Genomic DNA, 142,153 nt, shown 5'->3' on the forward strand with positions numbered 1-142,153 from the left:
GAGACGAAAAACACAGAGTCCAGTTCAGATATGACTTTCTTTTTGATCTTTTCTTTGGGGTTAGTTTCTTTGCTGTTTCTCAGAAGTGTGATAGTTTTAATAAGCAGTGAATATCAAAGGTGGCAGGATTCCAGCTCCGTGTATCCAAGGATTATTAATGGTTTGCCAATACCGATACCACCGAATGCGGTTTTGCGGTGTAGTTTGACTGGCACTCTTTCCCAAACGTACTTTTAGGAGGTGTATTTATCTCCCGTCATGGCAGAAGGTGGATTTTTATTTCCAAGACAAAGTACGAAAAATTGTAACATTAACCCGAAGACTGTTGAATATTGGGTATGTACGTATGAACGATCACAACAGGTTAATGTTACTTTGGAACAGCTCGACTACGTGGCTAGGGTACTCTGCTCTATGATATAATTATGCACCATTTTGTGGCCTCATTTGGGGTTCTAGGATAACACCCCTCATGTGAACATTTCTGGAGAAAGTTCATTGTTTTTTCTTCTGGGTGCTCTCTGGATAGGCGTCATTAAGTCATATATTGCTAGTACAGAAATCCCCCCTTCCTCTGCTCTGAACTACTCAAATGTGGTTTGCTTTCATTTTGCATGCACGACTTTCCTGAAGCAGTGTATTCGTGAGTTTTTAAGTGTTCTTTATCCAATCAAAGAACAAACATATACTAGTTAAGCTATTAACCCTGCGTATTTTAGAGTTTGTTAGAGTTTAACATATATGCCTCAGAGATGTCAATAGTACTGCTTTTATCCAGGCATAGATGCTATAGTTAGACTCACAGTGTCGCTGTTCACCACCACTACACAATAATATATTCGTCATTTAGTTGCAATGATCTAGGTTCTTACTAAAGGCGATGTGAACAAGGTTTGTGATATATTTGTTATTTCTTTCATTGGCTTGCAATTTAAATCATCATAAGATCCGTTATTCGATTCCAGAGGAAAGAGAACGTGGATTTGTTGTTGCAAACGAGCTATCCAAATTGCATTGGACCTCGGAAATCGTGCTGATTATTGAAAAAATAGACTGGGAAGAACTGTGTGGAGCTAATGATTGTTGTTTCCTTAACCTGGAGGTCATAATTGATAACCCACTTAAAATCTACAGCGTTGAAATAAAAAAACACAGAGACGTGAATTGCAATGCGCCCAGTTTTCCAAATAACGATATAGAGCTGAAGATATCAGAATCCTCTTTACCAGGAGAGCGGTTTTCTCCGGTTAAAGCTGTAGCCCCAGATGTCGGGATTAACGCAGCAAGCACATACCAACTGAGTGGAAATGAACAGAAAACAAGTCGTTAAAAGGCGGTTTGTTGGATAGAGAGTGGCAGACAATTTAGTTTTGATTGAGTGCTATAGACGGCGGAGTCCCTGAACAATCTGGAAATGTTACATGTCACGGATGCCAATAACAATGCTCCTCAGTTTGATCAGTCAATCTACACAGTGAGCATAACTGAATATGCCTTAATAGGAACACTTTTCATTAAACTAAACGCTACAGATTTAGACGAGGGATCTAAAGCGGAAACTGTGTATTCTTTCAGCCGATTCGTGTCTGGAGAGGGATATCTTCACCTTAGATTCAAGGACTGGAGAAATCAGCATTAAAGGGAATGTAATGTTTGTGAATTATATGTGGAAGGAAACGACAAATTACCAAAAGCAATAACTGGGTACTTAAAAGTAGTGATACAAATAACAGGCACTAATGATAACTTGCATGCAGTTGTTAATATTAAATATCCAAAGTAGATAGCATTTTTCATTGTATATTTAGCTTCTGACAATGTAACACAAGTAACTACTGGTATGTGATTTTAGGGCAATACACCTGTTGCTTGCATGCTGTTACTGGGAGACACAGACTTGCTTCTGTTGTTCTGATTTGATTGTAGACATTACTCAGGGTTAGGGTTTCAGGGTTAAAGCGTCTTGTCAGAAAATCTTTATATCACACTCATGATTCATAATTAAAACATTTTCCTCTTCAACAACGAGACCCGTACGACGTTGAGATTAGAGTCCGATTACATTGTTTCCGGACTTTAAGGTCATGAAACTAATCATTCCTAAGGTTAATAAAGACGTACACTTACAACGAACGTGGCCGTATTCTTATGCTTTGTGTATAGTTGGTATTGCTACCTATGATGTCACTGTTAACGATTAATATGTATATATGCGAGTCTTATCCAACAAGAACAGTGCACCATTCTATCTACAGGACAAGGACAGGTCTATTGACTAATGATCAATGCGTGTGCATTGTGTTAATTCACTCTTGGATTATCGTTGTTGTTCTTTGGTGCACCTTACTATAGCTGCTAGATTCTAGTATAACTGCACCTGCCCTCCATAAATTTGTGCTGGAATTTAATATCCTATTCAAATATTTTCTATATGCGCTTTTCAGGAAGGAAATTAAAATATTGCTTTGAAATCTGTTATCAGATTGGCAGCTACATTGATGTCACTATGTGACTCTGGAGTAATTAAGTGAAATAGATTCATTCTTATTGCAAAGAGGCTGCAGAATACCAATGGTTTATATGTTTAATTGTACTTCTGTAATGGTTAAGACATAAATATAATAATTTGCAATAGTATTGAGTATGGAAGAATAAAGGTGGGGATATTGTTTATGTATATTTATTGTAAATATTATAAATAAATGTTTTTGGCAAATGTTTGAGAACAAACCTAAAATAATTATATTAAATTAATTATACAAAGACTTCACGTTGTGGTTAACGAGTTAACCCCAATATATATATATATATATATATATATATATATATATATATATATATATATATATATATATATATATATATATATAATATATATATAGATATATATCAATACATATTATATTAGTTATACAAATTATAACTGGCTCTATAAAACATGTGTTTATGAAGGTATGATGTTCATTTTTTAAGTTATCAAAAAGACAATAAAAAAATAGTTGCAAGAAATGTGGTTTTGGTTTCAGACTCAAAGTGTCGCTGTTCACCAATACAAGTCAATATGGAATTTTTCTCACAATAAGCAGCCACTGAAATCTACCAATGCAGAGAAAATGCAAAGTCTATGTATGTGCAGTGGCAGGATCTTCTGGAAAACTGGGCGTTTTTCGTAAGATATTTTAAAATATTTCGACATTTTCTACGGCAATTGGATCCCTTGCTTCAGTCTACGACATGGAAAGGTTTGTCACCCGTTTGTTTTTACTATTTTTGGCCTGTAATGTATCTTACTGTAAAATTCGTTACTCAATTCCAGAGGAAATGGAAGATGGGTATGTTGTTGCAAATTTAGCAAATGATATGGGACTTAATGCTCACAGTATACTTAAACACAAGATTCGTATTGCATCGGGCACTGGTAAACAGTATTTAGAGGCAAATAAAGACAATGGGAATATGTACATTAATGAAAAAATAGACAGAGAAGAATTGTGTGGATCTAAGGATACCTGTATTCTCAAGCTGGACGTTCTAACTGAAAACCCACTTAAAATCTTCAGTGTTGAATTAGAAATTACAGACGTGAATGACAATGCTCCTCATTTCTCACCGCAATCTATAGAGCTGGATATTTCAGAATTAGCAACACCAGGCGAGCGGTTTTCCCTGGACAAGGCTATAGACCCAGATGCCGGCACAAACTCTGTACGCACATATCATCTGAGTGAAAACCAACATTTTGACATTGAAGTTCAGACATTAAAGGATGGCTCCAGGTTTGCTAATCTGTTGCTGAGGCGTGCTTTGGACAGAGAGCAGCAAGCAGTTTACAGTTTGCTTCTGACTGCTGTTGACGGTGGTGCCCCTACACTGTCTGGCACTGCAAATATCACTGTCCGTGTTCTGGATGCCAACGACAATGCACCGCAGTTTGATCAGCTGATTTACATTGTGAATTTAACTGAAAATATCGCAATAGGTTCTATTGTCCTTAAGTTGAATGCTACAGATTTAGATGAAGGGTCCAATGCAGAAACAAAATATTCCTTCAGTAGACATATGTCAGGAATTGCACTACAGAAATTCTCTTTGCATCCAAATAATGGAGAAATCAGGGTCAAAGGGAACATAGATTTTGAAGAATGTAATGCTTATGAACTGTTTGTGCAAGTAAAAGACGGTGCAATGATTGGACACTGTAAAGTGGTAATACAAGTAAGTGATGCTAATGACAATTCTCCAGAAATTATTATCACATCTCTGAAGAGCCCAGTTCTAGAAAATGTGCCAATAGGTACTGTTGTAGCTCTTTTCAGCGTAGAAGATTTGGACTCGAGAGAAAATGGAATGGTGGACTGCCATATATCTGAAAATCATGCGTTTAAACTCCAGCAGTCTTTAAAAAACTATTACGCGCTGGTGACAGCAGAACCGCTGGACAGAGAAATTGTCCCTGTTTATAACATCACTACCACCGCAACGGATAGAGGATTTCCTCCTCTGTCAAACAATAAAACCATCACTTTAGAACTTCTGGACGTGAATGACAATCCACCAACATTTAAAGAGTCTTCTTACACAATATCTGTCCTGGAAAACAATGTCCCAGGTGCTTTAATAAGTTATATAACTGCAAACGACCCAGATTTAAATGAAAACCGATTGCTCAAGTATTCTATCCTGGAAAGCACAAACACGAACATGTCAATGTCTAAATTATTTTATATCAACCCAGAAAATGGCAACATTTACGCACTGCTGTCTTTAGATTATGAAAAAGAAAAGGATTTTCATTTTAACGTCGAAGCCGTGGATTTTGGTTCTCCACCACTGAGCAGCAATGTTACTGTCAATGTAATAATTCTAGATCAGAATGATAACAGCCCAGTTATTGTTTCACCTTGGCGCTCACATGGATCCGTAGCTGAAGATATGATACCAAGATCGGCTGAAAAAGGATACCTGGTTACCAAAGTGATTGCCATTGATGCAGATTCTGTCCAGAACTCGCGGATAACCTACTACCTCCTGCAAGTAACCGACCCGACCTTATTTAGCATAGATCGCTACAATGGAGAAACCCGAACACTGAGGCGATTCGGTCTAAGAGATTCTTATAAACAAAGACTAGTTATTCTCGCACGGGATAACGGAGAACCCCCACTATCATCTACAGTTACCATCAAATTATCAACGATGGACCCGGATTCAAAAGCTTTATCTGGGATGACCGACATACCTTCAGAGTATGATTACTTTACAGATTTAAATCTATATTTGATCATCGGGTTGGCTTCAATTACATTTCTATTTCTGATAACTATTATAGTGTTTATCGTGTTGAGGTGCCAGAGGGCTGACCACAACAGTGCACACCCTCCCTGTAGGAACAGTTACCACAGCGAAAGAAATTCTATGAACTCTCAACTGCGCCCGGATTCCACCTTGATTTCCAGCGATGCCTACTGGCACAGTCTGTTCGTAGCAGAATCAAGGAAAGGGAAGGTGCTTCTTAGACAATCTGTACCCAACGGGTCTGGTTACAATGTTTCCAGTTTACCAAATAATGGACAACCTAAAGATTCCAACGACACAGTCCAGTCAACACCACAGGTAAGAAACCAGCGGCACGATTTAATCACGTACGTCCCCTTTATGTTGTTAAATAATTATTTACGTTAAATACTATGTGCATACAAGTGTGTTCTATTAAAATGTGACAATTGTTGTATATGGTCATCGCTACATTTGTTTAAAATGTTAACTATACGTTGCAGCTGAACTTATTACAAATACAAATTATTTATCTTTGCCTCGTAACATCGAGCTATTCACAGCGGACAAACTGTTTAGATGCACCGGTGTGTTACTGCAAACCGTATTCGTTTGAGAACTATGTCACTCGTGGCTAGCATGTGCAGCGCTGGTGCTGTCCTTCAATAAGTGCTGAACCTCGCGCTAACATAAATCTCACATGACATGTTTATTAATACAAAAACTTATATAGGAAAAGATTGTTCTTATGGGCCACCTAAAGTCGCAAAAAGACGTAATCGTTTTTTTTTTCTTTCTCAATAATATTTCACCAGTATTTTGGATTTACATTGCCTACTGTAATTTGTAAAATTAATGTAATGTGCATGTTTCTAATTTAAGAAATGTTCAAACTTTGAAAATCGATTTATTAGATCGTATCACGTGATATTGGCTTTTGAAATGGAAAGTAATTCAATATATATGATGAACTCATACAATTCCCCATATCTTTATGAGCTTGTACGTGCAGCTATACGCATTTGGAGCACTATAAAGACATTCTAGTGTAAATATTGTAGTTAACAGAATAACTATAGCCTACTAATCTATGTAGAAATATAGCATACCAGTTTTCTTCCAGGCGATAATGGGAAGGTAGAAGGAAGCAGGTTTTGGCTGAAAGATAAAAATGACTTCCTCAGCATGAATTTCGGGAGAAGTAATTTAGTCACGTGAGCTGATTTCAAAGGGAATAGCATTAACACAAATTCATATTTGGCACTGTAACTGAAAACAAATAAATAAAACCTGGTGTTTCAGTGCAAGCTTACAACTACATACTCAAGGAAAGTGTTGAAAAAAGAAATCGCAATGATCTCTTAATAATTATCTTTAGCAATTTTATTAAATCGGTTTTTAAAACAAACAAACAAACAAACAAACAAACAAACAAACAAACAAACAAAACACAACCAGTGTGCACAACTTTCTGTTATGCTGGGATATTTCTACTGGAAACGAGTAGCTTTTTAATGAAATATTCGTTTCAGACTCACAGTGTCGCTGTTCACCACTAAAACGAAATGCTCACTGCCAGATTCAAAGAAACCAATTTTATTATTATAGAACAGACTATTTTTGTGACTGTGCAGACGCAAATACCTCAAGCACGTTAGGATTTTCTCAATTAAGATACAACAATAATTTCAATAATCTTAAACGTGAGACTCGGTGAATCATTCAGGATTACAAATAAGCACGAATGGATTGGTCATTAACATAATTTCTCTGGTTTGGATTAACCGCATTAGAACTGCAATGTCATATCATTTTGTGAAGCACAACAGGAAAAGGTACGTGTCATGGTTCTTTGTACTGTCATTCACTTGTAATGTAGCTGAATCTACGACCCGTTATTCGATTCCTGAGGAAATGGAAGTAGTATCTATTGTTGCAAATGTAGTTAATGATTTGGGATTTGATGCTACCAGTCTTGCTGAAGGCGATCTCCGGATCGACATAATCTCCAGCAAGCAGCTCCTGGAGGTTAATAAAGACACCGAGGAGTTGTATATCACAGAGAGAATAGACAGGGAACAGTTGTGTGGATCACGAGATAAGTGTTTTCTGAATCTGGACGTTATGATTAAAAACCCACTTAAAATCTACAGTGTTCAATTAGAAATTACAAACGTGAATGACAATGCGCCTCATTTCTCTTCAAAATCTATAGAGATGGATATTTTAGAATCTGCTGCAACAGAAGAGCGGTTTTCTCTTGACAAGGCTGTAGATCCAGATGTCGGAACAAACACTGTAAGCACCTACCAGCTGAGTGAAAATGAACATTTTGATATTGCGAGATGACGGATCCAGGTTCTATGATTTGGTGCTGAGGAAGATTTTGGATAGAGAGCAACAAACAGTTCACAATTTTCTTTTGACCGCTATCGATGGTGGAGCCCCAGGAAAATCTTGCTCTGTTAATATATTTGTGTTTGTTCTGGATACCAACGATAACGCTCCACAGTTTGGTCAGCCAATTTACACAGTAAATATAACTGAAAATGCCTCCATAGGAACTCTTGTCTTTAAGTTAAGTGCTTCAGATTTAGATGATGGATCCAACAGCGATATAATATATACGTTTAGAAGATACACGTCTGAAAAGACAAGAGACTTGTTCTCCTTGGATCCAAATAAAGGCGAGATCAGGATCAAAGGGGCGCTACATTTTGAAGATCTAAATGCTTTTGAAATGTATGTGCAAGCTAAGAACATGGGCTCGATTTCAAAGGTTGGGCATTGTAAAGTGGTAATACACGTGACTGATAGAAATGACAAGTATCCTGAAATCACGGTTAAATCTCTCTTAAGCCCAGTGCTAGAAAACATAACTGTAGGTACAGTAATAGCGCTTATCAGTGTAACAGATATGTATTCAGATGAAAATGGCGAGGTTGACTGCCAAATCTCTGAAACATTGACCTTTACATTGCAAAAGTATTCAGAAAACCTTTAGACGCTTGAAGTTGCAGTACCTTTGGATCGTGAAGTTGTTCGCGCGTATAACATCGCCATCACCGTCACAGACAGGGGTGTGCCGCCACTGTCAAACAACAAAACCATCACTCTGGAACTTTTAGACGTGAACTACAACCCACCAGCATTCAAAAAGTCTGCCTACACTATTTCAGTCATAGAAAACAATGCTCCGAGTTCCCTATTAAGAGCTGTTATTGCCATCGACCCAGATTTAGGTAAAAACAAACAGATCAAGTATTCCATACTCGAGAGCAAAACCTTTACTATATCAGTGTCTAAATACCTTTCCGTTAACCCAGGCAACGGCAACATTTACGCACTTCAATCTTTTGATTATGAAAAAGAAAAGGATTTTCATTTTCATGTCGAAGCCAAGGATTCCGGTTCTCCACCACTGAGCAGCAATGTTACTGTCAATGTAATAATTCTAGATCAGAATGATAATAGCCCAGTTATTGTTTCACCTTGGCGCTCACACGGATCCGTAGCTGAAGATATGATACCAAGATCGGCTGAAAAAGGATACCTGGTTACCAAAGTGATTGCCATTGATGCAGATTCTGTCCAGAACTCGCGGATAACCTACTACCTCCTGCAAGTAACCGACCTGACGTTGTTTAACATAGATCGCTACACTAGAGAAACTCGAACACTGAGGCGATTCGGTCTAAGAGATTTTTTATAAACAAAGACTAGTTATTCTCGCACGGGATAACGGAGAACCCCCACTATCATCTACAGTTACCATCAAATTATCAACGATGGACCCGGATTCAAAAGCTTTATCTGGGATGACCGACATACCTTCAGAGTATGATTACTTTACAGATTTAAATCTATATTTGATCATCGGGTTGGCTTCAATTACATTTCTATTTCTGATAACTATTATAGTGTTTATCGTGTTGAGGTGCCAGAGGGCTGATCACAACAGTGCACACCCTCCCTGTAGGAACAGTTACCACAGCGAAAGAAATTCTATGAACTCTCATCTGCGCCTGGATTCCACCTTGATTTCCAGCGATGCCTACTGGCACAGTCTGTTCGTACCAGAATCAAGGAAAGGGAAGGTGCTTCTTAGACAATTTGTACCCAACGGGTCTGGTTACATTGTTTCCAATTTACCAAAGAATGGACAACCTAAAGATTCCAAAGACACAGCTCAGGTAAGACAAGAACGGTATTTAAAAAATAAAAAAATCATTTTGAGTGTTACATTATATTTTATGTTTTTGTATACTACCACCACTACCACCACTACCACTACTACCACTACTACTACTACTACTACTACTACTACTACTACTACTACTAATAATAATAATAATAATAATAATAATAATAATAATAATAATAATAATAATAATAATAATCGAGTTATTACCTCGTTTCTGTGCAAAATTATTTGGCAGACCATTATTAAACTTTTTCGTATATGTCACTTCAAGGCTGTACTAGAGCTAATGAGTGCTGAAACAAACTCTCCAGCTTTTAACTGAAATAACATTAAAATAAAATCTTCCTGTAAACCCATTGATAGATGAATCCACAGTTTTTGAAACCAATTAAATCATATACGTTATTGTTAAATGTTTAATAAAGAAGGTGTTATGTATTTGGGTCTGGAAATAATTGAGCCCAGACAAAGAGAACTGTCCAAAATAAAACGTTGTTTATTAAACAGAACACACGGAACAAGAACATGCAGCACACGCGCCTTCGCTTTTATACTCTTATAACACGCGGCCTTACACGTGTTGATATTCACTATAACAATTTGGGTGCGTGCTGTGCACGTTAACACGCTCTGCACCTGCAGAGTAGAATACAACACCTCCTTCCCGCTTAACAGAACCCCCCTGTACATTATTTTCCTTTTTTCCTAATTACAATTTTAATCTATTTGGAGGCATACTGTTAGGTTTGGGACAAGTGACAACAGAAGTTGTTGTACATGAATGGGTATTTACATTTTCCCCATTTGAAACAGTTACAGTCACTGGCATTTCAGTTACCTACACTTTCAGCATTTCCAACATTTTCCCCATTTGAAACAGTTACAGTCACTGGCATTTCAGTTACCTACACTTTCAGCATTTCCAACATTTTCCCCATTTGAAACAGTTACAGTCACTGGCATTTCAGTTACCTACACTTTCAGCATTTCCAACATTTTCAGTGTTGCATCCAGTTGACTCAGTGGATACAGAAACATCATCATCAAACCACACAATTTTTCTTTCATTTGTTTCAGTCTTGGATACATCATTCTCTGTCACAGCACACATTTGATTAATGTGTCTCTTTACCATTTTACCTGCTCCAAAACCATGTATGTTACTGGACCTAGTACCTTCTTAATTATCCAGTTTTGCCACTTGTTTCCCCCTTCCATTATCTTTTACCAGTACACGTTGTTCAGGACGGAGAGAGTGTAGATCTAGAATTTGCATTCTGCCACTGAATTTGTTTTTGTTGTTGAAGCTGCATGTGCTGTGATGTGTTCTGTCTCAGCAATGAGAAACACGTGCGAAGCTGTCTCTTTAAAAAACGGCTCTGCTGGAGTTTTCATTGTTGTCAACTGCGGAGTCGATCTGTAAGCTAACAGAAAATTTGTAACTCTGTGCTGTACCGACAAGCCTGGTGAGTTACTTTTCTCAAAAGCTCGTTTAAATGTCTGCACCAATTGTTCCGCAGCATCGTTGGAAGCTGGATGGTACGGAGCCGATCAAGTATGTCTAATACCATTTAGCCTGAGGAATTGTTGACCCCTCTGAAGTAAAATGAGGCTTATTGTCAGAGGCGATCTCCTGCGGCAACCCATAGGCAGCATATAACTCCCTCAAAACCTCAATTGTTTTTTCTGAAGTTGCATTTGGTACAAGCACTACTTCAGGCCATCTAGAATACGCATCGATAACCACTTGAAAATTATGTTTGTCTTTTTCTGCGTAATCTATATGTATCCTTTGCCACTTTCTACTTGCCCATTTCTATGGGTGGCAAGGCACAACAGCAGGTAAGTTCCTCCTACCCATGCATATTTCACAGTCCTTACATTCGGTTTCTATAGCAGCATCTAAACTTGGCCACCAAAACAAACTGTGAACTAACATTTTCATGTTTGCAATGCCTTGGTGCTGTTCGTGTAATTCTATTAACATTCTTGATTGTAAGCTTTCCGGAATTACCACTCGAAAACCTCACAACTCACAGCTGTTCTCTACAGTTAGTCGTTTTCCGATTGACATAAGGTGTAAGACCATCCTCATCTACAGTATTTGGCCAGTCTGTGAGCGTATAGTACCTCACTTTACTCAACACGTGATCTTTATCAGTCTCTGCTGCTATCTCTTTAGTTGTAATTGGCAGCTCATCTGCGTACAAGACTCGATATATTACATTTGGCTGTGGAGGGTTTTCTTCATCAAATGGCAATTTCTCAATTTGTGAGTAATTTCTCCCTGCTGTAGTCAGTGTACATGAGGAAAAAGCTATGGGTTGCTCTGAGCCAGCCCCACACGTGTGAAATAACTGCTCCAATTCCAACAGGAGATGCATCGCACGCCAGCACTACTGGCAGCGTTGGGTCATAATCCACTAACACTTTAGAGGAAGTTGGTTTGGTTTTAGCTTCACAGAATGCCCGGTCACAACCCTCAGACCATTTCCATTTTACATTTTTCTGCAGTAGCTCAGTCATGGGGCTAATCAGTGTGGTCAAATTCTGAATAAACTTACTGTAGTAATTTAGAAGGCTCAAGAACAATCTAAGTTCGGGCACATTCTTGGGAACTGGTGCTCCAACAACAGCTTGTTTTCTCAGTGATGGGACTAATTCCCTGCACATTTATTTCATGCCCAAAATATTTTACTGAATCCTGGAAGAAACTACATTTGGCTTCTTTAAGCCATATGCTGTGACTTTCTAGTCTAGACAGCACCATTTCCTGGTTTACCAGGTGTTCCTTGTCATTTTTTCCCGTTATTAGTATGTCATCCAAATAACAGATGACCCCTTCCAGACCCTGCAAGATCTGGTCCACAATTCACTGAAAAACAGTGGGGAACTAGCTACTCCATATGGGAGTCAGTTATGCTTAAACAATCCTAGTGGAGTGTTTATTGTTAAGTATTTTTTTAAGTGTTTGTTCAGCTAGACCTGCTGGTAAGCTTGGGAGAGGTCTAAATTTGAGAATTTAGTTCCCCTTGCCAATTTTGCAAACAGATCTCTGGCTCTTGGAATTAGGTATTGGTCCACCTCTAACCACGGATTTATGGTAACCCTGTAATCCCCGCAAATACGCACACTACCATCCTGTTTTGGCACACATACTAAAGGAGCAGCCCATTCACTAAAGTCAACCTTTGAAATTATACACTGTTTTTCCAGATCTTTTAACCGACTTTCTACAGCTGGTTTCAAAGCATAAGGTCCTGATCTTCCTTTACAGAATTTTGGTGTGGTGTCTTTAGCCACCCTCAGACTATCCTTAACTCCGGTCACACAAACAATTTCGGGGCTGAAAACAGACTGTTACTTATTACACAGAGCTCCTACTGCATCAGTAACTCGAGGTATCTTTCTCCAGTTTAGTTTCAGCTTGCTGAGCCAATCTCTGCCCAACTTTGGAGGAACATTTCCCTTACTAACTGCAAGAGCCAAATCAAAGATTTATTCTTATTACGTTACACTTACATTTAGTTTATCCAACACTTCAAGCATTTCATTTGTCTTTTGGTTGGAGCTTAACCTTAGGAAACTTTTGTTTGTACACTTTTTCTGAAGTCAAAGTTACAGAAGCTCCTGTGTCTATTTCCATTCTCACGACTACATCATTAACATTTACATTTACTCCTCTTCAGCATCGGTGCCGTCTTTCCCTTGATAGCATTTGTAGACACAGTTGGCCTTTGAAAAAACAACTTTGCGCTTGTGTGGTCTTGAATAATAAGACTTTCAACAGAATATAATTGGACAAGTGATATCTAGAACTAACATGATTATAACGCCATGGTTACTTTAATAATAACGTGCTAGCAAATGAATAAACAAGGATACAGTGTTTTTTATGTTAGTCATAATATTCAGTACAAATAATATGCATATGTAAATACTTTTTTTTTTTTAGGGAAGTTGTAAGTTGTTACAGAAATATTGTAATTTATTCACATTTGAGGGCCTTACAATTGTGCAAACCATTTGCTATGTAGTGAAACCAAACAGATGATGCTCCCATCGCTATGCAGTAAAGCATCTCATGCTAACATTTCCTCTGTATGTTTGGTAATTGTACTGCTTATGTATACCAATATATTGTCTGTGTAATGTATTCCAATTATGTAGACTTGTTTCTCTGTTATATGGTGACACTGAATCAAACTTTCCCATCCAGTCTTATTGAATGTAAATACAAATTATGTATGTTTACCCAGTGGCATGCTCTCCATGTGCCCACATACTCTGGAAGTTTGAATGAATCAGGCCATAGTGCATGAAAACCACTACCTGTATGTTTCATGCAGTCAGAGACAGGTAAACCTGAGTATTTTAGATAAAACAGACCATGACCAATAACCCAATGAACAACAACATCACCTTGAAAACATACACGATTGCATGACGCTGGCCTCATTGGATGTATGATGGGATTTCTTTTTGAAACCCAGCTAATACCAATTTTTCTTCTTGGCAGGATCCCACCAGAGGTTTCCCATGAGGCCAGTGTCCTGCTGGAATATCATCAGGAGGGGTTGGCTGGCCATGGAGGACTATCATCCAAGCTGACAGCTCCCCTGAAGACATGCAGAACTGTTTAGTGTTCTGCACTAATGCACCTCCACACCATTGCTCACCCACCTTCCCAGTTATTTCCTTGGAGATCACACTATCAAGCATGATGCTGCATGACTGACATGGAACTAACATCCATCTGAAACAAAAGTCACACATTGCCATTGCTGTTGATCCCAGCAATTGATTACAAAAAACATTTAAAAATGATGATTGCACCTGTTTCTCATATCACAGACCTTTACCTATTAAATGTATTTAAGGCAATGAAAAGATGATAAGGAATTGTAAAGCCCACTCATCATATCCTTATTGTAACATATATTATGGTCACAAAACATGAATGTGTGATATCATTATGAGCAGACTGTTTTTTAAAGTCTGCTTTGATGACATTTTCCTGTCATTCAACCTGTGTAGACTGTGGTTAAAGAAGCCAACAACAGCCTTAAGTTTCCTGAATATCAAACTAAATTTAGATAATCAAAACAGACTTGAAATAGTCTTTAAATAACTCAGAATATATCCCACAGTTTCATTTTGTGAGTCAGATGTAAAGTAAAGTACATCTAACTGAGTGACAATCTTAAAAGATTCAAAATCCTATCATGTTGTAAATTTACGCAGATCTACTTAATAACTTTTTTTTGTAATTAAATTGGTCTGATACATAAATTGTATTGGTTGACTTATAATCCTTTGAGGTGACTGTTTGACCTATAAAGTGACGTTAAACTTGGATGAAAGTGTAGATAAAAGTGGTTTATTACAAATCATTCCTGTTTTATGTATGTGTGACAAGTCCACCACCTTAATGTTTAGGGAGGTAGGGGTCAATATTTAGGTGGGCAAAGATTTAAGTTGTAGTAGGAATGCATATATATTACCAAAGTAAAGCACAATTTCAAGATGCCATGTATATTGTTTGAAAAATACATAGTTACAGACTTGTCCAATGTGTGAGTCAAGTCCAGGTCTGTATAAAAAAAAAAGTAACTAAAGGTTAACAAGTTTAAAAGCAGTCTCCATCCAAAACTAGATGAGTGCCATACAAGTCACTCGAGTGAATTCCTCACATCTTACATGCAGAGAACTTAACCCAATAAAACAGAGGATCCTGTAATTAGTCATTACTCAAAGTTAAAATGTAATTTGTGATCATGCTAAGTCATTGGTTGAAGTATAACTTATGATTCCCCACATAAAATGTAATGATATAAATGTGTTCCAAAGGAAGTTACAAACACTGATGGCTAATGCTACCAAGTTCTACCAATAGTTTTATAAGAACATGTAACAAATATATTTTAAAGAAAGTTCATAACTACTTCATAACATAAGATCTAAAGATGTAATGACACACTGTTTAAATGTTATCTTTAAAAACAGTGATTCTTCATCCTAAAATTCTTTAATAACAAACTCCTAGACGTTACATAAAAGGACCCTGAAGCTAAAGAACGGTTCAGATATCTCAGCTTTGCACACAATAAAAATGATTGGTTATTTTGTAGTTAACAGTGTGTCAAACATTTTGGTATTAATGTCTTTTGCAAAGACTGGGAACATGTTATGGTTTCGGTGCTAATTTATGTTGCCCAATATCAGTTACATTAGTTACCATTTCAGATATAAGTAGTAATAGTTGAGAGAAGTGACTGAAAGAGTACACAGCTGAAGGCTTTTGCAAGTCCTGATTGTTAAGGGGCATTTTGAGAATATTATACTGTGAATGTGTACAAACATGCACTTCATCAATTTAAATACAGTACACATAAATGTAGGCATTATTATCAATGTTGAGTTTTTTTTTTTTTTTTTCATTGACACTGTAGAAATTGGTCTAGCTGCTGTGGTATTACAGCCTAATTTTGAAATCCACATATTACTGGAGTCGAGATAATTCTTCGAAATGTAAATGCGGGTTATTTAGTAACAAGAACCAAAACTTATGATGCGGACCTAGGATACAATGCGTGGTTATCATTTTCACTGCAGGAAGCTACTGACCCTAGACTTTTCACTGTTGGGATTTACACGGGGGGTAAGAACCCGTTATTCATTTACAGAAAGCGATCCCACCTTACATGACTTGGTCACACTTGTTAAAGACAGTGGAAATAATTCACTTTCTACAACAGTGACTATACTTATAACAGTAGCCGAGGATATATCCGAACCATTATTTTACGACCTTAAGGGTACAGCCAAAAAACAAGATGAAAAACAGAGTTTTTACGTTTTATTTAATTATCATTCTAGGTTCAGTTTCTTCATTATTTATAGTCAGTATTATTGTCTTGATTGTCGTTCAATGTCACAAACCCCGGAATAGTTTAGATAGTCGATATTCTTGTCATCCTAATTACGCGGAAGTCAGAGGGAATGGAGTTTATCAAAGCTACCAGTACAGAATGTCATTAAACCCAAATGCTGTTCCCAAAGACTTCGTGTTTGTGGAACCAAACAGCAATGTGGGCGCTGCTGTGGATGTTGGAAACACACTCCTAATCTAGGACATTGGCTGGAAAGCTTCAGGACAGGTAGGTGTTTAAGAGCATCTTCATACCCTTCAAAAATCGATATCAACAATGCAATATGCTGGTTTAAATCTTGTCAGCTCAGTTATATAAAAATAACATACATACAATGTATAATAATGATTACAACAGTATGCGTATTGACGTACATACAGCAATACATTTATACGAATCCTTGATAACTACTTACACTTACATGTATAGAGCCCTAGTGGCCCCTACTAATAATATTCCTTGATTATGTTTCATTCAATTGATTGATTACAATCAGATGGGCTGGATATGCTGTTGAGCGTTGTATGATTCACATGTCTGTTTGTGTCTAGTGTATATATGCAGTTTTAACCTCGTAACTTTAATTACAATCTTGTCATTGCGCTTTTGACAATTTGCAGTTCATTAAACAAATAACCTGGTGATTTGATATTGGTTACTAACCATTAAGTATGAGGTGTAAGCTATTAATTAGAAATATGGACAACTGACAATTATCTGTTTAAAAAAAGTGAATGAGCAACTTGCAGGCCATTTGTGCAGGGCTATTTTTGTTTGCAACAGTCTGAGCAAATTCCAAGGGTGTGTGTATGTACTTCCGATTATTTTAAAACACATTTAGAAAACACCGTTCAATCGCAGTAATTTCCAATCACTGACAAACAAACACAAATGAAGTTTTGCAAAGTTGTATGTCTGGAAATTTAGTTTTTAATAAAATAATCAGAAAAGTCCATGCATAAAAACTTCTGATCACGAGATTCAGTTGAATTCGGGCTCACAGTGTCGCTGTTGTAACAATAATAGAGAATGTACAAATATGTAATGCCCTCCCCCACTAGAAAGCATTCTACAGGAGATAAAGGAAGCAGCATTACCAATGACTACACAATCAAAAACACACACAGAGCTCGACCTTTAGTGAAAGAGAATTAACATTTTTTATTCCAACACATCTTCTGGTCATCGTGCTTTTAAGTGGGAATACAAAGCAAAAATATTTATATCAAGCTGGATAGACAGTATATGGTTCAAAATTGTTATTTTGACCGATTATTTGTTTATCATGGAAAAACTAGACCGTGGGGGTAGCCTGGGATTTGCATGGATCCTTTTGCATTTTGTTTTCCTTTGTTATTGGAATAAGGCCTTTGCACAGATACGTTATTCAATTCCCGAAGAGCTGGATTGTGGTGCTTTTGTGGAAAAATGTTGCTGAAGACCTTGGACTTGACATTAAACGGCTGTCTGATCGCAGGTTTTGCATTGTTTCTGGATTAAAGCAACAGCTTTTACAGGTAAATCAAAATAATGGAATTTTATCTGTTCATGAACATATCGATAGGGAGGAGCTATGCGATCGAAATAAGAAAATCGTTATACATCTTAAATTGCTTATAGAAAATGCATTGGAAATGCATTACGTTGAAGTAGAAATTACTGATATAAATGAAAATGCACCTAGTTTTCCCGTAAACCACACGACTCTGGATATTGCAGAGTCCTCTCAGCAAGGAGCACGTTTCCCGTTGGAAAGTGCGCATGATTCAGATGCCGGTATACATTCTCTACGCTCTTATCAACTCAGTCAAAATGAACATTTCGAGGTAGATATACAGGATCGTAGCGAATACAGTAAAATTTCTGTTCTAATATTAAGAAAAAATCTTGATAGAGAACGCGATCCTGTACACCACCTGCTTCTCACAGCAGTTGATGGCGGAACCCCTAAGAGATCTGGTACCCGTTGGATTACAATTAACGTAATAGACACCAATGACAACGCGCCTGTGTTTGATCAAGATATGTTTTCAGTTAGTTTACAAGAGAATGCTCTAAAAGACATAGTTGTTATAAGGCTAAATGCCACTGACTTGGATGAAGGTCTCAATGGAGAAATAATGTACACGTTTGGCAAAAGTAACAGTGATAAAGTACCGGAATTATTTAGCCTGGACAGTACAACGGGGGACATTACAATAAAGGGGTTAATAGATTTTGAAGAAAACGAATTATATGAGATCGAAATACAAGCCACAGTCAGGGCACAATATTCCTTTTCTGGACACTGTAGTGTGATAGTAAAGATAACTGACGTCAATGATAATACACCGGAAATAGAGGTAACCTCAGTCTCAAACATAATTTCGGAAACTATAAAACCAGGGAGTGTGATAGCTCTAATCAGCGTTACTGATATTGATTCTGGTATTAATAGTAAAGTTACATGTACAGTGTCAGAAAATATAACATTTGAGTTGAAGCCATCTTTTCAGAAGAATACATATTCATTGGTTACAGCCAGCCACTTGGACCGTGAGATTGCTTCTCAATACACCATTACAGTAACAGCAAAAGACTGTGGCGAACCTCCTCTTTCGTCTCATAAAAGCATCGCAGTTACGGTGTCTGACATAAATAATAACAGACCAAGCTTTTCCCAAAACTATTACACACTTTACCTGGCCGAAAATAGTGCACCAGGCGCTTCAATATTCTCAGTGACTGCTTTTGATCTGGACCAAGATGAAAACGCGAGAGTCAAATATTTAATTTGGGAGAGTCAAGTTCAAGGCACGCCGATCTCATCATTCATATCCATTAATTCAGACAGCGGAGATATATATGCAATCAGAAGCTTTGACTTTGAGCAACTTAAATATTTGACATTTCAAGCTGAAGCAAAGGATTGTGGAGAACCAGCTCTGAGCAGTAGTGTTGATGTTAATGTGTTTATCCTTGACCAGAATGACAATGCTCCCGTGATCTTGTCTCCAATACTAAAGAACGGTACTGTTGCAGCAGTGGAGGCAATTCCTCGAAATGTGGAAACTGGCTATGTGATAACAAAAATCAGAGCATATGATGCCGACATAGGGTACAATGCCTGGTTATCGTTTTCACTACAAGAAGCTTCTGATCCTAATATATTTAGTGTGGGGCTTTATACAGGTCAAATAAAAACCCTCCGCCCGTTTACAGAAATCGATTCCAATGAACATAAACTGGTCATAATTGTAAAAGATCATGGAAATTTTACCCTTTCAACAACAGTGACAATCCAAATAACAACCTCGGAGAACTCAGAAGAACTGACTTGAAAAGTTCCACTAAAACCCCGGAAGAAAAGTATAACCTAACGTTTTATTTAATAATAATCATTGGTTCAATATCAGCATTATTTTTAATCAGCATTATCACACTTGTGGTCATTCAGTGTCAAAGACAGAGAAGTCAAACGGCCAGCCGGTATTGTTGTAATCCTAGCTATGCCGAAGTCAGTGGTAACGGTTCTCTTTATCACACCTACCAATACAGAATGTATTTAAATGGAAACGCTGTCCACAAAAACTTTGTGTTGGTTCAAGCGGAAACGAATGCAGGCATGGCTGTGGGCCCAGAGAGCAAAGGGAACACTTTAGTTATATCAGATGTTGGAATTAAAACTTCCGGAGAGGTATGAGTATGTTTTTCTTTTTGCAAAAGCACAACTGAAACACATTCACAGTCTATAATATCTATACCATCTTTACATGTTTTAATGATTTCAACTGACTAACAAACTAGACCCCCAAGACAACTGCCAAATGTTAATTAGGGTTATATAGACAGAGATTTTAAGCTACCTCGCACAGGGTGTCTGTTATTTCCCATGTGTATATTTCTTTTGATAAAATGTTAATGTATACATATTTTGAATGTCTACTTGCTTGAATGTATGTATGTATATATATATATATATATATATATATATATATATATATATATATATATATATATATATATATATATATATATATATTATAGGCTTATACACGAGGTAATCGACAATATTGGTGTTTCATAGAAGATATCATTATGTTTTTTTGTTTATTTATGTGTGTATTTCATTGGAATACAAACATTAGCTATATAAAGAATAAACAAAGGTTTCATGAAATAAAGCGTTAGTTTACATTCATACTGTGTATACTGGTTCACTACTTGTATAATGTTTTCGAATTACCCCAAAAAACAGGACACACAAAATAAAATGCATTGTGTTATTTATTATATGAAAAGTCTGACAAGCTGTTTAAAGTTAAATGCATTTTTCACTGATACTCACGGTGTCGCCGCTGTCCAACAATACAGTTCTGAAATCTACAGAGATGCCCAGTCCACAGTAGAGCTCTTGCTACCACGGCAGCAGTATTGGATGTATTGTCGTCTGAGCTTCACAAAGAGATGATAGCAAATGTCTAGGTGGGATTTCAATCTAATTTAACCGATTTGGGAGTTGTTTTACATTTTTTACAACCTTCAAACTTGGGCAGCGTTCAGAAAATGGATATTTTGGACGAGTTGTACCAGAGCTTAATAGTGAACGGGATTTTCTTTCTTTATTTAACATGAATAAGTGCAGCTGGGGTTATGGCTTTGAATTTTTCCATTTCATTGTACTGTCCTGTTTTTGGAACAGGATCTCTGCACAAGTAAGCTATGCTGTTTCTGAGGAATCAAAACATGGCACATAAGAACTAAAGAATCACCGTTTCCGTATAGTTTTCAGGATCAAATCAAAATATAGACAGAGACAAAATGTGTGACCGAGAGTCAGACTGCTCAATTAGCCTTAAAATTGTTGTTGAAAATCCTCTCGAAATCCACTATGTTGCAGTGAAGCAGTGAAGTTAAGATTACAAAAGTTCGTTCCGCTTTGCTTGGCAATAAGGCAATAAGGCCTTTGCCCCAATCCGGTTCTGAAAACATGCACTTTCTTCTCTGGTGTTGGATGGAAAGTACACCTGTAGTAATTAAAGCATTATAGTCCCTCCCCCTACCTGTCACTCACGTCTTTGACACAGTTACAAGATGGTGATAAGCATGTAGCAGTGTAACACCCAGAGTTTAATACAATGTCGAATGTATCTATTTTATCCTTGTGTCAGCCTCCTCCCTCAGGATATTACAACACAGGAAAGTATTAATAGATAAACAAAAACTTTCAGATTATAGGTGAAATGTAATTTTGCCCAGAGACGCACGGTGTCACTGCTGTCAAACAATACAATTTACTTGTGAAGCCCTTCCCCTTGCAGGGCCGATTTGTGAACAAGACAAAGCAGTATTATTGGTGTATGTTATTGGAGCAGTACGAATGAGGAACAGACAGATCACATTTAGGTCACTGGGATATTTTAATATCTTATTTTTTCAATCACAAGCTGAAAGCGGACGTTTACTTATTGTTCTCCAAACCGTGGAACTGTTATACATGTTCGTCACTATTTTATGGATTTATTCACAATGATGATCAGAGCTTTTAGAGAACAATGGACGCAAAGATGGGTTATTTTTGTTTTTGCTTTTGCTGTATGCTTTTGGAAGGCTGGTGCGCAAATACGCTATTCTATCCCGGAAGAATTAAACAGCGGTGCTTTTGTTGGAAATATAGCCAAGGATCTGGGGCTTGACATTAGCAGACTAGAAGATCGCAGATTTCGTATTGTTTCTGGATCGAACCAGCAGCTATTGCAGGTAAATCAAAAGACCGGGGTTTTGTTTGTTAATCACAATATAGACAGGGAGACACTGTGTGATAGAAACAGTAACTGTTTCATTAACCTTAAAACTGTTGTAGAGAATCCGCTGGAAATCCATTACGTTGGCGTAGAAATATTAGATATAAATGACAATGCTCCTAGTTTCCAAGACAAAGAGAAGCGATTGGAAATTCCAGAATCTACTCTGTCAGGAGCGCGCTTCCCGTTAGAGGGTGCGCACGACCCAGATATTGGTATCAATTCATTGAGCTTTTATCAATTGAGCAAAAACGAGCATTTTGAACTGGATGTAAAGGATCGTGGTGATGATAATAAAATCCCTGTTCTGTTATTACAAAAACATTTAGATAGAGAACATAACACTGAGCACAATTTGCTCTTGACCGCCTTTGATGGGGGAACCCCAGCCAGATTGGGTACCCTCAACATTACTGTAATTGTTCTTGATATTAATGATAATCCTCCTGTGTTTGATCAAGAAGTGTATTTAGTATCTCTGCAAGAAAACGTTCCCATAGGCACCTTTGTAATAAAAGTAAATGCCACGGATTTAGATGAAGGACTTAATGGAGTCGTTGAATACTCTTTTGGTAACACATTTAGGAGTAAAGCATCGGAACTCTTTGACTTGGATAGTAACACAGGAGAAATCACCGTGAAAGGATTGATAGATTTTGAAGAAAAGGAGTCTTATGAGATTGATGTACAAGCTACCGATAAGGGTCAGTCCCCATTAACTGTGCACTGTAGTGTTGTTGTACAGATACAAGATCTGAATGACAATACACCGGAGATAGAGGTAACCTCCTTGTCAAGACTCATTTCCGAGGACGCAAAACCTGGAACCGTGATCGCTCTGATTAGTGTTACAGACCGCGATTCTGATATTAATGGTAAAATAGTTTGCAGGTTGTCTGAACATATTCTGTTTGAACTGAAACAGTCCTTTCAGGATAATGGATATTCCTTATTAACCAAGGCGCAGTTAGATCGTGAGATTTCATCACAGTACAATATTACAATAACAGCACAAGACCTTGGCAATCCGTCTTTGTCGTCTTTCAAAACAATTACAGTGAAAGTGTTGGATATTAATGATAACAGTCCGAGATTTACTCAAGATCCATATACATTTTACGTGCTCGAAAACAACGCACCCGGAGCTTCTATTTTTTCAGTAAGTGCGTTTGATCTGGATCAGAATGAAAATGCACGTGTATCGTATCATGTCATGGCAGATCAAGTTTTGGATAAGCCCGTGTCATCTCTTCTTGGTATTAATTCAGACAACGGAAACGTCTATGCGATAAGAAGTTTTGATTTTGAAGAACTTAAAAACTTTACATTCAAAGTGTTGGCAAAAGACTCTGGAGTGCCATCACTCAGCAGTAACGTCACTGTGAATGTTTTTATTCTTGATCAGAATGATAATGCGCCCGTGATCTTATCTCCATCAAGTAAAGACGGATTTGTTGAAGCCGTAGAGACAATTCCACGAAATGTAAAAACAGGATATTTGGTAACAAAAGTCAGAGCTCACGATGCTGATATTGGATACAATGCCTGGTTGTCGTTTTCACTGCAACAAGCTACCGACCCTACTCTCTTTGGTTTAGAGCGCAATACAGGAGCAATCAGGACACTTCGACCATTAACTGAAACTGACGCCACTGAACACAAACTGATCATAGTGGTGAAAGATAGTGGAAACTATTCCCTTTCTACCACCGCAACAATACGCATAACAACTGTCGAGAATACGGAGGCATTTGCATTTTCTGATTTCAAAAGCAATACCAAACAGCAAGAAGGAAATAACATAACTTTTTATTTGATAATCACTTTGGGTTCAATTTCGTCATTGTTTGTGGTGAGCATAATCACCCTGATTGCTATTCAGTGTCACAGACCAAGGGATTATATAAACGCCAAGTTCTCCCGCGATACAAACTACGCCGAGGTTAGTGGGAATGGATCATTGTGCCATAGCTACCAGTACAGAGCTGCAGAGAAACACTTTATGTTTGTTGGACCTGCAATGAACATAGGATCTGCATCAGGCGTTGGAAGTAACAGGAATACTCTGGTTATCCCAGATAATGGAATGAAAACTTCTGGAGAGGTAAGTGAGGTTGAGATGCCGGCCAGTACTTGCCAAATTACACGATGTAACGCAATTTTTGTTCCTGGGTAGTAAGTGTTATTTCCTAATTGCTTATGACTCAAAAGTATAGAAAATGGCTATTATTCCACAAAGACTTTGCTTTTGTGACCAGGACAGTGATATTTCAAAATATCACTATTTCCAATGGGAAAATGGGAAAATGTGTGTCTTTTCGTTCACATAAAGTCAGAAAAAACAACATATGAATCCAAATTAACATGTATTTATACTAAAGTAATTCAAAGATGACTACAAAAGATTTAGAAGTGAGTAGTTTTTCGAAATTTACAATTATACTGTAAGTCTTTCGGAAATTAAATGCAATTTTCAATTAAAACTCGCGGTGTCGCCGCTGGCCAATAATATGGTGGTGAAATACATTTATATATGCCCATCCCACAGCAGAGCTTTCACTGCTATATCACGTCATCAGTACATAGTGTTTTATAGTCTCAGTTTCAGACACGAAGAGCTCAGAAATATGATTTTATGTCAAAAGTAACCTGCTATTTTCAAGTTGGAATAATCAGAGGATTTCCACAATCAATCCACAGTAACGGATATATATATATATATATATATATATATATATATATATATATATATATATATATATATATATATATATATATATATATATATATATATATATATAGTTTATCACGTGTAAGCGCAGTTTGAGTTTGGGATCTCCTAGTCTCCATTTTATCGTTCTATCCTGGTTTTGGAACAGGGCTTATGTGCAATTACGTTATTCAATTCCTGAAGAATCTGATCATGGCACTTTTGTGGGGAATATAGCTCAAGATCTGGGCATCGATATAAAGGAACTAGGGAATCGGCGTTTCCGTATCGTTAGAGAGCAACTGTGCGATCGAAACCCTGACTGTTCAATTAGACTTAAAATTGTTCTTGAAAATCTTCTAGAGATCCACTATGTTGAAGTGGGAATTGTTGATGTAAACGACCACTCTCCCGTGTACCCTGTAAACCAGACACATTTGGAAATTGCAGAGTTTGCTCAGCAAGGATCACGCTTTCCTTTAGACAGTGCGCACGATCCAAATATTGTCTCAAATTCTCTGTAGTTATCAACTGAATCAAAATGAAAATTTCAATTTGGTATTACGAGATCGCAGCGAATATAGTACAATTCCGATATTAGTATTACAGAGACCCCTGGATAGAGAGCGCAATCCAGTGCATCATTTGATTCTCACAGCTTTAGATGGCGGAATCCCACAAAGATCTAATATTCTTAATATATCTGTAATTGTTCTTGATATCAATGACAACACACCTCTTTTTGATATTCAGATGTATTCTGTGTATCTGAAAGAAAATTCTCCTAAGGTACCATTGCTATTAAATTAAATGCATCAGATTTGGATGACGGCCTGAATGGTGAAATTGTGTATGCATTTGGTAAAAGCAACACTGATACAGTGATCGATGTTTTCCAGTTAGATTACACTACTGGTGAGATCACGGTTAAAGAATCGATATATTTTGAAGAGAAACAAGTTTATGAAATTAATATCCAAGCTACAGATAAGGGCCCTTTTCCAATTGCAGTGCATTGCAGTGTTATGGTGCACACAGTAGACGTTAACGATAATGCACCAGAAATAGAGGTGACCTCGCTGGCAAACACAGTTTCAGAGGACTTCCTGGCACTGCTATAGCCCTGATCACCGTTACTGACCTGGATTCTGGCATCAATAGCAATATTGTCTGCAAATTATCCAAAAATGCCCCATTTGGATTAAAACCATCTTATAAGGACAATTTATATTCATTAATTACAAATGCACGACTAGACCGCGAGGTTACTTCTCAGTATAACATTACAGTAACAGCACAGGACCTGGGTACACCTTCTTTATCATCCATTAAAACATTTTCAGTGACTATTTCTGATGTAAACGATAACAAACCACAGTTTCTTCAAAATCCATATTCGTTTTATGTTTTTGAAAACAACGTCCCTGGAGCTTCCATTTTTTATTTAAAAGCATTTCATCTGGACCAGAATGAAAATGCATGAATATCATATTTAATTCAGGATAACCTCATTGAAAACAGCCCAGTCTCATCTTTTGTATCCATTCATTCTAAGAATGGGAATGTCTATGCCACGAACAGTTTTGACTTTGAAGTGCTGAAGCAATTCCAATTCTACGTTCTAGCAAGCGACTCTGGTGTGCCATCACTCAGTAGCAACGTTACTGTAAACATATTTGTTCATGATCAAAATGACAATGCTCCCGTGATCTTGTCTCCATTACCAAATGACGGGTATAGTGTTTCCTCTGAGACTGTTCATAGAAATGTGAATGCAGGCTATTTGGTTACAAAAGTCAGAGCATATGATGCTGACTTAGGATATAACGCCTGGTTAACGTTTTCACTGCAAGACCCTACTGACCCAACATTGTTCGGAGTAAAACTGTATACAGGAGAAATCAGAACACTTCGCCATCTTACTGAAAGTAATGACCTCCTTCAAAAGCTCACCATACTTGTAAAGGATAATAGGAACATTTCTCTGTCTACAACAATGACTTTACACATCACGATTGTCGAGGATACAGAGGGCGATATATTTTCTGAGCTCAAGGGAGCGTCCAGTAAGTCAGAAGAGAAAGATATCACAATTTACCTAATAGTAACACTAGGATCAGTTTCATCATTATTTGTTATCAGTATAATCACCCTGGTTGCTCTTCAATGTTGAAAACCCAGAGGTAATTTTGTTAGCAAATATCCTTACAATCCGAACTACGCAGAGGTCAGCGGGAACTGCTCGCTTTACCGTAGCTACCAGTACAGAATGTGTTCAAATGCTGTTCAAAATGATTTGGTGTTCGTTAGACCTGATCTGACCGCTGGCGCCTCCTTGGAAATTGGAAGTAATGGAAACACGCTGATAATCCCTGAAATTGGAATGAAACCGTCAAGAGTCATTTCTATAACTATGTACTATAATATATGTACTGTATAGTCGCATATAAAGTGTGTGTTTTTGTATTGTAAAAGCTTTCTTGAATCACTTGCACAATTATTCATTTATCCAATTAAGAAACTGGACACAGTTAAAACAATTAGAATTGCCCACTTTTCTGTAAATTCAATATACCAGTTAACACAAGTTAATAAGTAACAACATCAACAAAACACATTGGGCCAAATTCTCAAAGGTATTCATTTCATTAGCATTTATTTTTCAGAAAGGTAAAACACACCCAGTGGAGTCATCAAACCAAATATAAACAACTATGACTTTTAACTTGGCAACTTGTAAGTAGTCTTAAGTTTTTTCTTGTAGGACTGTAATGGTGTTTTATTCGTTTCGGACCAAAATTGTGGTAATGTTGCATGAAACATATTGTCACTCAAATTTACTTGTGGGAAATTACGTCCTCTGATGATCTGGAAAGGCCTTAAATTGCATAGTATTGGTTGGAACATGGATTATATTTTAATACGGTGTAATGATAAATCCTATAACCCAAAATTAATACGTTGTAATCTATCAAACTGTAAACGCAAACGTTTAAGAATTAAATATGTCTTACAATTAATGTAGTGTTTATTTCTATTGTTTTTCTTCGACGCAGGAAACACGTATTTTTTTAGATCAAAATTTCTTCTTAAAACCTTCTACGAATCACCTCATCAGCGTAATAGAACAAGTCGCAGCTCAAATATGCAGGGTCTACTCCCTCCTCCTGATATACAGTCCACACAAGCACACCACAGACTGCCATTTTCTTAGAGCTAGTACGCTACAAACGTGATTGATGTTTTCCAACCAGGATCCTATTCAGACGAGTTAACAATGCATTTTAATGCACGCGTTACAAATAACAAAATACTTAACGTAATTATTGGATAAGAAGGTAAGTTTTATGAATATGGGCCTTGGTTTCAAGTGTAGAATTAATATATGCCATGCATTCTTGTTCCAGAAGGGCAGTGTATTAAACACATACGTTGTTATGTATTTGTAATACCAAACGTTATTATTATATTACACCGGGCTCAGGATTGATCTTATTTATGTGCATAGCTGTAATAGCTGTATATTATCCAAAGGTGTATTTTTAATACCAGTAATAGTATTTTGATTTAAGACTGCGGGTTTAGCATAGTTGGTTTGTGGTGTGCAGTGTTTTTCCAAAGTCAGGGACGTGGGATCACATACATATGTTATATAATTGTACCACTGCGCAAAGGTTTTCATGTCTAACTACATTCAATTAACTTTTTTCTGATCTCAAACAAATAAATACACACTTGACTGGTTTCGTTAATGTAGCATACCCATATATTGTGTACCTTTACCTCTATCTAAATGATCTTTCAAATAAGAAAATACAAGTTGGTGTTGGCCTAAATTTAGATATATGGTTTGGAAAGAGTGATTGTAACCAATCATGTATAAATTGTCCTAAAAGTATTTATCTAAACCTATTAGAATGCTAAATAGAGCACAATTTACAATTTTTAAATTTACATTATACATTTTTTTTTTTTTTAAATAGTAATTCAAAACTGAACTTTCTGGTTTATTGAATGCAATTTTTGCATTAAGACGCACGGCGTCGCTGCTGTCAAGCAATACTGTTTAATTCTTACTGAGACGAGAAGCCCGTCCCCTTGCAGGGACGGTCTGTACTCAAGACAAAGCAGTAAAATTGGTGTCTCTCCGTCATACTGCTACAGGAACAACCAGTCACCTTGGATATAACTAGTGGGATATTATATACATCTCAACCAAAATCGTTAATGGGCCTTTGTGTGCTGATTTGTTCTGTAAAAAGGATTCTGACCACATTCTATTGGATTTATTCATCATGAGGAACATAGATCTTGCAAGAAAATGGGAGCATAGGAGGATCCTTTTGCATTTTGCTATTCTATTTTGCTTTTGGAAAGGGGTTTCTGCGCAACTACGCTATTCTATTCCCGAAGAATTAAAAACTGGTGCTTTTGTTGGAAATATTGCCAAGGATTTGGGGCTTGACATTAGAAAACTAGAGGATCGCAGATTTCGTATTGTTTCTGGATCGAACCAGCAGCTATTGCAGGTAAATCAAAAGACTGGAGTTTTGTTTGTTAATCAGAATATAGATAGGGAGAAACTGTGTGACAGAAATAGTAACTGTTTCATTAACCTTAAAACTGTTGTAGAGAGTCCGCTAGAAATGCATTATGTTGAGATTGAAATTACAGATATCAATGACCATTCTCCGACTTTCCCAGACAAAGAGAAGCGCTTGGAAATTGCAGAGTTTACTCTGCCTGGAGCGCGCTTCCCGTTAGACGGTGCGCGTGACCCTGATGTTGGTGTAAATTCATTGCGTTTTTATCAGCTAAGTAAAAATGAGCACTTTGAGTTGAACGTAGAGGACCGTAGCGATAATAGTAAAATTCCCGTTTTAATATTGCAAAAACCTCTAGATAGAGAAAGTAGCCCAGAACACAATTTGCTTCTGACAGCATTTGATGGTGGAAAGCCACCTAGATCCGATTCAATCAATATCACTGTATCTGTTGTTGACATCAACGATAACCCACCAGTGTTCGACCAGCAAGTTTACAAAGTAACTTTACAGGAAAATGTTCCAATAGGCACCTTTGTAATAAAAGTAAAGGCTTCAGACTTGGACGACGGTCCTAATGGAGAGATAGTGTACGCTTTTGGTAGCAGCGTTATGACTGAGGTCCGCAAACTGTTTAGTTTAGATGTTAACACTGGGGAAATCAAGGTCAAAGGAATGATAGATTTTGAAGAAAAACAGGTTTATGAGATTGACGTTGAAGCTTCTGATAGAGGCCCAGTTCCCATGACAGTAAACAGTCGTGTTATTGTACAGATTACAGACATGAATGACAATACACCGGAGATAGAAATAACCTCCTTGTCAGACCTGATTCCCGAGGACGCAAATCCTGAGACAGTGATAGCACTGATCAGCATTGTAGACCACGATGCTGGTATTAATGGACAATTCTCCTGTAAATTAACTGAAAATATGCCCTTTGAGTTAAAACCATCTTTTCGGGAGCATTTGTATTCCTTAGTCACCAAGGCGCAATTAGACCGCGAGTTTACTTCTCAGTACAATATTACAATAATAGCTAAAGACCTTGGCAATCCGTCTTTGTCGTCTTTTAAAACAATTACAGTGAAAGTGTCGGATATTAATGATAACAGTCCGAGATTTACTCAAGATCCATATACATTTTACGTGCTGGAAAACAACGCACCCGGAGCTTCTATTTTTTCAGTAAGTGCGTTTGATCTGGATCAGAATGAAAATGCACGTGTATCGTATCATGTCATGGCAGATCAAGTTTTGGATAAGCCCGTGTCATCTCTTCTTGGTATTAATTCAGATAATGGAAACGTCTATGCGATAAGAAGTTTTGATTTTGAAGACCTTAAAAACTTTACATTCAAAGTGTTGGCAAAAGACTCTGGAGTGCCATCACTCAGCAGTAACGTCACGGTGAATGTTTTTATTCTTGATCAGAATGACAATGCGCCCGTAATCTTGTCTCCATTAATTAAAGATGGATTTGCTGAAGCCGTAGAGACAATCCCACGAAATGTGAAAACAGGCTATTTCGTAACAAAAGTCAGAGCTTACGATGCTGATATTGGAAACAACGCCTGGTTGTCGTTTTCACTGCAACAAGCTACCGATCCTACTCTTTTTGATTTAGAGCGCAATACAGGAGTAATCAGGACACTTCGACGATTAACTGAAACTGACGCCACTGAATACAAACTGATCATAGTGGTGAAAGATAGTGGAAACTATTCCCTTTCTACCACCGCAACAATACGCATAACAACTGTCGAGAATACAGAGGCATTTGCATTTTCTGATTTCAAAAGCAATACCAAACAGCAAGAAGGAAATAACTTAACTTTTTATTTGATAATCACTTTGGGTTCAATGTCCTCATTGTTTGTGGTGAGCATAATCACCCTGATTGCTATTCAGTGTCACAGACCAAGGGATTATATAAGCACCAAGTACTCCCGCGATACAAACTACGCCGAGGTTAGTAGGAATGGATCATTGTGCCATAGCTACCAGTACAGAGCTGCAGAGAAACAATTTATGTTTGTTGGACCTGCAATGAGTATAGGATCTGCATCAGGCGTTGGAAATAACAGGAATACCCTAGTTCTCTCGGAGAATGGAAGGATAACTTCTGGAGAGGTAAGTGAGGTTGAGATGCCGGCAGGACATGTTAAAGTATATGTATATGTATATGTATATGTATTATTATTATTATTATTATTATTATTATTATTATTATTATTATTATTATTATTATTATTATTATTATTATTATTATTATTTAGTAGTAGTAGTAGTAGTGGTAGTAGTAGTAGTAGTGTTGAAAAGTACAAAGAAAACTTAACCCTGTTACATTTTAATGTTTATTATTTTCCTTATGTTTATGTTGTATTCTTAAGCATTCAGTTTTACAGTGTAATGGCTGTATTGTTCAAGGAATACCGAACTTTAGACAGTTGTTGTAATTACTATAACAAGGGCAAATGGTACAGTATGGGTCATTTGGGGTGGTGTTGACGACGGTGGAAACCGTTGTCTTTTATATGTATGTTATATAGTAAGTCCTTATTGTTCTGGACATACGTATATTTGGAGCTGAATGTAGAAGTGGCGGCAGCAAACACACATTTTGCACCGTAGATCTGCAATCACTTCTTTTAAATGTCCTCTCTTTTTTATCTGGGTAAAGAACATTATTATTATTATTATTATTATTATTATTATTATTATTATTATTATTATTATTATTATTATTATTATTATGTATAATGTAAGCTGGAAGAAACACGACTTTAGGATATGAATGTATGCAATGTAACACAATTGTTCATTGATACTCATGGTGTCGCTGCTGGCCAACAATATGGTTCTGAAACATGAAAATATCTCAATCCACGTCACATCACAGCCATCCGTACACGGCAGCTCTACAGGGTTTACTGTTTTCTCAGCTTCAGACACAAAGAACACAGCAATAGGACTATCAGGGATTTTACTTCATCTGAAACCAATCAGAAATGATTAAGCATATTTGATCTTAACTACTTGGATTACGACGATCTAATACAGGAATATTCGGACGGTTTATACCAGCAATTCCCAGCCAGCGGGGTATTTTTTTTTGTTGGTCATGTTTAATATAAGGTGGGGTTTTGGATTTCCTATTCTCAATTTCATTGTGCTATCCTGGTTTTGGAACAGGGCTTCTGCGCAACTACGTTATTCAATTCCTGAAGAATCGGATCATGGCACTTTTGTTGGGAATATAGCTCAAGATCTGGGTATCGATATAAAAGAACTAGAAAATCGACGTTTCCGTATCGTTTCAGGATCGAAGCAGCAGCATCTGCAGGTAAATCAAAAGAATGGCGTTTTGTTTGTTGATCAAAATATAGACAGAGAGGACATGTGCGATCAAAACCCTGACTGTTTAATAAGTCTCAAAATTGTTCTTGAAAATCCTGTCGAAATTCACTATGTTGACGTGGAAATTGTTGATATAAATGATCACGCTCCGGCATTCTCTGAAAATGAGACACATTTGGAAATTGCAGAGTCTTCTCAGATAGGAGCACGCTTCCCTTTAGAGAGTGCGCAAGATCCAGATGTTGGTTCTAATTCTCTTCGTTGGTATCGGCTAAATAAAAATGAACACTTTGAGCTGGCTGAATATAGCAAAATCCCAGTATTAGTACTGCAGAGACCTTTAGACAGAGAGCAGAGTGGAATGCACTATTTGATTCTTACAGCACTGGATGGTGGAAATCCTCAGAGATCTGGTATACTGCAAATAACTGTAACTGTTCTTGATATCAATGACAATACGCCGGTGTTTGATAATCAGGTATATTCTGTAGATTTGCAAGAAAACACATCAAGGGATACCATTGTTTTAAAATTAAATGCATCAGATTTGGACGAAGGCCTCAATGGTGAAATAATGTATGCATTTGGAAAAAGCAACAAAGATACAGTGTCTGAACTATTCAGCATAGATAAAAACACAGGCGAAATCAAAGTGAAAGGGTCAATAGATTATGAAGCAAATAGTGCGTTTGAGATTGATGTCCAAGCTACTGATAGGGGCCACGTGCCCATGGCAGTGCACTGCAGTGTAGTTATACACATTATAGATGTTAACGACAATACACCAGAAATAGAGATTACCTCACTGACAAATGACATTTCTGAGGACGCATCACTTGGAACTGCAATAGCTCTGATTAGTGTTGCTGACCTCGATTCTGGAGTCAATGGTAAGATTGTCTGCAAACTATCTGAAAATGTTCCATTTGAGTTAAAACCATCTTATAAGCACAATTTGTATTCGTTAATTACAAATGCACGATTAGACGGCGAGATTACTTCTCAGTATAATATTACAGTAACAGTACAAGACTTGGGTTATCCTCCTCTGTCATCTTTTAAAACCTTCTCAGTGACGGTTTCTGATGTAAACGACAACAAACCACAGTTTCCACGAAATCCATATACGTTTTACGTTCTTGAAAACAATATGCCTGGCGCTTCCATTTTATCTGTAAAGGCGTTTGATCTGGACCAGAATGAAAATGCACGAATATCATATTTAATTCCGGATATCCTCATTGAAAATAACCCAGTCTCATCTTTTGTATCCATTCATTCTGAGAATGGGAATGTCTATGCCACGAACAGTTTTGACTTTGAAAAGCTGAAGCAATTCCAATTCTACGTCATAGCAAGCGACTGCGGTGTGCCATCACTCAGTAGCAACGTTACTGTAAACGTTTTTGTTCTTGATCAAAATGACAATGCTCCCGTGATCTTGTCTCCGTTGCCAAAGAGCGGATCTAGTGTTTCATCTGAAACTCTTCCTCGAAATGTGAATGCAGGATATTTGGTTACAAAAGTCAGAGCATATGATGCTGACTTAGGATATAACGCATGGTTAACGTTTTCACTGCAAGACGCTACTGACCCAACATTGTTCGGAGTAAAACTGTATACAGGAGAAATCAGAACACTTCGCCGTCTTACTGAAAGTGATGACGTCCTTCAAAAGCTCACCATACTTGTAAAGGATAATGGGAACATTTCTTTGTCTACAACAATGACTTTACACATCACGATTGTCGAGGATACAGAGGGCGATATATTTTCTGAGCTCAAGGGAGCGTCCAGTAAGTCAGAAGAGAAAGATATCACAATTTACCTAATAGTAACACTAGGATCAGTTTCATCATTATTTGTTATCAGTATAATCACCCTGGTTGCTCTTCAATGTTGTAAACCCAGAGGTAATTTTGTTAGCAAATATCCTTACAATCCTACTTACGCGGAGGTCAGCGGAAACGGTTCGCTTTACCGCAGCTATGAATACAGAATGCGTTCAAATACTGTCCAAAATGATTTGGTGTTTGTCAAACATGATCTAAACGCTGGCGCCTCCTTGGATATTGGAAGCAATGGAAACACACCGATAATCGCTGATACTGGAATGAAACCGTCAAGAGAAGTAAGTTCAACTTAAAATCCTTATATCCACCATAATATATGCATTGTAGTGTTTGTGTTTTTTTGCATTTTAATTTTATTTTCCCACTAAAACAATTCCAATGATCAAGGTTTTTTTGTCGATGTATACATGTTTATATTTTTTTGCACTCTTGTATTTTTTTTATGAATCACTTGTACAATAATTCATCCAGTCACAGAACTACAGTTAAACCATTAGAGTTGTTTTCACATGCCTCGATTACCTCTACTCTTATACTATTTAATAATATTTTAGCTACAGCTGTCAAAGATTAGTGCTAATCAGTGGTTATGTCAATAAAATGTCACAATTAATATTTTGATTAAAATTGGTGGTATGGGCACAGTTGTTTTCTTGCCATGGTGTGTTTTATTTTTTTTGACAGACTAAATGCCATATTTACATTGCTTTATGTTGTGTAATTATCCAACAATTAAAGTAGGACTTAATCCAAAGGTGTTCCATCACGACACTATACAAAAAGAAAAGACTCCTGTCCAACTTCATGCCCAATATAAAAACTAAATGACGAAATACATAATAGTGTAGTGCAGAACGAGCATGGATACATTCAGTACTAATGTTTTTTTTTTTTTAAATAAGAAAATAAAAGAATGGATATCATACAGGTAACATCTATATTGATGTATTTCGAATTTCCTGCAAGCTCAGGGGTGTTAAAAGGTAACTAACCGATCACTAGACTGTGATGATTATCAAACTGTGCAATAATTAAGTTAATCGGTATTGCTGAATTGTCTACGTTTACAGAGTCATTATATAATTGAAATGCAATGTTGCACAGTGACGCGCGGTGTCACTGCTGCCTAGCAATACTCTTTAAATTCTTACAGAGATGAGAAGCCCTTCCCCTTGTAGGGCCGATTTAAACACGAGACAAAGCTCTAAAATTTGTCTCTGTTCTGTCGCAGTATGAAAGGGAACCAGTCAGTTTGGGTGTAGACCTCCGTGATATTCAATTATTTGATTTATTTGGTGGATATGTACTGATTTACATTTGTTGTGTAAAACGGACAGGATTCTGATCAGCTTTTAATGGGTGTATTCGCCATGAGGAACAGAGGTTATGGAAGAAAATGGTCGCATAAATTGATCCTTTTGCATTTTGCTTTACTATTTTGCTTTTGGAAAAGAGCTGCTGCGCAAATACGCTATTCTATCGAGGAAGAATTAAACAACGGTGCTTTTGTTGGAAATCTAGCCAAGGATCTGGGGCTTGACATTAGCAGACTAGCGGAGCGCAGATTTCGTATTGTTTCTGGATCGAACCAGCAGCTATTGCAGGTAAATCAAAAGAATGGGGTTTTGTTTGTTAATCACAATATAGATAGGGAGAAACTGTGCGATAGAAACAGTAATTGTTTCATTAATATTAAAACGATTATAGAGAATCCTCTAGAAATGCATTATATTGAAATAGAAATTTTAGATGTAAATGATCATAATCCGAGTTTCCCAGACAAAGAGAATCACTTGGAAATCACAGAGCTTACTCTGCCAGGAGCGCGCTTCCCGTTAGAGGGTGCGCACGACCCAGATGTTGGTGTTAATTCACTTAGCTTTTATCAACTGAGCCAAAACGAACATTTTGAACTGGATGTAAAGGATCGTGGCGATGATAATAAAATTCCTGTTTTGGTATTAAAAAAACCTTTAGATAGAGAACGTAACACTGAGCACAATTTGCTTCTGACAGCCTTTGATGGGGGAACCCCAGCCAGATTGGGTACCCTCAACATCAGTGTAACTGTTCTTGACATTAATGATAATGCACCTGTGTTTGACCAAGAGTTTTATTTAGTAACACTGGAGGAAAATGTGCCGGTAGGCACTTTTGTAATAAAAGTAAATGCCACCGATTTAGATGACGGACTTAATGGAGACGTTGAATACTCTTTTGGTAACACGCTTAGAAGTAAGTTATCGGAACTGTTTCTCTTGGATAGTAACACAGGTGAAATCAAGGTAAAAGGATTTATAGATTTCGAAGAAAAGGAGTCTTATGAGATTGATGTACAAGCAACCGATAAGGGTCATTCCCCATTGACTGTGCACTGTAGTGTTGTTGTACAGATACAAGATGTGAATGACAATACACCGGAGATTGAGGTAACTTCCTTGTCAAATGTTATTTCTGAGGATTCAAATCCTGGAACAGTGATAGCTCTGATTAGCGTTACAGACCGTGATTCTGGTACTAATGGACAATTCTCCTGTAAAGTAAATGGGAATATGCCCTTTGAGTTAAAATCATCTTTTCGGCAGAATTTGTATTCCTTAGTAACGAAGGAACAGTTAGATCGCGAGTTTGCTTCTCAGTACAATATTACCATAAAAGCCAAAGACTTTGGCTACCCTTCTTTGTCATCCTATAACATTTTCACAGTCATTGTTTCTGATATTAATGATAACAGTCCAAGCTTTACTCAAGATCAATATACATTTTACGTGCTCGAAAACAACGCACCCGGAGCTTCTATTTTTTCAGTAAGTGCGTTTGATCTGGATCAGAATGAAAATGCACGTGTATCGTATCATGTCATGGCAGATCAAGTTTTGGATAAGCCCGTGTCATCTCTTCTTGGTATTAATTCAGATAATGGAAACGTCTATGCGATAAGAAGTTTTGATTTTGAAGAACTTAAAAACTTTACATTCAAAGTGCTGGCAAAAGACTCTGGAGTGCCATCACTCAACAGTAACGTCACTGTGAATGTTTTTATTCTTGATCAGAATGACAATGCGCCCTTAATCTTGTCTCCATTAAGTAAAGACGGATTTGCTGAAGCGGTAGAGACAATTCCACGAAATGTAAAAACAGGATATTTAGTAACAAAAGTCAGAGTTCACGATGCTGATATTGGATACAATGCCTGGTTGTCGTTTTCACTGCAACAAGCTACCGATCCCACTCTCTTTGGTTTAGAGCGCAATACAGGAGCAATCAGGACACTTCGACCATTAACTGAAACTGACGCCACTGAACACAAACTGATCATAGTGGTGAAAGATAATGGAAACTATTCCCTTTCTACCACCGCAACAATACGTATAACAACTGTCGAGAATACGGAGGCATTTGCATTTTCTGATTTCAAAAGCAATACCAAACAACAAGAAGGAAATAACTTAACTTTTTTTTTGATAATCACTTTGGGTTCAATTTCATCACTGTTTGTGGTGAGCATAATCACCCTGATTGCTATTCAGTGTCACAGACCAAGGGATTATATAAGCACCAAGTACTCCCGCGATAGAAACTACGCCGAGGTTAGTGGGAATGGATCATTGTGCCATAGCTACCAGTACAGAGCTGCAGAGAAACACTTTATGTTTGTTGGACCTGCAATGAATATAGGATCTGCATCAGGCGTTGGAAGTAACAGGAATACTCTGGTTATTGCAGACACTGGAGAGGTAAGTAGTTCTTATATTCAGATAATGTGCATTTTAATCTCAGAAGTCAAAAGAGGTTTTGAAACAAGTGCAATGGAAAAGTCACATTTTCTGAGGGAAATATGTTTAATGCTTGAGACGAAATTGAGTTGCAACTAATTTATTTATTACTCATTTTCACGTTTATGAATGTTTTACTTTTCTCAGAAAATGTGCTTTTGCACTTTTTTTTTCATAATAGTGGTCCTGTTGTATTATTACTATTGAACATGTTGTGAAGTAGGTTTTTACTTTAGTATCTTTAAACATATCTGGTATGCAAAACCTTTAATGCGTTTAATGTGAACAGTTCAGGTTTTGGAAGTGTCAACACAAAACATACACCTTTTAGAGGATGAATATACTTTTTATAAACTTCAAAACCTGTTATAAAATCATGGGAAGAAGTTTTATTCTGGTCCATATTCACAAATCATTTACCTCTATATACCGAGTCATGATGAAACCTTTACATTTTGGTTGCCCGCTTCACCATGGAAGCATTTTGAACATTTGTGTTTAAAATAGTCAGTTTTGGCTATACTTTCACAAAGGCAAAAGTTTTTGTATTTCCTTTTCTTTCTGAACTTTTTGTACTTTAGCATACTCAATTGATAATGATTGTGTAACATTTTATAATATGTATAACTTGATTAAAGATTATTCTTTGCCAAAACAAAACCCCGGAACTCTTACAGCACTTTGTTGGGGTCAGTATCTTGAAAGGTGATTTATAATTGCTAAAGTGCTGATAGCTATGTTTTTTGATATAAAAAAGAAGCTTGCATATGTTGCAATTTCCTTATTCTATACCATTAAAGGCAATCACTTTCTTGTGGTAAGAAGCTATTCTCTGCCCATGTTAAGTATCACCTTTACTGGTGGTGACGTATTTATTCTTGATCAAAATGACAAACTCATCAGTAATATTATCACCGTTACCAAATGATGGATCTGTGTTTGTTTTAGAAAACATCTCCAAATCACAGGGGTTATCTGATAACAGAGATTAAAACATAAGATGCTGACCTTAGTTATAACTCTTGGGTTTCGTTTAAACCTACCAGTCAATGGGCTTCAACTTGATCGCTAGTCAGAACACAATGATGGTTTACAGATACTGATGCTGCTATACATAAACTGGTAATCTAGGCACGAGATGGAGGCCCCTTCTCGCCCACTTTCAACTACACTGAGAATGAATATAGACGTGGTTAATACTATGGAGGTCTATGCCCAGTTGCTGACAGTTTCAGACAATGATCCACAAAAACAGACAGCCCTTCTTAAGTAACTTTTTATTTAATAATAACGTTACGTACTATTTCATATTTGTTTGCAATCAGCATAATAATGCTAAATCTAAAACTAAATCTAACCAGACTCCATTCTTATTTTAATTATGGAAATGCTAGCAGGTGTGGTTCCCTTTCAATTTGAAGACAACCACCACTTACATTGGTTTGCAATATTCCTCCGCCTCGGGTAGGTATTTCTGAGCTCTCTATACCAGAGCTGCAGATAGGCCCCTTCCTATGAGGACACACTCGGTCCCGCCTACCAATGGAATAAAACCGTCACTCGCAGGAAGATCCTCCTCCTTTTCCCTCTCAAGATGGTAAGGTAAGACCTCTATGTCTAGTTGAGTGTGAATAAGGACAGAGCATCTCAAGTCAAATTGAGTCTTTCCTGGAATCAACGACTTAAAAGACAGAGTCCTTTCTGTCTTTCAGTGGCCTCCTCGCTTGCATGGTAGGTCACTCTTTTTTACCTGTCTATTGTATGTGAGTGACTGTCTTTTCTTCTTGAGAGCACACGTGTCATCCTCGGGGCTAGGCCTTGCCATATCCCCACTATCGAGTTGACCTCCCAGTCGCGCTCTCCTCCACAGGGCTAGGCCTTGCCATATCCCTGCTGTCGAGTAGACCCTGCTGGCCACACAGGCCCACCACCTTGGTGAGTCGGGCCTTGTAAACAGTGTACTCTCTCTTCCTTTACTTTCTTCCTGAATATGCGTCCTCGTGAGGGATAGGCCTTGCAATATCCCCGCTGTCAAGTTGACCTTCCAGCCGTGCTTCCCTCCACGGGGCTAGCCCTTGCCGTATCCCTGCTGTCGAGTAGACCCTACTGGCCACAAAGGCCTGCCAACTCGGTGAGTTGGGCCTTGTAAACAAACAGTGTACTGTATTTCACCAGGTTTATTGTCTGCTTAAACTCGCCAACCACAGCTTCGGCGTGGGTACCCCTTCCCCTGGTACATGCTATGCACTGACCAGTGTCTGTGTGTGTGTGTGTGTGTGTGTGTGTGTGTGTTGACCATGTGGTTAATGTAGGCACATTGCGTAGAGGCCTCCTCTGTGCTGCAGTACAACAATGCACTCATAGCCCGTGATACTATCATGTCGGAGCACAGGTGCTTAGTATAAGCGACACACGCTGCCCAGCGCCTCAGTGGTAGTGCACAACAACGCTGCACGACTCAGTGTGTGCGGTGCGCGGTTCGCACAGTGCACATGTGCATACATGCTGATACCTCTACCACTTTAGTGCGATTACACACGGTACGCAGTTCACATAGTGTATGGTACCTGATATGCACAGCACTTGGAACGCACAGTGCAAACAGTGCATGTGGAGCACGTTGCGCTAGTTGCATACGCACTAGTCAACCTACACACAGTGCTGCGCAGTACCCAGTGTAACAGCGTACTCGACACAAGGTACGTAAGGTTAATACCCTTGCTGCAACACCAGTGGTTGTATACACTACGCTGACAATTCCAGTGTTCGACTCAGTGTAAGCAGTGCCCCAGTACTGATGCACAAGGCCAGGCCTATGACGGGTTTTCATCCCTGCATGGCCTGCAAGGCCAGCATCCTGCAGGAGGATAAGAACACCCTCTGCAAGTGCTGCTTGGGCGTACCACATGCCACCATGGCCCTTGAGAGGGATGGGGCATGTAGGGTCTGTGAGGTTCTTTAGCCCCGACTGAAGGAGGCCCGGCTAGAGAGAGCCAAAGGGGCAAGCTCTGCGTCCCCTACGGCCGGATCGCCAGTGGCTCAGATCGCCCCAGAAGACCTGTCCCAGGAACCCCTGTCGGGTTTTCCCAATGCACAGGTTGTCTGCAGTCGCTTCCCATCTCCACAAGCGAGAAGGGTGAAGCTCTCCAAGCAGACAAGGGACATTATGGACCTCAAGGCCCAGATGACCCAGGTCCTGGAGCTCTTGGCTAGACAGGTGCCACAGGCCCCTTTCCAGGTCAGACAGCCCCAGTCGCCATACCCTCCCTCTCCCATGGGAGTGCAGGAAGAGTGGGCAGGCTCAGCTGACACAGGACATGTTGTCCATAGTGGCCTCGGGTGACAGGGCTTCTTTCTCCTTGGAGATGCAAGTGGCTGAGACCCTTGCCGAGGAAGAGCCTGGTTCTGAGAGTCTCAGAAACCAATACCACCGGCTCCATTTCGGCACTCATGGGAAGTGCTGACTCATGCCAGCGGTTGAATCATGCTGGTCTGTTTTCGGGATGCAGGCACTAGCTTCCCGCCCCCAGAGGTTCCCAGCCTTCACAGATTTTTTGGAGGAGGTACGCTTCTCCTGGGACCACCCGGCCTCAGAAAGCAGACCACACCGCTCTCCTCCTTAGAAGGAGTGGCCTGGTGGGATTCCCCCCAGTAGACTCCACCATTGCTGCCCTGATTAAGGCCCCACCAGTGGGTGGTTTCATTAAAGACCCAGTGTACCCAAACCTCCAATGCAGGGTAACAGAGACACATTTAAAGCGAGCATACTCAGCAGAAGCGCAAGCGACTCACTTGGCTAATACAGCGTGTGCTTACTGCGTATTTGAACGGTGTACTGGTGTGGCACCGCTCCCCGAGCCTGTGGCCATGAAGCTGTGCCTCCTCTCCAGCACACTGCTGCAAGTCTCCGTTCTCCAAGGACAAGCCCTTGGTCTGAGCCTGGCTACGGCTGTCTAAAACCAGGGTCCCTGATGCGGATAAGGCCGCATTGCTAGACGCACCTATATCCCTAGGTCATACATTTGGGCCAACTGTGGAGGAGATATTGTAAAGATCCCACCGGGAACTTGAGGCGTCCCACCAGGTGGCCGCATTGCTCCCTCCCTATGCCATATACATATACATATACATATACTCCAATGGAAGAACACAATATTATATTTAAGTCATTTTCTGTTTCAGAATAGTGAAGTGAGAGACTGAAAGGCAGGAATTCAATATTTGTAAATGCATGTAAATACACTAGTGTTTGAGTACACAAGGTCTTTCAGTGCAATTGTTTGCACATTTTAGTATTTCTGGATTAAGATAGTGTATCATTCAAAAGATATTGGATCTACTTTGTAAATGCAGATGCCAAAACAAGTTTTAAATAATAAAGACAATATTTTTTATATGAGGGTTGTGGAGTTTTCTTTTTCACTTGAAGTATTAAGATAATCAACACTCTGTGCTGTGCAGTGTTTCAGAAGCTCATTGTTATTATAAACACATTGTTATCCTTTTTTACGCCATATTGTGGGATTCCAGCAATATCATTCATAACTGTAATACACTAATGGTGTGTTGTCGAGTAATACTAAATGTATAAAAATTCTTTTCATATTCCTTAGAATTAGGACCTCCAAAATAAATAAATACACAAATAAATAAATAAATAGATAAATAAATAAATAATAGGAAACATACACAATTAACAAAAGAGTGTTATAGAAGAAAAAAAGAGAGTTTTTAAAATAAGTAATTTTTACCTATTACTATTCTAATACTGTAAATAAGGTAGTGCAGAGTCTCTATTACTGGGAGTGCGCTTTCCTTTAGAGAGTGCACAGGATAAGGATAGTGGAATAAACTCTGATGCATTATACACATTAACCTCAAGTGAATATTTTAAATTACATGTAGAACCAAGAAATGAACACAGTAAAATACCTGTTCTGATAACACAGAAACAGATATACAGGGAATATCAACCAGTTCATCTTTTAATTTTAACAGCAATTGACAGTGGTACATCACATACATCGGGGACACCTATCTTTGAAAAGCAGATATACTCAGTTAGTGCTCTTAAAAATTCAATTATAGGTAGCATTGTGATTTACCTTAATACCACTGATACAGATGAGGGGAGCAATGGTGATATACGATTTATGTTTGGGCCCAATACATTAGACAATGTGCGGAGTGTTCGGTATACATACAAACTATGAAGAGATAAAGATTGAAGAGTCATTGGATTATGAAGATACTACTTACTATGAGATTGAAATTATAGCTGAGGATTTGGGACAATACCCAATTGCTGCTCACTGAAATGTCATGTTTGTAATAATAGATGTTAACAACAGTGCGCCTATGATAAGAATTGTCTCTCTTTCCAACCCAATAAAGGAAGATATACCTTTTGATACTGTAGTAGCTCCTATATATGTAACAGATATGGATTCGGGACAAAATGTGTTCACTGTCTCCAAATGTACAATTCAAACTGAAGTTATCCTTGAAAACAAACTCTTATTCATTAATGACCACTTTCGACCCTGATAGCATGCAGAACGGACAAGTTAGATACTCTGTTTATGGCAACCTGATTGAAGGCCATACAATGTCTTCTGTTATGTCCATCAACCCTGAAAATAGAGACATTTATGCTTTAAATTGGTTTGACTATGAGCAACTAAGAAACTTAGATTGTCAAGTTCAAGCCAAAAATGTTAGAATGCACCCACTCAGCATGAATTGTTCTGTCCATGTGTTCATTCTTGATCAAAATGACAATGTGACAATCATTTTATCTCCTTTATCAACTAATGATTCTATAATGGCTGTTCAGAAAGTTTCAAAATCTGTGGACAGTGGGTACCTGGTAACAAAAATCAGAGCTTATGATGCTGACATTGGTCTTTTAAACTAACTGAAATTTCAGATCACATCTTGTTCAGAGTGGGGCTTTATACAGGAGAAATTAGGTTATGCAAACTTTTAGTGGACACAGATGCAATCTTGCATAAACTAGTTATAACAGTGACATACAGTGGAGAACCTCCACTCTCCACTACTCTAAGTATAAACACTGAAGTGGTGGAGAACACAGAAGACAATTTTCCTTTATTTTCTTCAGCTTTCAAAGACCAATTCACCAATCACAAAGATGTTTCCAAACTAACTCTTTATCTAATCATTACACTGGGGTCGATTTGATAACCAGACTATCATTTTTGGAGAAAACTGAGACGTTTTTTGCTGTGGTGAGTTTCCTTTTTTTTCATTTCATGAACAGGTACATATACAGAGGTGGCCAAATCTGTCCCCATAATAACTATTTGCAGGCTACATATTTGCTACTAAATCCAATATTTCACTTTATTTCAGTGTGTGTGGTTATTCTATGTACATGAGGTTTATTAAGGGATCAAAATTAGTGTCCACATGTGTTGGCACTGTTTTCTTCTCCATTAAACATAGTTTACACGTATTTTCACAACAGTTTGCAATCAGTATCAATCTATAGTTACATTTTAATTAACTCTAAAGCAAATTCTGTATATTGCAGTTTATTCTACTTATATTTTCCTATATTGCAATATTTTACTAATGTACTGTATGTATGTATGTATGTATGTATGTATGTATGTATGTATTATTGACACATACAAACAATGAATGGCAAATTAGCATTATGGAAACAAATGACTCTATTTTAAAGCAAGAGAAAAATGAAATGGCACAATTGTAGTAGTAGTAGTAGCGTAGTAGTAGTAGTGGTGGTGCCAACACTGCTCACTGTTTTAGTTCAGTAAAACTCATACCCACTGACAGTTATTAAATAATGCTCATGGCGTCGCTGTTGTCCAACAGAATCTCGTGCAAGCTTAAATTAAGCTCCTGGACCACCCCTCAGTGTTGACGTTGTACAATCAGGCAGACAAAGCAAGAGAATGACAGTCAGTTTCAGCGCACGTACAGAGCAAAGGATTAATACCTCTATGTTTGTTTTTTTCAAGGGTAGTTAAATTGTTTTTGGATATTCTCCAGTGCTACAGCAAATTGACAGTAGTTTTTCCTCTTTATATCGCTTCAGGAAAAGCGCATCATTTGGGTTGTATTTGTCTTTCTCCCATCAAGATGCACACAGACCGTCTGGATTTTCACAGGACTCCAACGTGGAAATGCGTTTGCTTTATTTTTCTATCCTGCATTTGGGAAGCAGCAACGGGGCAGATTAGGTACAAAATTGAAGAGGAAGTGGAAGTGGGGACCTCTGTTGGAAACATTGCTAAGGATTTGGGATTGGATGTTAATGCCCTGTCTGCTCGCAGGTTTCGAATGTCCACCGGAGCTCAGAAAAAATATACAGAGGTAAATCTGAAGAATGGGGTTGTATTCATTAATGATAAAATAGACAGAGAGGATATCTGTGGACAGACCTTAACATGCTTTCTTAACCTGGAAATAGTTTTAGAAAACCCTCTTGAGATGCATTATGCTGAGATAGAAATTTTAGATGTAAATGATAATTCACCTATTTTCCCAGAGCCTAAACTGTCTCTTGAAATTGCAGAACATGTATTGCCAGGAGCGAGGTTTTCTCTGGAAAGTGCACATGATCCAGACACTGGAATGAACTCCCTTGCTTCGTACAAGCTCAGTCCAAATGAATATTTTCAACTGCATGTTGAAACACAAAACAAACACAAGAAAGTGCCATTTCTAGTTTTACGAAAGCAACTGGACAGGGAGCTTCAGTCAGTTCACAATTTAGTTTTGACTGCAATTGATGGTGGCTCACCAGTGAGGTCAGGGACGGTGGATATATCGATCACAGTTCTGGACTCTAATGACAATCCACCCGTCTTTGCCAGAGAAATATATACTGTTAGTATATCGGAAAACGCAAGCATAGGCGCACCTGTAATTAAACTTAACGCCAGTGATGCAGATGAAGGTAACAATGGGAAAATTAGATTTTTTTTTTAGCGACAAGACAATGGAACATGTTTGTGAAGCATTTAATATAGATTCTAATTCTGGGGAGATAAAGGTTAAAGGGTTGCTGGATTTTGAAGAAAAAAGTGATTATGATATCGAATTTGTGGCTGAGGACGAGGGGCAGCCCTCAATGGTAGCTCAATGCAGTGTCATTGTTAAAATAATAGACGTTAACGATAACGCACCGTTGGTTACAGTCAGCTCCCTTTCTAATCCATTAAAGGAAGATACTCCTATAGACACAGTAGTAGCTTTAATTAGTGTAACTGATGCTGACTCAGAAGACAACGCGAAAGTTAAGTGTTCATTGTCTCCAAACATACCATTTAAATTGAAGGCCTCATTTAAAACCAACTTTTATTCTTTAGTCATTGATGGTTTTCTAGACAGAGAAACAACACCAGAGTATAATGTTACAATTACTGCTACAGATTTTGGTTCTCCACCTCTTTATAGTATTAAAACAGTTAGAATTACAATTTCTGATGTAAATGACAATCTGCCCCGTTTTCAGCAGTCATCTTACAGCGTATATATTCAAGAAAATAATGCACCAGGCGCTTGGATTTTCCAAATTACTGCCCTGGACCCAGATAGCATGGAGAATGGAAAGGTTTCTTACTCTGTTTTTGAAAACCAGATTGAGGATCAACCAGTGCCTGCTATTTTGTCCATTAACCCTGACAATGGAAACATTTACGCGCTAAATAGTTTTGACTGCGAGAAATTAAAGAACTTTCATTTTCAAGTTCTAGCTAAAGATAACAGACTCAATCCACTTACTTCGAATGTTACCGTCCACGTGTATATTCTTGACCAAAATGACAATGCGCCGGTCATACTGTTTCCTTTAGCGAATAGCGGGTCGCTGGTGACTGTAGAGAAAGTTTCAAGATCTGTGAACACAGGTTTTCTGGTAACCAAGATCAGAGCAAATGATGCTGACATCGGTTACAATGCATGGATCTCATTCAAGCTAAGTTACATTACAGACCCAAGCTTGTTTGCTGTGGGGCTTTACACAGGGGAAATTAGAACACGAAGACTGTTTGTAGACACGGATGTTGCCGTTCATAAAATCACAATTACAGTTAAGGACGGCGGTAGCCCTTCACTCTCAGCAACCGTAAACATGGACATCGAAGTTGTGGAAAACACAAAAGAAAACGTTCCTTTGTTTTCAACGTCTTTCAAAAACCAATTCAAAAGTCCAGATGACGCTTCCCAACTAACTCTGTATTTAATTATAACGCTGGGGTCGGTTTCATTCCTATTTGTAGTTAGTGTTATCGCCCTTGTAACTACTCACTGTTACAAAGCCAGGTGCCACAAGTCTAACCAGACGTTTGCTCCATATCTCAACTATGGCGATGGCAGCGGCGGCGGATCACTCTTTCGCACTTATCGCTACCAAATGCATTTGTCTCAGGAAACGCAACAGATTCATGGGGATAGAAGCAACGGAAACAGGCACACGCAATCGGGATTCAACGAACAGACAATCATTGTTGACGAAAACGGAACGAAATTTTATGCTGTGGTGAGTCACTAAATATATTTAACAATATCATTATTGTTAATCTTACCCAACTTATTGTCTTCATGGCTAGTATCCAACTGTAATACTTGAAGCTTAATATATAGTAAATGTCATTGTTTCCAGTGTCATACAGTTCAGCCGCATTGTAGTTATTTCTGGTGATGTCATGTTGGTAAACCAAACAAGGTAATTGTAGGAACATATTTACATTCAAAAGTCCCACCATATAGTATACATACCCAATACTTTAAGACACATTGTCGTCACTCTCTGATGTTCAGATGATGACCTCTAAGTTCGTATGCAGCTCATAGTTTGAACTGAGGGCCGCCTAGAGACATAACAGCATAAGCTGTGTCATTTTTGTCAGAATTAGCTAAATACAAATAAATACATACATAAATATATGTAGTAAAACGGTATGTATGTATGTATGTATGTATGTATGTATGTATGTATGTATGTATGTATGTATGTATGTTAGTCTGTGTTTACATACAGCAGGTATTTTCATTTGATGTCTTCCCAATCTGCCTACTCTGCGTTTATTTTTATATTAATGAACGACATATGATCGTAATAATCTTGAGGGAAAAAAAAACATATTCGACTGATACACATACACAATTCATTAAATATACCTGGTTATTTCTCTTTAATTTTCTTCTTTCTCATACGTGGAATGGTAGCTTGGTGATTTTAGGATAGGTATGATATGGATTTTAACTGAAAGAAAACCCTGTATACATGTTGATGGTCGCTGTAATCATTTTATTTTCAATGTATGTCTCTAAGCTACACCGAGTTCACGTTTACTCATTTTATTTTAATACAGACACATCATCTACACATGTTAGCACAATTTAGGAGAGCACAGAAGTTGTGTTATATTTAACACAATTACTATCTTATTTAAATACAAACATTAGCAGTGTATACATTAACTCATTCATATGTATGATATATACTACACAATGATGTGTTCTATATATATATATATATATATATATATATATATATATATATATATATATATATATATATATATATATATATATATATATACACACACACACACAAACACACACACACACATACACACATTATACACAATGTGATACATTACATTGCACTACTTATTTCCATTTTAATTTCTTATCTGGTGTAATCATTTTTAGCCTCATGGTGTCGTTGATGTCTAACAAAAAAACATGCAAACCACCCCCCAGTGCAACTTATACAGCCAGACAAAGCAGCAAACCCAGTCAGTTTCTACAGTGGCTTGCGAAAGTATTGACCTCCCTTGGCATTTTTCCTATTTTGTTGCCTTACAACCTGGAATTAAAATGGATTTTTATTTGGATTTCATGTAATGGACATACACAAAATAGTCCAAATTGGTGAAGTGAAATGAAAAAAATAACTTGTTTAAAAAAATTCTAAAAAGTAAATAATGGAAAAGTGGTGCATGCATATGTATTTACCCCCTTTGCTATTAAGCCTCTAAATAAGATCTGGTGCAACCAATTACCTTCAGAAGTCACATAGTTAGTTAAATAAAGTCCACCTTTGTGTAATCTAAGTGTCACATGATCTGTCACATGATCTCAGTATATATACACCTGTTCTGAAAGGCTCCAGTGTCTGCAACACCACTAAGCAAGGGGCACCACCAAGCAAGCGGCACCATGAAGACCAAGGAGCTCTCCAAACAGGTCGGGGACAAAGTTGTGGAGAAGTACATATCAGGGTTGGGTTAGAAAAAAATATTCGAAACTTTGAACCTTCCACAGAGCACCATTAAAGCCATTATTAAAAAATGGAAAGAATATGGCACCACAACAAACCTGGCAAGAGAGGGCCACCCACCAAAACTCACGCACCAGGCAAGGAGGGCATTAATCAGAGAGGCAAAAAAGAGACCAAAGTTAACCCTGAAGAAGCCGCAAAGCTCCAGAGTGGAGTATCTGTCCATAGGACCACTTTAAGCCATACACTCCACAGAGCTGGGCTTTACGGAAGAGTGGCCAGAAAAAAGCCATTGCTTAAAGAAAAAAATAAGCAAACACATTTGGTGTTCACCAAAAGGCATGTTGGAGAATCCCCAAACATATGGAAGAAGGTACTCTGGTCAGATGAGACTAAAATTGAGCTTTTTGGCCATCAAGGAAAATGCTATGTCTGGCGCAAACCCAACACCTCTCATCACCCCGAGATCACCATCCCCACACTGAAGCATGGTGGTGGCGGCATCATGCTGTGGGGATGTTTTTCATCAGCAGGGACTGGAAAACTGGTCAAAATTGAAGGAATGATGGATGGCACTAAATATAGGGAAATTCTTGAGGGAATCCTGTTTCAGTCTTCCAGAGATTTGAGACTGGGATGGAGGTTCACCTTCCAGCAGGAAAATGACCCTAAGCATACTGCTAAAGCAACACTCGAGTGGTTTAAAGGGAAACATTTAAATGTCTTGGAATGGCCTAGTCAAAGCCCAGACCTCAATCCAATTGAGAATCTGTGGTATGACTTAAGTATTGCTGTACACCAACGGAACCCATCCAACTTGAAAGAGCTGGAGCAGTTTTGCCTTGAAGAATGGACAAAAATCCCAGTGGTTAGATGTGCCAAGCTTATAGATACATAAGCCACCAAGAGACTTGCAGCTATAATTGTTGCAAAAGGTGGCTCTACAAAGTATTGACTTGGGGGGGGGGGGGGGGGGTATAGTTATGCACGCTCAAGTTTTCTGTTTTTTTGTCTTATTTCTTGTTTGTTTCACAATGAAAAATATTTTGCATCTTCAAAGTGGTAGGCATGTTGTGTAAATCAAATGATACAAACCCCAAAAAATCTAATTTAATTCCAGGTTGTAAGGCAACAAAATAGGAAAAATAGCACTTTTAAAATTCAGCCGCTGCGTGTCGCTGTAGACCTTCTGGTTAAAGCACAACAAAGGCTTGCCGTTGCTCCTCCTCTAGTCAGAATGAAACCCGATGTATCCCTGTAGAGACCTTTACTTCAGTCTGCCAGCCGAGCCAGGTCTACTTGGTATGTTATATGCAAGAGATATGTGCTGTCTATTTGAACACAGAGTTTCGTATACAATAATTAAATATATCTAAGGCGTTTATCAGATCTGTCGGGATTTTACTTTGAAACTGGTGTGTAAGATTCATCAATTGTCCTTGGATTGCGATCTTCATTTTGGACACATTTTCATGAAGAATGGAAAAATGGCGCGTATGTAGGACTGACGTCAAATGTAGCTGTTTTTAATCGCAATGGTAATTCTGTACTGAGTGGTTGCTGATACTACAGTGCATTGGATTACATACATACCTGGTACTTCTGCAGCTATGATTTGTTCAAACCGAAGACACCCTGCACGAGTTTATTTTCCCTTTGTGCTGCTTTCTTGCCTTTGGAATCTTATTTTGGGGCAAATTATTTTCTCTATTGCAGAAGAATCGGAACAGGGGAGCTTTGTTGGAAATATAGCTAAAGATCTGAATCTCAGTGTCCAAGAACTGGCAGCTCGCAGGTTTCGGATTGTCTCGGGATCCCAGAAACAGTATTTTGAGGTAAATATAAACAACGGAATTCTGTTTGTTAATGAAAGAATAAACAGAGAGGAACTTTGTCCTAACGCTCACACTTGCTCTGTAAATTTAGAAGCGATTCTGAACAATCCTTTAAAATTATACCGTGTGGGAATTAATATATTAGATGTCAATGACAATTCACCGGTATTCCCTGTCAGTTCTGTGTACTTAAATATTGCTGAGCTCACTGTTCCAGGGGCTCGGTTCCCATTGGAGAGTGCTTATGACGCAGATGTGGGCACGAATTCCCTTAATAAATATGAACTCAGTTCTAACAATTATTTTATTTTAGATGTACAAACAAACGATGAGCAGAGTATATCTGTCGAGTTAGTGCTGCAGAAACCTTTAGACCGAGAGTCGCAGCCTTTGGTCGAACTTGTGCTGACAGCTGTCGATGGTGGAAACCCACCGAAATCTGGAACCGCAACTATTTTTGTCAAAGTGCTAGATGCCAATGACAACGCTCCCGTTTTCAGCAGCTCAATATATAAGGTGAGGGTGTTTGAAAATGTGCCACATGGGACTGCAATAATACAACTAAATGCAACAGACCCGGATGAAGGCTTAAATGGCGACGTTCTTTATTCTTTTGGTAACCGTGGCCTTAAAACCATTGCAGATATGTTCGACATAGATTCTAACACTGGTGAAATTCGTGTTAAGGGTGATCTAGATTTTGAAGGAACGAATGTTTTTGAAATTCGTGTACAAGCCCAGGACAAAGGTCAGGTGGCAATGACCGGTCATTGTAAAGTGTTGGTTGAGGTTATGGATCTTAATGACAACCCTCCTGAAATAACAGTGACATCTCTGCTAAGCCCCGTCCAGGAGGGCGCTAAAATTGGCACTGTGATTGCGCTAATCAGTGTTTCAGACAAAGATGGTGGCAAAAATGGAAATGTAAATTGCCAGATTATTGAGACAGTCCCTTTTAAATTACTTAAATCATTCCAGAATTATTATTCTTTAATCCTAGAAGGAGTTCTGGACCGTGAAAGTGTATCTCGGTACAATGTGACGATTACAGCGACAGATGAAGGGTCGCCAGCACTTTCCCTCACCCAGATTATCACTGTTCATGTTTCAGATGTCAACGACAACGCACCATTTTTCCCACAGTCTGTCGTGACGGTCTACCAAAAGGAAAATAGTCCAATTGGATCTCTTCTGCTTACTGTAACTGCTTCAGATCCCGATTTAGACAGAAACGCTGCAGTAACTTACTCTCTATTAGAAAGTGCGATCCAGGGCGTACCCGTTTCTAAGTTTATTAACGTGGACTCTGTCAGTGGTAATGTTTATAGCATGCAATATTTTAATTATGAAGAGCTAAAAGTATTCCAGTTCCAAATCCAAGCTGATGATTCTGGGGAACCTCAACTCACAAGCAACGTCACTGTGAACGTATTCATTCTTGATGAGAATGACAACAGTCCGGTCATTCTTACGCCACATTTCAATCTCGGTCTCAAGAGCACTGAGGGTATTCCACACTCTGCTGATGCTGGATATTTTGTGGCCAAGATACGGGCTTTTGATGCCGATTCTGGATACAATGCATGGCTTTCTTATCACATTGTGGAACCCAAAGGACCCGATCTATTCAGCATTAGTCTAAACACAGGTGAAATTAGAACAAAACGACACTTCGAGGATAATGACTCCAATCAACAAGATGTGGTCATTTTGGTTCAGGACCATGGAGAGCCACCATTATCAGCCACCGTGACCCTGACTATATTGGTTATCGACAGCACTCAAGAAGAACATTTACAATTGAAGCAAAAACCCCAAAAAGAAGATAATTTCACTAATTTAAATCTGTATTTAGTTATCGCCATTGCCTCTATATCAATTATATTTGTATTGGCTCTTGTTTTTTTCATTGCCATTAAATGTCAACGGACTGATGACAATCATTTTAGTAGGTATAGCACGCCTATGATTACATCGAACCCCGATGGAAGCTGGGCCTACTCTAAAACCCAGCATTACGACGTGTGTTTAACATCAGAGACACCTAAGAGTGACTTCTTGGTTTTTAACGCGCCTTTTCCACGTACAAATGGGGAACTTATTATGGATAACCGAACAGACTCGTGTAACAGGACTCTTTCGACTCGAAAAGACATCGAGGTAAGCAGATTTTATTAAGTTACAAATGTATATACACAGTTAGGGGTCAAGGGTGCTGAACTCAGCTGTTTGGTTGTAATGCTATTGGCTTAGTCACGTGGAGCCCAGGTTCGCTTAGAGAAAACATAAAGATGAACTGCCAGTTTCACGCTCTGCGAATACTGTATTTGCGAATATATTGGACTGGTAACGTGTAGGTGGTGAGTGTATAATTTCGATTTGTAAATACATGGGAAGCGATTTATTTATTTATTTATTTATTTATTTATTTATTTTCAGAGGGGTGGAAGGATGGGTCTTTTTTAACAATCTGGAAGTAATTAGCTATATATTACCTATACGTACGTATTCCACTTATAAACATAATTCGAAATGGTGTATGTAACTGCGAACATATGTATCTTAAGTATCAACAATACAAGAACACTTAACTGCCAAAGAACATGAGTTTATTATTTGTACTAAACACGCCCTGTGGGCCGTACAGTGTACTAAGTAGTACCATTTTACGAATGTAGCCCTATATTTTTCCCATATGTAATTAAAATTGTTTATGTTATAAGTTTTAAACTGTACAATGGCTGTGCCAAAAAAAAAAAAAAAAAAAAAAAAAAAAAAAAAAAAAAAAATGCCGCCGTTACTGTCATTTACCGTGTTTGCGCAAAAAAGCTGCATGTGGAACAGGAAAACTGTACGTATTAAACGCAAAACATCTGCCCGTGGAATAGGAAAACTATACCTAATAAAACGGCACTGTGTGTATTAAACTACTTATTAAACGCAAAAGATTTGCCCGTAGAGCACTAAAACTGTACGTATTAAGAGTTCCTTTTAACCAGTTTAATTCGCCGTTAAAGCTCAGACAGGACAGGATCAGGATCAGGGACAGGATGCACCTCTATAACAGAGTGATCAGGATCAGGGACAGGATGCACCTCTATAACGTGATCAGGATCAGGGACAGGATGCACCTCTATAACAGAGTGATCAATCAGGGACAGGATGCACCTCTATGTGATCAGTATCAGGGACAGGATGCACCTCTATAACAGAGTGATCACGATCAGGGACAGGATGCATCTATAACAGCCCGATCAGATCAGGGACAGGATGCACCTCTATAACAGAGTGATCAGGATCAGGGACAGGATGCACCTCTATAATGATCAGGATCAGGGACAGGATGCACCTCTATGTGATCAGGATCAGGGACAGGATGCACCTCTATAACAGAGTGATCAGGATCAGGGACAGGATGCACCTCTATAACAGAGTGATCAGGATCAGGGACAGGATGCACCTCTATAACAGAGTGATCAGGATCAGGGACAGGATGCACCTCTATAACAGAGTGATCAGGATCAGGGACAGGATGCACCTCTATAACAGAGTGATCAGGATCAGGGACAGGATGCACCTCTATAACAGAGTGATCAGGATCAGGGACAGGATGCACCTCTATAACAGAGTGATCAGGATCAGGGACAGGATGCACCTCTATAACAGAGTGATCAGGATCAGGGACAGGATGCACCTCTATAACAGAGTGATCAGAATCAGGGACAGGATGCACCTCTATAACAGAGTGATCAGGATCAGGGACAGGATGCACCTCTATAACAGAGTGATCAGGATCAGGGACAGGATGCACCTCTATAACAGAGTGATCAGGATCAGGGACAGGATGCACCTCTATAACAGAGTGATCAGGATCAGGGACAGGATGCACCTCTATAACAGAGTGATCAGGATCAGGGACAGGATGCACCTCTATAACAGAGTGATCAGGATCAGGGACAGGATGCACCTCTATAACAGAGTGATCAGGATCAGGGACAGGATGCACCTCTATAACAGAGTGATCAGGATCAGGGACAGGATGCACCTCTATAACAGAGTGATCAGGATCAGGGACAGGATGCACCTCTATAACAGAGTGATCAGGATCAGGGACAGGATGCACCTCTATAACAGAGTGATCAGGATCAGGGACAGGATGCACCTCTATAACAGAGTGATCAGGATCAGGGACAGGATGCACCTCTATAACAGAGTGATCAGGATCAGGGACAGGATGCACCTCTATAACAGAGTGATCAGGATCAGGGACAGGATGCACCTCTATAACAGAGTGATCAGGATCAGGGACAGGATGCACCTCTATAACAGAGTGATCAGGATCAGGGACAGGATGCACCTCTATAACAGAGTGATCAGGATCAGGGACAGGATGCACCTCTATAAGAGAGTGATCAGGATCAGGGACAGGATGCACCTCTATAAGAGAGTGATCAGTAGTATGTAACATATCTAGTGCCAGCCAATATAGACTAGTGGTGTCTTGGTTTAATTCACCATTGTTTAATCAAGGTTTGTAGGGCGATAACATAGACTAACGCACTTGAGCAAGATCAGCAGAATGATATAAAGTATGTTCTGTTTGCACAACTTCTCAGGATTAAATATGTTTTGTATATAAGAGGTTTTGTGTTGCAAGATAGATTAAGTTCCTGCAGAATATGCAGAGTGTTGTTGTTAACAGCTGAACATATTTTATATAGAAATATGTGAAGTCATGTTTTATATATCTGTGATTAAAGCACCAGCTTGCTCTGGCATTTTGTCTTTTATTTGGTGCATTTTTCCAATATGTCACAAGGGGTCGCTGTTCACCAACACGGTGAAAAAATAAAACGGTATCTTTGGGCCCCTCCTCTGTTCTGAGTGAATACGCAACGCCACTGAGCCTTTGCTGACATAAATCACAGAGTGTTTGCGTAGGACAGACGCATCTGAACACTAACCACGATTTCATTTAACATTGTTCTTTATTACTGCAGACCTTTTCTTGGAAATACATCACACTGGATTTTATACATCTGTAAATATTTCTTCAACGATGGTTTTGTCACACCAAAGAGAATCAATGGGGATGTATTGTGGTTTTATGCTGCTGCCTTGCCTTTGGAATATTGTTTCTGGACAAATCATCTACTCTATTGCAGAAGAATCAGAACAGGGGACCTTTGTGGGAAATATAGCTAAGGATTTACATCTCAGTGTCCAAGAATTAAAAGCTCGTATGTTTCGCGTTGTCTCCGGATCTAAGCAACAGTATTTTCAGGTAAATTTAAACACTGGCATTCTGTTTGTTAATGAAAAAATCGACAGAGAGGAGCTGTGTCCTAACACACCCATTTGCTCTGTGAATTTAGAAGCTATTGTTAACAACCCGTTAAATTTATACCACGTTGAAGTAAACATTTTAGATATTAATGACAATCCTCCCATTTTCCCAGTTAATTCATTATATTTAAACATTGCCGAGGCGACATTGCCAGGAGCACGATTTCCTCTTGAGAGTGCCTTTGATCCAGATGTGGGCAAAAACTCTGTAGATACATATAGACTCAGTTCCAATAAGTATTTTCTTCTGGATTTACAGACTAAAGGGGAGCAGAGTAGATATACAGCATTAGTACTACAAAAAGCTTTAGACCGGGAGAAGGAGTCTGTAATTAAACTAGTGCTGACAGCTGTGGATGGTGGAAACCCACCGAAATCGGGAACGTCACAGATTGTTGTGAACGTTTTGGATGCCAACGACAACGCTCCGGTGTTTACTAGCTCGGTATATAAAGTGAATATTGTTGAAGATGTATCACAAGGAACTGCGGTTATAAAGCTTAATGCAACCGATTTGGATGAAGGTTTAAACGGAGAGATTGTATATTCATTAAGTGATCGTGACCCCAGAAATGTGTTAGATACTTTTGATATAGATTCGAATACTGGTGAAATAAGCGCTAAAAGGCAACTAGATTTTGAAGAAACAGCTGCTTATGAAATTCATGTACAAGCTGAGGACAAAGGTACACCATCAATGGCTGGACACTGTACAATACTGGTTGAAGTGATTGATCTCAATGACAACTCTCCTGAAATAGCAATGACATCTCTGTTGAGCCCCGTTCAGGAGGACGCTAAAGCAGGCTCAGTCGTTGCCATTATTACGGTTTCAGACAAGGATGGAGGAAAAAATGGAAAAGTAAATTGCCACATCTCTGGATCAGTCCCCTTTAAACTGCAAGCGTCGTATCGGAATTATTATTCTCTAGTACTCGATGGGCCGCTTGATAGGGAAATAATATCACAGTATAATATAACCATTACCGCGACAGACGAAGGGTCCCCACCGCTCTCCAGCTCCAAGCAAATCTCTATAGCTGTTTCTGATGTAAATGACAATGCTCCGGTTTTCCCAGAGTCTTCAATCTCAGTTTACGTGAAGGAAAACAGGCCACATGGGTATCCTATTCTTTCTGTATCTGCCTTTGATCCCGATTTAAACGAAAATGCTCAGGTGACCTACACTTTGTTAGATTCTGTTATCCAAGGAGAACCTGTTTCTAAGTTTATTTCTGTCAACTCTGCTAATGGCGATATCTATAGTTTACAATCGCTTGATTACGAAGACCAGAAAGTATTTCAGATCCATGTTCAAGCTACAGATTCGGGGGTCCCACCACATAGCAGCAACGTGACTGTGAACGTATTTATTCTGGATGAAAACGACAACAGTCCTTTAATTCTCCCGCCATATTCTAAAAACGGGCTCACGAGCACTGAAAGGATTCCATATTCTGCCCATATTGGATATTTTGTTGCTAAGATACGAGCAGTTGATCACGATTCTGGATACAATGCGTGGCTTTCATACGACATAATTAAACACAGGGGAACTGATCTTTTTAGTATTAATCACAATAGTGGAGACATTAGAACTAAACGAATGATAGCGGAAGATGACCCCAAAGAACAACTTTTGATAATTCTAGTTAAAGACAACGGAGAAGAACCGTTATCAGCCACGGTCACCCTTACAATATTGATTATCGACAGCACACAAGCAGTGCAATCAGAATTTAGGCAAATGCAAAAAAACGAAGACAATTTTTCAAATTTAAATCTGTATTTAGTTGTCTCGATTGTCTCTATATCAATTATATTTGTGTTGGCTCTTCTTGTTTTCTTTGCCATTAAATGCCACCGGACCGATGACAATCGTTTCAGTAGGTATAGTACGCCTATGATTACATCAAACCCCGATGGAAGCTGGGCCTACTCTAAAACCCAGCACTACGACGTGTGTTTAACATCAGAGTCATCTAAGGGTGACTTCTTGGTTTTTAACGCCCCTTGTCCACATGGAAACGGAGAACTCATTAGTAATGGAACCGATTCCAGTAAACGGACACAGTGGACTGGGAGTCAAGTTGAGGTAAGAAAAATGATGAAGTCATAGGAGTTTGGGATACAAATAATAATAATAATAATAATAATAATAATAATAATAATAATAATAATAATAATAATAAATAATAATAATAAAATATGTATTTATTTATTGTCACGTTTTACCCAGCACAACGTGCTAACTTGGATGGTGGCTGGAATTTGGCCTTTATTTTTTTTAAGTAGATTTTTGCTTTACCTGATGGAGTCATGCACGTTCCCCATATCTCTGCGTAGTTATAAAGGAATTATAATTCGCAGGCAGACTGTGTTATACGTGATATAGGTCAGTATTACGCATTTGTTTTTTGAAAATAAACTCTTTCTTAAAACTTGAGTTCCAACGTGTTGACTTTTCCTCTAAATTTGCTTTGTTTAGCAGGCTAAATACACTACATTAAAATAAAATACAATAAATACATACATAAACAAACAAACAAACAAACATTTAAACAAACAAACAAACAAACAAACAAACAAATAAATAAATAAATAAATAAACACGGAGATCTGCGTCCAATTGTGTTTCTACAATGTGTGGGTCAAAACGTAGGTAACATACTTAGTTACTTTAAAATTAATATAACTTAATATTGCTCCTTTGGTTTCATATCAGATGCTATTTGGCGGTCTTTGTCCTTGAGTCTCCAAGTGCAATATTAACAACGCGGCAGTGGACATGCTATATACAACTTACTATAACCAAGGTGTGACTTTTTGTGTAAATAAGGAAACTGGTTAAGAGCACAGGATAGGACCAGGCCTGTCAACTCTCCCTTATTTGCCTGGACTCTCCCGTTTTTTGAACACGTGTCATGGACAAGATTTCGGCACTGTCTGAGCGTCACTGGCATAAAACTCTACTGTCTGAGCGTCACTGGCTTTTTGGTGTTTTTGTGATCTCTATATGCCATTAGACAGCAGATATTTTAAGAAAATACGGGAAATCTTGTCCGGGAGATGTGTCGAAAAAACGGGACGTTTTTTCTCACATAATCCTAAATAACATTGGAAAAAGACATTGTAAACCACGTATAAATACGCAGGACTGATTTTAACAGTGGAACGTGGGAGCAAGAATGTTTGTGGTAAGCACGAGAGATCACAAAAACATCAAGAAGCCAGTGACGCTCAGAAAAGCAGCGCTTCAAACATCTTTCTGTGCCAAAGGAAAAACGGAGGGTAAGAAAGTTACATATGAGGAGACCTTTACATGTCGTGACTTGTTCAGCAAATCTGTACTAGACATGTTCCCGGACTCACACGTTGCAAAGTGTTCTGCAGCAAAGTCTGAAAGTCACACAAATAATGAAAGCGTGTCTATTACAATTCCACTATCAACACTGCTTTAGAAATTCGGGTTGCTTGATAATAACATGTGTTTATATACAGCAGTAGTGTATTCATTTGAAATAGAAGACAGTTGACAATTAAATGTTATTGACGGTGGTATTATTGATCAGCCACGTATGTGCAGTGGAACGAATAACGGTGCAATACCTGGTTGTTCTCTATTTTGGCTTATTTTATATTTTTTATGATGGACTTTAGATTTTTTTTTTTTTTTTTTTTTGTGGTTGTTGTTATAAAGTAGGCGCCATAGCTCGTCATTTTGATGTCGAGGTCAATGTGCAACACCAAACTCAGCCTCTAGGTTCATTGTGTGATGAAAGTAACAACGCCAACTTTGCTATCGTGCAAAATCAAGTACAGTGGACCAGTTTACAGAGTACTGGCTGCTGTCAACTGAGCCACAGACAACTACAATACAATAAGAACCACAGACAACTACAATGTAATAAGAACCACAGACAACTGCAGTACGATAAGAACCACATGGGTCCAAGAGAGAGTTTGATTGTGAAGCATGTCGTGGTTGTTTTTCTGTTCGATATTTTTTTTCTTTTAAAAATAATTAGAAGAAGCACCTTATCACAGACTATCATATAACGCTGAATCATTGTATTATATGCTTTTGTCTTATGTAGGTATTCACTTCAATTCAGGCCACTAAGATTTAAGTATACAAAAATTGATTGGGTGGAGCGGGTGTGATTGTCAGGCTAGTAGTTTAGAAATTAATATCCAAGCAATTTGAAATGATTCATCATCATCATCATCATCATCATCATAATAATAATAATAATAATAATAATAATAATAATAATAATAATAATAATAATACCATTTTACTGGATACTGATGTTGACCAGCTTCTCATTGTTGCTGTCTTCCATAGTAGAATAAACATCATTTTTGGTTAACCATTTACCACTTCCATTCCTTTTTACTTCCCTTCTTGCTGCACATCATCTGGATTATTCTCACTCTTCCAATACTAAGACAATAGTGGTAGTATACAAACATACACTGGATTTCATTTTTTTCTTTTGCTAAGGATATATACACTGTCTTATTTTCTTTCTGGTTTGTTGAGATCCTTTTAAATTTGGCCACTGTGTGTCACTGTTCACCTACTGAATGAAACACAGCAAACACTCGCTGTTCCCCCTCCTACATTCAGGTTGGAATCTGATGTATCCCTCTATTCTATCTTCATTTCAGTCTGCAAGCCGAGGTTTATGTATATGGTAATTGTATCATCGAGGAATATATCTGTAAACCCAGCTCTTTCTCTACAAGGATAATGGTATTGGCTACTTTACTTCACTGTGGATGGCATTAGTATATCAAAAAACGTTGTTGGAGCTATTGGGATTCCAAATCGAGTATGCTACAGTATAAGAGGACAATGTTTCTGTTTTGTTGTTCTATGCTTGGGATCTCCATTTTGTATCAACTCATTACTGCCTTTATGAAGAAATGAGTCATGCTTCTTTTGTAGGACCTGTGACATCGTATGTTCTTCCTGTAAATGAATTGTGATTCTGGAGTGAATTTGTTTTTGACACTACAGTGCACTTTGATTGTAAGCTTTTATGTAAGTACATTTCCAGCTATGAATTTATTAAATCGGAGACACCCTTTGGGGGTTTATTTTCTTTTCCTGCTGCTCTCTTGGCTTTGGAATATTGTTTTGGGGCAAATTGTATACTCTGTTTTTGAAGAATTAGACCAAGGAACATATGTTGGAAATATAGCCAAAGATCTGAATCTCAGTGTCCTAGAACTAGCATCTCGGAAGTTTCAGATAGTCTCGGGATCCCAGAAGCCTTATTTTAAGGTACGTTTAGATACTGGAGTTTTGTTTGTTAATGAGAAAATCGACAGAGAAGAGCTGTGTCCAAACACTCTCACTTGCTCACTAAATCTAGAAGCCATTATGAACAATCCATTAAAATTATATCGTATTAAGATAAATGTATTAGATATCAATGACAATTCACCCGTGTTCCCTGTCAAATCACTGCAGTTAGACATTGCTGAGTCAACATTGGCAGGGGCTCGGTTTCCACTAGAGAGCGCTTATGATTCAGATGTTGGGATAAACACTTTAAATACGTATGAGCTCAGTGCAAGTGATTATTTTCGTCTTGAACTACAGACTACTAGTGAACAAAGTAAAACCCCAGCATTAGTACTACAGAAATCTTTAGATCGGGAGAAGCAATCTGTAATTAATCTTGTTCTTAATGCTGTTGATGGTGGAAATCCACCGAAATCCGGAACGTCCTTGATTATTGTTAACGTTCTGGATGCCAATGACAATGCTCCAGTTTTTAGTAGTTCAGTGTATAAGGTCAGTGTATTTGAAAATGAGCCTGAAGGTACCTCAATAATCAAGCTTAATGCAACAGACTTAGACGCAGGCTTAAATGGCGAGATTGTTTATAGTTTTACAAACCGTGGACCGAAAAACATTTTAAATAAATTTGCCATAGATTCCATCACAGGTGAAATAACTATTAAAGGAGTCCTCGATTTTGAAGAAACGAGTGTTTATGAAATCCCCATACAAGCCAAGGACAAAGGCGCATTGTCAATGGCTGGACACTGTACAGTACTGGTTCAAGTGATTGATCTCAATGACAACGCTCCTGAAATAACATTGACATCTCTGTTGAGTCCCGTTCAGGAAGACGCTAAAACCGGCACGGCGATCGCTCTTATTACTGTTTCAGATAAGGATGCAGACAAAAATGGGAAGATAAATTGTCACATTACTGAAACTGTCCCTTTTAAACTGCAGAATTCTTTTCAGAATTATTATTCTTTAATCCTTGATGAACCACTTGATCGAGAAACAATATCGGAGTACAATATCACAATTACAGCGACAGATGAAGGGTCTCCGCCGCTCTCCAGCACCAAAGCTATCCATTTACAAATTTCTGACGTGAATGACAATGCGCCATTTTTCCGAGAGTCTAACTTGACTGCATACTTCAATGAAAACAAAGCACCTGGGTCTCCTATACTTACTGTAAATGCATTTGACCCTGATTTAAACGAAAATGCTAAAATAACCTACTCTTTATTAGATTCGATGATCCAGGGTGATCGCGTTTCTACATTTATTTCTGTTGACTCTTTAAGTGGTGAAATTTATGCTATGCAATCTTTTAATTATGAAAAACTGAAAGTATTTCAGTGTCATGTTCAAGCTAAAGATTCTGGGGTCCCGCCCCTCAGCAGCAACGTGACCGTGAACGTCTTTATACTTGATGTAAATGATAACAATCCTTTAATCCTTCGGCCATATTCTAATACCGGCTCAACTGACGTCGCCAGTATTCCATATAGTGCAGGCGCGGGATACTTTGTGGCCAAAATAAGGGCGGTTGATGCAGACTCCGGTTACAATGCATGGCTTTCTTTTCAAATAATTGAACCCAAAGGATCAGATCTTTTTCGGATTAGTGCTAACACTGGAGAAATTAGGACAAAGCGAATCGTGGAGGAGACTGATTCTAAACAACAAAGTGTGGTCATTTTAGCTCAGGACCATGGAGAACCACCGTTATCAGCCACTGTGACACTGTCCATATGGGTTATCGACAGCACTCAAGAAGAACATTCAAAATTGAGGGAAATACCCAAAAAGGAGGATAATTTCACCAATTTAAATATGTATTTAGTTATCTCTATTGCCTCTGTATCAATTATATTTTTATTGACTCTTCTTGTTTTTATTGTCATTAAATGCCACAGTAATGATGATGATAATCGTTTCAATAGGTATAGCACGCCTATGATTACATCAAACCCCGAGGGAAGCTGGGCCTACTCTAAAACCCAGCACTATGACGTGTGTTTAACTTCAGATACATCTAAGGGTGACTTATTGGTTTTTAACGCGGCCTTACCACATGCAAACAGAGAACTCATTAGTAATGGAACCTATTCCTGTAAACGGACACAGTGGACTGGAAACCAAGTAACATCTCAAAACATAGAGGTAAGAATATTGTTATCTGTGATAAACGTAATGATTGCTGCTACGATTTTAAGTGTATATACGCTTTAATGTGTTATTGTTGTTTCCTCTTTATAGAATTACACTTTGAACTTAAAAATCTTGCCGCTGTTTTTAATTCACGGTTTTTGCTTTTGGACATAAGTCAGAAAACTCTAACTCAAAAGTATTCAATGTCTGTTTTTATGGATATTTTTGTTGTTTAAGTCTATGATCAGTTTTATTCAGTTCATACTAAAACAGAGTTTGGAATAAGGCGTAATATGTCACGTTGTTAAGGTTTCGTTTTTATTTATTTATTGTTATTCATTTATCGTATTATGTTGTTGATTTACGAAATAAATAAAAATAAAAAAAAATCAACTAACTCTAAACCTTAATGGACAGCATGCTGTTGGTGGGTTTGGATTTTACTGTAAATATTCATTTACTAGGTAGTTAGGTTTTTTTTTTTTTTTTTTTACCTTTTTGTGCTTTTATAGGTAAACATGTGATTAAACATGGGCTGGAATTATCCAATTTAGAACGGATTTGTGACGCATCTCTTTGAAAACTGCATTGTCGTAAATGTTACCTTTTCGATTTGCAATGACTTGTGAAATATTTACAGTATGGAAGTTCAACATATGATTGCAATGTAATGTTTTGGTAGCATGTGTTGCTGAATAATGATGTCTTTTAGGAGTAAAGGCATAACATAAGATCAGTCTCATAGTCTTTCTGTATGTTGTTTCTTAAGACACTTTTCAGCGTCTTATGAAAAGTCAGTTAGTCAGTTATATTGTAGCAGAGTATGTGCAATGTTTCATTCCAAAGCTTATTATACAAGAAGAATGGCTACTTCAGGGGATTGGACATTTATTACACTATGTAACACAATTTTTGTTCCTGGGTAGTAAGTGTTATTTCCTAATTGCTTATGCCTCAAAAGTATGGAAAATGGCTATTATTCACCACAAACTTTGCTTTTGTGACCAGGACAGTGATATTTTGAAATGTACCTATTTCCAATGAGAAAACGGGAGAATTTGTGTCTTTTCGTTCACATAAAGTCAGAAAAAAACAGCATATGAATCCAAATTAACATATATTTATACAAAAGTAATACAAAAATGACTACAAAAGATTTGGAAGTGAGTAGTTTTTCGGGATTTACGATTATACTGTAAATCACTTTTACGAATCAGCCCCCAAATGTAGTCTCCCATCATGTTCTCATTATACTGTCCTTGGTAGTGGCGTTCAAAGTCCAGTATATCCTGGTGGAAGCGCTTGCCTTGCTCCTCCGAGTATGCTCCCATGTTCTCCTTGAATTTATCAAGATAAGCATCAAGGATATGGACTTTGAGGGACATCCTACATCCCATTGTGCCATAGTTCTTCACCAGATTCTCAACCAGCTCCACATAGTTTTCGGCCTTGTGATTGCCCAGGAATCCCCGAACCACTGTGACAAAGCTGTTCCAAGACGCTTTCTCCTTACTAGTGAGCTTCTTGGGGAATTCATTACACTCCAGGATCTTCTTTATCTGTGGTCCAACGAAGACACTGGCTTTGACCTTTGCCTCAGACAGCTTAGGGAAGAAGTCTTGAAGGTACTTGAAGGCTGCCGACTCCTTATCTAGAGCTCTGACAAATTGTTTCATAAGGCCCAATTTGATGTGCAGTGGTGGCATCAGTACCTTCCCGGGGTCCACCAGTGCTCCCACTTGACGTTGTTCCTCCCCACAGAGAACTCGGTCCGCTGTGGCCAGTCCTGCCTGTGGTAGTGCACCTTGGTGTCCCTGCTGTCCCAAAGGCAAAGATAGCAGGGAAACTTGGTAAAACCGCCTTGGAGACCCATCAGGAATGCCACCATTTTGAAGTCTCCTATGACCTCCCAGCCGTACTCATCATACTTCAAGGCGTCCGGCAAGGTCTTGATGCTGTTGTAATCCTCTTTGAGGTGCACCGAGTGAGCCAGGGGAAGAGACAGGTACTTGTTACCATTATGGAGCAGCATGGATTTGAGGCTCCTGGATGAGCTATCAATGAAGAGGCGCCACTCATTCTGGTTACAGGCGATTCCGATTGCCTCGAACAGACTGGTCACATTGTGGCAGAAGCAGAGCACATCTTGATGGGTGAAGAAGCTGGAAAAAGGTTGGTGATGCTTCCTCTGATCTGCGACTTGCACACTTTCATCCAATAAGTTCCACTGCTTGAGCCTAGACGTCAAAAGCTCAGCATTGGACTTGGTGAGACCAAGATCTCTAATCAAGTCGTTGAGGTCTTTTTGGTTGGGGTAGTATGGGTTTCTCTCCTCAGCTCCACCTCGGAAATTGTCATCTGGATCTACAACGTCTTCCTCGCTCTCTGACTTGCTGCTCTCTTCTAAAGACAGCTGCTCTCTCTGGAGGAGTGGGTACGGGGAGCTCATGGCAGTGTGGCACCGGGGCGATGGATGAAGGAAGGTCCAGATACGTGATAGCAGGTGCATTCTTGCCAGTCCAACGTTTGGAAGGGTCCACCATGCAGAAGTAGCAGTTGCTTGAGTGGTCAGTGGGTTCCCGCCAAATTCTTGGGATAGCGAACTTCATGGCTCTCTTTTCCCCTCTGTACCATCCTACTAAAATACATTTATTTCACCCATGACTAATGTGTAAGAGATTCTTGCAACATTTTTCATATATGATATATTTTTTCAATAACAGTGAAAATTGTAAGATATTTTAAAATTAAAAACTTTTACAATTTAAAAAATTTTAACAAATTTTATAACATAAAATTCTGAGCAACAGTTGTCCATCTTACCTTCCAGAGTTTTTTTGCAGTGCTCGCAGGTGAAATGAGGTGCCCAGGGTTTGTCTTGATCCCTGACAGGCATGCCGAAATATGCCTTGTAGGCCTCACACATCTTAGCAGATGCTTCCACGGAGTACTTTTTCACTCTTGTCTTGATAATTTGGCCGCAGACATAGCAAAATGCGTCTGGCGGATGCTTGCAGCCTTTTGGTGCCATCTCAGAAAAATGCAGATATGTATCCACTTAGGCAGCTGGAACTAAACTGAACTGGTGGGCTTAAGGCCCCTGTATTTATACTACTATTTATATTACTGGAAAGTTCTAGAAAGTTCTAGAAGTTATTCCAAGTTTACTCAGCACTGAATCTATCTGGAATGTTCTGGAAAATAGGTAAATTTCAAAATATCACTGTCCTGGTCACAAAAGTAAAGTTTGTGGGGAATAATAGCCATTTTCTATACTTTTGAGGCATAAGCAATTAGGAAATAACACTTACTACCCAGGAACCAAAAAAAAAAAAAAACATTAGCAATGCTCCAGCTTTTGAGAAATCAGTCTGCAAAGTCAGTTTGCTAGAAAATGTGTCTACAGGTACATTAGTAATCAAACTTAATGCAGCTGACAGGGCCGAGGAATTAAATGGTGAAATTGTCTATTCATTTTGTGAACTTGTTGCGCCTGCTGTTTTAGATGCTTTCAGCATCGATCAGAACACTGGAGAGATTACGGTTCGAGGAAACTTGGATTTAGAGGAAACCCCTGAATATGAAATTTGAGTACAAGCTGAGGACAAAGGTCCTTTACCAATGAAAGGACACTGTAAAGTATTAGTCCAGATTGTGGCACTTAATGACAAATGCATCTGAAATTACGGTGACGGCTCTGTCTAACCCTGTAAGGGAGGATACTCAGCTTGGCACTCTGGCAGCCCCAATTACTTTAACCAATAGGGACAAGGGGGCAATGGAAGCAATAGAAATGTTAATTGTCACTTGCGTAACACTCACCATTTTAAACTGTAAATTACATTTCAAAACTACTACTCTTTAATTCTTGAACAAGCCTTTGATCGTGAAATGTCCGTGTGCAACATTGCAATTTAAGCAACTGACCCTAGCTCCCCATCACTTACCACTTCTCATGTAATAACGGTAGGTTTCTGATGTAAATGATAACTCCTCAATATCCAAATAGAAAGGAAAATAATAAACACGCTTCTCTGATTGTGTTGGTTTCTATTTTTGACCACGATTTGAACCATAATGCATTTGTAACATATCATTTGGTGGAATCAAACATTCAGGGTATTCCTGTTGCCAGTTATATTTCTTTGAACTCCGAGAATGGCAACATCTGTTCACTGCAATTGTTAAACTGGGTTTGCATAATAATAATAATAATAATAATAATAATAATAATAATAATAATAATAATAATAATAATAATAATAATAATAATAATAGTAAAAACATACATTCTATTTTTGTAGGGTGCTATGGTTTCAGCCATATAAAAAGGAAATAACACGATACAGTCAAATTGAATGTATATATTTTGCTCAGAGCCAACTTCCCAACATTTTAGTATAAGTTTAACATACCTTTGTCAAAGGACAGTGTGTTTGAAAACAAACATTAAAGGTATTTATAGGCTTTTGATGCCATGGTAACCACACATTTATTTCAATTTAAATCTAATGTATTTGTGATGTCAGTCACTATATAGCTAATGATTCACTGACATACCGTTCCTTTTATTTAAACTTTCAGGCATCATTGTATTTAGTCTACTTAGCCATTTATTTTATTTTATTTTATTCTTCTTTACTCTACTTATTCTAATATATTTGTTTTCTAAAACTACAAATGTTAGGGCATCCTTACAATAAAAACTAAATAAAAATAATGTAGTTTAATACATTTTAAGGGAATTTTCCTTTAAACCACATGGTGTCACTGTTCACCAACTTGAGAAAACTAAAACAAGCTGTCTAGGACCCCACCTCCCTACTGAACAAAAACGCAGCATCACTCAGGCTTTGTTGAAATAGAACCAATACGTGTAGCAGAGACGATGCACAAATGTGACAGACATTTTGTTTAATAGTAATGACTATTTTGAGGTAATTTCTCCATCATAGGCCTACACTGGATTGTATACATCTGTAAATACTTCTGCAAGTATGACTTTGTCAGACCAAATTGGATTACTGGGGAATTATTTTGTTTTTCTGCTGCTGCCTTGTCTTTGGAGTGTTGTTTCCGGACAAATCATCTACTCTACAGCAGAAGAATCAGAACAGGGGACCTTTGTTGGAAATATAGCTAAGGATTTGCATCTCAATGTCCAAGAACTAGAATCTCGTATGTTTCGGGTTGTTTCTGGATCCAAACAACAGTATTTTGAGGTAAATTTAAACACTGGCATTCTGTTTGTTAATGAAAGAATCGACAGAGAGGAGCTGTGCCCTAACTCTCCCACCTGCTCTGTAAATTTAGAAGCAATTGCTGACAATCCATTGAATTTATACCGTGTTAAAATAAGTATTTTGGATATCAATGACAATTCACCTGTGTTCCCTGTTAAATCACTGCAGTTAGACATTGCTGAGTCCACATTGCCAGGAGCACGATTCCCATTGGAGATTGCTCATGATCCAGATGTAGGCACCAACTCTGTAAATACATATGAACTCAGCTCTAATGAATACTTTATTCTAGATTTACAGACTGATAGTGATCAAAGTAGATCTGCTGAGTTGATTCTGCAGAAAGCTTTAGATCGAGAGACAGAGCCTCTGATTCAGCTTGTGCTGACAGCTATTGATGGAGGAAACCCACCTAAATCTGGAACCTCACTGGTTATTGTGAAAGTGTTGGATAATAATGACAACGCTCCTATTTTCAGTAGCTCAGTGTATAAAGTCAGTATTATTGAAAATGTATCATATGGGACTACGATAATGAAACTCAATGCAACTGACGTGGATGAAGGTTTAAATGGCGAAATTGTTTATTCATTTAGTAATCGTGGACTTAAAAATGTTTTAGACACGTTTGAGATAGATTCAAGCACCGGTGAAATTATAGTTAAAGGGGACCTGGATTTTGAAGAAAACAATGTTTATGAAATTCGTGTGTTAGCTCAGGACAAAGGACAGACCCCAATGGGTACACATTGTAAAGTGTTAGTTGAAGTGATTGATCTCAATGATAACGCTCCTGATATAACTGTAACATCTCTTGTGAGCACTGTCAAGGAGGACTCTAAGAGGGGCACAGTGATTGCTCTCATTACTGTTTCAGACAAAGATGGTGGCAATAACGGGAAGGTAACATGTCACCTCTCTGGAACGCCTCCATTTAAACTACAAGCCTCCTATGAAAATGATTATTCTTTAACCCTAGAGGGAGCTCTGGATCGAGAAAGTCTATCTGAATACAATATTACTATTACAGCAACAGATGAAGGAACTCCTCCACTTTCCAGCTCCAAAGTTATCAGTGTGCACGTTTCAGATGTAAATGACAATGCACCACTTTTCCCACAGTCTCCTCTTGAGGTATATTTAAAGGAAAACCATCCAACTGGATCTCTTATATTTACTGCGTCTGCGTGTGACGCCGATGTAAACGAGAATGCTCAAGTGACGTACTCTTTATTAGAATCTGCAGTCCAGGGAATACCTGTCTCTACTTTAATTAATGTGAACTCTGTGAGTGGGGAAATCTATGGAATGAAATCTTTTGATTATGAGGAATGTAAAACATTCCAGTTTCATATTGAAGCTAAGGATTCTGGAACCCCTTCACAAAGCAGCAACATGACTGTGAACCTGTTTATTCTTGATGACAATGACAACACTCCTGAGATTCTCCCACCATATTCTAACCTTGGCCTCACTAATACTGAAAATATCCCATACTCTGCTGATGCTGGATATTTTGTTGCCAAGATACGGGCTTTTGATGCCGATTCTGGATACAATGCATGGCTTTCTTATTATATTGTGGAACCCAAAAGAACCGATCTTTACAGTATCAGTCTTTACTCTGGGGAAATTAGAACAAAACGAATTTTGAGAGATAATGACCTCAAAGAACAGAATTTGGTAATTGTGGTTCAGGACAATGGAGAGCCACCGTTATCAGCCACTGTGACCCTGACTATACTGGTTAGCGACAACACTCAAGAACAGCATTCAGAATTCAAGCCATCAAAGGACAACGATTTCTCTGATTTAAATACATATTTACTCATCTCAATTGTCTCTATATCAATTATATTTCTATTGACTCTTCTTACTTTCATTGCCATTAAATGCCAGAGGACACAGAACAGTTTGAACAGGTATAGCACACCTATGATTTCCTCTTACCCTGATGGCACCTGGGGTTATTGTAAAACCCAGCACTGTGACATGCGTCTAAGCTCAGAGACTTCAAAGAGCGAGTTCATGGTTTGTAACGCACAGTTTGGGAATCAAAATGGGGAGATTATATATAAAAACGGGACAAACTCAATTAAACGGGCTGAGCTGATAGGAAACCAAGTCATCATTTCAAACACGGAGGTAAGTTAATAGATAATAATTAGTAACTATGGAATTATTTGAGCTACTGTGGTACTAAATGGGTTGACTGCTTATATTTATTGTTGCTATTCAAGGTAAGAGGTATTAACAGAATATTTAGTAATTTAGTTATTTTAAGTCCATTGCTGTGGTGTGCATCTAAGTTTAGGGAACTTATACCTAGGGATTCTGTTTTTTGGTTTTTATAAATTTAATTTTTCAGTGCTTATTTTTAGCTCTTTTCGAGTTTTATATAGATGCCCTGATTTTTTTTTCAGGGCTTTCACTTTTTATATACTGCATGAAATTATTGTTTTCGCTTACTTTTCAAAATGTGTGGGTGTTTTTTTTTTTCTGTCACAATATGTATAGTGACTCGACAGCACTTTCACACTTAAGTTGTACATTCTTTCCTTTGCTTTCTTCCGCAATGAAATCCTTCTGGAAACTGGGACATTGTTCTGGGGTTTTTGAGTGCCTATGCATTTTTTCACATTTCACCACAGTTTGCAGTTCTGTTGTAAATCCTCACTATCTAATATAGTTTTAAATCCCATGGGCAAGCCTCCATTTCTAATTGTAATCTTGTTTTAAATCTCGCAATCTGTAATCTGTAATTTCGCAATTCCAGTAGAAATGTAGGAATTTGTTGCCACTCAGTAGTTGGGGTGATTTTAAATCCATATTTTCGTAATCGTATTCAGAACAAATCAAGGATAGATACAAGTTAGGAAGGAGGGATATTGCCCAACTGCACTGGGAAAGATAGATTGTTTTAGTTTTTTTATGTAGCACTACTAGTAATTCTTTTTTATGGGAAATGGGTGATGTCAATATGAATTGAGTAATCATTTCCAGTGTTTTTCGGGTGTTTATTGGCTATATAGCGATTTCCTTCTTTTTTGTCATTGTTTATCATCTTTTATCGGTTAAAACCAAAAATTAGAAACCCTATTATATACAACAATGGGACAAACTCAATTAAACAGGCTGTGTTGATTAGAAACCAAGTAATCATTGTTGAATTACAAATAATGTGTGCACAGTTTTTCAAACAAACTTTTTTTATTCAAAGCTGTAGTGGTTAAACTGAACACTGTTATATGAAGAAGAGGTTAAATGTTAGCCAAACTTGCAAAGAAAATGTACAAAATGAAATTTGCTGGTTGCATAATTATTCAGCCCCTTAAGGCAGTATTGGTTGAAGCACCTTTTGCAGCCATTACTGCTATGAGTCTTTTTGGATAGGTCTCTACAAGCTTGATGGTGCCATTTGTGCCAATTCTAGATGGTGAAATTTTTGCCCATTCTTCATGGGGAAATTGTTCCAGTTCTGATAAATTTGAGGGGGATCGTCAATGGACTGAAATCTTCAAGTCTCGCCATGAATTTAACTGGATTCAAGTCGAGAGTTTGACTGGGCTACTCAAGAACATTAATTCTCTTCTTATTCAACCACTCCATTGTGGATTTGGCTTTGTGCTTCGGGACATTGTCCTGCCAAAATGTGAATTTCCTCCCCAGTTTCAGAGTCTTGGCTGACTCAAACATGTTTTCCTCAAGGGTTCACCTGTACTTTGCACCATCCATTCTCGCCTCTATCCTGACAAGCTTCCCAGTCCCTGCTGAAGAGAAGCATCTTCATAACTCGATGCTGCCACCACCATGCTTGACAATTGGGGTGGTGTTGACTGGGTGATGTGCAGTGTTAGGCTTGCGCCAGACGTAACGCTTGGAATTTAGCTGAGGGAAATTATTTACAAGTTAAACCACTTTGAGTACACACAGGCCGAAACCATTTCACTAATTTTGTGACCTTTCAAACAAATCATTTGCACCTGAGCTGATTTAGGGCTGCAGTAGTAAAGGGGTTATGCAACTGAAATTAATCTGTTCTTCTTTGTAAATCTTACTTATTTATCATCTAGATGCACTTTTTAACTTTATCAATGTGAAATAGTTTGTGTAGATTCTACATGTGAAGTCTAATTTGAAGACGTCATGGAGTACGCTAAAGTGCCAAAAAAATGTGAAAACTTTTTTTGGGGGAGGGATACTTCTGAAAACTATTATATATATATATATATATATTGCATTCACTAATAGCTGGATTAGAAGGAGCTACTTTTCTGCTGGTTTGTTTTAATATATGTTTGGTTTTCATAAAGCAATTCTACATTGATTTTGTATTGTAAACTCATTAATAGGTGGCTGTTACAAATCAGTTATAGAAACAACTGGTAAATATGGATTGTGATTGTTATTCTGTAGGAAAAATATGAATTTATTAAAACCAAGCATGATGCTGTCATAATAATAATAATAATAATAATAATAATAATATATAATATAATAATAATAATAATAATAATAATAATAATAATAATCGTTTAGAAAAAGACAAATGCAAGCTGATTTGGTTCAACATATGACCACTCTGCCTAGTCGTGTGGTCTGATACAATGAGAAGAAACATTTTAAATGACATGATTTACTCAATGGGAATATGATTATTTTCCTATTTCCACACCAGCATGTTGTGATTTACTTCCTACACTTTATGAAGTTTGGACATCGGTCTGGATTTTGAAAACATTTCTGCGAAAAACTTGGGTAGAGAGTTATGTGAAATCAGTAAAATTTTGAAGAGATATATACATAGTCAGTATCATGCTGATCTCTGTTGACAAAATGTACAATTGAAATCAAATATGCCTTTGAATACCTAAGAGTGGAAACTGTACTCTCATATAATACATATGGGCAATGGACTCAATCAGTATCCAGTAATTCATAATAGTAATAATAATAATAATAATAATAATAATAATAATAATAATAATAATACATCTGTTAGGCTCACTCCTCAAAAGTCAACACTTTATTTTTGAAAGAAACTTGATTCTGATAAGTGAAGTTATCCATTTAGCCACACGGTGTTGCTGTTCACCAATTTGAAAAACTAAGATAAGCTGTCTAGAGCTCCTCCTTCCTATTGAATAAAAACACAACATCACAGATTTCTCTGAAACAGAACACTGTGGGTGTGTGGAAGAGATGGTTTTTAACTGTGACAGGCTTTTTTCCTAATAATAGTTATTCTGAGGTGATCTGTTTTTGGTATAGGAATACACTGGATTGTGTAGATCTGTGAATACTTTTGCAAATATGACTATGTCAGACCAAAGAGAATCTATGGGGATTTATTGTGTTTTTCTGCTGCTGCTTTGCCTTTGGAATCCTATTTCTGGACAAATCATCTACTCTATCGCAGAAGAATCAGAACAGGGGACCTTTGTTGGGAATATAGCTAAGGATTTGCATCTCAGTGTCCAAGAACTAGAATCTCGTATGTTTAGGATTGTTTCTGGATCCAAGCAGCGGTATTTTGAGGTAAATTTAAATACTGGCATTCTGCTTGTTAATGAAAGAATTGACAGAGAGGAGCTGTGCCCTAACTCTCCCACCTGCTCTGTAAATTTAGAAGCTATTGCTGACAATCCAGTAAATTTATACCGTGTTGAAATTCATGTTTTAGATATCAATGACAATTCACCATCTTTCCATTTTAAATCACTGTATTTAAACATTGCTGAGTCAACATTTCCAGGAGCACGATTTCAATTGGAGATTGCTCATGATCCAGATGTAGGCACCAACTCTGTAAATACATATGAACTCAGCTCTAATGAATACTTTATTTTAGATTTACAGACTGATAGTGATCAAAGTAGATCTGCTGAGTTGATTCTACAGAAAGCTTTAGATCGAGAGACAGAGCCTCTGATTCAACTTGTGCTGACAGCTATTGATGGAGGAAACCCACCTAAATCTGGAACGTCACTGGTTATTGTGAAAGTGTTGGATGCCAATGACAACGCTCCTATTTTCAGTAGCTCTGTCTACAAGGTTAGTGTGTTTGAAAATATACCATACAGAAGTGCAATAATCAAACTTAATGCAACTGACCTGGATGAGGGTTTAAATGGGGAAATTGTTTATTCTTTTAGTAATCGTGGATTAAAAAACATTTCAAATATGTTTGACATAGATTCCAACACAGGTGAAATTACAGTTAAAGGTGATTTGGATTTTGAACAAAGTCATCTTTATGAAATTCGTGTATTAGCTCTGGACAAAGGTTCACTGCCAATAACTGGACATTGCAAAGTGTTAGTTGAAGTGATTGATCTCAATGATAATGCTCCTGATATAACTGTAACATCTCTTGTGAGCACTGTCAAGGAGGACTCTAAGAGGGGCACAGTGATTGCTCTCATTACTGTTTCAGACAAAGATGGTGGCAATAACGGGAAGGTTAAATGTCACCTCTCTGGAACAACCCCCTTTAAACTCCAAGCCTCCTATCAAAATTATTATTCTTTAACCCTAGAGGGAGCTCTGGACCGAGAAAGTCTATCTGAATACAATATTACTATTACAGCAACAGATGAAGGAACTCCTCCACTTTCCAGCTCCAAAGTTATCAGTGTGCACGTTTCAGATGTAAATGACAATGCACCACTTTTCCCACAGTCTCCTCTTGCGGTTTATTTAAAGGAAAACCATCCAACTGGATCTCTTATATTTACTGCGTCTGCGTGTGACGCCGATGTAAACGAGAATGCTCAAGTGACGTACTCTTTATTAGAATCTGTAATCCAGGGAATACCTGTCTCTACTTTAGTTAATGTGAACTCTGTGAGTGGGGAAATCTATGGAATGAAATCTTTTGATTATGAGGAATGTAAAACATTCCAGTTTCATATTGAAGCTAAGGATTCTGGAACCCCTTCACAAAGCAGCAACATGACTGTGAACCTGTTTATTCTTGATGACAATGACAACACTCCCGAGATTCTCCCGCCATATTCTAACCTCGGCCTCACTAATACTGAAACTATCCCATACTCTGCTGATGCTGGATATTTTGTTGCCAAGATACGGGCTTTTGATGCCGATTCTGGATACAATGCATGGCTTTCTTATCACATCGTGGAACCCAAAAGAACCGATCTTTTCAGTATTAGTCTTTTCTCTGGGGAAATTAGAACAAAACGAATTTTGAACAATAATGACCCAAAAGAACAGAATTTGGTAATTGTGGTTCAGGACAATGGAGAGGCATCATTATCAGCCACTGTGACCCTGACTATACTGGTTAGCGACAACACTCAAGAACAGCATTCAGAATTCAAGCAAATGCCATCAAAGGACAACGATTTCTCTGATTTAAATACATATTTACTCATCTCAATTGTCTCGATATCAATTATATTTTTATTGACTCTTCTTACTTTCATTGTAATTAAATGCCAGAGGACACAGAACAGTTTGAACAGGTATAGCACACCTATGATTTCCTCTTACCCTGATGGCACCTGGGGTTATTGTAAAACCCCACGTTGTGACATGCGTCTAAGCTCAGAGACATCAAAGAGTGAGTTCATGGTTTGTAACTCACAGTTTGGGAATCAAAATGGGGAGATTATGTATAACAACGGAACAATCTCAATTAAACGAGCTGAGCTGATAGGAAACCAAGTCATCATTTCAAACATGGAGGTAAGTTAATAGATAATAATTAGTAACTGTATGGAATTATTTGAGCTATTATGGTAGTACATGGGTTGACTGCTTATTATTTATTGTTGCTATTCAAGGTAAGAGGTATTAACAGAATATTTAGTAATTTAGTTATTTAAAGCCCATTGCTGTGGTGTGCATAAGTTTGGGGAACTTATACCTAGGGATTCTGTTTTTTGCAATCTGAGTCTCCAGTAGAACTATAGGAATTTGTTTCCACTCAGTAGTTGCGGTGAGTTTAAAGTATTCAGAACAAGTCAATGATAGATACAAGTTAGGAAGAGGGACATTGCCCAACTGCACTGGGAAAGATAGATTTTTTAGTTTTTTTATGTAGCACTACTAGTAATTGTTTTTTATGGGAAAGGGGTGATGTCAATATGAATTGAGTAATCATTTCCAGTGTTTTTCAGGTGTTTATTGGCTATATAGCGATTTCCTTATTTTTTGTTGTTGTTTATCATCTTTTATCAGCTAAAACAGAAAATTAGAAACCCTATTATATACAACAATGGGATAAACTCAATTAAACAGGCTGTGTTGATTGGAAAGCAAGTAATCATTGTTGAATTACAAATAATGTGTGCACAGTTTTTCAAACAAACTTTTTTTATTCAAAGCTGTAGTGGTTAAACTGAACACTGTTATATAAGGAGGAGGTTAAATGTCAGCCAAACTTGCAAAGAAAATGTACAAAATGAAATTTGCTGGTTGCATAAGTATTCAGCCCCTTAAGACAGTACTTGGTTGAAGCACCTTTTGCAGCCATTACTGCTATGAGTCTTTTTGGATAGGTCTCTACAAGCTTGATGGTGCCATTTGTGCCAGTTCTAGATGGTGAAATTTTTGCCCATTCTTCATGGGGAAATTGTTCCAGTTCTGATAAATTTGAGGGGGATCGTCAATGGACTGAAATCTTCAAGTCTCGCCATGAATTTAACTGGATTCAAGTTGGGAGTTTGACTGGGCCACTCAAGAACATTAATTCTCTTCTTATTCAACCACTCCATTGTGGATTTGGCTTTGTGCTTCGGGACATTGTCCTGCCAAAATGTGAATTTCCTCCCCAGTTTCAGAGTCTTGGCTGACTCAAACATGTTTTCCTCAAGGGTTCACCTGTACTTTGCACCATCCATTCTCGCCTCTATCCTGACAAGCTTCCCACTCCCTGCTGAAGAGAAGCATCTTCATAACACGATGCTGCCACCACCATGCTTGACAGTTGGGGTGGTGTTGACTGGGTGATGTGCAGTGTTAGGCTTGCGCCAGACGTAACGCTTGGAATTTAGCTGAGGGAAATTATCTACAAGTTAAACCACTTTGAGTACACACAGGTTGAAACCATTTCATTAATTTTGTGACCTTTCAAAGAATTAATTTGGACCTGAGCTGATTTAGGGCTGCAGTAGTAAAGGGGTTATGCAACTGAAATTAATCTGTTTTTCTTTGTAAATCTTATTTATTTATCATCTAGATGCACTTTTTAACTTTATCAATGTGAAATAGTTTGTGTAGATTCTACATGTAAAGTCTAATTTGAAAACTTAATGGAGTACCCTTAAGTGCCAAAAAAAGTGAAACATTTTCGGGGGGGGGGGGGGGGTACTTCTGAAGCACTTCTATATATATATATATATATATATATATATATATATATATATATATATATATATATATATATATATATATTGCATTCACTAATAGCTGGATTAGAAGGAGCTACTTTTCTGCTGGTTTGTTTTAATATATATTGGTTTTCATAAAGCAATTCTACATTTATTTTGTATTGTAAACTCATTAATAGGTGGCTGTTACAAATCAGTTATAGAAACAACTGGTAAATATGGATTGTGATTGTTATTCTGTAGGAAAAATATGAATTTATTAAAACCAAGCATGATGCTGTCATAATAATAATAATAATAATAATAATAATAATAATAATAATAATAATAATAATAATAATAATAATAATAATAATAATAACTAGAACTGCCAGCCAGTTTTACAGCTCCCAAGCCCCAGTATCAGTACCCGTCTAAGCGTGTTTAGTTCTCAATGTGCCAAGTTTAAAACTTCAACTGTTCCACAGAAGATGATTTTGAAAGTTTTTTTTTTTTTTTTTTTTTTTTCAAAAATGTGTCAGGCAGCCATCTTGTTTAACGCAAGTTTCTTAAAAATCAGTTGTATTACCACAATGTCAACGATGATGCTTGTGATGTTTCAAGTTAGTCAAATAAACCGTTTGTCAACTGAGGCCGTTTTAAATTTCAGACATAAACATAAACCTGGCGGCCATCTTGTTTTATAAAACATAACCATTTTGACATATTTGTATTCCATTGTTACTGGGACAATAACTACCACGTTTGGAGTTTGTTGGTGAAACGGTGTTCAATAGCAGCAGTTTGCTGTTAAGGGTGAGTTTCAATAAGATTTGTGGCAGCCATTTTGACATTAAAATTTATCACAGAAACTTCTGCTTCGCAAACTTGATGCTGGTTTGGATGCTGATAATATATGCCAATTGTCAGATCAATTGCTTCACCTGTTCCGAAGAAGAAGATTTCGAAAGTTTTTATCGAAAAATGGTTCACGGTGCCAATAACGAGGACGCAGCAGCAACATTTTTTCAGCATCAGACATTCAAATTATCCAACTTGTCAGCTGCCAAGTCAGAACCTGATCAGTCACACAGCTTCGAAGCAGCAGCAGTTTAAAGTTTTAGGAAGAAAAAATTAATAAACAAATAAAAATAATAATAAAAATTAAATAAAATAAAAATTAAAAGAAATCCTTAACAATAACAATGGGCTTCCCAGCCTTTGCTATACATCTGTTAGGCTCACTACTCGAAACTCAATACTTTATTTTTGAAAGAAACTAGGTTCTGATAAGTGATGTTATCCATTTAGCCACATGGTGTTGCTGTTCACCAACTTGAAAAACTAAGACAAACTGTCTAGAGCTCCTCCTCCCTACTGAATAAAAACACAACAACACAGTTTTTTCTGAAACAGAACACAGTGGATGTGTGGGAGAGATGATTCTTAACTGTGACAGGCTTTTTCTTAATAATATTCTGAGGTGATCTGTCCCTATATACTGGATTATACACATCTGTGAATACTTCTGCAAATATGACTTTGTCAGACCAAAGAGAATCTATGGGGATTTATTGTGTTTTTCTGCTGCTGTCTTGCCTTTGGAATCCTATTTCTGGACAAATCATCTACTCTATCGCAGAAGAATCAGAACAGGGGACCTTTGTTGGAAATATAGCTAAGGATTTGCATCTCAGTGGCCAAGAACTAGAATCTCGTATGTTTCGGGTTGTTTCTGGATCAAAGCAGCAGTATTTTGAGGTAAATTTAAACACTGGCATTCTGTTTGTTAATGAAAGAATTGACAGAGAGGAGCTGTGCCCTAATACTCCCACCTGCTCTGTAAATTTAGAAGCTATTGCTGACAATCCAGTAAATTTATACCGTGTTGAAATTCATGTTTTAGATATCAATGACAATTCACCATCTTTCCCTGTTAAATCACTGTATTTAAACATTGCTGAGTCCACATTGCCAGGAGCACAATTCCCATTAGAGATTGCTCATGATCCAGATGTAGGCACCAACTCTGTAAATACATATGAACTCAGCTCTAATGAATACTTTATTCTAGATTTACAGACTGATAGTGATCAAAGTAGATCTGCTGAGTTGATTCTACAGAAAGCTTTGGATCGAGAGACACAGCCTCTGATTCAACTTGTGCTGACAGCTATTGATGGAGGAAACCCACCTAAATCTGGAACCTCACTGGTTATTGTGAAAGTGTTGGATAATAATGACAACGCTCCTATTTTCAGTAGCTCAGTGTATAAAGTCAGTATTATTGAAAATGTATCATATGGGACTACGATAATGAAACTCAATGCAACTGACGTGGATGAAGGTTTAAATGGCGAAATTGTTTATTCATTTAGTAATCGTGGACTTAAAAACATTTTAGACACATTTGAGATAGATTCAAGCACCGGTGAAATTATAGTTAAAGGGGACCTGGATTTTGAAGAAAACAATGTTTTTGAAATTCGTGTGTTAGCTCAGGACAAAGGACAGACCCCAATGGGTACACATTGTAAAGTGTTGGTTGAAGTGATTGATCTCAATGATAATGCTCCTGATATAACTGTAACATCTCTTGTGAGCACCATCAAGGAGGACTCTAAGAGGGGCACAGTGATTGCTCTCATTACTGTTTCAGACAAAGATGGTGGCAACAATGGGAAGGTTAAATGTCACCTCTCTGGAACAACCCCCTTTAAACTCCAAGCCTCCTATCAAAATTATTATTCTTTAACCCTAGAGGGAGCTCTGGATCGAGAAAGTCTATCTGAATACAATATTACTATTACAGCAACAGATGAAGGAACTCCTCCACTTTCCAGCTCCAAAGTTATCAGTGTGCACGTTTCAGATGTAAATGACAATGCACCACTTTTCCCACAGTCTCCTCTTGAGGTATATTTAAAGGAAAACCATCCAACTGGATCTCTTATATTTACTGCGTCTGCGTGTGACGCCGATATAAACGAGAATGCTCAAGTGACGTACTCTTTATTAGAATCTGTAATCCAGGGAATACCTGTCTCTACTTTAATTAATGTGAACTCTGTGAGTGGGGAAATCTATGGAATGAAATCTTTTGATTATGAGGAATGTAAAACATTCCAGTTTCATATTGAAGCTAAGGATTCTGGAACCCCTTCACAAAGCAGCAACATGACTGTGAACCTGTTTATTCTTGATGACAATGACAACACTCCCGAGATTCTCCCGCCATATTCTAACCTCGGCCTCACTAATACTGAAAATATCCCATACTCTGCTGATGCTGGATATTTTGTTGCCAAGATACGGGCTTTTGATGCTGATTCTGGATACAATGCATGGCTTTCTTATCACATCGTGGAACCCAAAAGAACCGATCTTTTCAGTATCAATCTTTACTCTGGGGAAATTAGAACAAAACGAATTTTGAGGGATAATGACCCAAAAGAACAGATTTTGGTAATTGTGGTTCAGGACAACGGAGAGGCATCATTATCAGCCACTGTGACACTGACTATACTGGTTAGCGACAACACTCAAGAACAGCATTCAGAATTCAAGCAAATGCCAACAAAGGACAACAATTTCTCTGATTTAAATACATACTTACTCATCTCAATTGTCTCTATATCAATTATATTTATATTGACTCTTTTTACTTTCATTGTCTTTAAATGCCAGAGGACACAGAACAGTTTGAACAGGTATAGCACACCTATGATTTCCTCTTACCCTGATGGCACCTGGGATTATTGTAAAACCCAGCACTGTGACGTGCGTCTAAGCTCAGAGACTTCAAAGAGCGAGTTCATGGTTTATAACACACAGTTTGGGAATCAAAATGGGGAGATTATATATAACAACGGGACAAACTCAATTAAACGGGCTGAGCTGATTGGAAAACAAGTCATCATTTCAAACATTGAGGTAAGCAAATCTAGGTTTACAGTTGTTATTATTTTTGTTATTTTCTCAGTATCAGTAGCTATATTATAGTAAATGTGTTATAGTGAATTTTTTTATTTTAATATGACATTTAGATGTGCACTTTTAATACACTGTAGTTTCTGACAAATACTTCAATTTAATCTTAAAGGGAGCTCTTGAATGGAAGTTTAGAATTTTTCAAACAGCCTTCTGGTGGCAGCATTTTAAAGAATGGTAAATTATCACCTTAAAAGAGCAGTACTTGATTTATGTAATGTTTATAATATTCCTCTTAAATTGATCAATTTAACATGTGTTTACTTTCTATACATTAACATTTTGCGTGTGTCTTATTTATTTATTTATTTATTTATTATTTATTTATAACCAGTAACAGCAAACCAAAACACAGCAAAAGTTTAACCTCTAGGGAATAATAATAATAATAATAATAATAATAATAAATAATAATAATAATAATAATATAATAATAATAATAATAATAATAATAATAATAATAATAATACTTTTAGGCAGGTTAGACTGAACAACCAGAGTACAGCATGGAAAAGGTTCCTACTTGATTTTATTTGCATTTAAGAGTAGTGAGTAGAATTAGACAAGAATGTCCTAAACATTCAAATCATACTTAAGAAAAGTATTAAACAACAATGAGGAAGCTGGAATGTTCTCTGTAATTATCTGTATCAATGTATAATGCTAAAGTTGTTCCAGAGTGCTAGATTTAGGTTACACTTGGACAGAGTCTCTTAAAGTGGGTAATTCCCTCTATCCACCTGTAGAACTGTGCAGCAACATTGTGGAAAGTCAATATATGCAAGCCTATGTATGTAGAGTATGTACTATAATTAGGCACACTGTCCTTTTTGCCTATGGCTTAATGTCGTCTGCACTTCGATGTCTTTATTCACCCCTTCAGTGTTTTGGTAGATTATTTTAGATTTTTGATGGAATCTTGTTCAGAGACATTTAATTACTGTGACTGTCGCTCTTCACCACTCTGCATTTGACGCTATGTTGAAATACAAACATCCACCCTGAGCAGACAGCTGAACACAACATTCAGCTCTGTGAGAAATGGTCTTTCTAAGAACAGATATTCATACATGGAAGCAGTGCTTATTCATGGACCCTGATCTCTCTGTGCCTTCAGTATCTGCATTGCTTACTGGGAGATATAAGGATTGTTAAAGTGGTTCAAGCACATCTAGATTTATAAACCACAGAATCAGAATCATCTCTGACAGCAGTAAGAAATATTTGAATGTTGATACAGGCAATGGGTTTCTAGTTGTGAATGATGGAATAGAGAAGGGGTATTTGAATTTCAAATATCCTGCTTTGTAGGTGTACAGGTTGTAACTGCTTAAACTAAAAATAGAAATACTACATATCAATATCAACTTTCCTGCATTTCAGAAAACAAAATACCAATTAAAAGTTACAGAATTTTCCACCCCAGGATCTCATTTCCCCTTGGAAGCGTGCAAGATTCTGGTGTTGGTAATAATTCTGTACGCACTTACCTACTTAGTTATGATGACTTGTTTTCAATAGATTATCAGTGGCAGCCTTTACACACAGTATGCATTGGATATGATATCCTTAAGCAGTTTCACTTCATCATGCAAGCTACAGGTAGTGGGTCACCTCCTTTCTCTAATAACGTGACTGTTAATGTGTTTATTGTTGATGAGAATGATAATGTTCCCTGTTATACTCTGTCCTTTAAACAGTGAAGGTCCAATCCCTGTGGAGATGGTGCCTTGGTCATCAGAAGCAGGATACCTAGTAACTAAAATTATTTCTTATAATATAGACACTGGACAGAATTCCTGGTTAACATACTGTTTGATGAAAGTAAACAAAAACTCATTGCTACTGGTTGATAACCTGCCATAGGTTCTTCCAGATTTCAATGATTATCCTAATAAGTAGATTACATTTTCAGAATTTTATTTCATTTTAATGATATTCTTAGGATACATTTATTTTGGTGTTTTTAGGTTTTGTAATTGTTTTACTTGCAATGAAATGGCAACATTACCCACATTAGAACAGCTGGTGTCTCACTAGCTGTTGTGCTGATGACTACAACAATTACAAACCATAGTTTTCAACAAACCTTGTATTACCACCTGGATTGTGACACATTTCTGGTACAGGGATGTTGTCTCAGTATAAAACATCCTTGACAAGGTGCCAACAGTGGCAGTACGCTTATTGCGAGGATATAACCCGGCAATATGTGAAAGCAATGTCAAGATGAATTGTTTAAGTGAAAAAGAACTGCGTGCCAGATATTCTCAAAGCATTGAAGATAACTAGCTGTAATTGCTGCAATGATTGCAATTTTGATATGTGTTTTGTGAATGGCATTCTGAGATACAAATCACATTCTCCAGACAGTGTTGCCCTATGTCCCATGATTTGTAGAGCTCAAACCACAATAATCTCTCAGATCTATGACAAGGCTTCATATGGGCAACAAATGTAACAACAACGACTTGGTTTTCCTGAGATGATACATGACAGTGGGGCTCTGAAGTAGTACAAGTAATGAAAGTCATGGCAATGGAAGCTTTCTGATCATTTAGGCATTCAGGGAAATAGTGACATGAACCCTGGCTTTAATCTCATTATTAGTTATCAGTTTGCAAGTCATCAATACACATTTCTTGTAAATTGTAAACCAGTGTTACTAAACCTTCATGTTTGCAAATTGGTGGTATAGCTGTGGTTATTTTTTAAATCAAGTTTAAGTTTCCTTCAGTCCTTGCTATGCTGGAGGCTGCTGTCCGGTGTTGTGGTGCTGAAACACAAATGACTATTCTCTTTTGCTTTCTCCTTTCATTGGTTGTTCATTGCTTTTGAATAATGCTTATGATCATTTGTGTTATATGTCGATATATTACAAATGGAAATATAACTACATTGATTTATTTATGTAATTATTTATTTTATGGAAAAGTTAGGATTGAGTAGTCCTATGTATTTGCAGTGATGAATAGAAGTTATCACCAACCCTTTAACAGGTGGCAGACCACATAGTGTTACACAAAGAGTGCAAGCCAGCCAGCCAGCCAGTCGAGAGCGACAGCCTAGACGTGAGGGGAAGATATGAAAATAATAAAAACTGTATTAAAAAAGTAAAATATGTGTACACCATATTTTTAATGCTTCTTTTTTTTAATAAAACAGTTTTATTATACCATATGGCTTATATGGTATACTTATTTAGGTATATACCAGAATACATTGTATCACCATATTGTTTAAAAAATTACTTTATTGTTTACATTTCAAATTAAATCGTTAATAATAATAATAATAATAATAATAATAATAATAATAATAATAATAATAATAATAATAATGTTTCATTGTCTATAAGCTATTTAATACCACAATAACACATATAAATAACAATTGGTTAAAATACTACTTTCTTTCGATACAGTATATTTAGTAGCAAGAAGGCAAGATGTAATATGTGTTTGAGACTGTGAGTGTCGCTGTTCTCCAATAATAATTGTTAATCTTAACAAGGATCCAGTACTCCAACCACAATTCCTCATATTGTGCAATCTCTTGCAGTTGACTGAACTCACAAGCTCACCACATAGCGCTTGGACACTGGTGTGGTTTTAACCTTTAAGGATTTTTGTAACTTGGTTCGAATTTTGCAATTGTTATAGTATACCATAGTTATAAAAGAATGTCTAGTCAACGGCTGTTGTGTGCCTCTGAATCGGATTCATTATGATCAACATAATTCAAAAGTGGAGATTGGAGATAGTATTATTGTTTCAAATTGCTCTGGTAATGCTGTTAGTGGAGAGCTAATTCCAGAGGAAGTGGACAAAGGCACAATTATTGGAAATGTTACTGTTGATTTGGGTTTAGATGTTGCATCATTATCGTCCAGGAATTTCAAGATGGTCTCTGGCTCAAGTAAGCATTTTTTTTCAATGTTAATTGGAAAAATTGAAATATGTATGTAAATGAAAGAATAGACTGAAAACAAATATGTCGACTACAACCAGTTATCAGCACCCAAAACTCCTGGCTGCTGAGGCTGCTCCCACCTGCAGATATGGGAAACAACTCAACTGAGTCACAGTGCACACTTGAAATTAGATGTAAAATGAGACAGCAATTTCCCAGAACTCATATTCATAATCTTGTCCTTACAGCAGCTGATGGTGGAGTTTTAGAAAAGTCTGGCACAGTTAAGACACAATTAATATTGTAGATGCCAATGACAATACTCCAGTGTTTGAGCAAGTTGTGTACAGGGTTTCACTTGTGGAAAATGCACCCAAGGGGATGTTGGTTGTTAAGTTAGACACCATTGATTTGGTAAAATGGTGAGATAGTTTACTCTTTTGGCAGCAATACTGCAATGAAGGTGAACCTGAAACTGGAAAAATCAGGTTAAACGATGCATTGGACTTTGAAGAAAGTGGTGTAGAAATGTAGGTGGAAGCTGTCAATAAGGATGTTTCTGGTGTATTTAGTAATTCTTAAATCATTTTGCAGATTCCTGATGGAAAAATTATCTTCAATCTCAACCCCAGTTGCAGAAAACGTTTAATATTTGGTTTTCTTAATGTATCAGATAAAGCTCCTGGACAAAATGGACAAGTTAACTGCTTCCTTTCCTTTGATATGCCCTTTAAACTTTGACCTTCTTTTGAAAATGATTACACATTAGTCACAGATAGTCCATTGTGAATCTGCCCGCGAGTACAACATAACCATCACTGCTGCAGATTCTTGGTCACCACCATTATACTCCAACAAAACCATATTAATCAAAATATCTAACGTAAATGATAATTCACCGCATTCACCAATTCCATTTATACATTGTATGTACCACAGGATAACCCCCCTGGTACTTCAGTTTATTAGATTAGTGCGATTGATTCAGACTTGGACCAAAACGGTTGTGTCACTTATTGCATTTTTTTGTAGCCAGATAAATGGAAGCTCTGTATCTTTGCATTTAGGAACCGGTGTTGTCTTTTAACTACAAGCAACTGAGGGAAATTAAATTCCAGGTTAAAGCAGAGGATGAGGGGCTACAACCACATGCCAGCAATGTGACATTAAAATTGTGCCTTGTTGATCACAGTTGCAACCCTCTTACAATACTACATCCAGCGACAAGAAGTGGATCAGGACCAGTAGAAATGGTTCCTGGGTCAGCAGATGCAGGATATCTAGTAACTAAGGTTATAACTGATGATGCAGATACTGGACAGAATGTGTGGTTAACTACTACAGGCTATAGATCGAGTCTCGTGAGCGCTGCGACGCATACTGATGAAATTAGGACATTGCTCTCTGTAAAAGCAGTGATGCCACCAAACAAAATTTATTCATTTTGGTAAAGGACAATGGGCTGCTTTCACTCTCGTCAATTGTAGCAATTGGTTTGTTGTTATTATTGTGTATTATTGTTATTTATTTATTTGGCATACTCCTTTATGCAAGGCATTTTACAGGTGTTACAGGGCAGTACCGTACAGGGTTACAATGCAAGGTCAATATTTAAATACAGTAAAGTTTACAGTAATTGCAAATTATACTACAGTACTAAAGTACAATATGAAATAAGATGCAACTATGTAAGAGGGACTATGGAAGAGAAGGCATGGGAGGATGGCGAGTAGAGGGAAGGCATGACCAGTAGGCCAGTAGAAGAGTAGATAGGATGAAAGCGGGTGTAGGGAGCCACGAGGGATTGAAAATAGGAGGGGGTGATGTGGTGAAGTGAACGGTAGGCAAGAACGGAGCTCTTGAATGTGAGCAGAAATAGGTAGCCAGTGGTTAATTGACTCTCTTCTACAATTTCTTCCAGATTTTGCAGAGGAGGCTGCTGATTGTTACGATCAGGAAAATGTACCATCTTTAAATATATTTGATAATTTGTTTAGGTTCAATTTCTTTCTTAGTGCCATGAAGCTGCACCAACACAGTTAACTTGTTGCTGTTTTAATACACTTGAAAACTACAAATTAGTTTCACCCTTGAAGTTAATATACTGCCTCAGTTCATGCAGACTTATTAATACAATGCCTCTTTAGGAGCCAGATCAGCTGCAAGTAAACTGATATGTCTGAGGGATGTAATGCAGCAAGAAGTGTAAGTAGGTCCAATACCATTACATGCCCAGCTGGTATGTCCAGGAGCCTATTAAAAATAACAATTGTCTCAGTGGGGTGTCTGAGGTAGGATTTATATATTAAGACGAACGTAATGTTACTCGTCTGCATTGACATTCTTGTAAAACTAATCTATCAATATATTATATATATATATATATATATATATATATATATATATATATTAATATCTATATATTAATATATATATATATATATATATCTTTTACAAATCGAAAGATAGTGATACTCTTTTACAATCGAAAGTGAGATACAGAATCACTATGTTAGAGTTGATTTTATTTATCAATAACTTCTATTCTAAAATGCTTATCTCAGTAATATTCTTGCTGCAAAAGCTGAAAAACAAAGTATTCTTACTCTCAATACACATGTTTTAACATATTTTAAAATCCAGGGCGATGTATATGGTACTACTCTTATCCATTATCTGTGAAAGTGGAATAAAAGGCTCTTAATTATTTTTAAAAAATCTATCTATCTATCTATCTATCTATCTATCTATCTATCTATCTATCTATCTATCTATCTATCTATCTATCTTATTTATAGGACTTCTACGTGCAATGGAGTTGGGCTTTCTTATGCATTTTGGAAAATGTACTTAACTCTTGCACAAGATTGTGTTTAATTTTTAAGCAAAATCTGCCCCTTGGGCTTTACCATTTATTTTGCATCATGCTATATTTTGGGATAGGTTTAGACACTAGCTTTATGAGTACTATAATAAAATCGGCTGGGATTTTATAAAATGTACAGCCATGGCCAAACGTTTTGCATCACGTAAAATTTTAGGATTGAGACATAATTTAAAAAAAAAAAAAAGCCTATATGAACCTAATTAATTTATTGTATTTAACATCATGTAATCAAAGAAACTACATAACAATATTGCTTGAAGCCTACCGGAAGCCATAATATTAGTGCGGTAGTTCATGCTTGATTTAGAAATGTCACATTTTTGTTTTGTGTTAAGGTTATGGAACACTACAAAGCAGTATGTAATTCAATGTTAACGTAACATTATTCAGCAGGTTTGATTTTATGACACAAAGGTGGTTAATTCAGCTCTGCAAAACTTTTAGCCAGAGCTCTAGTGCAGTTTATCAGAGCTTGAAGGGTTGAGACGTCAAGTGTCGCTGTCGACCAATAAGCTTCTCATTGTCAAATCGGAGCGCCATCACTCCACCCACTTTCCCTTATGTAGAACGAGTCGTCATTCTTTTGCTTTCTAGCACGGAAGCTCACATTCTGAGCCGCAGATTTGATATAAGAGAAGCGCCACGGCAGGAGTACTGTGGAAGAAAGTATATTTTTGTACAGGAAAACAAGAGAGAAAAAAGGGAAAGAATAAAGTGTCCCCTTTCATGTCAGAAACTATCTGCGAGGTATCATCATGATCTGTGTAGAAAGGACTCGAGGATTTATAAAACAACTGCTCTGCTGTGCATATTCTGCTTGTTTTTGGAATCTGGTTACCGGGGAAATGTTTTATGCTATTCCCGAGGAGCTGCAATACGGGGCATTTGTTGCAGACATTGCTAAGGATTTAGGGTTGAGCGCTGAAAAAATGTCGTTTCGCAAATTCAGAATAGCGTCAATCGACAGTAAGCAGTATTTTTTTTGCAAATGTACATGGGAATTTACTCGTTAACAAACGGATAGACAGGGAAGAACTGTGCGGCCAGCAACCCAGCTGTTACTTGAATCTGGAGGCAATTATGGAAAATCCGCTCGAGTTGCACAATATAAAGGTAGAAATTCAAGATGTAAATGACAATTCACCCTTTTTTTCTGTTAAAGAGGTTAGTTTTAATATAATCGAGACAGCATATGTAGGTTCCCGTTATCAATTAGAGAGTGCTCAGGATATAGATATAGGAGTCAATTCTTTAAGATCGTACTCTTTAAGTGCCAACGATTATTTTAGTCTTGATACCCAGACCCACAGTGACGGGAGTAAGGTGGCAGAATTAGTACTAGAAAAGCAACTGGATAGAGAAAAGCTCTCTTCACTAAATCTACAAGTCACTGCTTTTGATGGGGGCGTGCCAGAGAAATCTGACACTGCCGATATTGTTATCACCGTTGTGGATGCAAACGACAATGCTCCAAACTTTGAACAGTCTATCTACAAAGTACGTTTTCTCGAAGACACACCAGTTGGCACATTAGTAATTAAGCTCAATGCTACTGATCTCGACGAAGGCCCAAACGGTGAGATTTTATATTCGTTTAGTAACCGCACTCCCAGCAAAGTATTAAACATGTTTAATATTGATCCTAGAACCGGAGAGATAAATGTAAAGAAACAGCTAGAATTCACGGAAAACACTATCTATGAAATTGTTGTTCAAGCAAAAGATGGAGGTGGCTTTCCATTAACAAGCTACTGTAAGGTGCTTGTTGATGTCATAGATGTTAATAACAATGTGCCTGAGGTATTAATAAATTCCTTAAATAGTCCAATACAGGAGGATGCAGTGCCAGGAACAGTGGTTGCCCTGGTAACTGTAACAGACCGTGACTCCGGAGTGAATGGGCAGGTTCAGTGTGAGATCGCCATAAATATACCCTTCAGAATCAGATCTTTAGGAAACTACTACACCATAATAACAGATGGCAATCTAAACAGGGAAACTGTATCTGAATATAATATTACTATTACTGCCACTGATTTAGGATCCCCTGCCCTTTCCAGTGAGAAGACTATTGGTGTTCAGATATCAGATGTAAATGACAATCCCCCACAGTTCACACAGGAAGTGTATACAGTCTTTGTGTCTGAAAATAATACCCCAGGAGATCCTATCTACCAAGTGGCAGCATCTGATAATGATATGGGTTTAAATGGGGAAGTCTACTATTCTATTCTGGAATCTCAGGTTAAGGACCAGCTTGTTACCATGTATGTATCCATTGACAGGGACAGTGGAGTTATTTTTTCCCAAACTGCATTTGATTTTGAAGAGTTGAAAGACTTTAAGATATATGTACAAGCCGAAGACAGAGGCTTTCCACCACTGACTGCAAGTGTCACTGTGAACATTGTCATTGTGGATCAGAATGATAACTCCCCTGTGTTTTTGCATCCTCAGACAAAGGGTAGCTCTTTAGCTGTAGAAATGATCCCTCGCTCTGCAGCTGCTGGATACCTAGTGACAAAGGATGTTACTGCTGATGCAGACACTGGACAAAACGCTTGGTTGTCCTACCAGTTGATTCAGGCTACTGATCCCAGTCTTATCAGTTTGTCTCCACACACAGGTGAAATCAGGACAGCAAGGCCTATTAAGAACACAGACTCTGCCAAACAGAAACTGGTTGTCCAAGTGAAAGACGATGGGAAACCATCACTCAGTGCTACAGTTACAATTGGTTTGCTGCTAACAGACGCTCTCCCGCAAGTGCTGCCTGATTTCAGTGACAAGCGGGAGAATCGCGAGACACTTACCGATTTAAACTTGTATTTAATCATTACTTTAGGTTCCCTTTCCTTTGTGTTTTTTGGACTCCTTGTTCTCCTCACTGCTTATAGATGTCACAGATATAGAAATCACTACAGGTACAGTTGTTGTTTTGGAACTTGTTGTGACAATGACTTTGGGGATTACAAGTTGAACTACCAGCTTCCTCCAAATTGTGCCTTACCTCCAGACTTTATAGACTTTTCTGGTACAGACACACATTCCCAGATTTACCAATGTAGGACTTCTATGGTTGCTAATTCCAGAAGTGGCACCTTGCTGGTTTTGAGAGGGTGCAGCCCTCCAGGACATGGGAGTATTCCAAGGACTGCTACTTCAAAAGAGCCAGACTGGCTGGTACATGTACAGAATACCAATGGCAATACAATGAATGCCACAGCTGAGGTATGTGGAATGTTATGCATGCCGAAGATGTGATTTTTTCTGTGTCTGAAAGTAAAATTGTGCATTGCATATAAATATGCAAACTATTTCAGTTTGTTTTACACTGTATTATCAATATTAAAAGGAATGTAAATGCATGCACCAGCAGTTAGGGTTGTTGATGTTGTAACTACAAAACAGCAACCGCATCACTGCGGTACCTGCATCACTGAGTACCTTCCTTAATAATGGATCATTTTAACCTAATCTTTAGCAAATCGTTAAATGCTTAGATTGTTGATAGGTTTTTCATTTCCCTTAAAACTGTGTGTACATCTGATCTGAATTTACTTACAAGATAGATTTGTGTGTGCATCCTATAAAATCTTAATTTAATGAAGCTAATGCGCGTATTACCAAAAGGGATTTAAATGCTTTTACTCATGCTTACTTTTAAGTTGACACTAAGCAGTGTATTTATTAAATACTAGCTAAAGTACCTGGCGTTGCCCAGGGAAATTCAATATTTCAATAATTCACGCATGACAGTTGGGGAACAGTAGCATTATTGTCACGATTAGGTTTACTGTAAACCGCCTTGTCGATGGGTGTCACACAATGCGCTCAGTGTGACCCCTTTCCAAGGGAAAAAAACTTAATTTTTTGAGGGGGGGGGGGGGGGGGGGGGGTTGCCATTTTTCATTTTTTTTTTTTTTTTTTAATTGTTATTTATTTTTTTTATTTTTTGGTTTTGTGGGTTTCTTTAATTTGAGATACATGGCTACTGTAGTGATCTGCCTGGGGTTATTCCAAATCTAAGACAACATGGCATCAGTAAATCCATGGCAGTTACTAAATAAAGTACCCCGGAGGTCAACATTTTGGATCCAAACATAGCCCCCGACCTTCCCCTGGATGAAAGAGGAGGCTGCACTAGCCCCTGCGGGGTCCGAATGTGTAAAGGAACAGACAGACACACAAAATTTCTTCTTTATATGTTAAGATTAATAAACATCACTGATTCAATCTTTTGAGTCTAAAATTAAATAGTTTTTATTGTATAAAGATCCCTGTGAGTTAGTGGAATACACTTACACTTATTGTTATAATGATTGACTTCACAAACATGTATCTTCTCCATTTCTGATAGGTGAAGGTCTCTCTTAGTATGTCAGTAAAGCTTATAGTAATTTAACCACAGGGAAAATAATCAAATATTTTCTCTAATATTTCCACTGGGGTCACACATACATGGAGGAGGTGGTTGTTCCAGAGTGTTTTACTGTACCTTCCTAAATGTTTAAAGTTAAGAAAGCATATTAGAAGTGTCTAAGCAATAACAGAATAACATTTCTGTCAACTATACTGATTCACATGTCTAGTTGTAGGAGTAGGTGCTGGTCAGTGTATTGAAATGAACTGAGCATAGTGAAACCCTTTCCATTTAAATCACTTTTGAGCATGGACGCTCTTAAATGTATCAGTTTATCAGAGCAATACATCTCAGCTTGAGTGTAGTGACATTGTGTGAGGAATAGCTTGTGCAGGGAAGACATCAGCAGACTGACTTATTTTACCACTGGGTGGCTATACTAATCCATGGATATAATTATGTAGTCTTTTTTTCCTGAGTGATATTTATAAGGGAATGTCATCATTCACTGCAGACTGGTGCCCTGTTGTATTAAGAGGAGCAGTCTTGAAACAGAGATGATATTTATTATACCAAACTGTGACACAACAGACACACCAAACCAAGCAGAAACAAACACATCAGTATCTGGGCCTGTACCTGTACAGGCATGGAATCAGTGGGATTCTGTGTTACACTCTGGTAAACATTTTACCACAGTTCATTCACATAGTGGTTGAGTTTTCCACAGTTGTTTATCAAGGTGTTCCCAGTCATGTTTGGTAGAGTTCATACTACCTCTGCAGTCCATCCGTCATGTCTCTTCTACGACTGAAAGATATATATATATATATATATATATATATATATATATATATATATATATATATATATATTATATATATATATATATATCCACACACACACACACACACACACACCACACACACACAGTGCTGTGAAAAAGTATTTGTCCCCTGTGTGATTTTCAGCATTTTTGCATATTTCTGACACTGAATGTTATCTGATCGTCAACCAGAATCTAATATTAGATAAAAGGGACCCTGATTGAACAGATAATGCAGAATTTTGATACTTATTTCATTTGTTTATTAAAGAAAGCTATGCAACACCCAATGCCCCCGTGTGAAAAAGTAATCGCCCCCTTAGACTCAATAGCTGGTTACACCATCTTTAGCAGCAGTAACTGCAACCAAACGCTTCCTGCAGTTATTGCTGTAGTCTCTTACAGTGCTGTGGAGGAATTTTGGCCAACTCCTTCATGCAGAGCTGCTTCATCTAAGTGACATTTGTGGGTTTTTGAGCATAAACTGATCATTTCAGGTCCTGCCACAACATCTCAATAGGGTTTAGGTCTGGACTCTGACTAGGCCATTCCAAAACTTTAACTTTCTTGAACCATTCTGATGTAGACTCGTTTGTTTCGCATCATTGTCTTGCTGCATGACCCAGCTGCGCTTCAGCTTCAGCTCACGGACGAATGGCCTGACATTCTCCTGTAGAATTCTTTGATACAGGGCAGAATTCATGGTTCCTTCAATGATGGCAAGTCGTCCAGGTCCTGATGCAGCAAAGCATCCCCAAATCATGACACTACCACCACGATGCTTGACTGTTGGTGTGAGGTTCTTACTGTGGAATGCGGTGTTTTGTTTTCGCCAGACATAACGGAGCCCATGTTTGCCAAAAAGTTCCACTTTGGATTCATCTGTCCATAGAACATTGTTCCACAACTATTTAATATCATCCAGGTGCTTTTTGGCAAACTTGAGATGAGCATTCATGTTATTCTTAGTGAGCAGTGGTTTCCACCCTTCTACTCTGCCATGAATCCCATTTTTGCCCAGTGTCTGTCTGATGGAGTACTGACCTTAGCTGAGGTGAGAGAGGCCTGCAGATCCCTGGATGTTGTTCTAGGGTTCTTTGTGACTTCCTGGACAATTTTACGCCTTGCTCTTGGAGAGATTTTGGCAGGATGGCCACTCCTGGGAAGATTCAGTACTGTCCCAAACTTTGTCCATTTGGACAATATGGCTCTGACTGTGATTTGGTGGAACCCAAGAGCCTTAGAAATGGCATTGTAACCCTTTCTAGACTGATAGGCATCAACAACTTTTTTTTTTCCAGAGGTCTTCAGGAATTTATTTTAATCATGGCTTGATGTGCCTTTAGAACCTGTGTGCTGACAACTTCACTTTGATTGTAAGGGCCAAAGTTAGTCAGATTTATATTGGGCAGGGCTGGCCCAAATCAGGCTGATTGTTAACCAAAGTATTCAAACAGCTGACCCTAATTATCCCTTTAATTGGGCTGAGTTAACTAGGAGGGCAATATCTTTTTCACACCTGAAGATTGCATGTTTCAGTAACTTGCACACCAAACAAATGAAAGAAGCACCAAACATTGGTGTCATTTTTTTCTGTCAGACTCCCTCTATATACTACTACAACCCACAAAAAGAGCTGACCAAATTCAATGTGAAAAATGTGCAAAAATGCAGAAAATCAGACAGAGCTATGGGCACTTATTAATGATTGTTAAGTGATTACATTGGTTGTTCTGTTGCAGAGCAATGTTAGGTTATGCCAATCCCCAGTTTCGTGAAAAGAAATAATACAATTCCTCTCTTACATGTATCAGTTGTCTCTATGTATTTAAATTTCTATTTTACAAGATTTATACTTCAGCTGTTTATATTCCCCCTTAATGTTTTAATTAGTGTGTGGTTATCTCAGTCAAAACTTTTATGACACAGAATTAAACATGGTCCCATCACAAGTTTGAAAAAATAAATAAATAAAAAAAAAAACAGTTTGTTTATCAGATCAATGTTATTTACTTTGAATTACATTACAAAAGAGAACATTTCAACAATCACACTATGCTTACTTACAGTTATTAAATAATTACTTTGGACCGCTGTGAATATATAGTTCATGCAAGGAAAGGTCTTTTTCAGTTAAGTTTGAGTGTGTAGATTTGATCCTTTTCAAGGTGTTGCACCTAGAAAACAGATTGCGAAGCTATAGTTAATTCCTCTGGCGCTGCAGAGCTCAGCCACTGCTAGACATCCATCTTAGGTGCTCAGCATTACCCAGTAGCTTTCGTTTAGTACATAGGAGTACTTCAAAAGCACAAATGTTTCAATGTACCTCAAATTCCCCTACATAGATGATAATAATAATAATAATAATAATAATAATAATAATAATAATAATAATAAACTTCTGATGCACACTCAAATTCCCATTTGACAGAATGTACGCTACATATTTAATTTTGTACAGTTTTATTTATTTATTTATTTATTTATTTAGTCTGCTTTTAAGACAGAGCAAAAGGAGCCGTGATCTTAATGGATACTTAATACCGTACCTTTAAAACCACTATTAGGTAGTATTTGACATACATTGCAGTGGCTTTCTACAATGCATCTATTGATTTATAACAGTTAGTACATGCCCATTAACGAACCATGCACTTTATCGCAACTTTCCTGCAGGTCAGCATCCAGGAATACTTCATTCATTTAGGTATTACTCATTCTAATAAAAAATAAAAAAAAGTACAAGACGTGCATTTCAAGGTCAGTATTGTGACAGATTTACATACATACATACATACATACATACACACACACACACACACACACACACACACACACACATACAAAAATATATCAAGATTCTTACGTGAGGGACAGCTTACAAGAACTCTGCACAGACATGGTTTGCCATTGAGTTGCGTGATTGTAACAATTGTTATATTTGAATTGCAGATTCCTAACATTCGATTTAAATACCACGTCTGAAATATAAAACAAAAACTCCGATTACAAATAATAATTTGCAGCTGTCGTTTATTGCAAATGTGACTTGCATCTTCATTCTCTTCAGTGTCGTCTTTTGCAAGGCTTTTTAGGCTGCATGATATGCAGTCGCTTTTTTTTTCTCGTGTTAGGTGCTGAAAAGCAGCCAGCAATCTGCACAGTCCATCCAACCTCCCCCCGTCCCCTTTCGCGCACGCACACACACACACACACACACACACAGACTCAGTAGCAGGAAGGCTGGTTGAAACTCAGAGTTAAGAGAACGATAGGCAGCATCAGTGGATTTAAACACACCCAAATGAGAGAGAGAGAGAGAGAGAGAGAGAGAGAGAGAGAGAGAGAGAGAGAGAGAGAGAGAGAGAGAGAGAGAATGAAAACACATCATGGATGTTTCACTAAAAAACCAGCATAATGACATTTCGAGAAGGATATTTCTGTCAACAAGGACGTAATGTGGTAACGTACTGCAACACTTTTCATGTTGCGGAACGAGAAAAGATATTACAAGCTAAAAAGACGGAAAGCTTTTTTTAAAATTTTTAATCCGTCTGCGCTTGATTTAGAAAGCAATGTCTCTTGCAAGGATATGTAACAGCAGACCGAAGCATGTGTCAGCTTATTTTATATTGTTGTTTTTTGGGGGCCTAGCAACGGGGCAGGTTCGGTATTCTATTCCCGAAGAATTGGAACAGGGGGCCTATGTTGGAGATATTGTGAAAGACTTGGGGCTTGATCTCGGGAGACTGCTCACCCGAAGCGTTAAGATAACCTCTAGCAACAGCAAGCAGTATCTGGATATTAATCTCAGCAACGGGAACTTGTTTGTTAACGACAGGATAGACAGAGAGACTCTCTGTGAACTCCGCAGCTTGTGCTTATTACATTTCGAGGTGGTGGTGGAAAACCCGTTGGAAGTTTACAATGTTGAAGTGGAAATATTAGACGTTAATGACAATGCGCCACGGTTCCCCAGAAACGAATACCGTTTGGAGATCACTGAATCAGCTTTGCCCAGTGCGCTTTTCCCAGTCGAGAGCGCACAGGATCCAGACGTGGGTTCAAATTCAGTCCGTATTTACAGGCTCAGCCAGAATGAGCATTTCACCCTGGACTCAAACGCTCCTGTGGTGAACAGCAAATTTATCGAGCTTGTACTTAAGAAAGCAGTCGATCGTGAGCAGAAGTCTCTTCACCAGTTAGTTTTAACAGCCGTTGATGGAGGCACGCCTGCGAGAACTGGCACTGCCAACATTGCAGTTCGTGTGTTAGACTCAAATGACAACGTCCCGGTATTTGATAAATCTGTTTACAAAGTTAAATTATTAGAAAATGCACCCAGGGGCATGCTGGTAATCAAGCTGAATGCGACCGATCTAGACGAAGGCTCCAATGGAGAGCTGCTTTATTCTTTCAGTAGCTACACCCCAGGAAGAGTCAGGCAGATTTTCAGCATAGACCCAAGCACAGGAGAAATAAGAGTTAATGGCACTGTGGATTATGAGGAAACCAACTCTTATGAGATTTATGTGCAAGCCATGGATAAGGGGGCATCTGCAGTAGCAGTACATTGCAAAGTAGTAGTGGAAATTATTGACGTTAATGACAATACCCCTGTGATAGTGTTATCCTCCCATTCCACCCCAGTTCGTGAGGATGTAAGGCCAGACACTGTGGTGGCTCTGGTCAGTGTGAGTGACAAAGATTCTGGTGCAAATAAACAGGTCACCCTTCAAATACCTTCAGATATTCCATTTAAAATAAAAGCTTACAGGAATTACTACACATTAGTTACAGCTGGGTTTTTAGACAGAGAGAAGGCAACTGCCTACAATATAACATTCACAGCTATTGATTCTGGGACCCCGTCTTTGTCATCGCAGAAAACTGTTCTGGTGGAAGTTTCAGATGTCAATGACAATCCTCCACTTTTTGAACAGACATCCTATTCAGTGTATATAGATGAAAACAATGCCCTAGGGTCTCCTTTATGTACTGTGAAAGCAATTGATCCAGATGTCAATGAAAATGCTATTGTATCATACTCTATCCTCGGTGCTAATATTCAGGACATACCTGTCACCTCATATGTTTCAATCAGCTCAGACACTGGTATCATCTATGCTCTGTGTTCTTTTGACTATGAAAAGCTGAGGGAGTTTCAGTTTGAAGTTAAAGCAAAGGATGCTGGCATTCCACCACTTAGCAGTGTTGCTACAGTTTATGTGTATGTTGTGGATCAAAATGACAATGCACCTCAGATCTTGTACCCCTCTTCAGGAAATACAACAGAGATGATTCCAAAAACAGCAAATGCAGGCTACCTGGTTACTAAAGTGATTTCTCTTGATGCAGATTCTGGCCAAAATGCATGGTTATTTTACCATTTACTGCAGGCAACAGATCCAACCCTTTTTAAAGTTAATCAGCATACCGGGGAAATCAGGATCACTCACAAAATTGGAGAAGAGAATTCCACGTCATTTAATTTAACAGTCCTAGTGAAGGATAGCGGACAGCCATCTCTGTCAGCCACAGCTACCATACATGTAGCTGTTGTAGACAGAGTAACAAGAATTACTCCTGATCCCAGAAGGCATGTAAAAAGCTCTAAAATCTACTCAGATGTGACACTCTATTTAATCACTGCTCTGAGCACAATCTGCTTTGTTTTTGTTTTGACCGTAATTGTTTTGGCTGTCATCCGATGCCATAGGTACAGTGCAACCTGCTGTTTAAGTCCTGGTTGCACGAGGGAGAGACACAGTGCTGAAATGTACAAACAGGCCAACAATAATCTTGTAGTTCAGCGGGGCTTGAAGGTGCAGCCCCATTTTATAGAGGTGAAGGGAAACGGGTCCTTGTCTCAAACCTACTGCTACAAGGCCTGTCTTACTGCTGGCTCTGGAAGTGACACTTTTATGTTTTACGATACTGGCTACCCAGCTAGAGCTGGACCCAGCGATGCAGCATCTGACAGATACCTGACAGGGAAAAGTGGGCAGAGCCCGGGTTCTGCTTCAAATCGAAACAGTGTTTCGAAGGAGGTGAGGTCTGTTCACAGTAATTAAGAGAGTCACAGTGCTTTGGATTTGGCAGTACTTTGGAAACATCATTCATTTTGATGACAGTACTCCTGAGGTGTTGCAATCTGTTTTATGAGATATCAAATGTCCATATATTATATATATATATATATATATATATATATATATATATAGATACTAGATATATATATAATATATATAATTCGATTAAAAGAATTTTGAGCACAGATTCAGTTTGTTTTAGTTTTTTAACTGTAAATGCACAAACCATATTATTAGTAGCAGTGCTAGTCATAGTTCTAGTAGTAATAAGCAAGTTAAGTTCTGTTGAATGAATGGTTCCTAAAACTATGTCAACTACAGTAATACTTTCTATTGACAGGGAGGCAACAAGGAAGCTATTCACCAGGTGTTCAGACAAAGCTGATTATTATTAAAAAAATATACAATATCTTTATAGGCTTGTAAGGGATTATAAATGGTGGTATTTCACACAGACTAGTTTTTCTTTATTTTTAATATGCAATATTTTCTAGAGCTGGCTGTTGGTAAAACTAATTTTATTTCCACATCAGAATAGTGAAATACAAGTAGTATGTTCGTAGTAGTATTATATATATATATATATATATATATATATATATATATATATATATATATATATATATATATATATATATATATATACTGTTTATTTTCTGTGTCAAGAAATCCCTTGTGAGGAAGTCATGCCAAGTGATGTTTGGGAGTAATTTGTCAGCTCATTCCCCTGAAGCAAGTAAAAGAAAGGTTTTGAAGATATGGCCATGCAGAACATCTGTTCACATCCAGAACCGTTCAGTAGCAAAGTTAGTGTTCGTTTAAAAGCAGCTGAATATGCCATTAAAGCCATGTAGTCTACCATGTAAAATAAATATCATCTATTCAGTTGTGTTAGCTTGGCAGGGAGATGCAGTTCTGAATATTCATGTATTCACACTACAACAGTCAAGTCATATACAAATCTGTTTGTTATTAAGAATAATATTTGATAGAGTATATTCGTGTTGTCACAAAAAAGGTAAGTGGCATTGCATTGGAATCAGTAAAGTAATAGCAAAACTTAATTTAACTTCCAAATCTTCAGTTTTAGCTAAATGATAAATAATGTATGTACACACAATTGCACCAAAATATCACATATCAGTAATCATTACTGATCAGGTCCAATATGCATTTGCAATTTGCAATGCCTTCCACTAGTCCAGGTAGGCCATGCAGGTATACATTGTTTATCTAGGATCTGATTGATCCAGAAGGCCTACTTCACTATATTATCAGCTACGACAAATAATGAAATAGCTGGTATTATGATTTAATGCTAAATTATATTTGTATAATATACCACATGTTTATTTAATGAGATAAGTACAGATTAAAACATGACATCTAATTGTTTTCTGTTTCTTTTGCAGCCCAGGCAACCAAATACAGACTGGCGTTATTCTGCATCTTTGAGAGCAGGAATACAAAGGTAAGCTGTTTCTGTTTTTTGCTGTTGGCAGAAGATAGAGTCATGCAGTACTGCTGTTCACCTTGTACATGCACCGTATATAACTCTAAGAACAAGAAGACTTGTGTGAGAGGCCTGCGCTTTATTGTATTGTTATTCCTGTTTCAAGGGCACATTGTGTATCAATGTCGTTCCACCAGTAACATGTGTTGATTTTAAAATCTGGGTCAGCTGCGTGCTAAACCCAGAGCTACAGGGAGGTGAAATGTTTAGTTGAACTAAAGTAAGATGCATATTATACATATATAAACACATTCAATAAACATAAATTATACATCAAGGGATGTTCCGAACAACTTCTAATAGACCGAGATCTAAACTCCCTAAATCTGCCACCAACAATGTCACTAATTGGCACTTTAATAACCTTAACTTGGAGGAAAAAAATGACAGACTTTAGGGATTGAAAATGTAAATGAAAAAAGATCTTGGATAATGTACATGGTTGCCTGAGCCAGGTGAATTTGTTTTTTGCAGTATGTGCTATAAGTGACCCAAACTTACAGATTACTCAGCCTTGTGTCCTGTGTTCTCTCGCAGTGTTCTCCTACACACCACTCTGTAACAAAAGGAAATTCAAAGGAGCTTCAACACTCTCGATATATAGTTTCTCACTGCTCTGCAATCGCCAGGCATGGCTTCCTTATTTCAGAAAGAACGTTGTACTTGCACATTCTGTAAATACTTCTCTGTGATGTTTTCTAATCGCTCTGAAAATGACACATAACTTACTTTTGCACAGGTACCCTTTATTTGTTTTGGAGTTTAAATTACTCACGCTGTTTCTCGGAGGCCTCATAACTGGAACAAAAAAGGCTTCATATGTTGACTAAATTCAGATATAATAATGAGCTTGTTTGTGACCGTGGCAATAAGGAGGGATTATCCCAAAATTTCTCACTTGTAACAACCAGCTCAGTGAGAGCATAATACCAATTTTTAGATCAGCATAGCTGCACTCATAATGTGATGCAACTCTGCTATTTTTAAATGTATTTTGGTATTGTGCTATAAACTAAACTAATACTAATGTTATATAACCAAGACAAATATGAGGATAAACCTGCAGGAGCTCATTGTAGAGTGGTAGGTCTTTTAGAAGCTAAATGGGAATTTAACTGTCAGAAAAGAGCCATTTTAACAGCTCTGCACAACAAAATCTAAAAGTCAGGGTTTGTGTTGAACGTGGGCTGTATCTATCTCAATGTTTTCTCTAGTGCTGAGCTAATTATAATTGGTGCTTAATAATTTCTTGTTCTTCATCTGCTGCAAGTCACTTATATCCTCACAACCCTACAATTACATATCCTGGTAGCATAATAAAAGTATAGTGAAATCATGGTAAATTACAGGCAAGCTTTAACAGTAGTGGGCTGAAATACAAATATACATTTTAAACACTTGTGTTACACAGACCCATTTATATCCTGTGTACCAATTACTATACACCAACATTAACACACTACACGTAACGTACAACACAGCACATATAGCCCAAGGACGGGGCACATTGCCACACATATACATCACGGTAAATGCACGTAAAAAACTGTAAAACCAGTTTGCCCAGTTAACAGATGTTTTAACAGAAGTACCTTTTATTCAGTGTCATTGTTGAACCAGTTGGATTAAGAAGTGTAGCCTGTGGTTTTATTCAGATCGAATAACGAATGCAAATAATCTCAGGATGTTGAAGTATATACATCTTTTTACAAATGATTTTTGAAATATCGCTGATGGCATTTTAAAGATGGGATAATCATTCGAGAAAAGCTGTGTCAGTTTATTCCCTATGCTCTTTGCATTGGGCTTTTAGGTCATTATGAGATGTAATTATTTTAGTGATGAATTTAGTTATTGTAAAAGGCAAGAGGTGACAAACATTTATATCCTGGCTTGAAGGTAACACCTTGTATCCAAGTCAAAGGGTGCAATTATTACTTAGCTCTTATTAGATTGCATTTGATTTTAAGTAAAAGCCTGCCAGCTATTTAAATATAGTCCAAGTATAGTGAAATCATGGTAAATTACAGGCAAGCTTTAACAGTAGTGGGCTGAAGACCAGTTGTGTTACAGTTTTGTTTTCCTGTTTCAGCTCTGTGCTTATGGAAGAATCAGCAGTTTTGCAAGGTGCACCTGTGGTACATGTACAGAACTGGCCTACAGTCTCCAGTGCAACACTTGGTGAGTCTAAATGTGTTTTAAAATAGATTGATATTTTTTTCATTTATTTCATTTTTTTTTCTTTTTCATATGTTCTATTGAGCTTGAAAAGGCAAACCATTGTTAAAAACTGCATGGGAAATAATCTAAAAACACACCTTCATCGTAATTGTCAAATTGAACTTATGACAAATTGTGACAAAGACGGCTGTAGTGGGGACATTAGACCAGAAGAAACACACAGTACTGCATGAATGAATGCACTACTGCACGGTTTATTATTATAAAATAAAGCAGTACAAAAAACAGGACACGGCACTTGACACCAAAATAAATAGACAAACAAAACGGACTAACATTTAAACAAAGAATGCACTAACAGACAAACACGGTGAGTCAAAACAACGGTTATATATTTACGTTTAGTTATCGTTTTAAATTCTTTCCACACCCATTCTCCACTCACCGAACACACAACCCCGAGTGAGTGAAAACATGCTGCTTTTATGCAGCTGTACCGAGACTCGATTGCTAATCAATTATTCAACTGGAGTCTCGGTACAACTGCACATGAATCAATAAAAATGCAATTCCCCGTGCTCATATATTATTACATTTTACCTGCACGTGAAGTGCTGTGCAATCCTTGTGCCTAAATACAAATATACATTTTAAACACTTGTGTTACACAGACCCATTTATATCCCGTGTACCAATTACTATACACCAACATTAACACACTACACGTAACGTACAACACAGCACATATAGCCCAAGGACGGGGCACATTGCCACACATATACATCACGGTAAATGCACGTAAAAAAGTGTAAAACCAGTTTGCCCAGTTAACAGATGTTTTAACAGAAGTACCTTTTATTCAGTGTCATTGTTGAACCAGTTGGATTAAGAAGTGTAGCCTGTGGTTTTATTCAGATTGAATAACGAATGCAAATAATCTCAGGATGTTGAAGTATATACATGTTTTTACAAATGATTTTTGAAATATTGCTGATGGCATTTTAAAGATGGGATAATCATTCGAGAAAAGCTATGTCAGTTTATTCCCTGTGCTCTTTGCATTGGGCTTTTAGGTCATTATGAGATGTAATTATTTTAGTGATGAATTTAGTTATTGTAAAAGGCAAGAGGTGACAAGCATTTATATCCTGGCTTGAAGGTAACACCTTGTATCCGAGTCAAAGGGTGCAATTATTACTTAGCTCTTATTAGATTGCATTTGATTTTAAGTAGAAGCCTGCCAGCTATTTAAATATATTCCAAGGAGAGTCAGTTCTGCAGTAGATATCCAGTATGTACCAGAAACTAAGACATTCTCTCATGAAAATCATGAAACAGCTGTTTTAGAGCAGGTTATACATTTATTTTCATTTTTGCGAAGCACTGTGTAACCAAACAGAGTATGTTTAAATCCTTAAAACAGTCAAATAAGACTGCTAATGTTAAATGCCTGATTAAACTGTAAGATCTAAATAGCTGCCCATACCGATAGTATAAATATAAGAAGATTCAGTCTTGGGAGGCTGGGGAATCCAAATTACATACATTAATTAGAAAATGTAGCTTCTAAATATGAATGTAATATTTAAATAACATACATTTTAATGATGTCAATTTATTGCACAGCTGTCAACCAGCTTGCTGAGACGTTTATGGAGTAGGTGCTCAAAGGCTGTGCGAAATCTTTCACACATAGCTGAACAGAAAGGTCAGATACAGTACAGTTGATCTCCAGAGGCTGGCTCTGAATATCAAAAGAATCCCATCTTTAGGATATGAAAACATAGCTAAGTGCAATTTTTTATTCAAGTATCACTGCCACACAAAGCCATGATCAGATATCTTGGAGCACATTTCCTGCTAAATACCTACAGTGTAAGGCATCAATATTTTTGTTTCCTTTTTGTGTGTGTTCTCTCATCTTCAACTAATTTTGCAAAGCAGTATATTGTTATATTGCATTATTTTCTGGCTAAATTTGCAAAAACTTAAGTCTTCTTGGTAAAATCTTAAAGCTGATTAAGACATTAAATATACGTACGTACATACTCTAGCCATATGTGCAGTACATTTAGACTGCTGCTAATCTAGCATAGTTCACACACTCTAGTCACCTTGGATAAAGGCGCCTGCTAAATAAACAAATAATAAACTAGCACAGCTTTGTAAAAACAGCTTAATTAGCAGTTGCAGGGACACTTGTAGGGGAAATCTCCTACTGGAATTACTTTAACGCTTTAACTAGGGTTAGACCTTTATAATAGCTGGTTGTTATAATGGAATAATACATTTTTTATGTTTACAGCAATACTGTTGGCAACAATTAGTTGAATTACACAGTCGTCTAAGTCATTTGACATGTGAAGTAGCATGGTTAGTACACACTACAGACTCAAACCAGGATAGACCAGTGCTGGGTACTGCTGGGATTTCTAAGCCAAACCTTTTAAATTACAATAATTATCCATGGATGCTTCTGGCTGCAGTTCTAACCATAGCTGCAATGCAGCTTTGCACCCTGAACTGAATGGAAATGAAGCTGTCACACAGTCACCGGTACCTTGGTGCACCAGACCTTGTGCTCACGTAGGCACAAAAACACCAGCGCATGTAGCATAGTATTTATATTTCTTTCTACTCTGCTGCGATAGCACCTGTGCTGCCAGTTTTAGGCTACGTGTCTATTGCTATCAAATTAAATTCAGTGTGAATAGCTTGTTAATATGTATTTATATGTTTTTTTATATATATATATATATACAGTACTATGCAAAAGTTTTAGGCAGGTGTGAAAAAATGTTGTAAAGTAAGAATGCTTTAAAAAAAAATAGACATGTTAATAGTTTATATTTATCAATTAACAAAATGCAAAGTGAGTGAACAGAAGAAAAATCTACGTCAAATCAATATTTGGTGTGACAACCCTTTGCCTTCAAAACAGTATCAATTCTTCTAGGTACACTTGCAACAGTTTTTGAAGGAACATTTTTCTGCGCCCCAGTTCCTGTGTTTTCGTGCATAGTTGAGTCGCTTGGCCTTGTTTCCACGTCGGAGGTATGGCTTTTTGGCCGCAAGTCTTCCATGAAGGCCACTTCTGACCAGACTTCTCTGGACAGTAGATGGGTGTACCAGGGTCCCACTGTTTTCTGCCAATTCTGAGCTGATGGCATTGCTGGACATCTTCCAATTGCGAATGGAAGTAAGCATGATGTGTCTTTCATCTGCTGCAGTAAGTTTCCTTGGCCGACCACTGCGTCTGTGGTCCTCAGCGTTGCCCGTTTCTTTGTGCTTCTTCAAAAGAGCTTGGACAGCACATCTGGAAACCCCTGTCTCCCTTGAAATTTCTGCCTGGGAGAGACCTTGCTGATGCAGTATAACTACCTTGTGTCTTGTTGCTGTGCTCAGTCTTGCCATGGTGTATGACTTTTGACAGTAAACTGTCTTCAGCAACCTCACCTTGTTAGCTGAGTTTGGCTGTTCCTAACCCAGTTTTATTCCTCCTACACAGCTGTTTCTGTTTCAGTTAATGATTATGTTTCAACCTACATATTGAATTGATGATCATTAGCACCTGTTTGGTATAATTGTTTAATCATATACCTGACTATATGCCTACAAAATCCCTGACTTTGTGCAAGTGTACCTAGAAGAATTGATGCTGTTTTGAAGGCAAAGGGTGGTCACACCAAATATGGATTTGATTTAGATTTTTCTTCTGTTCACTCACTTTGCATTTAGTTAATTGATAAATATAATCTATTAACATGTCTATTTTTGAAAGCATTCTTACTTTACAACATTTTTTCACACCTGCCTAAAACTTTTGCACAGTACTGTATGTGTGTGTGTGTGTGTGTGTGTGTGTGTGTGTGTGTGTGTGTGTGTGTGTGTGTTGTGTGTGTGTATATATATATATATATATATATATATATATATATATATATATATATATATATTTTTTTTTTTTTTTTTTTTTTTCAGTGCAAGGCCTTTTAAGTACCTAATCATCTCTTTTCACCAGAACTTTCTGTTTGCAACGGCAGCATACGTACAGTAATTCAAATATACAACAGAAATAGTCACAGTACAATAATCCAGCTCTTATTTCACAATGTCTTGGGTTCCTATTTCTTATAAATCAAGAGTAACAGGGAACAGTGCCCCCTCAGATGGGCATGTGACACAGATTACTCTTGCAACTAATATGTTATAAAAAATGTGTTCTTTGTGGAATTTCTTTGGATTCATAGAAGCAGATGTTTCTTTTTGTTTTGTTTTTGGATTGTAGATCATATAAATTCCCATGTGAAACCTGTCCTATTATTAAATTCATAGTAAGCTTTAAAAAATGCACATTAAAACAGCTATCATTTGTGAACCAGGCATCATATTTGAATAATACAATACTAGTGGAAGCCACATAGCCCCTCACTCACGTGCTGTGAAGTTGGTATTTCTTATTGGTGCTGGATATGTATTAGGATTACTAGTCTTCTTTTTCTTTAACTTTAGTTTCTAGTCATCAACAAACCCTATATTGAAAATCAAGGTGTGCCTTCCTGGGTAGATTATGAAATTGTTGTTGATTTAACATAAATAAATGAATGCTTGAATGTATGATGCAACCACATCACATAACTGAATGAAGTTAGGGAAATTTAAAATCAACCGTCCCTTAGACATCTAATACTATATCATTTAGATATCATTGACTACTGCTTTATATCGTATACTGTATCATGCAGCTCAACATAAAATGAATGTGTTTGTGTGATTTGCATGAAATTATGTATAATTAGAGGAATAGTCAGTAGATTATACCATGGCTATTGAATTTATACATGTATTGACTAATCATTCCTTTGTTTCTGAGATGATGTATGTTCTGTGGTAGCTAAAAGTAAAGGGGTGGGTCTGACCTTCTAGGAAAGCCGCAGAGAGCATTTGATGTAATCACTGTGTCTATAGAAAGAGACCCACCACAGGGCTCACATTCACATCCCCCTTCACTGAAAACTTCACTGTTGTAGGCAATGTTTGCACCTACAAATATGATCTGCATTAACCACGTGCAGGCTTCTAGTAACCTTGCATGTGCAAGGATGGAAGATTTGGGTTAAGGGTCATCTGAGGATTATTTAGTAATGAATATTACCAGTGAAGACACAGACATCCTTTTTAGATAGTATCACAGTTGGACAGTCCAGCACTGGTTAGAGCAGGCAGCAGAACTTGTAGTGTTGGTTCATGACACAGTACTACTGGTAAAGGAGCTGGTTATTTTGGGTCTAGAAAAATTAAAAATAAAAATCAGTTAAAAGATTATTGTTTACACTACCTGCAAATGTGTGTTACAATTCCCAACTCTTGATAATGATAACTACCTTCCTCGTCACAGAGGATATAAATGAATTATCCTTTACAATTATACATTTACAAATGATATATCATTTTTTTGTTGTTAATTCTTTTAGAGCCCGATGCTGGAGAGGTGTCCCCTCCTGTTGGAGCCGGAATAAACAGCAACAGCTGGACCTTTAAGTATGGACCCGGAAATCATCGTCATCAGCAGCAGCAGCAGCACCAGCTGAAGCCAGGAGAGGTCCCGGAAAACTTCATCATCCCTGGCTCCCCTGCCATCATCTCTATCCGACAGGACCAGGCTGGGGCTGTGGATGGCAAGGGTGACTTCATCACCTTTGGAAAGAAGGAGGAGACCAAGAAGAAAAAGAAGAAGAAGAAGGGGAAAGCTGATAAGAAAGACAAAGGGAGTGGAAACAATGACAATAGCGACCATTAAGAGGTGTCTTTAAAACAGAGTTACCAATTCTTATATATATATATATATATATATATATATATATATAATATAATATATATCATATATATATATATATAATATATATAATATATATATATAATATAGCTCCTCCCTGCTTTTCACTGAAATGATATTCAACCACACCCCCAACCACCTTTCACAGCCCCAGAACTAACTGTTATAAACCTTGTCAACCTATGTAATCTACTAACATCTGGGGAAAAGCCATAGACTTTAATTAACCTGATCCTTTCCCAAAAAGGATTTGTATATAACTGCGTTCAGTTTCAGTAACATTTTCTGAGAAAAAAAAAAAAAAAAAAGATATGCTCTGAAGCTTTGTAAATATGTCCTTCTGAAATCTTATAATGCCTACCACTGGTTTCTACTGATCTGTACTTGAGTGGATTTTACTGTTTGGTCAGCTGATATGTCTTTAGGCTGAATGAACAGAACTGTAGTTCTAAAATCAAATGTTAAAGTATCACAATGATGCATAGAATTATACATTGGCACACTTGCAGTTTTCATGGCCAGTGACATTCAGAAAAGAATGTCATTGTGAAATACTGGTTTCTGTTCAGTTGCACTCTCAGATAAATACTGGCTGCAGATTTATTTTTTATTTGTTCATAGTAACCTTGAGGAGTGACATTAATATAGCATTGCCCAACCTGTTTTACCAGTGAACATGGAGATTAAGGGAGGCTCTCCTTAGAAAGAAGTTGGCATCTCTGTCTTATTGGTTCCAATGTTTCATTGAGGGATCTGATCAGATTGGCAAAAAAAAGTTAAAGGGCAGGCTTCAACTTCTTGTGCACTTGCATTTCAATAAGAAATGTGCAATGCTTATACATTTTGCAACTTGAGATTATGTAGGTCTTTCAGCTTGTTGGTGTCCTAAGAAGGTAAAAACAGCAGTATTCAGGGTGGATGGAAATGTATCTGCATGATTTACACAGAAAGTATGTCTTGTTGCTGTAATATTTGCAGAGACCTAATGCTTGGAATACCTTTCTTTTATGAGGCCAAATGCAGTATAAAGCTACAGACACTGAATACAGCCAAGCCTGGAAACACAGCGTTTACCTATTTTTATTTCCAGCACACTATAATCCTGATAAACCCAATTTGAATGTTTGTCTGTCTAATGTAATCACTTTTATGTTTCTAAATTCCCTTCACCAATTTTTGGGGAAGTATGGAAAACAATAAATTTATAATATATATATACACTAAAGAGATTTGTAGTTGAATCCACACAAAAGAAAAAATGAATTTGCTTATCATGGTTGAAAATGATTCAATGCATCATTTTGTGTGGGTCACGTTATATACAAGAATGTTGCTTACTGTTTTCTAGACAAGCTTGATACCTATGCTTTGCTCAGAATGCTTCTAAATCATATAGGGCTTTGCTTTATAAATCCAGACTCCTGAGTTACCAGATCTTTACCTTCTGGCAGTGTACAATGTGCAGGCTTAAATGAGGTTTTCTTAGCTACCCAACATTTTTTTTTTTTTTCAAAGATCCCACTATTTGTTTTTGGGAATATGATTTTGGCAATCATAAAAACAAATTGTTGCAATGCTTAATTTATCCAAGCTTTAACATGACTGATGACTGTACCATTAGACACTATTTCTGTCTTTGACATTTTAAGGATTAAGATTATTTTCCACTTTCCAAACTCCAAACCTTTCATGTAAGTACATGAATGTCATATTAAATATTTTACTCAGAGTAAATTATAGGTTAATAGATCTGCTGAAAATATATGTTCAGCTCAAACTCCATCGAACATGAGCTTTTTTCCTCTTCCCAAGGTGAGATTTTGGCTGTTAACCGTAACGTAGAAAAAACTTACAAAAAAGAAAAACAGAATTTAGTCTAGAGTTTGGTTATGTAATAAATTATATTTATGAAACGGCTGGAAAGTAAGGGGACCCAGAATGTTTTTATTTTATATTATTTTCCATTTCAACCCACCGCTACAGTATGACCATACCTGGTGGGGGAGTATTATTGTTGCTAGCAGATTGCTTTTCAGAGTCCTCCTGGCAATCACCACTCAGTACTGTCAGATCACTAAGTGGCTGTTGCATGTATTAACAAAAACAGATAAACTTCAATATTGTTTCTTTTACCTTCAGTTATCACAGTTGAGATACAAGCATTTTTTTATGCTAAACTACTTAAATTAAATTATACACTGAATAAGACTCACAAATCTTTGTGTTTCTCAGAGTGACTCTATTAACCGTCTAGCTCTATGTAAATCTGTAGTGTATGCTCTAAAATGCAATCTTTTTTTGTGCTAGGCTTATAAACGCTGACCTTACTAACACAGTTGTGTGACATTGAATAATGTATGCTCCTATGAAAAGATAAACCCCTGAAATATATGTATTCTATGCTAGTGTATGTGAATGCCCATGCGCCCATCCTTTATCGGTATATTTAACCATAGGTGGCACTAAACTGTGGAGTGTGACAGTGCAACGCTATTATAATCTTTTTTTTTGTACACTTACTCATCAGTGTAACAGTGATTTAGTGATTTTTTTTGTATTGAAACTGGTAATGTGTTTTGTTTATAAATCACAAATAAATATTCTTTCTTAAATTCGACACACAGTTGTATGCTGTCTTGCACTTGATTAAGATTTCCCCATTTAGCTGAGGATTTCGGTTGGATTCATCGATCAACCCTGACAGGATGTGTTAAGGTGAATGACTGAAAATGAATAAGCAGTGTCGCTTAATCTAACCGATCTCATTATTTAGTGCTCGACTAAGCAATACAAATTGGAGGTTTGCAGGTTGGTAACGATCATTTTTTAAATGTTTTTAATGCAAGAATGCAGCCTGCCTGCCATGCCCAATCAGACTGCTGGATTTAATTCACAAGATTTTTGGGTACAGATGCTTTGTCACAAAATAACACCTTTACAAAACCACAAAAATCCTCATACCATGATATTTATACAGATACCAATGTTGATTTATTCAAGAATGACTTTACAAGCTACATTTCTGAAACTGAATACATTTGATTTCCACAAGATTCATACAAAATGTTGTATGTTTGTTTGCTGTAGATTGATGTAGATTTACTCTGTCAATGCTCTTGTGACAACACGGCAGTATACCCAATAGAACTACAGCAACCAAAGTATAAACTTACAGTATTAACCTACAAAATAGCTAACCTGAAAACAACCACACCCTATTGTCACTATAACATACTACAATAGTCTGCACAAATTTTAATACAGTGAATATTTATATATAATATATATAATATATATATATATTATATATATATAATATATATTATATATAATATTATATATTAACGTGTTTTCAGGTTACTAAAGATTTACAAGGCTGTTGCATTAAAGATTTACAAGGCTTTCTCAAAATGCTCATTCAAACATTCCAGCTACAGTCTTTTTATTTTATTTTTTTATTTTTAAATAAGCACTTCTAGTGCAGTGAGATTTCTCTGATCACAGCTGGAGCAATGAGGTGTCATTTTTTTTTTTTTTTAAGAAGGCTGCTGCTAAGATTAACAGTGAACCAGTTGGTGGCTGTGGCGATGAAACAAGCTCTGCACGATTAAACCACCAAGATTCAACCAACAAGATCAATTTTCACTAAACTAGATAAATGAAAGTATCTTGCAGTCAACGTCTTGCTTTGTTCTTTTCCAGATATTTGAATACACAGAAGTGGAAAAAGCACAGCTTGAACACTGGCATTGCATACCCTTAAACATCTTCATTCAGAAAGCATTTAGTAGTGCTTTTAGTGTTGAAAGGAAAATATTCCTATAGTTAGATGAACATACTCATACAATATGTCCTAGTATAGGCTAATATATATATATATATATATATATATATATATATATATATATATATATATATATATATATATATATATATATATATATATATATAGAGAGAGACACACACACACACACAGTATGGTGCAAAAGTTTTAGGCAGGTGTGAAAAAATGTTGTAAAGTAAGAATGCTTTCAAAGATAGACATGTTAATAGATTATATTTATCAATTAACTAAATGCAAAGTGAGTGAACAGAAGAAAAATCTAAATCAAATCCATATTTGGTGTGACCTCCCTTTACCTTCAAAACAGCATCAATTCTTCTAGGTACACTTGCACAAAGTCAGGGATTTTGTAGTCATATAGTCAGGTGTATGATTAAACAATTATACCAAACAGGTGCTAATGATCATAAATTCAATATGTAGGTTGAAACACAATCATTAACTGAAACACAAACAGCTTTGTAGGAGGAATAAAACTGGGTGAGGAACAGCCAAACTCAGCTAACAAGGTGAGGTTGCTGAAGACAGTTTACTGTCAAAAGTCATACACCATGGCAAGACTGAGCACAGCAACAAGACACAAGGTAGTTATACTGCATCAGCAAGGTCTCTCCCAGGCAGAAATTTCAAGGGAGACAGGGGTTTCCAGATGTGCTGTCCAAGCTCTTTTGAAGAAGCACAAAGAAACAGGCAATGTTGAGGACCATAGACGAAGTGGTCGGTCATGGAAACCTACTGCAGCAGATGAAAGACCCATCATGCTTACTTCCCTTTGCAATCGGAAGATGTCCAGCAATGCCATCAGCTCAGAATTGGCAGAAAACATTGGGACCCTGGTATACCCATCTACTGTCCGGAGAAGTCTGGTCAGAAGTGGCCTTCATGGAAGACTTCCTGAGAGTGGTACACAAATGAGTGTCTGCAGGCAACAGTGAAGCATGGTGAAGGTTCCTTGCAGGTTTGGGGCTGCATTTCTGCAAATGGATTTGGTCAGAATTAACTGAGAAGTACAGACAGATACTTATCCATCATGCAATATCATCAGGGAGGCATCTGATTCGACCCAAATTTATTATGCAGCATGACAATGACCCCAAACATACAGTGAAAGTCATTAAGAACTATCTTCAGCGTAAAGAAGAACAAGGAGTCCTGGAAGTGATGTTATGGCCCCTACAGAGCCCTGATCTCAACATCATCGAGTCTGTCTGGGATTACATGAAGAGAGAGAAGCAACTGAGGCTTCCTAAATCCACAGAAGAACTGTGGTTAGTTATCCAAGATGTTTGGGCCAGCCTACCTGCCGAGTTCCTTCAAAAACTGTGTCCAGGTGTACCTAGAAGAACTGATGCTGTTTTGAAGGCAAAGGGTGGTCACACCAAATATTGATTTGATGTAGATTTTTCTTCTGTTCACTCACTTCGCATTTTCTTAATTGATAAATATAAACTATTAACATGTCTATGCACTTAAATGCACTTGAAAGATTGGGGAATGTGCCTATTTTGATATTTAAACATCTGTGTCCACTAATACTGTCATAAGAAAAGCTCCATACATTCATACTGCATTTTGACCCCATTGGAGAATTTAATATGCTGTTAACTTCTCAACCTACTAATTACTTTAAATACAAACTTTGTCAAGGGCAGGTCGATAAGTTAATGATTAATCACTGATTTGAAAGACGTGAAAGATTGTTTGATTATTAAGGCTTTGCAGGCAAAAAAACTGTTCTAGATTGACAGTTTTTTACAAATAAAAGTTAAAATTACATAGTGCCCAGTTTGCTTCAGTTTAACTTTCTTAAACATATACTTCTAGGTAATTTGTCTACTACTTGTTAAAAGTTTCTATAGAGCCGTGTATGTCAGGTTTGGGGAAACATAAATGTATCTTTTGCTCTCTGGGAGGGTCTACACCTCTGTGTCCACTGACTTCCCTACTCACAGGAGCAGGGGTGACCAAACACTGAAAAGTGAATTTGGAATTGACCGCCTCTTCGGAACAATTCAATTCCTTCAGGCCTCTGAAGCAAGGGGAGAGAAATCTGAAACAGAAGATTCATCTGACAAAAGTTTATATTAAATATTACATGCTGGACAGTAAAAAGAAATCTGGCTTTTTGGCTTAAAAGTCAGTCTTGTTGTGAATAGAGCATTTTTGCCATCCCTCCATAGCATTCTTGCTGTGGGAGTGTAAGGAAAGTCTTGACTGGGGAGTATTTGGTTTGATTTGTAGATACTGTATACCTCCATAATGGTTGAAAAACATGAACAAGTTGACCCGCAGTGTGTCTATGAATTTTATACAGCTGATGTTACAGTCTCAGAATAAATAAATGCATCAATAAATGAAAGGATTGCCGTACACATACAATTTCATTTCCTGTCATTGGTTAATAAGGGAGAAGCATACTGCATGTAAATTTGTTTTACTTCACATTCATTCTGTTATTTTTCAGTAGGTTCCATTCAAATGTTTTTTTTTTTTTTTTTTTTTTTTTTTTTTACAATGTTATTGTAGCCAACCATTTCATTTTGCTTAAATGTCACATAAACATAAATAAATACATAGAAACATTTACTTTTTTTAAACTTCACATTATGAAGCCTCACGTCTGGTATATTGACGCTGTAAAAAGAAATAACCTTAAATTGTTTCAACTATTTTAAATTCTGACCTTTTGTAACTTTGGTTACATTATATTTTAGCATAATATTGGAGATACAGAAGTGCTTTTAACATTGAGAATAGCTTGCTGTGTACATCATCATGAACATGATCTGTTGAAAAAAATATGTGAATCTTGCAACCTTGGTGCTGGATCAATGAATCAGCCCATCAATTCCTTAATTTAACCAGAAAACCAAATGCGAACAAGTTTTCATTTACCATGGTTACCATTATACCAACAGCTCAGTCTGAAACTACAGCAAAGACAACAGACAATTAATATCTAGAGAAGTAAAATCAACATAGTGCACACTAGTTATTTCCTGTAAATAACAATACAAGATATCATAACTTTAACAAATGCATGTAGGTTTCACAGACCCTATTTAGCACTTATCTTGGATAACTTAATGTCACCATAGCTATCTATGTACAGTATGTAAAATATTTTGGTGCATGGATACTGGAAATCATAGTATATGGGTAATCAAAGATTCACTTCCTATACCATTTATTGAAAAGAAGGTCTTCAAAGGAGAGATCTTGAAGGCTTCATTCTTGAAACATTAAAAGCTCAACAAAAATGAATTGGGAGTGCCAGAGTACACTATTCTAACTGCATGTGCTGACTCATGCTAGGAATACACAATGGTGCAGACAGAGGAGATCTCTGGAATTAACATGATGGTCTGGGTAAGCAATGGAAATCACAGCACTCTTTGACTAGAGGGTGTGAGCTGTGGTAATTAATGCATTAACAAAGATAAGGGAACTGACTTTTTACCTGTCTCCAACTGATGTCTCCCTACCGTCAGAACAAGGCAATTTCAAAAATCAAATACAAACACTTGCTTCAATATTGACCTTAATTCATGTGCTTAATACAACACAGATCTGAATGATTTTTTTTATTTATTTATGTTTTTTTTTTTTTTGGTAAATGAAAAACAAACTGCTCATCTTTTTTGAAGATGTAACATCAATGTTTGGTTTTAAATAGAAACATTAAAAAAAAAACTGTAGATTTAGCACTGGGGCAATTCTTTGTGAATATCATACCAGGTCTTTAATGACTGGGTCTGCATAAAAAATTGGGTGGATCTGCATACAGTCACTGATAAACGTGTATTGCATTCACATTTTATTAACTACCCTAATTCGATTTAAACAGCGTTTGAAACACAACTGTTCAAATAGAATTAAGATTTATTGAGAAAATGCACTTACTTAGGTCCGCATTTCTGCTGAGCTTTCTCTGTATTGATAGTACGCATTACTTTGCCATTGTTAAAGGCAAAACAAATGTGTAGCTTTAGTATCAATCCTGTGCAATTCATGTGTAAAACTCTGTGTGCCGCTGTGTACAAATGATCACTTGAAATTAATGATAAAACACTCTCACAGCATCACAGCAAAGAGCGAGAGGAAAATACACCCAAAGAAACCATTTGGTATTACTGCGTGTTACCTGCCTACAACACCGTTTCAGCGATCCTGGAAATGAATGAAATATCGAGGAGCGCGGGAATAGATTTACATATGGTCCGAAATTGATTTTTTTTTTTTGTAATTATGAAAATGCCAGTGGTTGCGCCTGTCACTTCAACCTTGAAGAACGAGAATTCGGTGCTTTAATTTTAAATATTGTTAAGCACACGAGTCTCGAGAATAATACAATGACACGGGTACATACCTTCAGATCAATTGGAAATAATCGTGAATGACTGAAAAAGGAGAGGTGAGTGTTTTTTTTTTTGTTTGTTTGTTTTGTTTTTGTTTTGTTTTTTCTCTGGAAGCTGTCCTGGAAACCTCTTAAGCATGAGTTCGAAACGTTTTTTGTTTTTTTTTTTTTTTTTTTTTTTTTTTTTTTAAAGGACAATTCTCCCGTTTTCCAGGAAACCGAATGCAATATATTGTAGATTCTAGAAAATAACATCCATCAATACTATTAAAGATTATGAGTTCACTTCAAGTGATCAGTTTGTTCTGAATGACAGAGGATCCTTGAAAAGCCTTTGGATCGTGAACAGCAGACTAAGACTTACTCACCGTTAACTGGTTTGGGGTTAAGGATATCTCTGACTTGAACTGCATATTCGCGACAGCATTGATTACTTTAAATGCTGCAACACAAAACCAAGATCTACAGGTTTGATTATTATTATGTTTTTTTTTTAGATTTTTTGACTTAGAGGAATTGTTATTTGTTATTTTCTCCTCACATTGGTAATAGTGACTGTCATCAGATCTCCAACTCAAAACTGCATTTAATTCAATTGCTATCGGCAGTGATGTACATTATACCTGGGACAGTTCATGTTGTAACAGGTGATCAAGGTTGAACGGTATTTGCACATTTTAGCTGTTTGCATTTCTATTCACATTTGTAAGTTCCATTTAAGTACTCTGCATGCTTTCACCGAGCGATGTCTAAATTAACAATAAATATTATATTCAAAATGTTGTAATGTTATTTATTATTATTATTATTATTATTATTATTATTATTATTATTATTATTATTATTATTATTATTATTCAACCAACAGAGATTTGGTTTACAGCCATGGCCTCTTTTTAGATGCGGTGGTAACCACAGCTGCCTTTTGTTTTGCCATTCTGTATACTAAGAAAGCACGTTAACTTAAAGACAAGTCCCGTTTAAGCGTTTGAATAGAACACATTTGCTGGGCGAAGCAGTTGATGTCGCTATTCACCACCGAGGTGCTGATTTTTACCTTGCCATACTTTGATGCGCCCATTATGCTAAACAGTATGAAGGATACATTCAGAACAGTGTATTTGTGATGACATATCTGGTTTGGGGAAACAGTCATATCAGATTCTCAAGGCAACTGATGGAGAGATTTTTAGCATTGGTGTTCATACAGGAGAGATAAGAACTGTGCGGCGCTTTACAGAAAAAGACGACACAAGGACTCGTTATTTTAATCAAAGACAACGGGCAGCCAGCTCTTTGTACCACAGTAACATTCAATGTACTTGCTTGTATTTCTCGTAAAGTGTCAAGTTGAGGAATTCAAGTTTAACGTCACCACAGTCTAGAGCAAGTCTACAAAAATGCCTAATGAATATTTTACACCAAACTATTCTATGTTTAGCTGGGGTGAGTTTTTCCCACAAGCGCATTGTCATCAAATGTGCTTAACAACAGACTTAGACAACAGTATTTTTAAATACATCAAACCATATGGCCAGGAGACACTAACAAATAACTACAGGTCTTCTGCTACGAATGGAAAAAAAAAGATAATTAAGCTGATGATTACTTTCAGGTAAGTCTACCACATACTGGTAACAAGAATATGTACCAGCCAACCGTTTCCTTTTTATATTATCTAAAACGTTGTATAAATAAAAGACCCAGTTGTTATGGTGTATAATGTGTTGTTCTTGGGTTACACTAGTGGATAAGTGGTCACACATTTCTCTAAACGTTTCACTATAGTACAGATTTATGGTGTTTAACTGTGTTCCAGTGTATGTGAAAGTTGATACATGCATGTGAAAAGTCAACTGACGAAGCTCGTGTATAACCTATATCCTGTTAAGAGTAAAGGGACTCGGTGTGCCACATGACCATGATATAATGAATCACCTTGTATTTTGTTTTATGAATTTGTTGTGTGTGTCACACACACACACACACACACACACACACACACACACACACACACACACATACACACTGAGTGTACAAAACATTAGGAACACCTTTCTAATATTGAGTTGCACCCACTTTTCCCCTTAGAACAGCCTCAATTCGTTGGGCCATGGACTGTACAAGGTGCCTAAAGCATTCCACAGGGATACTGGCCCATGTTGACTCCAATGCTTCACATAGTTGTGTCAAGTTGGCTGGTAGTTGATCTCTACTCCAAAATAGCTCAATCCATCTTGAGATCTGGTGACTGGGCAGGCCACTGCAGGAAGCTGAATTCACTGTCATGTTCGCGGAACCATTCCTGGACAAGCCTAGACTTGTGGCATGGGACATTATCCTGAAAAAAATCCATTAAAAGATTGATACACTGTTGCCATGAAGGGATACATTTGATTGGAAAAGATGTTCAGATATCCTGTTGCTCCACTTTTATCAAGGTCCCCAATGTGTGCCATGAAAACACACCCCACACCATCACATCACCAACACCAGCCTGCAGTGTTGACATGTGGCATGATGGATGCATGTACTCATGTGGTTTTCTTCATACCCTAGTCCTCCCATCAGTGTGAAACAGCAGGAACCGGGATTCATCAAACCAGGCAATGTTTTTCCATTTTTCCAGTGTCCATTGTTTTCATTCCTTACGCCACTGCAATCACAGTTTCTTGTGTTTTGCAGAAAGAAGTGGAACTCTGTTAGGTCGTTGGCTGCCATACCCCATTTGTGTCAAGGTACGATGAGTTGTACATTCTTTTATGGGTCTTTTGGTACCAATGTTGTATTGGACTGTCAGTTGACTAAATGTATCCCATCTGTTCTGTTGCTCCGCACAATTCATGTCAGTGTCCTTTGGCCTCTTTAATCAATGAGCCATTTTCGACCACTGGCCTGCCATTAGCTGGATGTCCTTTGGGTGGTGGACCATCCTTGATACACACAGGAAACTGTTGAGTGTGAAAAACCCAGCAGCGTTGCAGTTCTTGACACACTCAAACTGGCGCGCCTGGTACCTATTACCAACCCCCTTTCATGTACCCTCTGAATGGCACATATACACAATCCATGGCTAAATTGTGTCAAGGCTTAAAAATCATTCTTTAACCTCTCTCCCCTTCATCTACACTGACTGAAGTGGATTTAACAGGTTACATCAATAAGGGATCATAGCTTTCACCTGGATTCACCACGTCAGTCTATTTGAGGGAAAGAGCAGGTGTTCCTAATGTTTTGTACACTCAGTGTACACACACACACACACACACACACACACACACACACACACACACACACACACACACACACACACACACACGTTTATTTGTGTGTGTGTGTGTGTAATCTCTGTGCAGGCTTCAGAATTATTTTGATTAGGTGTTCGGTTGCATGGGTATAAGATTTTTGTGTTTTTTGTGTTTTTTTTTTTTTTTTAAAGAGAATTATATGAGTAAGACATTTATTACAGTAAGGTACACAACTGTTTCAGGAACGATATACTATATATGACTGCCATTCTGAAATCAGTGGGAATTGTGCATATTTAGGTACATAACAGAACAAAAACTAAATATTGACATATTGTGGGACTGGCAGGTAGTTTTGTTTTTAGCCTTTTAACTGGTGTAGTTCTCTGTAAATACTCAATGTGTCGCTATTCACCAACAAGGAGCTGAAAGATTACCAACCCACCCACTGCCACAGTGTATAAAGACAGGCTACAACACCATCACATGTCCAAAAACTTCGTAGACATCAAGAGACTTCAACGTATTGTGATACTCCTTGTAAAAACTGTGATTAGCGAAACTCTATTGGACTTACATTTAAACAGCTGATTAATACACACACACACACACACACACACACACACACACACACACACACACACATATATATATATCGGATTATCGCGCATAACCTGTTATCAAGTGGACACAATGGCTCTTGGATACAAATGCTGTGCTACTAAATGGCAAGTACATTATTTTGTTTTATTCCTATCAGTGATACTAGTGGCTATCGGAGAAATTAGTTATTCTATTGCAGAAGAAATGAAACTAGGATCTGTGATTGGGAGTTTAGCAAATGATTTGTGATTAGATATTAAAACGCTGGCAACACGCAGAGCCCGTATAGATTTCCAAGGAAGCAGACGCTAATGCGACATTAATATAGATACAGGTGATTTCATTGTTCAGGAAAGAATAGACAGAGAAGAGCTTTGCGGGACAACGGCTTCCTGTGTTTTACATTTTGAGTTTGTTCTTGAAAATCTCTTGGAGTTATACAATGTTGCATTAAATATTGAAGATATAAACGACAATGCCCCCAGTTTTCCAAAGGAAGTTATAAAATTGGAAATACGCGAGTCAGCAAATAAGGGAGCTCGCTTCCCACTAGACCGGGCACACGACCCAGATATTGGAATTAACTCAGTGCAAGACTACATGCTAGCTTCAAATGAACATTTTGTTTTACACGTTTACACTAGTAGTCAACGAGGTAAATATGGGGAGATTGTTCTAGAAGATGATTTGGATAGAGAAATGCAGCATCATCATTCTTTATTACTGACAGTGATTGAGGGGGGAACACCACAGAAATCTGGAACTGTCTTAATTGATATTATTGTTCTGGATACCAAAGATACCGTTCCCTTATTTTCTGAAACACTCTACAAAGTGAATCTTACATAAAATTCTCCAATAAACACATTAGTAGTTACAGTGAGCGCGACTGATAAAGACGAGGGAGCAAATGGAGAAATAACATTTGAATTCAGTCATATTTCTGAGAAAGCCAGGCCATTGTTTAGCATAGAATCCAGATCAGTTAACATCATAGTGGTAGGGGGAATTGACTTTGAAAAAGCTGCATTCCACGAAATCGAAGTTCAAGCAAAAGATGGAGCTGGCCTGGTTGGGCATTGCAAGGTGCTTGTTGAGATTACTGATATAAACGATAATGCCCCAGTGATAACAATGAAATCTCTATTTAACCCAATCCCAGAAAACTCTCCAGCGGGAACTGAAGTAGTTATTATAAATATCCAGGATCAAGATTCGAGAGAGAACAACGAGTTTCTTTGTTTCATTTTAGAAAACGTCCCTTTCAATTACGATCTTCAATCAGAAATTATTACTCTTTGGAAACGAAGACTGCTCTAGACAGCGAAGAAGTGTCTGAATTCAATATAACCATTACCGCCACAGACAAAGGGTTCCCACCTCTTTCCTCAGGTACAACCATACAATTTACAGTTTCGGATATAAATGACAATTTGCCAACATTTAATCAGTCACCTTACGTTGCATATGTCATGGAAAATAATACACCTGGGTTGTCCATTTGCTCTGTCAATGCAAGAGACCTAGACTGGAAACAGAACGGCACTGTTTCATAGTCCTTACTGTCCAGTTATGTCCATTGGATGCCCTTGTCCTCGTGTATATCCATTAACCCAGACAGTGGGGTGATTCACGCAGTTTCGGTATTTCCAGTTTTGTGTTCTTGCTAAAGACAGCGGTTCACCTCCACTTAGTAGCAACGTTACTGTGAATATCTTCATAACAGATCAAAATGACAACTCTCCTCAAATACTGTACCCAGGTCAATCAGAGAGCTCTTTCATGACCGAAATGATGCCCACATCTGTACATAAAGGTTATCTGGTTTCTAAGGTAGTAGCTGTTGATGCAGACTCTGGACAGAACGTGTGGTTGTCATACTAGTTGCTAAAAGCTACTGATCCAGGCATTTTCACTGTCGGTCTCCATAGTGGAGAAATAAGGGCTTTGCGTGATATATCTGAGGTAGATGCTATTCAACAAAGACTGATCATCTTGGTCAAGGACAACGGGCAGCCCTCGTACTCATCAACATGTACTGTTAATTTATTAGTTTCAGACAACGTCTCAGAAGATGTATTTAAATTCAAAGACCTCTCTAAGCAAACAGTAACTACGACAAACTTGACGGCGTACTTAGTAATCTCTTTAGCTGCCGTGTCCTTCCTATTTTTGGTCTTCATAATTATTATTTTGGCTGTCAGATTTTGGTGAGAAAGAAAATCCAGGTTGTTGTTTGATGGTCCAAACATTGGGACCCTGGTACACCCATCTACTGTCTGGAGAAGTCTGGTCAGAAGTGGCCTTCATGGAGGACTTGCGGCCAAAAAGCCATACCTCTGACGTGGAAACAAGGGAAAGCGACTCAACTATGCATGAAAACACAGGAACTGGGGTTCAGAAAAATGACAGCAGGTGCTCTGGACTAATGAGTCAAAATTTGAAATATTTGGCTGTAGCAGAAGGCAGTTTGTTCACTGAAGAGCTGGAGAGAGGTACACGAATGAGTGTCTGCAGGCAACCGTGAAGCATGGTGGAGGTTCCTTGCAAGTTTGGGGCTGCATTTCTGCAAATGGAGTTGGGGATTTGGTCAGAATTAATGGTCTCAATGCTGAGATGTACAGGCAGATATTTATCCATCATGCAATACCATCAGGGAGGCATGTGATTGGCCCCAAATTTATTCTGCAGCATGACAACGACCCCAAACATACAGCGAAAGTCATTTAGAACTATCTTCAGCGTAAAGAAGAACAAGGAGTCCTGGACGTGATGTTATGTCCCCCACAGAGCTCTGATCTCAACATCATCGAGTCTGTCTTGGATTACATGAAGAGAGAAAAGCAACTGAGGCTGCCTAAATCCACAGACGACCTGTGGTTATTTCTCCAAGATGTTTGGGCCAACCTACCTACCGAATTCCTTCAAAAACTGTTTGCAAGTGTACCTAGAATAATTGATGCTGTTTTGAAGGCAAAGGGTGGTCACATCAAATATGGATTTGGTGTAGATTTTTCTTCTATTCACTCACCTTGCTTTTTGTTAATTGATAAATATAAACTATTAACATATCTATTTTTTAAAGCATTCTTACTTTGCAGCATTTTTTCACACCTACCTAAAACTTTTGCAAGGTACTGTAGATGCGATTCAACAAAGACTGGTCATCTTTCTCAAGTACATCGGACAACCCTCTTACTCAGCAACATGTGCTGTTCATTTACTGGTTTCAGATAAATTGTCAGATGATGGATTGGAAGTCAAAGGTCTATCTAAAAGCAGGGATGAATACAAACTTGACAGCCTACTTGGTAATCTCCTTAGCAGCAGTTTCCTTCCTATTTTTAGTCTTTGTATTCTAATTCTTGCTGTTAGGTTTTGCCGTGTAAAAATATCCAGATTGTTAGTTGATGGTCCAAATGTTATTCCCAGCTCATATTTCCCACAGAACTACGAGGAGTTTGAGGGCACCGGTACCACCCGTCACTCCTACAACTATGACCCGTGCTTAACGGTAGGTTCCAGTACCAAAGACTTCAAGTTTGTTAGGCCTTATAGTGAACACACATTACCACTTGACTACAATATAAAAATACTTGGAAAATTTCTCAACTGCCTGGCGGAAAATATGTATACAGCAACAGAAGTGATCCATAGATGAGGTTTGTTTAATTTTATTGTAGTTATTGCACAAAAGTGCAATTATATATATATATATATAATATAGATAATATATATATATATAAATAACGATATAACGATAAATAGTTATTATATATATATATACGACATATGTTATATGCTATAAAATTTAAATATATATATATATAATATATTATATATATATAATTTAAAATATCGCAATAACAGCGTTATTGCAATATGCAATAACAGCAATAATGCAAATATATGTTGTTCCTAATTCATCGCCTAATTCATTGTGTACATTTAACATGAATTTAGAATTGAATCTCAGATTACCTTGTTTCGTACTGTTTTGGAGACCAACAATTCAATGGTGTATCCACGTTGCTTGTGGTATAATGCTCCTGGTTTAAAATGACGCAAACTCTTCTTCATAAACCATAGTTCTTATACATTTCTGCAGAACTAGTGTATGTACTATTAATGTAGTTTGTGTAATGTGTTGCTGGTTATTGGTTGTGTTTCCTGTCAGTTATAAACTGTTGATGCTGGCTTTAAACATCATCACTAAAACATAAATCCAAGGGGGTGATCTCTGCTGCTATGTTTAATATCTATATAAAAATACATAGTCTAAATAAGTAAAATCGTAGAACCGGAAAAGCTGTGATATATGTTGACATTATGTGCTGAAATTCGACCTCTCTCAAGTAACCATTAAAAATTTAAACGTAGTACTAGTATATCTAATATTTGGAGAAAGATAATAATACTATTCTATTTATATAGTGCCTTTCATAGTGGATCACCATCACAAAGCAGTTTACAAAGATAGGCTGTATATTATATACAGAATCACTTACAGTAGGACATTGATTTAACATCTCATCAGGAGGATGAAGCACGCGTGAGTTGTCCGGGGTCACAGAGTGAGTCAGTCAATGGCAGAAGTAAGACTTAAAGCGCTGACGTTCTCGTTATAAGCCCTGTGCTTTAACCACTGGACCACACTAGCACCTTGACAAAATAACAAAAAGTATTACGTAGATAATCATGTTTGATGTAGTTTATAGTTAAAATAATCAGTTTGATATGAGAGAATTGTAACGTAAATGAAATGATGTATATGACTATGAAGCAGCAGTTATTGATGTATTCTCTGTGTGCCGCTGTTGTCCGATGGTATTGGTAAAAGCAAACAGAGTTATCAGTGCCTTCCTCTAGTATGATATTAAAAGCAGTCAGAGAGCGAGAGAGCGAGAGAGAGAGCTTACTCCCAATACAGTGTACATGAAATAAAACAGCTGCATTTACGTTTGAGATACAGACCTTTACGGATCTATTTAAAGATTGAATTGAGCGTTTTCTTGTAAAATGATCTGGATCACATCGCCAGCTTTGGATATTTTGACAATAGCGGATCATTAGGAAGAGGGAACATGAAATATTTGGAATTTGTTCGAGTAAAAGCTGTCTTAGAAAATGGACGCTGGAGTATTATACGGCAAGTTCTTTTTTTCATCATGATTTATTTGACAATAACTATTGTTTTGTGGCATGTACGTTACTTTGTCCCCGAAGAAATGAAACCAGAATCATTTGTGGGTAATATTGCTATAGACCTTAAATTAGATTAGAAAAAATAAAAATAAAAAATGTCTACACGAAAAGCTCGAGTTGTTTCTGAAAAAAAAAACGACCGCTATTTTCGCATAAATATAAACACTAGTGCTTTGCTTATTAAAGAAAAATAGATAGAGAAGAGTTGTGTAAGCAAATGCCTTCCTGTATCCTGTCGTTTGAGGTTGTGTTAATAACCCCAATTAAAATCCACAGTATATCTGTAGAGATTCTGGATATAGATGACAATGCTCCAAGCTTCCCAGCACAATCAGTAACGTTGGAAATTAACGAGTCAGCTTTGCCAGGCGCGCGTTTCTTGCTAGAAGGTGCACGTGATCCAGACGTGGGCATTAACTCCCTCAAATCCTATTCGTTAACTAATAACAATTATTTTACTTTGGATGTTAAGACTGGATATAATGGCAGAAAATATGCAGATATTGTGTTGGAAAATTATTTAGAAAGAAAAGTAGAAAATGAGTATTCTGTAATACTAACAGCTGTGGATAGTGGAAACCCGCAAAGGTCTGGCACGCAGCGATGGCGACGAAGGTTCAAATGCAGATATAGCATATTCATTCAGCCATACTTTAGACCTGCCACCAAAGCTTTTAGAAGTAGGCTCCAAGAGTGGCGAAATTAGTCTAATCGGGCAATTGCAATATGAAGAAGCACGATTTTATGATATAGTCCATGCAAAAGACGGTAGGGGACTTGTCACCCAGTGCAAAGTAATTGTGGATATAATTTATGTAAATGATAATCCCCCTAGAATAACTGTTAAACCTTGCTCCAGTCCTGTACCCGAAGACGCTCCACCTGGAACTGTAATCGCTATTCTGAACGTCCATGACTTGGATTCAAGTGAAAACGACCAAGTTCGTAGTATCATTAATTATGCTTCCCCTTTTAAATTAAAATCCACTTTAAATAACGACTTTACCTTGGTCACCTATCTCCCTCTCGACCGAGAAGAAACACTAGAGTACAACATCACAATTTTTGCTTCTGAATAAAGGTCGCCTCCTCGGTACAGTAACAAAAATTTTTTCTGGAAATTTCGTATAACAATGACAACCCTCCAACATTTGAACGTTCAACCATTATTCACTGCGTCTGTAATGGAAAACAACTCTCCTGGATCGTCTCTTTTTACCTTAATGGTCTATAACCCAGACCCATTTGAAAATGCACACATCTCCTACTCTCTGGTGGACACTCAGTATCAAGGAATGCCTGTATCATCCTACGTCTACATTAACTCCGACAGTGGTGTCATACACTCAGTGCAGTCTTTCGATTGCGAGAAGCTAAAATAATTACAAATTCGCGTTAATGGACAAGATCGTGGTTCTCCTCCTTTAATCAGTAATGAGACCTTGAACATTTGTATACAAGACCAGAACGACAATGCCCCAAAGGTGCTGTATCCAATGCAAGAGGATGACTCTTCAGTGACAGAAATAGTGCCTCGTTCCGCAGCTGCAGGGTGTCTCGTCAGCAAGGTTGTACCTATCGATGCTGACTCGGGACAGAATTCGTGGCTTACGTATCAGTTGTTAAAGGCCACCGAACCGGAGCTTTTCACTGTTGGAGTTCACAACGGAGAAGACACGACGTCACATTCTTGACAAAGACGTCATAAAACAAACGTTGGCTGTCCTAGTAATGGACAACGGACAACCGTCTCTGTCTGCTGCGGTAATCTTTAATGTTGTTTCAAACAATTTACCAGGTGCTGTGTCAGAAATGCATGTTTTTTTTTTCGTGTTTTTTTTTTTTTTTTCTGAGGAATCAGAACACAGAATGAACTTGACATTCCATTTAATTATAGCACTGGTTTCCGTGTGATCTCTTTTTCTGCTTTCGGTGGTATTGATAGTCTCTTTAAAGATCTGCCAGTTCACGCACTTTGGGATGTTTGACCTGGCAAGTGCGACGCTTCCTGCAATCCCCGGTTCATATTTATCACCTAATTATGCCAGGGTAGAGGGTCGCCAAATATACAGCTGCGTTCTGTTTAGCAAGCGACTCTAGAAAAGAAGAGTTAAGTTTCCTTCAGCCTTACATTCAAGGGAACCTGAATCAAAACTCCAGCAGTAAAGAGAACTCTGGGACATTGCTGCGTAAATAGGACACGGGCATCATTTGAGAAGGGGCTTGAGGTCTCCAGTCAGGTGAGACACAACACACACACCCACACACACACACACACACACACACACACACACACACACACATACATATATATATATATATATATATATATATATATATATATATATATATATATATATATATATATATATATATATATATATATATGTTTGCTATTTATAAATATTCTATGTCTATACAGTTCCTTCCTTGCGGTGTGGGTGTGTGTGTGTGTGTGTGTGTGTGTGTGTGTGTGTGTGTGTGTGTGTGTGTGTGTGTGTGTTATTATCGACGCCTAAACCGAAATTTGCGCAGTCATGTATCGGTTTACTGTGTTTTTGCTACGTTTGCACAATGATTCTGTGATGTTTTGTCGTGGTTTATCAAAGTTTTTTCTTTGCTTTACCTTGCGATTTACCATGCTGGCTTAAACTTTACTTTGCTTTTACTCTGCTTTACTATACATTGTGATGGCTATATCATACAGGAATTCTTACATGAGCAACAATGATATTCAATCACTAAATGTAACTGAACAATTACACAACACAATTACATATATAGAAAGAGTGTGTCAATGGAATATAATGGTACTAGCAATACAAGCAATTGTGTAGTTATTGGAATAGACTATGAATGCCGCTGTTGTCCAGTAAGGTAATAAATAGCTTGCAAACATTACTCTGATCCCCAGCTTCTACTGCACAGTGTGAAACAGAGCACTGTAGACATAACACATAGTTTGAAATTAAATACCGGAATTTTGTTTGTGAATGAAAGGATTGATAGAGAAGAATTGTGTCAACAGACCTTAGCATGCATTTTAGAACTCCAGATAGTACTGGACACTCCCTATACATTCAACAACATCTTAGTAGAAATACAAGATATTAATGATAATCCACCCAGGTTTCACGAAAATGAAATGACATTGGAAATAATTGAGACATCAATGCCAGAAGCTAGTTTCCCACTTGAGAGTGCGCATGATGCTGACATCGGCTCCAATTCTCTTCATTCTTATAGACTTAGCAAAAACAAGCATTTTAAATTAGAAATACACAGCCACACTCATGGAAGTATGTATGTTGAGTTAGTTCTAGAAAGGGTACTGGACAGAGAAAAACAGGCTGAGCTTTCATTGGAACATAGTGCTATCGATGGGGGAATTCCTGAAAGATCGGGCACAATCAAAATAAATGTAATAGTTATGGATGACAATGATAACAGCCCCTGTGATTAATCAAGGTGTATACAAAGCTATGTTGGCTGAACACGCACCTAAAGATACTTTAGTAATCTGAGTAAATGCTACTGACCTAGATGAAGGCTCTTTTGGTGAGGTGATGTATTCTTTTAGACACGCATATGATAAATCAAGCCAGTTGTTTGCTATCAATCCTAAAATAGGAGAACTATGCATAAAAGGGGAAGTGGATTTTAAAACTACTAAAGTTTATGATATAGAGATACAGGCAAAAGACAGCGGAAGTCTAAATTCGCACTACAAATTGTTAATTGAAATCTCAGATTTAAATGACAATGTGCCTGTAATATCGTTGAAATCATTATCTAGTTCAGTCCCTGAAGATTCCTAACCTGGTACGATGGTAGCACTCACAAGCATCCATGACAAAGATTCTGATAAAAATGGTAAAGTTCGATGTTCCATCACAGATAAGCTCCCCTTTAAACTTACTTTATACAATATCAACTATTACAATGTGATCACGAAAAATGCATTTGACAGAGAAAGAGATTCGGAGTACAATATAACCATCACTGCAACTGATGAGGGATCCTCTCCTCTGTCTAGCACACAAGTAATACGGGTTCAGTTTCAGATGTTAATGACAGCCAGCCTACTTTTGAGCAGGCATCAATATCCAAGGAAAACCTTTATTATCATACATCTACATCAACTCCGACAATGCACCTCAGATTCTGTATTCAGTACAAAGCGACAGCTTAATGTTTGAAATGTTGCCACAGTCAGCTAAAGCTGGGAACCGGGTGACAATGGTTGTAGCTGTTGAAGCAGACTCTGGACAGAATGCAAGGCTTTCCTATCACCTAACAAAAGCCACAGAACAAGGATTATTCAGCATAGGTGTTCACAATGGGGAACTGAGGGCTACATGTGACGTTTTAGAAAAAGATATTCTGAAACAAAGATTGGTTGTATTAGTAAAAGACAACGGGCAGAATTATTATTCTACTACAGTTACAGTGAATGTAATCATTTCAGACAGCTTACCAGAACTTTCAGAGTTCAAAGATCCTGTTGAAACCAACCCCAATAAAAACTTGACTTTATATTTAGTTATTGCTCTGTCTGCTGTTTCTTCACTATTCTTGGTTTCAATCATCGTTCTAATTTCCTTCAAATTTTGCAAAACGAGACATTCTAGATTTTTGTTTGAAATGTCAAATGGAAATTAGCCTGCTCTTACCACTTCATATCTTCCTCCGAACTACACTGACGTTTGGACAGACACTCTACAACAAAGATACAGTTATGAGGTCTGTCTGACTACAGGTTCAGGGAAGAGCGAATTTAAGTATATCAGACCTTGCAATGAAAAAGATGCATGGGATAATCTCAACAATCCAGAGGACTTTACTACAATCTTGTATGGTCACGATGCACCCGATTCTAATAGCAGACAAGTTTATCTACAGGTAAGCATACACACATTTAAGCAAATTATTAGTGCAATATATTCAATGTGCTGAGATGAATTGTGACTATATGCAATGGATTTGCTTGCTGCTTGGGCTAGATCTTACATATATCCCTCTTGGCTGATTTCGAGTTAATAGGGGGAACACGGGCAACAAGGTCGAGTCTGTATACCTTTTTGTTCTATTGCTTTTGTGACAATATAATAATACAACCTTTTTTTAAAGACATTTGGGGAAGTGAGTGCTTCAAATATTGTTATGTATTATATTACTTTAAGTAAACTTTGAAATCAAAAGCAATAGAACAGGTCAAATAAATGTAAGTGCCACCAGGGAGATAGAGGGTCAGAACAGCTGGGTTCAGGTAGGCAGAAGCAGGGAAAAAAAGAAACTTTGTCAAACACAACCACCAGAAATCAAAACGTCCAACACATTTAAGCCACTTCAAAATTTTGATGAGCAAAACCAACATCAAGAGAATGAAAAACAACATCCAGGACCCTATTAACAGCGCTGGCCAGACAGCAAAAAGAAGGGAGGTCATGATTGCTGGGGACTCCATATTGAGAAATACAGCAAGTTCAGTTCGCAGTTTGGACCCCCTTACTACAACAGTGTGCTGCCTTCCAGGAGCCTCCATCACGCACATCTCTGAGAACGTGGACAGGCTCCTAGAATGAACAGGAGATGACCCGGTAGTAGTCGTTCACATTGGTACAAACAACATTGGAATAGACAGACCAAGATCCCTGCAAAACAAATTCAGAGAGCTAAGAAGGAAATTAAAAGACAAGACCAAAACTGTGGTATTTTCTGGAATACTATCGACACCTTGCAAAGGACCATATGGACAGCTGGAAATAATTAATAAACACATGGCTGAAGACATGGTGCACATGGAAAGTCTTCACCTATCTTGATCATTGGACCACATTCTACAACAAGGACTATCTGTATAGATGGGATGAACTGCACTTAAATAAAAAAGGAACCAATCTACTTGGAGAAAAGATCCTTGAACAGTTTCAGAAGCATTTAAACTAGAAAAAGAAGGGTGTAGGAATCAACAAAAAAACAGAAGGGAGATCCCATAAAAACAAGATCAACAACTCAGGTAAGACAACCATTAAATGTATTTATCAAAATGCTAGAAGTATCAGAAACAAAATTTTAGAACTTGAAGATACTACACTAACAAGTAACTATGATGTGATAGGTGTTACAGACACTTGGTTGCCTCAGAGTAATGGGGATGAATATAATCTTTGTGGGTATACACTGTATAGGAAAGACAGGCAGGACAGAAGAGGGGTGGAGAGGTAGTGCTATACATAAAAAACAGTCTTGAATCCCAGGTGTTAAACCTGGACAATAATAATAATAGGAACATGTTGTAGACCGTCAGATTTAGATGGTGAGCAATATAATCTGATATACAATGACATTAGAAATGTGTGTAGCAAAGGAGAAGCCATACTGATGGGGGATTTCAACTTCCCCCATATAAAGTGGGAAAACCCGATGAGTAGCACAATGGATGAAATTGAAACAGTGGAAATAACAAATGACTGCTTCCTAACACAATTTATCAAGGCACCGACTAGAGGGGAGGCATGCCTTAATTTAGTCTAACATATAACGAAGACAGAATAACTAAAACAAGGTCAGAGAACCACTAGCAAACTCAGACAACAACATGGTCTCATTTGAAGTGCTTTTTAAAACCCCAAAGGTACTGGCTAAAGCTAAGGTTTACCATTTTAGAAAAGCAAACTATGAAGGTATGAAACAAAGACTAACAGAAGTAAATTGGAGTAAAATAGAGAAAACATCCACAAAAAAGGGTGGCTGTTCTTCAAAAATGCAGCACTAGAGGCACAAAACAATTACATCCCTAAAGTAGACAAATCTAAATGTAAAACTAAATTGCCAAAATGGTTTAATAGATCAATTAAAAAAAAATAAAAATCAGCAAAAAAGGCAATTTATAGAGCATTAAAAAGGGGCCAAAAACAAAGTACACAGAAAGAGTACATAGAACTGCAAATTCAAGTCAAAAAGGAAGTTAGAAAGGCCAAGAGAGAAATAGAAATGAACACTGCTAAGGGGGCTTAAACCAATTCCAAAATGTTTTTTCCAATATTACAACAGCAAGAGAACATTCAAAGAGGAGGTTAAATGTCTAAGAGATACAAATAGCAAAATCATAGATGAAGAAAAAAAAAATAGCAAATAGATTAAATGATTACTTTTCATAAGTTTTTACAAAGGATATGGACAACTTGCCCCACATGTCAACCAGTTCCTATCCAGTTTTAAATAACTTTAGCATAACTTAGGCAGAAGTGTTAAAGAGACTAGGAGCTCTTAAAATAAACAAATTCCCTGGGCCGGATGGGATCCTCCCAGTAGTACTCAAAGAAATGATAGAAGTAATTTACAAACCGCTAACCAAGATCATGCAGCAGTTTCTTGACACAGGGGTTGTACCAACAGACTGGAAAATTGCAAACGTAATACCGATCCACAAAAAGGGAAACAAAACTGAACCAGGTAACTACAGACCAGTAAGCCTGACTTCTATTATATGCAAACTTATGGAAACTATAATAAGATCCAAAATGGAAAATTACCTATATGGTAACAGGGTCCTGGGAGACAGTCAACATGGTTTTAGGAAAGGGAGATTGTGTCTAACTAACTTGTTTGATTTTTTTTGAGGATGCAACATCGATAATGGATAATTGCAAAGCATATGACATGGTTTATTTAGATTTCTAGAAAGCTTTTGACAAAGTCCCGCACAAAAGATCCCTTCTCAAACTGAATGCAGTTGGGATTCAAGGAAACACATGTACATGGATTAGGGAGTGGTTAACATGTAGAAAATAGAAAGTACTGATTAGAGGAGAAACCTCAGAATAGAATGTGGTAACCAGTGGAGTACCACAGGGATCAGTATTAGGTCCTCTGCTATTCCTAATCTACATTAATGATTTAGATTCGGGTATAGTAAGCACACTTGTAAATTTGCAGATGACACAAAAATAGGAGAAGTGGCAAACACTGTTGCAGCAGCAAAGGTCATTCAAAATGATCTAGACAAGATTCAGAACTGGGCAGACACATGGCAAATGACATTTAATAGAGAAAAGTGTAAGGTACTGCACGCAGGAAGTAAAAATGTGCATTATAAATATCATATGGGAGATAGTGAAATTGGAGAAGGAATCTATGAAAAAGACCTATGAGTTTTTGTCGAACCATTTTGGCAATTTAGTTTTACATTTAGATTTGTCTACTTTAGGGATATAATTGTTTTGCACCTCTAGTACTACATTTTTGAAGAACAACCATCCTTCTTCTGTGGGTGTTTTCTCTATTTTACTCCAATCTACTTCTGTAAGTCTCTGTTTCATACCTTCATAGTTTGCTTTTCTGAAATTGTAAACCTTAGCTTTAGTCATTACTTTTGGGGATTAAAAAAACACTTAAAATGAGACCATGTTGTGGTCTGAGTTTGCCAGTGGTTCTCTGACCTCTGTTTTAGTTATTCTATCTTCGTTATTTGAAAAGACTAAATCAAGGCATGCCTCCCCTCTAGTCGGTGCCTTGACAAATTGTGTTAGGAAGCAGTCATTTGTCATTTCCACCATTTCTATTTCATCCTTCACGCTACCCACCGGGTTTTCCCATTTTATCTGGGGGAAGTTGAAATCCCCCATTAGTATGGCTTCTCCTTTGCTACACACATTTCTAATGTCATTGTATAACAGATTATTGTGCTCACCATCTGAATCTGGCCGTCTATAGCATGCTCCTATTATTATGCCCTTTGAATTTTTGTCCGTTATTCTGACCCATATTGATTCGGTTTTATTTTCTTTGTCCAGGTTTAACACCTGGGCTTCAAGACTGTTTCTTATGTATAGCGCTACCTCTCCACCTCTTCTGTCCTGCCTGTCTTTCCTATACAGTGTATACCCACAAATATTATATTTGTCCCCATCACTCTCAGACAACCACGTTTCTGTAACACCTATCACATCATACTTACCTGTTAGTGCAGTAGCTTCAAGTTCTAGAATTTTATTTCTGATAGTTCTAGCATTTAGATAAATACATTTAATGGTTGTCTTACCTGAGTTGTTTTTTTGTTGATTTCTCCCCCCTTCCTTTCTAGTTTAAATGCTTCTGAACCTGATCGAGGATCTTTTCTCTGAGTAGACTAGTTCCCTTGTTATTTAAATGCAGTCCATCCCGTCTATACAGACAGTCCTCGTTGTAGAATGTGGTCCAATGATCAAGATAGGTGAAGCCTTCCCGTGTGCACCACGTCTTCAGCCATGCGTTTTGATTAATTATTTCCAGCTGTCCATATGGTCCTTTGCAAGGTGCCGGTAGTATACCAGTAAATACCACAGTTTTGGTTTTCTCTTTTAATTTCCTTCCTAGCTCTCTGAATTTGTTTTGCAGGGATTTTGGTCTGTCTCTTCCAATGTTGTTTGTACCGATGTGGACGACTACTACCGGGTCGTCTCCTGTTCGTTCTAGGAGCCTGTCCATGTTCTCAGTGATGTGCTTGACCGAGGCTCCCGGAAGGCAGCACACTGTTGTAGTAAGGGGGTCCAAACTGCGAATTGAACTTGCTGTGTTTCTCAATATGGAGTCCCCAACAATCATGACCTCCCTTCTTTTTGCTGTCTGGTCACCACTGTCAATGGGTCCTGGATGTTGTTCCTTTCATTCTCTTGTTGTTGGTTCTGCTCATCAAAATTCTGAAGTGACTCAAATCTGTTGGTTGTTTCGATTTCTGGTGGTTGTGTTTGACGAAGTTTCTTTTTTTACCTGCTTCTGCCTACTTGAACCCAGCTGTTCTGACCTTCTATCTCCCTGGTGGCTTTCAATCTGTTAGGGGTGATGCAGACTTCCATGAATTGTGGGTGTGCCAGTTCCTCAAGATCCTGTTGCTGTCTCACTTCTTCCAGCTCCATTTCTAGCATACTTACTAGTTTATGCAAATCCTGGATCGCGCGGCACTTTACGCACACTTGGTTTAGCTCCGCTGGGTTTTCTCGGATTTCCCACATCAAGCAGGTGTCACAGATTATTGGCTTGAAGACCATGTTGAGGGTTTTTTTTTTGAAGTTTAGTTTCTTCTGCAGCTGTCAGCCTGCTTTCAAACTGCCTCTAAACTGCTCTGTACTTTTCCACGGCTGTACTTCTCCCACTCGCTGTCGCTGGGAAGACTGCCTCGTTTAACTGCGTTGTTCTGCTGTGCTGTTGGCTCCTCCCCTCGCCCGTGTCTCAGAACGGCGCTGAATTTGAATCAGCTGCTCCGAGTTTCAGCTTGTTTGTTTTCAGAAAAACACACGCGGCTGTTTGACTTTGAGCTGCTGCTGTGCTTCCCCAATGTCCTCTGTTTTCTGATTAAAGCAATTCAAGATGCAGTTTCTCCTTTCTGCTTCTAAACTGCTCTGTACTTTTCCACGGCTGTACTTCTCCCACTCGCTGTCGCTTCCGCTCACTGGACACCCTGTGATCCTTCATGAAGCTGCCTGATGAGATTCTGAGATCAATAAGCTACTAACAACCAAAGAAGCAAGATGGGCCGAATGGCCTCCTCTCATTTGTAAACTTTCTTAAGTTCTTATGTAATAATAATAATAATAATAATAATAATAATAATAATAATAATAATAATAATAATAATAATAATAATAATAATAAATAATAATTGTTTTTGTTGTTATAATATACATTGTTGTTACACTGGCAAAAAAAAATGTTCCTTTCTACCTCTTTCTCATCCGAACCACCACTTTACCTGGATTTTCCTTTTACGATTTTCCATCTGTTTAGTAGTAATAGCAAGGAAGAAGGAGCTGTCCAGGTGCTGAAAGAGGGGATAAGTGACCCGGCATGAAACACTGTCACTTAAAATGTTCGAATTCAAATGGTAGAGTAGGCTAATGCTAACTGATTTAAATTACAAAGACCTATTCATAACGTGTGTGTGTGTGTGTGTGTGTGTGTGTGTGTGTGTGTGTGTGTGTGTGTGTGTGTGTGTGTGTGTGTGTGTGTGTGTGTGTGTGTGTGCGCGCGCGTGTGTGTGAGTGAGTAAAAGACACGTTTTCAGAGTCTGCTTGTATTCATAAAGTGCAGTTTGATCGTTAGAAAAATTGATTAGATTGATTGGAGAGAGAGAGAGAGAGAGAGAGAGAGAGAGAGAGAGAGAGAGAGAGAGAGAGAGAGAGAGAGAGAGAGAGAGAGAGAGAGAGAAACTGGGGGTGCGGGACAGATAGCGCCAGCTTGGAGAACCCTGTATACGCGACCAGTTTCAAAACGATTAGGGGATCTGCAGTGGAGAATCTTGCATACCATCACTGCCATTAACGCCATCGTGAGCGTCATAAACCTGGGGGTGGCAGATTCCTGTCCATTCTGCTCAGAGAGAAACTATTTACCATTGTTTTTTATACTGCACCAGATTAAAACAATTGTTTGCTGCTCTGAATGTACTTGGGTTTTATTTGCTCTGAGGTGTTTTTTTTTTTCATTTGGATTTAATTATTGCAAAAAAAGAAACTACTCAATCCATCTGGTAAATTTTATTCTTTGACAGGCCATGCTAGCAATTTTAAATAGCAAGAAAAACTAAATAAATAGCTTTTAAAATAATGATCGTTTTGTCATTTTTAGAAAGCTTGTTTTAACAAGGGCTAAACTGGATTTTAATTTCTATAAAGCAATGCCTAATGTATAAATGTTTGAACAAATCTGGTGTGTAAACGATGCATGCTGTTAAGCATTGTGTTCTGGAGGATGTGACCTCTATGTACTGCAGTGTCCACAGTGTTTTCTGTAACTTGTTTTCACTTTGGGTGGGTCAAAACTAGTTTTCATGGTTAAACCTAGTTTTTGAAATATTAATTTTGTAAATTATATTTAATTGCTAAATAAAGTATTTCAAAAAGTATCTGTCTATTTATCTAGAAAAAAAATGTTGGAATTTCCAACCGTCTGTCACTGAAAGCATTGTTTGTTTTAATATTTTTAAATAGTTTTAGTTTGGTTCTTGGAAAGGCCTCTAAGTGCCGCTGTTGTCAAATAAAGTGATTAGATACAAATATTCAGACCCTGTCTTGCTTTTTCATTGCTATTATAAGAGTAGCTTGCCACAGTCCCTGTGTCAGTACAGGCTTAGTTGGCATTGCCTAAGCAGTACCGTGAAGTTTTGCTTGTATTAAAGGTGCCTGGAGATCTGTTTATCGACTATTATTTTTAACATTGGTGTCTTTGGATATAAGGAGGGTTACTTAAGAAGAAAATAACGGATAACGATGCTTCTTTTATTATCAAGTCAAACGAAACGTTCTGTGGAAAAGGAACAATGGACAGAAATGCGGCAAGTACAAGCACTCCTTGTTATAATGTCTCTTATAAATATGGTTTGGGGAGAGCTTCGATACACTATTTCAGAGGAAATGGAACAGGGGTCGTTTATCGGAAATATAGCGCTTGATTTGAGATTAGATGTTAAGCAGTTTACTGCTAGAAATGCCCGTGTTGTTTCGGAAGGGAAAGAACAATACTGTCAGCTGAATGTGAACACTGGGATATTGCTTGTGAATGAAAGAATTGACAGAGAAGAACTGTGTGGGCAGACCACAGTATGTGCATTAGAATTTCAGATTATAATGGACAATCCATTTATGTTTCACAGCGTTATATTAGAAATCCAAGATATAAATGATAATTCTCCGCGTTTCAGCGAAAACGAAATAACATTCGAAATAGGCGAGTTAACAATGCCAGGAGCGAGATTCCCACTAGAGAGCGCACATGACCCCGATGTCGGCTCTAACTCAATTCAATCATATGTACTGAGCAAAAATGATCACTTTACTTTGGATGTAGGCACTCGGGCCCATGGCACAAGCTATGGGGAACTGATTCTAGAGAAAGCATTGGATCGGGAACAGAAGGCTTGGTTCAGTTTGATTTTGAGTGCTATTGACGGAGGAATCCCTCAAAGATCGGGTACAATTAACATTAATATTATAGTTATGGATGCCAATGATAACGCCCCTATATTTAGTAAATCTGTCTACAAAGCCACTCTCGATGAAAATTCTCCCACGAACACGTTGATAATCAAAATAAACGCCACTGATATAGATGAAGGTCAGTTTGGTGAGGTAACATATTCGTTTAGGCATTTATCTGACAAAGCACGTAAGTTATTTAATATAGATGCCAACACTGGGGAGATACGAGTAGCAGGAATAATAGATTTTGAAAGTGAAAAAGCTTTTGAACTGGATATACAAGCAAAAGACAGTGGAAGTCTCGCATCACATTGTAAGGTACTGGTAGAAATCTTAGATTTAAATGATAATGCTCCTTTAATATCACTGAAATCATTGTATAGTTCAATAACTGAAGATTCTTTGCCCGGGACAATGGTAGCGCTAATTGGTGTTTCTGATCAAGATTCTGGGGACAATGGTCAAGTTCAATGTTCTATTCAAGACAATCTTCCGTTTAAACTCGTGTTATCAGGTAAAAACTATTACAGACTGCTAACGGATAGTGCATTAGACAGGGAAAACCATTCTGAGTACAATATAACATTAACAGCAACAGATAAGGGATTACCTCACCTATCTGCTACACAAATCATATATGTAAAAGTTTCAGACGTCAACGACAACCCACCGACATTTGATCAAACGTCCTACTCAGTGTATGTAATGGAAAACAATATTCAAGGAACTTCAATATTATCATTGCAAGCAAAAGATTTGGATACAGACCAAAACGCACACATTACTTATTCTGTCTATGGAGATGGTATTCAAGGACAGACATTATTGTCCTATGTTTCAGTTAACACTGACAGTGGCGACATATTTGCACTGCGCTCATTTGATTATGAGGAATTTAGACAATTTGAAATACACGTCAAAGCACAAGACAGCGGGTCTCCTCCACTAAGCAGTAACGTGACAGTGAAAGTATTTATAGTTGATCAGAATGACAATGCGCCTCGGATTTTATACCCAGTACAAAGCGACGTGTCGGTGGTGTTTGAAATGCTGCCTCAAACAGCCCAAGCAGGCTATCTTGTTACCAAGGTGGTGGCTGTGGACGCAGACTCAGGCCAGAACGCGTGGCTTTCATACGAACTAAATAAGGTTACAGAACCAGGTTTGTTCAGCATAGGGCTTCACAATGGGGAAATAAAAACTTTGCGAGACGTTATAGACAAAGACACTGTGAAACAAAGATTAGTTGTCTTAGTTAAAGATAACGGACAACCTTCATACTCATCGACAGTTACACTCAATGTTGTCATTTCCGACAGCTTTCCAGACATGTCAGAGTTCAAAGACTTCGCTGATGACACTACTCCAAATTCAAACTTGACGTTATATCTGGTGATTTCATTGGTTG

The 142,153-nt window shown here is 37.6% G+C and overlaps 3 protein-coding genes and 4 pseudogenes across 12 annotated transcripts in view; all 7 read left to right on the plus strand.

The window, feature by feature from the left end:
- Window positions 1–3,234: 3,234 nt before the first annotated feature.
- LOC121324857 (protocadherin alpha-C2-like) lies at window positions 3,235–14,714 on the plus strand. The gene is made up of 2 exons (XM_041267069.1): window positions 3,235–5,613; window positions 13,998–14,714. The coding sequence occupies exons 1-2, from the start codon at window positions 3,235–3,237 to the stop codon at window positions 14,019–14,021; spliced, it is 2,403 nt and encodes an 800-aa protein (XP_041123003.1). The 3' UTR covers window positions 14,022–14,714.
- Window positions 14,715–17,684: 2,970 nt separating this feature from the next.
- Window positions 17,685–20,092, plus strand: LOC121324858 (annotated as a pseudogene).
- Window positions 20,093–21,811: 1,719 nt separating this feature from the next.
- Window positions 21,812–110,570, plus strand: LOC121324950 (protocadherin alpha-C2-like). 10 transcript variants are annotated; one of them, XM_041267165.1, is made up of 4 exons: window positions 21,812–24,297; window positions 102,415–102,473; window positions 104,608–104,696; window positions 110,171–110,570. In XM_041267165.1, the coding sequence occupies exons 1-4, from the start codon at window positions 21,904–21,906 to the stop codon at window positions 110,494–110,496; spliced, it is 2,868 nt and encodes a 955-aa protein (XP_041123099.1). In that variant the 5' UTR covers window positions 21,812–21,903; the 3' UTR covers window positions 110,497–110,570. The 10 variants fall into 10 exon arrangements, with proteins under 10 accessions (XP_041123099.1, XP_041123102.1, XP_041123104.1 ...); XM_041267168.1 differs by lacking the exon at window positions 21,812–24,297 and adding an exon at window positions 29,056–31,580; XM_041267170.1 differs by lacking the exon at window positions 21,812–24,297 and adding an exon at window positions 32,412–34,938.
- Window positions 24,313–27,076, plus strand: LOC121323923 (annotated as a pseudogene).
- Window positions 45,565–47,980, plus strand: LOC121324259 (annotated as a pseudogene).
- Window positions 110,571–122,674: 12,104 nt separating the features above from the next.
- On the plus strand, window positions 122,675–129,483 carry LOC121324859 (annotated as a pseudogene).
- A 10,423-nt stretch (window positions 129,484–139,906) lies between these two features.
- Window positions 139,907–142,153, plus strand: part of LOC121324860 (protocadherin beta-15-like) — a 2,696-nt gene continuing 449 nt past the window's right edge. The window contains exon 1 of the mRNA XM_041267070.1: window positions 139,907–142,153. This exon is cut by the window's right edge and continues 449 nt beyond it. Within this exon, the coding sequence (XP_041123004.1) occupies window positions 140,038–142,153 (2,116 nt within the window). The 5' untranslated portion in view covers window positions 139,907–140,037.

The sequence above is a fragment of the Polyodon spathula genome, chromosome 12 (genome assembly GCF_017654505.1).
Source record: "Polyodon spathula isolate WHYD16114869_AA chromosome 12, ASM1765450v1, whole genome shotgun sequence".
In the NCBI taxonomy this organism is placed as follows: Eukaryota; Metazoa; Chordata; class Actinopteri; order Acipenseriformes; family Polyodontidae; genus Polyodon; species Polyodon spathula.

Coding starts and splice junctions, on each gene's coding strand:
- LOC121324950 (XM_041267161.1), top strand. CDS start 98,486: ATGTCTCTTGCAAGGATATGTAACAGCAGACCGAAGCATGTGTCAGCT. Junction 100,961..102,414: donor GAAACAGTGTTTCGAAGGAG/GTGAGGTCTGTT, acceptor TTTCTTTTGCAG/CCCAGGCAACCAAATACAGA. Junction 104,697..110,170: donor AGTCTCCAGTGCAACACTTG/GTGAGTCTAAAT, acceptor TAATTCTTTTAG/AGCCCGATGCTGGAGAGGTG.
- LOC121324857 (XM_041267069.1), top strand. CDS start 3,235: ATGGAAAGGTTTGTCACCCGTTTGTTTTTACTATTTTTGGCCTGTAAT. Junction 5,614..13,997: donor CAGTCCAGTCAACACCACAG/GTAAGAAACCAG, acceptor TCTTCTTGGCAG/GATCCCACCAGAGGTTTCCC.